We start from the raw sequence: 144,179 nt of genomic DNA, 5'->3' as shown, positions 1-144,179 counted from the left end.
ACACCAAATTTATAGAATTTCTCTCTACATCCACTCAGATGTTTTCATTACTTAGTATTGATCTGAATCTCTCGCCTTCTCTGACACAGTAAGTCAAGCCTTCCGGGGTCTCACGTGTGCCAAGTTGTACCTTAGCACTGAGCTGCGTGCCTTACACCGGGCTCATCATCTGCCACCTGTGTTTCACACCGTTCTCTTTTCTGTATGTTATACTTTATGTTTACATGGACGCGTAAAGCAATGACACTACACACAAAAATAACATGCAGATTTCTTCTTTGTTTTCAGAGATTATGTGACCTTGCTTAAAGTTATGCACTCTCAGTTCATAAAGAGTGCCTAAAATATATTTGATACTGATATATTTGAAAGATCTACAGATTTGATAGATAACTGCCTAAAATATATTTATACTGAAAGTATAAAATTTAGTATGAACCTCCACAATTTCCATTCCAAATGCAAAACTTAGTGAAATCCTGTACATATTCATCCCCATGTTTAAATCTTCCTTTAAAATGTTCTTGCAAGACTTTTGCTTAGACCAAATTATAGAAACATTTTTTGGAAGCCGTTTGTGCTGCACCCAAAGATGGCTCCGGCTTCCCGCCGATGACTCAGCAAACAGAGCCGTTGCCCAGCCCAAGAGACATAGTGCTCATGTGCCACAGACATCACAGCCCGCTCTCGGGGCATGCTAATGAGCTACTGGAGGGCACACCAATCAGGTAGTGACACGAGTCTCCTGGGCATATATAAGCAGTGTATTTTCCTTCCACGTGGTCCCCTGCTCAGAGTATTATACAATAAAGGTTGCTCACAGAAGAATCCTGTTGTCGCACATCGTTCCTGCGGGCGGGACTTGAGGTGCGTGACAACATTTTATTTACCTCTTAATCCAAAATCATAGAAATCCCTTCAGCCTCCTCTTTAGAATGTTTCAACAACCTGGCCATGCCCCTAAGCTTCTATCCCTGCTTGTTCCAGGCCATCGCCCTCTACTCTGACTCTATCTACTAAGCCTGGGCACACCCTTGCCGATTTCAGCTGATATCAAGACACCTGCTTACCTAACTTTTCTGTGGCTCTACTCAAACATCTCTCAATTATTTTCTTGCCAAGTTTAAACCGATATCAGACCTCCATTTCTAGTTTGCTTCTCCTTGCACTGATCTAACATGGTACAGGAGAAATCCGACCCAATGTTTGTGCACACTTTGCTTCCTTTTTATTGGAAAGAAAGTAACTGATATCTTTGCTGAGAAATTCTTCAACTTGCCCTCCAAGTTCGTTTATATCTTCTTGTAGTTTTTCACAAATGGTGATAGAAGGCAAGTCAAAGTAAAATACTATTCCCCACAGCAGCTATTAATTGGCTTTTTCCAGTCTATTATTAGGGATTTCAAGGATGGCCTATTCTTTTCATTTTTGTCTTGGATGCCACCCGGGAGAGGTACTTTGCTGTGGATCCTCATGGTATCGATGTTCATGGCAGCCACCAGGCACCTGTGTGCTGAGTTCGCGCCGGGGACGGTCTGGAACGGCCGCGAACACAAAGCTCCGAGGGCCCACGGCCGCTTCAGGGACAGTTCCGGCACAGAGCTTCGGAGCAGGAAGGCACTGTAGCTCCGAGGTGGGAGCCACGGCAGTTAAAAAAGCTGTAGCCCATTTGTTTGATTGGATTATTTGGTTCGTTAGAGTCTAACTTCTTGAGTTCTTTATATACTTGGGATATTAGCCCTCTGTTGGGTTCAGTGAAAATCTTTTGCTAATCTGTAGGCTGTCATTTTGTGCTATGGATAGTGCCCTGTGCCTTACAGAAGATTTTCAGTTTTATGAGGTCCCATTTATCAACTGTTGATCTTAGGGAATTTTCTCCTGTGCCAATGCATTCAGGCTATTTTCTACTTTCTCTTCTATTAGATTTGCAGTATTTTATGTTGATGTCTTTGATTCACTTGGACTTGAGCTTTGTTCAGGGTGGTAAATATGGATCTATTATTCACACTCTTCTACATGCAGACATCCAGTTAGACCAATACCATTTGTTGAAGATTCTTTCATTGTTCCATTGTGTGGTTTTGGATTCTTTTTCAAAAATTAAGTGTCCATAGGTATGTGACTTTATTTCTTCAATTCTATTTTATTGATCAACCTGTCTGTTTCGGTATTGGCACCATGCTGTTTTTATCACTATTGCTCTATTGCGTTTGAGGACAGCTTGAGGACAGATATGGTGGTTCCTCGGAAGTTCTTTCACTCTTCAGAATTGTTTTGGCATCCCTGTTTTGTTGTTTTTCTCATGTGAAGGTGAGGATTGCTCTTTTAAGATCTGTAAGAATTGTGTTGGAATTTTAAAGAGAATTGCACTGAATATCTAGATTGCTTTTGGTAAGGTGGCCATTTTCATTGTGTGTATCCTACTGACTCATGAGCATGGGAGATATTTCCTACTTCTGATATCATTTTTCATTTCTTTCTTTGGGGACTTGGAGTTCTTGTCACACAGATTATTCATTTGCTTGGTCAGAGTTATACCAAGTTATTTTTTATTTGTGGCTATTGTGAGGGGTGGTGTTTTCCTAATTTCTTTCTCAGTCTGTGTATCAATTGTCTTAACTGATTTCATTCATTAATTTTATACTCAGCCACTTTGCTGAAGTTGTTTATCAGGTGAGGATTACTAAACATGAATTCTTTCCGCCCTTCTAAATGTATTGCTGCAAAGCCAATGCATGGTAGATAGGCCCCATGTTCTCCATACATGCTAGCATGTATATACCTAATTGGTAAGGTCTCAGATAAAATCATAGTAATTCTAGGACATTCTTGGGGTATCCAGAGTATTCCATTTGTTTTGATACCGATGGGGATAATTGACATGATATTATGAGGTATGGAAATATTGCCTACCAAATTTGAATTTTCACACTCCTGAGCCATGGTCTTTCACCCTCTGCTTCTTCCTCTGCTTGGGCTCATGGTCAGAATGGTCAGAAAAGGGTTGTAGCCCAAGCATTATGAAATGTATATTCCATACCTATTTACTGGCTTCATACACAACTGTTAGCAACACAAACTATCCTTGTTTGGTCCTGGCCCTTCCATTTCATTTTCTCTACTTTATTTTCACCTTTTCCTTGTATAACAAATTTTCTGTGTGTACATGTATGTGTACAAATGTGCACATATATGTACTATAACACACAAACACACTGTCAGGTCATTAAAATGAATAAACTTGTACCATGTTTTCTCATCCTACACTGTATGTCTATCCATAACTATATAATATATAACCCCATCTTTTTCATGATCATAAGGTTCAAACTTAAGTTTTTCGCATTGAAAACTAGGGATTTACACAGATCAGTTATGCTTATTTTGAGTTCTAAGATCTCTCTCACACTAGTGCTTTGATTTTTCTTACTTAAAAAGTGATGCATAATTGTGCTTTAGTTGATCACATACTTACAAGGCAAGAAACTCGGTAAGGTTAGACTAAGCTAAGTTCATGAAGACTTCACTGTCACGATAATGAACACATATTCTGCCTCAGAGTTTATTTCTAACCATTCTGTGTTCCTCCCTGCTGTTATCTGCCAGCTCCTTACTCCATTGCTGAGCTGCCCCATGTTCTTTTTCCAGTCCAGAGCTTATTCTCCTCTGAAGCTATTCTTCCTATAAAGCCTCTTAGCACATGCACATATTGGATTTGCAAACAAACTAAATTATCAAATTTGCTTAAAGGAACAGCAACAATTTCATAGCTGTTATTATAAAAACAATATTTTATTTTTTTCCTAAATCTTTGCTTCTGGAGCCCAGAAAATACTACTGAGAAATGTTCAGCATTCTAAGGCATGTGTTTGTTTTCAGCATACTTAAAGTAAAATATTTTTCTTCATTCTCCATAGAGCAGACAAAGGCTTTAATTAAACAAATGTCACATGGGAATGCCTGCCCTCCAAGCCTTTAGTGGTCCTCATTAGCAGAGGCAGCTGGAGGCTCTATCAATGTTACATTGTTTATTACGTCCATTTGTATCACAGCCATCAGGGAGCATGGGGAAGTCACCCCAGAATTATCAGCTTTAATTAAAATTAGCTAAATGGTGAGTACTACGATCTATACAAAATGGTCCAGGTAATAGAGGGAGATAAAAAAATACAATACGTGGAATATTCCTAGGGCTTCTTTGGGAAGACTAAAAGAAAGTATTTGATATTATTTTTCTCTATAAATGAGCTCTTAATTTTTTTTTGGTTTTTTTTTCATTTAACAACTAGTATTTATTTATTATTTTATTCATATGAAAAATTTCACAGAATATTTTTGTGCATGCAAGATTATATTTAGTTGTCTGAACTTTTCGGTTTTCTTTTTTTATTAGATACTCTGTATTTACATTTGAAATGTTATCCCTTTACCCCGCCCCACTCCCATCCCTCCTCCCCCTCCAGTTGACTTCAGAAAGGTGCACTTCCTTCTGATTGCCCTCCCCACCCCACTGCCTTGGCATTTCCCTCCATTGGGAAATCTTGCCCTCTCTGAAAAAAAAAACCTCCTCTCATACTGATGCCAAGCACTACTATCTTCAGCTGCATACTCAACTGAATCAATAAGTCTCTCAAAGTGAGCACAGAGGTTGGTGTTTTACTCCATGGGAGTTTTGGAGGGTTTGGTTGGTTAATGTTATCTTTCCATGAGGTTGCAACCCCTTTCAGCTCCTTAGGTCCTTTCTTTAGCAACCCTGAGTTCAGACCGATGGTTAGCTGCAAGCATGCTCAGCTGTATCAATATGACTCTTGCTAGTTCCTGAGAGGCATCTCTGTCTGATTCCTGCCAGTAAGTACTTTTTGGGACCAGCTGTAGTGCTTAAATTTTGTGATTGCATATATGGTGGATCCCCTGGTGAGGCGGCTTCTGAATGATCTTTTCTTTAATTCTTGCTCCTCTATTTGACCTTGCCATTCCTCCCTTGAGAGTATTGTTCTCTTTTCTAAAAAAGGACCGAGGCATCCCCATTTTGGCCTTCCTTCTTTTTGAGCTTCATAATGTCTGTGAATTATTTCTTGGGTATCAGGTATTTCAAGCTTTCTGGAGAGAGTATCCACTTATTAGTGAGTGCATACCATGTGTGTTCTTTTGTGACTGGGTTACCTCACTCAGGATGATAGTTTCTACTTCCATCCATTTGCCTACAAATTTCACGAAGTCATTGTTTCTAATAGCTGAGTAGTACTCCATTGTGTAAATGTATCATATTTTCTGTATCCATTCATCTGTTGATGGACATCTGGGATCTTTCCAGCTTCTGGCTATCATAAATAAGGCTGCTATAAACATGGTGGAGCATGTATCCTTGTTATAGGTTGGAGCATATTTGGGGTATATGCCCAGGAGTAGAATGGCTAGGTTTTCAATTTTCTGAGGAACTGCCAGACTGATTTTCAGAGTAGTTGTACCAGTTTACAACCCCACCAACAGTGGAGAAGTGTTCCTCTTTCTCTGAATCCTTGCCAGCATCTGCTGTCACCTGAGTTTTTGATCTTAGCCATTCTGACTGGTATGAGGTGGAATCTTAGGGTTGTTTTGATTTTCATTTCTCTGATGACTAGGGATCTTGAGCACTTCTTTAGGTGATTCTCAGCCATCAGTATTCCTCAGTTGAGAAGTCTTTGTTTAGCTCTATATCCCATTTTTTAAAAGAATTATTTGATTCTCTATAGTCTAGCATTCTGAGTTCTTTGTATATATTGGATACTAGCCCTCTATCAGATGTAGGATTAGTAAAGATCCTTTCCCAACCTGTAGGCTGCCGTTTTGTCCTCTTAACAGTGTCCTTAGCTTATAGAAGCTTTGTGAATTCATGAGGTCCCATCTGTTGATTCATGATCTTAGAGCATAAGCCATTAGTGTTCTGTTCAGAAAACTTTCCCCTGTGTCTATGTGCTTCTAAGCTCTTCCCCTCTTTCGCTTCTAATAGTTTCAGTTTTATCTTTGATCCGCTTGGACTTGAGCTTTTTACAAGGGGATAAGAAAGAGTTGATTTGCATTCTTCTGCATCCTGACTGCCAGTTTAAGCAACACCATTTGTTGAAGAGGATGTCCTTTTTCTATTGAATGTTTTAGCTCCTTTGTCAAAGGTCAAGTGACTATAGGTGTGTGCGTTCATTTCTGGGTCCTCAATTCTGTTCCATTCATCTACCTGCCTATCTCTGTATCAATACCATGCAGTTTTTGTTTTTGTTTTGTTTTGTTTTTATCACAATTGCTTTGTAATGTAGCGTGAGATCAGGGATGGTGATTCCCCCAGAAGTGTTTTTATTCTTTAGAATAGATTTCGCTATTCTAGTTTTATTGTTACTCCAGATGAATTTGCAAATTGCTTTTTCCAAGTCTATGAAGAATTGAGTTGAAATTTTGATGGAAATTGCCTTAAATCTGTAATTACCTTTGACAAGATGGTCATTTTTACAGTGTTGATCCTGCCAATCCATAAGCATGGGAGATCTTTCCATCTTCTGAGATCTTCTTCAATTTCCTTCTTCAGAGTCTTGAAGTTCTTGTCATACAGATCCTTCACTTGTTTGGTTAGGGTCACCCCAAGGTATTTTATAGTCTTTTTGAATATTGTGAAGGGTGTTGATTCCCTAATTTTTTTCTCAGCCTGTTTATCTTTTGAGTAGAGGAAGGTGACTGATTTGCTTGAGTTAATTTTATAGCAAACCACTTTGCTGATGTTGTTTATTAGTTGTTAAAGTTCTCTGGTGGAATTTCTGGGGTCACTTACGTATACTATCATATCATCTGCAAGTAGTAATTTTTTACTTCATCCTTTCCAATGGCATTTTCTTTCCCTGTAGTAGTGAGCACTGTTGTCGTAGAGGATAGATATATGACATTGCTAAACCTGGTCACAAACATAGCCAAAAACCCCCAAGAAAATTCAAGGCTTTGGTGTTTATTTCTCAGACTCCATTTACTATTCATTAGATGAAGCTAATACCTTTATTACAACATTGACAAAATGATTTGATAGTTTCAGAAAATAAGATGGTTTAAGAAGACAAATGACAGCACCAAAAAGTGTTTTACACAACGGTGCCAGTCTTCTTCTGCCCCTAAATGGATGGGGGAAATGTGCTGTAAAATGGTGTCTTCTTGAAATGATACAGCTACTATATTCCTGAAATCAGCAGCTGTCGCTACCTCCATCCAGCCAACCAATGTTCCAGCACAGGAACCACACAGGACTGCAGCACTATTGGCAGTTAGTAGCTGCTGTGGGAAGAGAGGCATTCTTTAGAGATGTGACTACTGGTGGGCTGCTGACTCTCTATTGGATGACCCATTTATGTACATAAGTTCAGTAGTAATTGGACCAAATGAGCTTAAAAATAACAGACATGAAGCTGGCAATGCAGTGTGTTGTGGGGGATCCAAGAGGAGTTAAAGGAGAGAAATAGAGTTTGGATATATTATATTAAGCTTATGTGTAAAATTCTTGAAGAATTTTTGAAAAAAACTTTCATAAAAATCTTAAAAAATTGGAGGAATTTTCATATATGTTTCTCCACTAGATCTGCAGGGGTGACTGATAGCTTCCAGTAGTCTCTGGAAAACCATGGTCCACATTTAAGAATACAGATCCAGTAATGTGTTATTCATAAAGAATATGAAAAACAGATCAGTATTTAAAATAAAGATTCCCTGGGTCTATCACATTAAATAAATTAGGTTAGTAGAATATGCTGTGTATTTTTGGAAAATCCTTTTGACAATCCTTCTCTGAGATAGAAAAGTTTCTGTAGAGAAAAATTCTAATTTTTTTTCTATATGCTCACATTTAAATGGTTGATGCAACCACAAAGCTTTCAATGGAGTTTTTTTTGAAACAATCTTAATTCCATCAAGGGAAGATCACTCACTTCACTGTGGCTGCCTCAAAGGAGACTCAGCAGAGTTCTTAAGGAAATGTGATTCACACTTCAAAGCAATACATCTAAGAGGCAAAACATTGTGAATTATTTGTGTCTCCAAGTGTCACATGAACTGTACTCTGACTAAGGTGAAGTTCACTGATGAGGATCAAGGAACAGGGATCTGGGTCTTGATGTCTGAGTAACATCAGATATCTACAAAATGAGGGCAAAGACACTTCAAAATGCTCCTCATACAAGTGAGTCATTAGAGCTTGATATCTTTTGGACAGAACTTTTACTTTCTGTAGGTTAAAAACAGGTATGTCTTTCATTGGTTACATTATTGTTATTATTATTATTATTAATGATATTATTATTTTTAAGAGAAGTCTCACTTTGATGCCCATGCAAGTCAGATACTTCTTGGATCATTTATTTCTCTCATACCAGCCTCACAAGCAACTGGGGCTAAGAGCACATGCCACCATGCTTTGTGTCCTTATATTCTTTGCAGTAGTGGTGAGTGGTTTGGCACTGCAAACCTTAGCACCCTTTACATCAAGTCACCTTTCCTTACTTCTTATTGTAAGTTAATAGGCGAACAACCATAGGTTAACATCCTGCCCTTAGAGGTTTTGCTGGCATGGCTACTGTTTCGCATGTGTATCAGTAGGTAGTAGAGAAGAGAGTGACTATGTCTACACTCAGTGTTCTAACCTGTGAACACCTGAATTATTAATAGCCTGACACTCCCTGAGAAAAAGAGACCCTGAGATGACCACAAGAACAGCACCAGGTAAGCATGGATGGGCCCCCATGATGAGAACAATTTGCAGATAAGAAGAATCCCACCTGAGACTGTGGGCCCAGGAGTTAGGAATTGAGACAGATAACCCTTGATACTTGCAAGGGGACAATTGGGCAGTCGGGAAAAGAAGAGAGTCCCAGACTACCACCAGAATGGCACCATGTGGACTCAAGAGGAAGTTAGCCTGAGATGACAACCAATTCATTGCTGCACATGCCTGATAGGGGATGGGAGACCATACTGGAGATGAGTCCTGCCCTGTGGCATAAGGCATAAGCAGGGCCTATCACCCTCAGGATTATTCCTAAAATGACCCCAGATACTCAGAAACCCTGGGTAATATTAAGAAGAGCAAGTAAATGGTGGGAAAATGAGAGAGAAAGAGAACCTGAAAGATATAGGAACAATGTAGAAAGGCCGAACTGTAGATACCTCCAGAGCAGTGATGTCAGTACCCAGTGATGCTAACTGGGATCATGGTGAGGTCCTGGCCTGTGCTACCACTGAAGGCCATGGCTTGGTGCTTGGCACATGCCCTGTAGCAGCGGTGATTTGTTACCACCAAAATCCAGGAGGATATCCTTGGTCTTGCCTGCTACCTGGGGACATGCTGAGGTCTGAAGGTTGTGAAGAACTAGATTCACCCCTCACCTGGTGTCATGGGACAGCTGGCCCTAAGGGGCACGAGAGCTGAAAAACTGCCTTCCACCCCTGGCCAGCTGGAGTACTCAGAAGTGTGGGATATTTGAGAATTGTATCCTCTGACCCTGAGGATATAAGCATGGGAGAGCTGGCTCTATCAAACTCCTCTCCTCTGTCGTGGTGTGGATAAAGTAGAGATGCTTTCTTTCCCTAGCCTGGCTGATTTGAATTTCAGTGACATGACTGAGCTTTCTCCTTCTAGAACAAGAAAGCAAAAGTAGCTTTTGTTTTTAGTTTTGGATTAAAGTGAACAAGAACCCATACCTAACTGGATTCTGTAGTAAAGAGTAGAGTACTTGTGGCCTTGGGAAATAGTGTGAAGACTGAGGCAGATCCACCTCTGAAAGTCCTTGGTTAAGCATTAAACAAGGAGAATCCAGCACAGACTCTAGAACCGTAGACTTTCAATGTATTATACATTGAAGGAGTGTGGGTAACTACCGAAGGTACACAGTTTTCCTTTCCTTGCTTGATTTTTATGCCTGGGAAGTACCACTTTATAACTTTTCCCACCACTCCCCTGCCCTGCCAGCATTCTTGCATCATACAGGAAATCTGAAAGGAAACTATACCAAATGTCTTCCAAGTAGCTTGATGTTGGATTTCTCACCAATATGGGTGGGTGAGGGTTCTTTAGAAATCTCAAACAAAACTGAGAATTTGTAACAAATGTGGTGCTGCTGGCACTTGAATTATTGAGAAATTTGGACTTATGATTCATCCAGCAACCTTGCTCGAGTTAGACGGGTTGCTGGCAGACTCCTACATTTAATTTCTGTTAGAACAGAGTGTGCTTGCAAGGCAAGGATGTAGTATATTCTGAATTAGCACTGGTCTGATAAAATGAGTTGCTGCAATTTGTTTCCAGTCACATGAGAACATAGAGGTTCAGAGGGTACCGCTCAGATTTGCCCTCACTCCCTTCTAATGTGCTGGAACCCAACTTGAATCCCAAAGATGATTCTTTTGTCACTTTCTACCTACCACTCTGATGGAATGAAACTCGCTAGAGTTATGCCCAGTCATAGTGAATATTGGGAGTGTGGAATGTTTTATTCGTCACAAGACGACATCAGTTGGCTCATTCAACATGCTACTCCATGACACTCCACTATTCAGCACACATTTCTCATTTGCAAGTATATTCTAGGATATCAGACACCAGAATGCCAGAAATACCATGAGTCAATGTGTCAAGAAGTAGTTTTAAATTAAAGAGATGTGGCAATTAAAGGGTTTGTACAAACCTGCCTTTTTGTGGTGGCAGAGGATAAATAAATTGGTGGCATTGTTTACTCTGTCTTTGAGGTTCCCATTCCTACTGAGACCTACTTGCCCTTAATCTTAGCAAATTTGCTTGATATTTTAGATGTGACTAGTTTTCTTCTATATCTTGTTTCCTGACACCATTTTCCCATCTGTATTTTCTGTGAACTACTCCCAAACAAGTGATTTGCACACATACAACACCTGAGATATTTCTTCAGGAAGATATCAAACCAACGTGTCTACTTAACGTTGGACCAGGATGCAACAAACACTTAATTAGGTCATGAGGATGTGAGAGTCAAAAATGACCCATTGTAGCAACAAAGCAATGTCACATTATCACACAAAAGTAAGATCCTAGCTAATTCTCATAGGCCTCCCTAAGTAATGGACTTTAACAGTCATGGTGGTTTTATTCCCTATAACAGGAAGCTTTGCTAATCTCTCCAGCAAAACAAGAGCAGCCCAATCTTTTAGGAAATATAATATAGAATAAGTACACAGAATTGAAATAAGAAAACTAAAATATCAGTTAACGAATTTGTCATAAGAGATCATGACCACAGAGTCTGAAATAGCCAGTCTTCATGTGACATCTGCATATGCTGCTAGAGTATGACCATACATCATTCCAAATAACAAGATGTGCGAATACCATGGATTCCAAACAAAGGACTAAGCATCCAGAGACTAAGAGCACTGGTCTCACCCTGATTCCTATTCTGAGGGTACTAAAACTCCTTCACACAAAATTCTTCTCCAATCATTCCACAATGACGTTTCTCCTTGAACAATACTTGTAAATTGTTGGCTAAATTTGAATACCCACAGGAAAATGTAATCATGAGAAATGCCTCTGACATTCTCAACCCTTGTTAGTCTCCCATTCTTTCTGTAAATGTTAACTAATTCAATCGAATGCAGACCAGCTCTGCTGGACTGTAAATTATTCAGAAATGTGCTATGATTTTTGCATATGCCAGATTGTTTTCACTTCCAAGAGTCAAACTCATTTTCCCAGTGTTTATCAGAGAGGGCTAATGCACTGCAAACACTAATCTCAGTTACCAGCTCATGCCCTGCCTATTTCATAGATCTCTTAAGTGGATGGCTGTCTCCTATTCACAGGAAAACAGCTTCTCTTTGAATCTTAAGCCTGGCTTTGTTGGTGTCTCTAAATTCTGTTCTTTGTACTCTGCCATACTGTTATTCAAAGGCTGTAGCATCAATTCTTTATTTTAGAGCTGATTTGAAGAAAGGCTTTTACCTCTAGAACAAAGTGTGACAACTCCTAAAACTCCATCTACCTTCTTAAAGCACATAATTTCTGAATGTCCCTGGAGTGGCTAAATGTCAAAATTAAGACATTTTTTGGTAAGCAATTCTGACGAAAAAAAAATATTGCTCTTGGGTATTCAGCGAGATGAAACCATGTGTTATAATAATTGTCTCAGCTTTTCACTTCACTGACTTTAGAATATTGCGCTAACTTACCATGTCTCCTCATTTATATATTTTGCATCTGATATTGATGGTCTAAGAGAAATGAAAGTAACTTTCTAAAGACTGTAAAATATCTAATCATATGTACTGACCCTGCTCATGAGCAACTACAAACAATACAGTAATTAACTGAGGTTGGCTATGAATGGGAATCATGTGGATGAATTTTATTATGAAGGAAGTAAAACAAACTCACTAACCTGATGTGTAATTTACCCAGCACTTGTATGGTGTTTGTTCAGTTATTTAGAACTGTTCTTTTATATATCTTCCTTGTTATATCCATTTCCTCCTTCTACTCTACCTGATTACAAATGCTGATTTTACCATTATGAAATCAAGTACATGACTTTCAAAGAAAGTTGTAGAAAATGCAAGAAGTAGATTTGTTAACAACAACAACAACAACAACAACAAAAACACTTTAATTCTATTTCTCAGATGGAGAAACCCCTAGATCTTTGTGAGTTTGAGGCCAGCATGGTGTACATATTAAGTTCCAAGACAGTCATGGCTATGTAGAAAGACTCTAGGTTAATACTAAAACAAAAGAACAACAATAAAAATATATTTCTAACAACTGAAAAATATTCCCGTTAATCTTGTTATGCAGCCTTCCTTTTTGTTGTGCACACAGAGCATAAGCTAGTTTTTCGTGTTGCTTTAAACAATATCATCCCACCTATTTTTTGAAAACTGCACAAATTTTGCAATCTCTCGTTCTTAGAGGAGAGGAATTTAGAATAGATAAACAAATATAAGCAACCCTCCCAGAGTTGTGAACACAGAGGATGAGGTAGAGCCAAGCAGTACAGTTAGTTCTACAGGGAAATGTTGGAAAATATATGTTCATGAGGTCAGCAAGGCTAGTCATCGTGGAACTAGGTCAGCACATTGAGCGAAGTAGACAGGTAGACAAGCAAAGATGACATTCTTAAACAGTGTCTTTACCACTATTAGCCGCAGAACAATCCCTAGCTTATTGCTAGAGCTCAGTTACATCTATTGAGCACATAGAGGAACAAAGGGCATCTATGTAAAAAATTGGAAGCAATATAATTATGTAGACAAGGAAACCATTGGGAAGAAAACTTGTCGAACAAGTTTCTAGAAACACAAATGTCAGAGGTAGAATAGGTTATACAAAATTTAAAATTTAAGTTCTCTCATTAGATTCCTACCATGTCAGATAAATAAGCTCCTTTCTCTTGGTCGTCTATACTCCTCTCCTTAAGTCTCTGTCATAGAATGGGAGTGTTTGTTTTAATTGATTACATAGATTAATTAACCTGAAAATAAGGAAGTAGCTTTACTGGAGGTGTGTATAAGATCAGTATCTGTGTTTCATGTCTTCAATCTAGTGAATTCCTGGAGTACCCAGTCATCTGTTGGAGATACTCATACTCAATCAAACACATAAAGTTCAATCCAACTAAGATTACTCTTTGTTTAATAAAAGACATTAAAATTGACATGAAAATCTTTCAAGACAGAAGGTTATTTTATTCTTTTGAGTATTTTTAAATCTAGTTAATGAAAGGAAAGTGAACAAAGCTCAAGGACACAGGTAACAGATATAGCTGGTAATGCACAACGTTATTTTAAAGACTTGAAATTCTACAACTGGCTTATGAAGATATCCAATATCACTAAAAATCAGGAGTATCCAAGTTAAAACAGGTATCAATATTCACATATTAAGTCATATCCATTAGAATGGTCACTGTCAAATCAACAAAAGTTCACAAGTACAAATGACAATATAGAAAAGTTAAAGCATTTGCCTATTGTGACCCAGCTATAATACTACTGTGAATATAACCAAAGGGAATGAAGTCACAATACCAAAGAGATAACTATACTCTTATACTAATTTCACTGCAAATTAAAATGTGACCATCAGTAGACAAGTCAGCTAAAGAAGGTGCAGTATATATGTCCATGATATTATAGTACTTTACCAGAGCAAACAAAAGTCTGTTTTTGTAACAGCATCTGTACTTGAGAAGAAAGAATCTCAATTAAGAAAATATCTCTACCAGATTAACTTCTGGACAAGCTTATGGTTTACTGTCTTGATTGATGTAGGAGGGCTCAGATCACTGAGAGAGGTACTATCCCTGGGATGGCCATCTTGGGTGTTATAAGGAAGCATGCTGAGCAAGACTTGAGAAGCAAATTGGTAATCATCACTCCTCCAAGGCTTCTGCATCAGCTTCTACTCCAACATTTCTGCCTGTTTGAGGAATATTTTTAAATGTCCAAAATAGGCAAATTTATAGACATATAAAATCAGTTAGCCTACTGTTGGGGTAAATAAAGAAGGTAAGAAGATAAAAAGATTGAGGGCAGAAATATAAGATAAATACTATGTTATGAAAATGTTCTAATACTGATGGTGTTGAACAAAATAAAATCAATTGAATTTTTAGAATATTTAATTTAAATGAGTAAATTGTATGAAATGTAAAGTGTGACTAAGTAAAGCTATCTTAATAAAGTAGATATGTGACTCTGTATTTTGTATGTGTGTGTGTGTGTGTGTGTGTGTGTGAGAGAGAGAGAGAGAGAGAGAGAGAGAGAGAGAGAGAGAGAGAGAGAGAGAGAGAGAGAGAGAGGAATGAATCTGGGCCCATGATACTGTGAATGGTGAAATAAAAGAAAAAAGAGTCATATCAAAATATCAAAACTATCAGGGGTTGAGGAGGAGAAAAAGGTCTGCTTACTTTTTCAAGATTCAAGATATTCTTAACTTTTCCAGTGTCTTCAAGGTTTTCCTTTAAAGACTTAAATTGTGACTACATTTAATAGGCAAGAGAAAGGAATATAATAATGAACACATAGATGGATCTACACACACATATCACCTAGACTCTCCTATAATATTCATATATTGCAGTAAAAGGTATATACATAATAATGTCTTTAAAAAAATCCAAGAAGTAAAAGAGTGTTCCATAAAGCACATTTATGAAAAGCTTCAGCAATTTTTTGTTTAAAAAGAAAAAGAAAAAAAAATTACAATGTCCTAGAAGAAATTGGTGGCAACACCAGCTTCTTACTAGCTTTTCTAATTTTATGATAGTACCAGTAATTCTCTGAGCTCTGGAGTAATCCTCTGCTTGGATAGATGTTATGAAGGATAATATTAGTAATAACTTCCAGCCAACACGTCCCTCTTGACTTGAAACTATTGAACCAAAACTGTTATATCAGATTTAGAATATAGTTGGGATAGATGGCTCCTGTGGGACTATCTATTACTTCAGTAGGTAGAAAAGGCCCTTCTTCAGCGTGGTCATGACAGAGCCTGTGGACTTTCTCTCATTGGTGTATTATATTTAAGCCCTCTTATTAAAAACAAGAACACAATTATTATTGCGTGAGATGCCGGTTTATGCATGATAAGATGAAGTCTGTTGTTTGGGACTAAGGTATTCTCAAAGAATAAATCTTACTGCTCAAAATGAGTTGATAGTTTTACCGTGTCATTTTAGGTTATACCAAATGTACAAAAGTTTGAGATGATTTATCCTTTCTTCTGTCTCTAAGGGAAATAATCATACATGTCATATGTGTATATATACTCAAATGCACATACATATACTTGTAATATTTATACACTTCAAAAGAGAATGGTATGGATTTATATCATACTTCCCCCCCCTTTTTTTTACTATACAAATGCCCAAAACAAGTAAATATTTCAGTATTGTCTATATTTTAATGATATTAGATTCTCTAATACTTTAACATTATAGAATGTCACCACCAAAACCTGAAAGCATTAGGTTCCTTGGAATATTGCTTTTCTGTGTGCTGTAAGTTTTCTTTCTTTTTAAAATATGCAGAGTAAGTTTTCTCATTCAATTTAAAAAAAAAAATAAAGACACTAAAAGACTCTAGAGCCTTCTTGCAACCTTTATTCTTGTGACCTTTTGAACTCTATAGTCCTAGAAACTTCCCTCTTGTCTACTATCTGGCATCACAAAAGTTAAACCAAACAATTGTTTGTGGAATTTGGGCCATTAAAAGTATCAGTCAAGATAAGTGAAGCCCTGGGAACAATAAGTGAGATGGAAGGAAGCTGCCTAGTTTCCTGAAAATTAGGAATCTTCGAGTTGCCATAAGCACCACACTGCCCCTTAGGGCATTGGCCACACCCCAAGTCAGTCCTCTGCAGGAAGTTTTTGCTCAAAAGTAAACACATGTAAGAATTATTCTGTCTCCTGAGAACTCTTGTTTTAAGAGCTGCCATTTGGGAAGTGATTTTTCTCTCCCAAAGCTTCTTGCAGCCCACCCCGGAACCTCTCTTTGGCTTTGTTCAGCCTAGCTCAGCACCTGGAGGCAGCAGCAGAAATACAGGCAAGCTGAGCCCAGCAGTGCAGGCAGTGGAACTGGTTTCCCCTTCTTTGTTCACCTGAGCTCACTTGCAGCAAGCCGGACAGCGAAGGTGGCAGTAGTCACATCTCTGACCAGAGATCTGTTTGGGACTTCTGGCTCTAGGTCCCACAATTGTTCATTTCTTTTGCCATTTCTACTGTAACAAACTATGAATAATAAAGTTATCAGTAGATTTTGTTAATAAAAATTTTGGAAGTCTATTTCAAAGTTATTTGTGAGTAGTTCCATTCAAATGTAATCTGATATATGTTAACTAACTAAAACATTTCCCCAGAGCAGACCAACCACTTCAACTGTGGGATCTAAGAAACCACTTTGCTTTTAGAATTTCTTTATGTGTAAATGTAATCTGGAGGGTTGAGGGTGAGTATATGTACCAGAAATTATTCATATATATGAATATATATTGCTATAATACATACTTTTCATACCATTGCATGATGTGTTTTATTTCCTCTATACCATTCTATGACACAGACTTTGCAGAGTAGGGCTCTGTAGAAAAGGCCCAGGATAATGGAAGGTTAGAGGAGCTTCCTGTGTTAACTTGGCATGATCATTCATCCCTCAACCTCTTTCTCTCATATTTCCATGCATCTCTGTGCACAGGCACCACAGAACTGGAGGGTACCCCTCCCTCATCATCACAACCTTTCTCTTGGAAGCAGCCAGGAGAGGAACTTGCCCTGACCACAGACTTTGCTAGAGGAAAAATTATAGACAGACTTGACCACATAGTTGATCTGCACAAAGTTGCAACAGCCAAGTAACATGAGACTGCTTTGATGTTCTAGGAAGAGGAAACCTAGAAACTTTATTTTTATTGTTGCCATGACGGTACCCACTTCCTCTAGATCAGAGTATGGGGACCCCACATGGTAATCTAATTAAAGATTTTCCAGCAAGCTTTGTCATGCCACAGATTTATTTGGGCAGGGATTGTTGCTTCTTTTATTTAAGCTCTCTATTTTCTCTTTTCATAACTCCAGAGACTAAGGAGAAGTTTACTGCCTCAATTTCAAAAACTTGGAGCAACGAATCCTTTGGGCATTGGCTTCTGCTTGTCAATGTTTCAGTGTCTGATCCTGATTCCACTCTACAGTGATGATGAATAGGTTGGATTGTCACTGTCCTTTGTTCTTCCAGCAGAAGGATCCTGTGAATGTTTCAGTGTCTGATCCTGATTCTACTCTACTGTCATGATGAATAGGTTGGATGGTCACTGTCCTTTGTTCTTCCAGCAGGAGTGTCCTGTGAATGCGAAGGATTAATATTGAAGCTTTATAGCCTAAGATTTAATGTGTGTCCACCTAGTGGCCTGGCTCTCACATTGCAGCTGTAATTTTGGATAATTTTCTTAGACTTTCAGAGCTATGCCATGGATGCTACTATAATCGATAGGATAAAAAAATAAATAAAAGTAGTAAAAAGGAAGCAGGAAAATATATTTTTTGGAGGCCAACGTTATTAAATGCCTCAAACTTAGACTATGCTCTCTAATTGAGGTGATGTGCACAGCTATAGAGACTAGCTGAATTTTAATTGGTAACTAGTTAAATAGAAACATTAAAAAGACTTAAATGTGTTACCATGTGTCAGAATTTATTAATTTAGAAAAGTTAGAATTTGAATCTTCAATTATGAAACTGGAGAATACTTTTTTTTTTCTCTGAGAACTTGCATGTTTAGAGAAAATCAGTGTTTTCTTCTAGCTAAGGCCTAGATACAGCACTGTGTTCCCTAAATGTAAAATTCTTAGATAAAGTAGGAACACCATTGAGGGAATAAAAAAGCCCACCTACAGCAATGATCATATTTTCACTGGTATCTTCTCTAAGATTACTAAGGTAAGCACTTGGGATAGAAAAATGCAGACGGTTGCTTCCTATTCTTCCCAAGAGACCGAGAGCAGTAGAGGAGCAGATGCTGATGAGCACAGTTAGAACGCTGAGCTCTCATTGAGGTCTTACAAATGTGACCACAGTGATAATACAAAAGAGGTCTGGTGATTGGGGCAGGAAAGCCATTTTCATAGAGCAGAAATCCCAGAAGAATAAAAAATGCTGGAAAGTGTTTGCAGGATGCCTGTTTTAAAAATCACTCGGTTCTCTAATAGGATGTGGGTGAGCTCTGCACAGAAATTCAAAAGCATAAAACAGCACATGTCAAGTAGAAAATGATTCAAATAGTCCTGGTGTCAAAAGCTAGGTGTTGAGAAGTAGGGGAGAGGAAAGGTACATTCATCTTTTTCATAGTCTGCTTTTTATTCCTTGAACAAAGCTGTTACTGTATGCACTTCTTTTTGAAGGAGCTAAAATTGGCCCAGTCACAACTCCAGTGTATGTCTAAAGCCAGAGCTGAAAGGCTGTAAAGAATGTGGACATTTCCATCTGCATGTCTTACATGCTTCTAGTCCTTGCCCTTGCTTACTAGATAGTAACCATGGGCAGCCTCCTAACTCTTTCAGATTTTTTAAAATATTAGGTTAGAAAAATTGTAATATATTATATACTAAAAATTATTATATACTGCTGTTATAAGATTGTTAGCTCAAATAATATTGGTACTAAAAATAGTGGTATTAATTTTTAGATTTTAGAGAAATTAAGATGAATGATAAAAGTGAAATTAAAATGATTTCATTAGATTAAAAATGTTGGAATGGGCAGGTCATATTGATTATAATTTATTAAAACATGCTCAAAAATATTATATAAGTTTAATATGTCTGAAGGTGATAATCTTCCAATAAAGAAAATATCAAGGACAGGAGACTGTATGGAAATATTAAAAAGTCACACCAAACTTGACTATATTCTTTGAAAGAACAAAGAAATGTCATTCTCTCTCTCTCTCTCTCTCTCTCTCTCTCTCTCTCTCTCTCTCTCTCTCTCTCTCTCTCTCTCTCTTGGTTTTCCTACCACAAATTAATAATAATGTTAATAATAAGATAATTTGACAGTTCTAGAGCAAAGATGTGATGATTCTCATTTTTTCTTTGCATTACTAATCTTTACAAAATTAACAGGAAGAAACATTTTTACTATTTTAAATAGTTATCCACAAGTTTCTTCTTATGCAGTTGATATATTGTGGTAAGTTCTTTGATATTTTTACACACATTAGGAGGTGAGAGAATATCCACTATCTTCTCTTCTACTTAAACATGAACCTTCTACTTAAACAGGAGGAAACAATTCATTATTTGTCTCAGGTAACATGCCCATCAAGTGGAAGAACTATATTACCATAGATAGAGAGACCAAGATATTTCAGGACAAAGCCAAATTTACACAACATCTGTTCACAAATGCAGCCCTGCAAAGGATAACAAATGAAAAACTCCAACACAAGGAGGGAAAATTCACCCTAGGAAAAGCAAGAAGGTAATATTCTTGCAACAAAATCAATAGAAGAAAAGCACACAAAGATAAGTCTACTTCTTTTTTTTTTTAAATGAACAACTTTATTTTAAAAAACAAAGATAAATGTACAGATTTTAAGCTTTTTTGTATAAAGGTATACAAATACATTTTTGTCAGTACTTGGTTTCTTTTTTAAAGGTTTGATAGTGTGCATTAACATCTTACTAGTTACAATGAGCATAAAATACATGTAAAACAAGATGTAACCTGGAAGTAGTCAGTTTTCTTGGTGTATAAAGATTAAGCATAATGGTTTTTCTTTTTTTTTTTTTTCTCTTGAACTTCATATAGTCTGTGAATTGCTTCTGGGGTGTTCAGAGGTATCTGGGGTTAGTATCCAATTATCAGTGACTGAATATTATGACTGTTCTTTTGTGACTGGGTTACCTCACTCAGGATGATATTCTCTAGATGCATCCATTTTCTTAAGAATTTGGTTAAGTCATTGTTTCTGATAGCTGAGTAGTACTCCATTGTGTAAATATACCACAATTTTTGTATCCATTCATCTACTGAAGGATGTCTGGATTTTTTCCAGCTTCTGGCTATTATAAATAGGGCTGCTATGAACATTGTGGTGCATGTGTCTTTGTTGTATGTTATTCCCAGAAGTGGAATAATAGGGTGTTCAGGTAGTACTATGTCCAATTTTCTGAGGAATCGACAGACTCAATTCCAGTGTGGTTGTACCAGTTTACAACCCCACCAACAGTGGATAAGTGTTCCTCTTTCCCCACATCCTCGCCAGCATCTGCTGTCATCTGAATTTTGGATCTTGGCCATTCTGACTGGTGTGAGGTGGAATCTCAGGGTTGTTTTGATTTGCATTTCCCTCATGGCTAATGATGTCAAGCACTTCCTTAGATGCCTTTCAAATATTCGATATTCCTCAATTGAGAACTCTTTGTTTAGCTCTGTACCCCATTTTTTAAAAGGGTTGTTTGATTCTCTGGTTTCTAGCTTCTTGAGTTCTTTGTATGCCTTGGATAATAGGCCTCTTTCTGATGTGGGGTTGATAAAGATCTTTTCCCACTCTTTTGGCTGCCATTTTGTTTTCTTGACAGTGTCCTTAGCCTTACAAAAACTTTGCAATCTCATTAAGTCCCATTTGTCAATATTTGACCTTAGAGCAGGAGCCACTGGTGTTCTGTTCAGAAAATTTTCTCCTTTGCTTATGTTTTTTAAGGTTTTCCCTACTTTCTCTTCTAATAATTTCAGTGTACCTGGTTTAATGTGGAGATCTTTGATCCACTTGCACTTGAGCTTTGTACAAGGAGAAAAGAAAGAGTCTATTTTCATTCTTCTGCATGATGAGTGCCAGTTAGACCAACACCATTTGTTAAAGAGGCTGTCCTTTTTCCATTGAATGTTTAAAGCTCTTTTGTCAAAAATCAAGTGACCATATATGTAAGGGCTCATTTCTGGATCTTCAATTCTTTTTTTTTTTTTTTTTCAGTTTTTTTTAAACGACTTTATTTTACAAAACAATGATAAATGTACAGATTTTAAACATTTTTTGCTTAAAATTATACTTTTTTGTCAGTACTGTTTTTTCTGACATTAAAATAATTTTTCACATAAAACCATGTGAATATATTTTTTTTAGTCAGTACTTGATTTTTTTCAAGGGCCCGACAGTACGCATTGAAAACCCAATAGTTACAATAAGCGTAAAGTACATGCAAAACAAAACGAAACATGGAAACAGTCAAAGTCTTCTTGTTTGTAAATATATGTATATATTTTTTTGTTTTCTTTATTTCTTGGACTTCATACAGTCTGTGAGTTGTTTCTGGGGGAGTGCAAGTCTCTGGGGTTGGCATCCCACTATCAGTGACTGCATATTATGTCTGTTCTTTTGTGACTGGGTTATCTCACTCAGGATGATATTCTCTAGATGCAGCCATTTTCTTAAGAATTTGGTTAAGTCATTGTTTCTGGTGGCTGAGTAGTATTCCATTGTGTATATGCACCACAATTTTTGTATCCATTCATCTTCTGAAGGACATCTGGGTTCCTTCCAGCTTCTGGCTATTATAAATAGAGCCGCTATGAACATTGTGGATCTTCTATTCTATTCCATTGAGCCACATGCCTATCTCTGTACCAATACCATGCAGTTTTCAGCACAATTGCCTTGTAATATAGCTTGAGGTCAGGGATAGTGATTCCCGCAAATGTTTTCTTCTTGTTGAGGATGGATTTAGCTATTCTAGGTCTTTTGTTATTCCAGATGAAATTGCACATTGCTCTTTCCAACTCTATGCAGAATTGGGTTGGAATTTTGATGGGGATTGCATTGAATCTGTAAATTGCTTTTGGGAAGATGGCCATTTTTAAAATGTTGATCTTTCTAATCCAAGAGCATGGGAGATCTTTCCATTTTCTGAGATCTTCCTTCTTTAGAGGTTTGAAATTCTTGTCATACAGGTCCTTCACTTGCTTAGTTAGAGTCACAAGCTATTTCATATTGTTTTTGACTTTTGTGAAGGGTATCTTTTCCCTAATTTCTTTCCACACATGTTTGTCCTTTGAGTAGAGGAAGGCTACTGATTTGTTTGAGTTAATTTTATATCCAGCCACCTTGCTGAATTTGTTGATCAGCTGTAGTTCTCTGGTGGAATTTTCGGGGTCACTTAAGTACACTATCATGTCATCTGCAATTAGTTATGTTTTTACTTCTTCCTTTCCAATTAGCATCCCTTTGATTTCCATTTGCTGTCTAATTGGTCAGTCCAGGACTTCCAGTACTATGTTGAATAGGTAGGGGGAAACTGGGCAGCCTTGTCTAGTCCCTGATTTTAGTGGGATTGCTTCAAGTTTCTCACCATTAATTTTGATGTTGGCTGTTGGTTTGCTGACTATTGCTTTTATTATGTTTAGGTATGGGCTTTGGATTCCTGTTCTTTCCAAGAGTTTTAAAATGAAGGGTTGTTCAATTTTTTCAAATGCCTTTTCAGCATCTAGTGAGATGACCCTGTGGTTTTTTTCTTTGAGTTTGTTTACATGGTGGATAACATTGATGGATTTCTGTATATCAAACCATCCCTGCATTCCAGGGATGAAGCCTATTTGATCATGGTGATTGATCAGTGTGATGTGTTCTTGGATTCGGTTTGTGAGGATTTTGTTAAGTATTTTTGCATCAAGGTTCACAAGTGTGATTGGTCTGAAGTTCTGTTTCCTTGTAGGGTCTCTGTGTGGTTTAGAAATGAGGGTTATTGTTGCCTCAAAAAATGAGTTAGGTAGTGTTCCATCTGATTCTATTTTCTGGAATATTTTGGAGAATATTGGTATTAGGTTGTCAATTAATGTCTGATAAAATTCTGCACTGAACCTATCTCGACCTCAGATTTTTTTAGTTGGGAGACTTTTGATGGGTGTTTCTATTTCTTTAGATATTATGGGATTATTTAGATGGTTTACCTGGTCCTGGTTTATCTTCAGTATCTGTACAAATACCAGATACTAAAGGTAAGTCTACATATGACAACAAAAATATCAGAAAACAACTATCTCTATCTCTTAATATCTTTTAACACCAATAGACTCAATTTCCCAATAAAATGACATAGACTCTCACACTGTAAATGTAAACAGGATCCAGCATTTTGCTGCATACAGGAAACTCATCTCAGTGACAAAGACAGATACTACCTCAGAGTAAAAGACTGGGAATTTTTTTTCCAAGCTAATGGTCCAAAGAAACAAGCTGGAGTAGTTATTCTAATATCGAACAAAATAAATTTTCAACCAAAAGTTATTTAAAAAGATAAGGAAGGACATTTTTTAGTCAGTACCGGAAACATCTATCAAGATGAACTTTTAATTCTGAGTACCTATGCTCCGAATATAAGGTCACCCATACTCATAAAACAAACCCTACTAAAGCTCAAAGCATATATTGCTCCCCACACAATAATGATGGGATACTTCAACACCCCACTCTCATAAATGAAGAGATCATGGAAGCAGAAACTATACAGAGACACAGTGAAACTAACAGAAGTTATGAACAAAATCTAATTAACAGACATCTATAGAACAATTTATCCTAAAACAAATGAATATACCCTCTTCTCAGCACCTCATGGTATCTTCTCTAAAACTGACCATATAATCAGTCACAAAAGAGGCCTCAATGGATACAAGAAGGTTAAAATAATCCCATGCAGCCTATCAGAGCACCATGGACTAAAGCTGGTCTTCAATAACAAAAAAGACAACAAAAATCTGATATTCAGATGGAAGCTGAACAATGCTCTACTTATTGATACTTTAGTCAAGGATGTAATGAAGAACGAAATTAAAGATTGTGGATTGATGATAAGAAGATACGTAATTGGACAATGGAGAGGTAGGTGGGAAACTAGGCTGGAGGAACAGAAGAAGAGTAAGGAGGCAGAGATTAATGGAGGGAGAACAGAAACATATGTGTATGTTTCTCTCTGTGGATCTCTAGCTTGGTAAGGTTATTATGATATTTCTAAGGGTTTCTATGGGTCTATTTATCTTTTCTGGATAGGCCGTTTGTATCTTTGTTTGCTGGTTCTAAGCTTATTGTGTAGAGTGGTTTTGGATTGAGAATTTAACATACAAACCTGTTTAATAAGTCTTTAAATAAAGAAACAAGCACGACAATGAATACAAGTGATCACAGAACAAGCAAGCCAATAAACATAGTCCTTTGATCCTTCCTTCTAAGGGCTTGTCAGGATGAGCAAGATATTTGAGCCTACTTTCCTGTCTTAGCCCAAAGTCATATTCTTGTCTAGAGCCTACTTCTTTGTTCTATCGTACAATAAGATTCTTGCCTGAACCCACTTCTCAGTCTTGGCCAAATGTCAAATTTCTGCCTGAACTTGTTTTTTTGTTATAACCCAAAAATCAGATTCCTGCCTGTGCTTACTCTGTTGTCATGTGAAAATGTTAAATTTCTGCCTGATTTCCACTTTTTTGCCCTGGCCCAATGTCAAATTACTGCTAAATGGCACCTAAAAGCTCCCCACTTATACCATTTTGAAAAAGATTGGTGCCTAAGGTTAAATGACGAAGCAATTCCAATATTGCCTATGCACTTGGAGCCTTTGTTGATAGAAGTTGAAGAGCTTTGAAGGCAGAAAGAGCCAGTAATAGTAGACCGACAGTGTTTAGGCTTGGTATCTGAGAGGGAAAGTTTACTGTACAGTGAAAGAGGGAAGAAAACTAGGCAGGAAGGCCAAATTGCTGACCCACACTACTTCACACATTTTCATTTCCAGGTGCCTCTGCACCTCCATAATGTAATGGCCTGGGAAGACCAAGAGTAGTAGAGGGCTAACAAGCTAGTGTTCAGCAAAGTGTTGAAGGACCCTAGGGGCTTTCCCCAGCCTTACAACCACCTGCCTCTGGTCAAGGCTAGGCCAAGTTCTTTTCTCCACATACAGTTCTCAGGAGTATGAGGAACATTCTCTAAAACACACACACACACACACACACACACACACACACACACACACACAATGTATCAACTGACAGTCACCTGACGCTCTGGTCCCAGATAGAGTTGGAATGCAAGTCATAATCATCCCATGCATACTAGACAATAGATTTGAAGGCCAATATGCATAGACAATAAGTTTAAACTGTTACCTTGCTAATGTAACCTGTACCCCTAAAAACTATAAAAACCCCTTGTTATAGCCATTTGGGGTCACCTTTTAGTCACTCACCATGAGGCACTGATTGAAGTTCAACCCCGATATGCTGGAAAATAAACCTTTTGACTTTGCATAAAAGTATACTAATACTAATTTTAAATGTATAAAAAAAATCTATGAAGACAATGACTATACTGAGATTTCAGAGAAGAGAGTTAAACTAGTTAATACTTTGAACCTGACAGGGTCCAGAATTACATAAGAAACAATTCTTTAGATTTGCCTTTGCTAGACTGGATTCATTAACGTAGAAAGACCCACTCTACTTTATAATAAACTCTATCAATAGGATCAGTGCTATTCTCTAGGCTGCAGGCCCCAGCTATGACAAAACAAACAAGCAAACAAGCCAACACCAAAGCAAGGAGCAGATACAAAGCTTTCTGCTTCCTGATTGGGGATATAGTGTAACCAGCTGCCACCACACATTCCCTGCCAGAAGAGATTGTAGTCTCAACTTTGCCCAAAATAGATGTCATTGCTGCTTTTGTCTGGTATGTTCTCACAGCTGTGAGAAAAGTAATAGAGGAGTACCCCTGAAGCAGCATCTTATGGTCTCAAATCACTTTTCATTCTGAGACTTAGCTGGGGTTCAGATTAAGAGATGAGATGTATGAGGCATTTTCACCCCCATGCATCACTGATATAAAACAAGTTGGAAACTGAAGGAACCTGGGCGTTAACAGAGCTGGAGTTACGCAAAGGTTTCTATAAGAGAAAACTTTAACTTAGTAAGTCTCGGTGTATATAAGACCAGCAATAGGAGATAAACAGCAAGATACAGCATTTGCCTTCTCACAGAGAGTTACTCAGTGTCTGAGGTATAAGTTGGAGAGGAATTATATGTGAAATCACAGAAGCTTATCCATTTAAAGAGACAAAGACCTGCTAAGCTCACGGTCTAAACCTTGGATTTTAAAATGGGTTTGTGTTCTTAGTGAAGTGTCCTTTTTACTATTGCATTATATATATATATATATATATATATATATATATATATATATATATATATATATATATATATATATATATATATATATATATATATATATATATATATATATATATTGGTTGGAAATTGTCCTATTCTGGTATCTCTTTTCTTTGTTGTAAATTTGGTGAGGTATCCAGGGACCCCTCCTATGCCAGAATGTACAGTTTCTCTCACATTAACAACACAGTAGGTACTTTCCACATTGCTAAATAGCTCCAAAGTTTAATGTTTCATTTTAAATATTTATCACGTGGGTATGTAATGACCATGTTGTTAAAAGACACAATGTGCTATGTAACATGTATTCCACTCAGGATGTACTTTCAACACCCATTTTGAAGAGAGAAATGATTGATGATTTTTCTTTCTTTGTTTTTTTTTTAATTGATGACTTTTCTACACTCAAAATAATCTCATACAAACACCCACAAGGTGCAGTGTTCGAATGCCTAAACTAATTCTTCTACTTATTCTCTTAGTAAGAAAGCAGATCAACAATCCATGTCATTGAGGAAATTTATGGTATTGTTTTAAGTATACCACTTCTTGAAAATTTTGACTTTAATTAACAATATATTAACAGAATAATATTGTCAGTACTGGATAACTTCATAATTGAAACAAAACATGTATGTGCGTGTCTTAGATATTGTTCTATTGTTGTGAAAAGACACCAAGACCAAAGCAACTCGAGAGAAAGTGTTTCATTGAAAGCTTGCTTATAGTTTCAAAGGGTCAGTCCATAGCCATTATAGCTGGGAGTATACAGCAGACTTGTAGGTATGACATATAGACAGGAGCTCACATGTTATCTGCAAGCTGGAAGAGGGATCGAGGGAGGGAGAGAGGGAGAGGAGAGAGGGATGAAGGGAGGGAGAGAGAGAGAGAGAGAGAGAGAGAGAGAGAGAGAGAGAGAGAGAGAGAGAGAAAGAGAAAAGGAGACTGAGGTTGACACTGGCTTGAAACCTCAAATACCACCCCAAGCGACACACATCCCACAACAAAGTCACACTCAATCCTTCCCAAAGAGGTTCCACCAACTGTGCATCTATGAGCATATGAGAACCACTTTTATTTATTTAAGCCACCAGAGTTCTAACCCTAACTCCTCCTCAATTCTTAACAAGATTCTATACCTCTTTTGAAGTCTGTTAAAGAATGTGACTAAAAATTCATCACCTTAAATTACATTAAAGAATGATATTATAAGGATAGGAGCAGAAAGTGTTATGATTTTCTCCACTGCTTGTCCACACACACACACACACACACACACACATACACACATACACAAACACACACACTCAAGTCAGCTGAGATTTTTCTAATAACTGATATAGCCTAATAGACTTTTAAAAAAACAACATTTGAAATGAATGCTGAAAAAATATAACAAATGCTATTAGTTAAATGATCTAATACCAGAATGAAATTTCCACAGATAATGGGGAGGCATAGGTGTTATTTTTCAAAGGCTTTATATAGTTCACATAACAAGAAGCTAGCCTGCAGTAAGTTTTCAGAGTCTTTGTTCATGGGTTATCCCACAAACAGTTTATCAGATCTGTAAGGAAGAGAGTATGGAGCTGTGTGCATAGCTAGGAATAAATTTCAACATTGTGGAAATGCGATGTGCCTGGTTGAAAGGCTTCCACTGAATCTACAATATGCCCAAGAAGAAAGGGAAAATCACTGAACATCCCTCATGCCAATGGAGTACAAGTTGCAGGACTCAGTCACAGAGTTTAAACATGATGTTTGCATCTCTGATGCCTTTATATCTCTTATCCCAATCCCAAGAAACTCAGGAATTACAGCTAGTGGAATAAGCTCATGAAACTCCCTGCCCCACAACTGGCTTCTAAACAAAATGACAGTACAAGCTAGAATAAAAGCCTTTAAAGGCTACATTTAAAACCAGCCTGGTTTCCACAGGCAATGGGGGAGAATATGTACTTTTAAGACTCAGTATAGATGTGTAGCAAAAGGTAAGCCTGTACCTAGTTTTCAAAGATCCTCTAAGAGTTCCACAAACTATTCCACAAACAGGTTATCAGATAGTTACTGACAAACTCAAATGATACGTTTATTGTTCTAAAAGTAATATTTCTGAAAATAGAAATAGCTGTTATTCCGAGATTTCTCTGGAAATTAAAACTATGTCTTATTACTTTGGAATGGCTGGTAGAGCTATAATGGATCTGGTTTTCAGGCAGAACGGAGAAGAAACAGTTTCACAGGAGTAGGGCACAAAGTGTTTCTTTTTGTAGCTTTGCTGAAATAGGCAAGTTATTAACTAGTCCTCTCTACAGAAAGTACAGGACCAGTGATTTCCCTGCTCCTTTGAAGTTGAGTTCTGGGTCATGTGAATTGGACATGCCCAGTATGACATGAAGATGAAGGGCTATCACACTGCCCTGGCTGTAAGCCAGTTCATAGCCCTCTCTCTAACTTTTTCTGACATAATTACTAAAAGTGAAGAGCTGACAAAATTCTGGAGATTAGCAGAAGACCAGTATGTTTGACTCATTGGAAGCTTGCACTATCTGAAACCTCTTAGAAAAGGACTTGACCCCATGCAGATGGCAACATGGAATAAAAAGAAAATTTGACAGGGCCAATCAAGTGTGATGTGTTTGTTTCAGGTAGGAGCTGAGGCTTATAATATGATAACTATAGTTTAATTATATGTCCACAAAATTCTTCTGAATATGAACAATTGTGTGCATCATGCACCTGATTTGACAAAGTCACTGTAAGTAACTCTAAGCAGAGGCACTTACATTTGTATATTCTAGTCCTGTGTCTGTGGCGATGGTGGGGCCTGCAAGGAGCACTGAGTGTTTTTTTTTTTTTTTTTTTTTAAGTACATATGAGTTAAGGTAATGGTAAATATCTGAATAATAGGCATGTGTATTCTTCATTAACAGAGCTTGTAAAAATGTATTGGATGTGTGGGAAGGAGCAAAGTGACCTAGGCATCTGTTGCCTGTTGGGTTGTGGGGGACAAAATGTATCCCAGAAGGAATAAGCATGGGAAAATTGTTACCTCTTAAGCTTGAAGAAAATGTTACATTATTACAAGTTAAACTGGTTGTTTATTATTATTTATTTATTTATTTATTTATTATATGTAAGTACAATGTAGCTTTCTTCAGACACACCAGAAGAGGGTATCAGATCTCATTACAGATGGTTGTAAGCCACCATGTAGTTGCTGGGATTTGAACTCAGGACCTCTGAAGAGCAACCAGTGTGCTCTTAACCACTGAGCCATCTCTCCAACCCTAAACTGGTTGTTAATAGAGGTATTTTTACTTAAAATATCTAGTGTCAATGGGAAAATGTTAGCTGTGGATTGTCATATAGATAATCCTCATTTGGAGTCATAAAACTATGCCATTTTCTAAAGTATCATTTTAAAGTAAAAATGCATCTCTTTTTCTAGAAAATAAATGGTAAATTGGAAATGCAATTTTCTGCTCCCATTATCACATATAAATATCAAATGGTATTTTCCCATTTCTGTTGATTTCTCATCTTCATAATGGGAAACAGGAAAAGTAATACTTCTCTAATAATATAAGACTAGTGATTTTTTAAAAGTTTTTATTTCCATTCCATTTTTTCAAAAGAGTTATACTATTAATTTTACTTATTCAATGGTCAAATATTAGTTACAGCCTAATAGAAGGCACTGACTGTACTAGTCTTCCTTTATTTATTAAAATAAATTTTAGAAAAACCACAGTCTTTAAGTTACGCAAATATATTTCAGTATTGAAGAAGATAATTTTATACAGAAAATGTTTACAAAAAAACCACAAAAGAAGGCTAAATAGTATTACAGGTAGAAAAGATCTTCGAAGGACTTGCTATGCTTCACTGAAGAGAGAAGATATCCAGGAGCCACTGGGGGGGGGGGGGTAAACAAAATGTGAAAAACAGAATTCTGCCGGCATGGAAGTACAGAGTTAAATTTTATGATTTATTTTCCTTTTTTTTACAATAGCAATGTACCAGTCTGACACATACCCCTAGTTAGTACCAGAGAACTTTCATTCTTTATTCTTATTTTTTATTAAACCACCAACCAAAGAGTACACATGGAAAGACCCATGGCTCTAGCTGCATATGTAGCAGAGGATGGTCCTTGGTCCTGTGAAGGCTTAGTGCCCCAGGGTAGGGGAATGCCAGGGTGGGGAGGTGAGAGGGAGTGGGTGGGTGAATGGGAGAGAACCCTCATACAAGCAGGGGCTGGGGGATGGGATATGGGTTTGCTGAAAGGAAACCAGTAAAGGGGATATCATTTGAAATATAAATAAAGAAAATAATCAGTAAAAGAAAAAAAAAGGAGAAACATTTGTATATTTACTTATTAACACCTGTAACTAATAATAAAAAATAATATCATAATTATAGTTTTTCATTATCATTTTACCTTTAAGGTAAGTTACTTCTGCAATAATTTTAAAGTTCAATTGAATTTAATTTACTTACAGTTTCCAGAAGACAAACATTCATACAAACAAACAAAGGAAAGAAAAATAACTAATCAACCAATCATATAAAAAAAAAAACAAAACCCACCTTTAATCCTTTAACTATCCAAATGTAATCTAACAAAAGATAAGAACTTGTTCAATTATTAGCAGTTTATTCATCGTTCTTCCAGGACCCTTCACATTATTTATGGTTCTTTCAGGACCTTTCCCAAAGATTTATCTGACTAATATACTGCAAAAATTAACTAATTTCAGAGTTTTAGAGCAACATTTCTAAGAATTGGTTATGATCCTTTTTCCCCTGAGTTTGTTTTAACAAAAATACACAAGCTTAAAGTTTAAAGTCACCTACTCTACAGAATCTCTAAACCTATCCTAAGCATCCTTTGTAAAGCATCAGCTTGCTGTGTAACAGCCCTTGAAAAGACATATATCAGCAAGTTATCTATTGTATGTTACATTACTTCTACAGCTTTTTCAACTTAAAAAAAGGCAATATACTACTTGATAATCCCACACACATATACAGTGGACTGACGAGTCTCATCCCCATCCTTCTTTAGCCCTCTTACACCTAGGTCACCCCTTTCCCTCATCCTACAAGTCTCTTTCCCATATCATGTATTTCTCTTTTGCTTTGGAAACAACCAAGCATGCAGGAGCTATTTTGTTTGGCTGGTAAGAAGAACCAGTTCTTCCTACAAAACAGAGTGGGGCTCTAGTGCAGAGATCGAGGATGGGGCAGGAACGATGAAGGGAATTCCTTCTGAGACTAAGTTATAGTCATGTAATTACAGCACTTGCAGTGAAATTCATTAAACACTACTGGTATGTCAGAGACCCAACTGGTCATCATGTATGTCAAGTTTAAGTATTGTGCTATAATGTCCCAATGGTTGTATGAATTTGAGCTTAAAACTTGATTATTCTTATTCTTTAATCATCTATAGGGCATTTTAATTTTATTCTCTTTTCTTTGAGACAAGAAAAAAATATAACATCTATTATCAAGCGAAATTCTGATCTCCAGTTGCCCAATAAATTTACAAACCTAACAACAGATACAGAAAATTCCTCTATGCTTTGAATAACACTACCCTGATGTTTCTCATTAGAGTATCTGAGTTTCATATCAAATTAAGGCAAAGTACAAACTGTAATGACTTCTAATATTCAAGAAGTTATAATTTAGTATATATTAGCACAAAATAAAAATAAAGAATTATTAAGATAATGTGTTAACAGCTGAAAAATCAGGTCATGTGATCTATTTGTTTTTAGATTCTTGTGATAAATGCACACATATAAAACTTTTTATCTCACTAACCTACCTCAAGTGCCCAGCCTCCCACATCTATAGTTTGAATATTAGTGTCTGCTTTAGTCACTCTCAGGCTCCAGCCATTCACAAGACATCCCACAACTTTTCCTGTTAGACATGATCAAAAGCTTTGAAGTCAATGGAAGTTTTCATAAGAATATTTCCTGACCTCTATCTTATGAAGAGAAATCAATGAGATGTCTCATTCATACTTGAGTTGACATACAATTAGTGCTAACATTCTATGAGTAACCCTGGAATTTTTGCCTTTGATCTAGGCTTTAGATAAATCATTCAGTAATGTCAGATAGTAAAATAAATGCTTCTGACATTATTCATTATGTATAAACTGATTCAACCATTTTCTAGTTAATTTTTGCTTAAAGATAAAATACAAATTAACTTTAGCTTGAATTAACTAAGTTTTTTTTTTAATTTTTTGTTTTCTTGGAACATCATTTAGTTTTTCCACTTTTTTAACCTGTCCTTTCCCCCTTACTGCTTTTTACTATTCTTTCTTTGTTTTGAACATTTGTTGTTTTGACTATTATGTGTCGGGAGAAATTTCTTTTTTGGTCCAAGGTATTTGGAGTTCTGTAGTCTTCTTGTATGTTCATGGTCATCTCTTTTTTTAGGTTAGGGAAGCTTTCTTCTATTATTTTGTTGAAGGTATTTAGTAGGCCTTTTATTTTGGAGTCTTCGCCCTCTTCTATACCTATTATCCTTAAGGTTGGTCTTCTCCTCTTGTCCTGGATTTCCAGGATGTTCAGTCAGGAGCTTTTTGATTGTTTGCATTTTCTCTTACTGTTGTGTCAATGTTTTCTATGGTATCTTCTACCCCTGAGATTCTCTCTTCTATCTCTTGTATTCTCTTAGTGATGCTTGCGTCTATGACTGCTGATCTCTTTTCTAGGTTTTCTATCTCTAGGATTGTCTCCTTTTGTGATTTCTCTATTGTTTCTATTTTCATTTTCAAATTTTCACCTGTTTGTTAGGGTTTTACGGTATCTCTTGAAGTGTTTCTTTTGTGTTTTCTTTTTAAGTGCTTCTATTTGTTTATATGTGTTCTCCTGGTTCTCCTGCATTTCTTTAAGGGAGTTATCCATATGCTTTTTGAGGCCTTCCGTCATCAACATGAAGTATAATTTTAAGTCCAAATCTTGTTTTTCTGGTGTATTAGGCAATCCACTACTTGCTGTGGTGGGAGACCTGGGTTCTGATGTTGCCAGGTTGTCTTGGTTTCTGTTGCTTAGGTTCTTGGGCTTGCCTCTTGCCATCTTGTTATCTGTAATGCTATATGATCTCGTTGTCTCTGTCTGGAGCTTGTCTCTCCTGTGGGTCAGTGTGTCCGTGGCCTCAGAAGGGAGATTGTTCCTAGTTGTTCAGCTCTAGTTGTTTGTGGGTAGGCTGTGAGTTCCAATGGCCGTAGGTTGGTTTTGGCTCTGGGCACAGATGAGGTTCGGAACACTCCATTTCCCTGCAGCTTCCATAAACCTGCTCCTGAGAGGTCCCAGCGGTCTCTCCCCACATAGTCAGTGGAGAGACAGTCGGGATCACCCGTGCCTCAGGAGGGACAGTGCTCCTGAGGTTTCTCTGGGTGTTCAACAATTTGTGGGCAGGCTGTGAGTCCTGATGGGGTTTGGCTAGCAGTCATCTTCAGGATTAGTATATTCTATCTAACTTTCCCCAGACTTATAATTTACCCTCGTGGAAGCATATGTGTGATCTATTGTACTACATTTGAATGGAAAAATTCTCTGCTCCACTGTTGTTCTTATAATTATTTAATATTATAATTTTTTTAAATGTCCTCATTATACAACCCTGAAATTCATGATTTTGCTGCCTTAGCACTAAAAAGATTGGAATTATAGGGAAACCTACAATGACTAGATGTTGTATCAATATTTTAAAATTAATTAGTGTAAAATAATTGGTTTCATTATAAATTATCATATATATATATATATATATATATATATATATATATATTCCCTACACCAACTCTACCTTTCCTCTAAACTTCAACACCAGAATATAAATAATCCAATTCACTCATTGCTTAAAGATAAACACCATAAGCTGTTTTTTAAAAAAAATTTATGAAGCTCTTCTTCATTTAAAATACAGAGGCAAAGGTATAATCTGAGAATCAATGACTTCACTTTAACCTAGTAGGCCTTTTTAAGATAATTTCAAAAGGAGAAAAAATGTAGTCATTTTTATTTAATTATTTTCATATAAATTATCTAATTCATTTTTCACAAAAAAATTCAAAGATATTGGTTATCTCCTCCACTATAGAAATCAGGTAACTGAAAAATAAAAAGAAAGGCCAACCTGGTGTGTGCACTAGTGATTTGTTGATTCAGAGGCTAAGGCAGATCTCTTCAGCACAAGGGTTCGAAGCTAGCCTGTATACTACATAGCAAGTCCTAGTCTCAGAAAAACAATATATGGCACACATAAGTGACAGGCAGCTTCACAGAACTAGTAATCTAACAACCGCACTTAGGGAAGATTGTAGAGCAAACATCTTAATATGTGAAGGTGAGCACCTCCCAAGCTCCGACACATGCACACCAACAACCTTTAAATGCTTTTGTTCTCACTGAGAAGAAAGAGTGAGGCCGCAAGGAAAGGTTTTTTTTGATCCATTTTGTACAGTTGCCCCATAAGAGACATTTCAAATGTTTCCAGAAGTTTCCTACTGTATTTGCAAGGCCACTTTACCTGTTTGGCCTAGATGTTTAGAAATAATCCTGGAAGTCTCCACGTGGAGACTTTCCTCTCAACTGCCAAGTGTATACAAATTTAGGGTTATATTGCTACATCAGAGGTAGAGGGAGAAATGGGTCTTTTCAAAAGCCTGTTCCAGGAGACCTTGTGACTGGTTAGAGTCAGGATGGTGCAGTGGCAGGCTGGGCAGGAATCATTGAAGGCATAGTGTGAAACTTCTAAAAGTTGAGGTCTTCAATTGAAGAAAGAGCAGAGACCTTGAAAAATGGATTCAGATTAGACTCATTAGAGAATGCAAACCTCCGAGTCCAGAGTCTAGAGCTTCTGCAGGTGATTGTGATAAGCAGCCACAGTGCCATTGTTTCTGAACTGTGTCAAGGCAGGTGGTGTTAGTAAAGCTATAACTGTGGGTGGAGGACAGATAGGAATGTGGAATAAGCAGATGGAGAGTAGGTCTCTGATCAGTGAAAAATTGTATCACTGTGAACAAGCACCTGAAATAGCCATGTAGGGGAAAAATATTACTTTAGCCCCACAGTAATCCAGCTCTTTATTCCATGGATGCATGGACTGTGCTGAGAGACAGCTGTTGGTGGGAGCATAGGCAGAGGTTCACTTCCTGGCAAATAGGAAGCAGAAGGATAAGAAAGGAATAGGCATTGCAGTAGGGGTGTAAGCCACTTGGGAGGTGAAGGAAGACATGGATCTCAAGCATTTGATACTTGCCTGCTCTACAGAGTAAGTTCAAGGACAGCCAGGACCCCACAGAGAAACACTGTCTAGAAGGAAGAGGAGGAGTTAGGAGAAGGATGAGAAGGAGGGAGAGGAAGAAGAAAAGGAGGAGGAGGAGGAGGAGGAGGAGGAGGAGGAGGAAAAGGAGGAGGAGGAATAAATGGAGAAGAGGAGGTGAAAGAGGAGGAGAAGGAGGAGGTGGAGGAAAAGGAGGAGAAGGAGGAAAACCAAGAGAATAAAGACAAGGATAGCCTCAGAAAATACCCGTCAGTGACCTAGTTTCTTCAGTCATTCCTTAGTTTCTAAAATTACCACTATTTTCCAAAATAGCAGCATCAGCTGGGAACCAAGTGGTGAAAGCATGAGCCTGTGGACAATGTATTTTATTCAAAGTCTACTACTTTTGCTTGGGGAAAACTCTTTAAGTGTTTGGTGATACAAGATTCCTAGGAGGGTGGAAAGGAAGCCCCAATAAAGGAGCAAACATTTTCTGCAGACTTTGGCAAAAATCTACATGAACAATGCTCCAATTTTCAAGAGAAGACCTTTATCACTTAAAGCTCTTAAGTGGAAACTCTTAGGTCATTTGCCACCTGGAACAGCAGAGATCCAGGGACACAGACATGCTGAGACTGCACTGCATATAGCCTGGGCACAGAGAGGTCTGGTCTGAGTGCACAGGAAGTCTGCCACCCCGCATTTGTTCAGGATAACAGGAACTCTGCCATTAGGACTCGGTTTCCACCCAGAAGGTCCTTGCATGTGGAAACTCAAGACGTTTGCCACCTAAAACAGCGTAGATCCAAGGATACAGGGCAGGTACATGGGAGAGATAGGAACAAATCACTGACAACAAGACCACTTATAATCACAGAAAACAAGATGACAAGAGGGAAGGAAAAGAACTTACCCAATGAAAACCAAAACAACCTGGCAACATCAGAACACAGCTCTCCCATCACAGCAAAGGACAGAATGCCAAATACTCCAGAAAAAGAAGAATCAGACCTGATATCATAGCTCAAGATGATGATGAGATCCATAAAATAATGGGAGGAAAAGTAATCAGAAATAGAAGTCTTTAAAGAGAAAATACAAAAAACACTCAAAGAAATCAAAGAACTAGAGGAAAACAGAACCAAAGAAATGAAGGGATTGAAGAAGAAATTTAAAATGGAAATGCAAACAATAAAGAAAACAGTAAAAGAGAGAACCCTAGAGGTAGAAAGCCTAAAAAAGAAATCAGAGTCACAGATGCAAGCATCTCCAGCAGACTACAAGAGATGAAAGAGAGAATCTCAGGGGCCGAAGACAACATGGAAAACATAGACAAAACAGTCAGAGAAGATGTAAAAGCCAAAAAGCTCCTAACCCAAAATGTCCAGGAGATCCAGGACACAATGGGAAGACCAAACCTAAGGACAAGAGGACTAGAAGAGGGCGAAGAATATCAACTAAGAAGCACAGTAAATATCTTCAACAAAATTGTAGAAGAAAACTTCCTACCCTTAAGAATGAGATGAACATGAGCGTAAAAGAAGCCTACAGAACTCCAAATAGAGTGAACCAGAAAAGAAATTACACCTGACACATAATAGTCAAAACTCCAAGTGCCCAAATCAGAGAAAGAATACTAAAAGCAGTAAGGGAAATAGGTCATGTAACATATAAAGGCAAACGAAACAGAACAACACCCAACTTCTCAACAGAGACTATGAAAGCTAGAAGATCCTGCACAGACATCATGCAGATTTTAAGAAAACACAAATTTCAGCCCAAGCTGCTATACCCAGCAAAACTTTCAATCACCATAGATTGAGAGACCAAGATATTCTAGGACAAAACTAAATTTGCACAATATCTGACAACAAATCCAGCACTACAATGAATTATAGGTGAAAACCCAACACAAGGAGGGAAACTACACACTAGTAAAAACAAGAAAATAATTAAGCAAGAAACCAAAAGAAGAAAGACACACACAATTCTACCTCTAAAAGCAAAAATAGCAAGAAATGGCAACCACTATTTCTTAATATTTGTTAACACAAATAGACTCAATTCCACAATAAAACAACAAAAGCTATCAGACTGGATGAATAAACAGAATCCATTATTTTGCTGCATATAGGAAACTCATCACAAACACTATCTCAGAGTAAAATGTTGGGAAAAAACTTTCCAAGCGAATGGCCTCAAGAAGCAAGATGGAATAGCCATTCTAATATCAAATGAAGTAGATTTTCACCCAAATGCTATTCAAAAAGATAAGGAAGGACACTTTTTACTCAATACACAGTAAATTTGTCCGGAGGAACGCTAAATCCTTAACGTATACGCTCCAAATACAAGAGCACCCATATTCATAAAATAAACCCTACTAAAGATCAAAGTATACATTTTACCCCATACAATAATAGATGGAGACCTCAAAACCCCACTCTCTTCAATGGACAGATCATGGAAAGAGAAACTGAACAAGGACACAGTGAAACTAGCAGAGGTTATAAACCAATTGGAATTAATACATATCTACAGAACATTTCATCCTGAAATCAAAGAATACACCTTCTTCTCAGCACCTCATGGCACCTTCTCCAAAACTGGACCATATAATAGGTCAAAAAACGAGCCTCAATAGACATAAGAAGATTGAAATACTCCCCAGCATCCTATCAGATCACCATGGTCTAAGGCTGGTCTTTAATAACAACAAAGACAACAAAAAGCCTATATACAAATGGAAACTAAACAAAGATCTATTAAATGATAGCATGGTCAAAGAAGAAATAAAGAACAAAATTAAGGATTTTCAAGAATTTAATGAAAATACAACAAACCCACACCTATGGGATGAAATGAAAGCAGTACTGACAGGAAAACTCATAGCTCTGAGTGCTTCCAAAAAGAAACTGGAGAGAGTATACACTAGCAACTTGATAGCACAGTTGAAAGCTCTAGAACAAAAGGAAGGAGATATACCCAAGAGGAGTAGACAGCAAGAAATAATCAAACACAGAGCAGAAATTGACCAAATAGAAAAAAAAAAAAGAACCATTTAAAGACTCAGCAAAACCAAGAGCTGGTTCTTTGAGAAAATTAAGAAGATTGATAAACCCTTAGCCAGACTAACTAGAGGGCAAAAAGACAGTATCCAAATTAACAAAATCAGAAAGAAAAGTTAAACCAGGACCAGGTAAACCATCTAAATAATCCCATAACACCTAAAGATATAGAAGCAGTCATCAAAAGCCCCCTAACCAAAAAAAAGTCCAGGTGTAGATTGATTTAGTAAAGAATTCTATCAGTCATTTATTTATGACCTAATACCAATACTCTTCAAACAATTCCGCAAAATAGAGTCAGATGGAACACAACTTATTTTCGAGGCCACAACTCGAGATCCAGAAATGAGCCCTCACATATATGGTCATTTGATTTTTGACAAAGGAGCTTAAAACATTCAATGGAAACAGGACAGCCTCTTCAACAAATGGTGTTGGTCCAACTGGCACTCAGCATGCAGAAGAATGAAAATAGACCCTTTCTTTTCTCCTTGTACAAAGCTCAAGTGCAAGTGGATCAAAGATTTCCACATTAAAGCAGGTACACTAAAACTATTAGATGAGAAAGTAGGGAAAACCTTAGAACACATAGGCACAGGAGAAAATTTCCTGAACATAACTCCAATGGCTCCTGCTCTAAGGTCAAAGATCAATAAATGGGACTTAATGAGATTGCAAAGTTTCTGTAAGGCTAAGGACACTGTCAAGAGAACAAAACAGCACCAACAGATTGGGAAAAGTTCTTTACCAACCCCACCTTTGATAGAGGCCTAATATCCAAGGTATACAAAGAACTCAAGAAGTTAGACAGCAGAGAATCAAACAATCCTATTAAAAATCGGGTGTAGAGCTAAACAAAAAAAATTCTCAATTGAAGAATACTGAATGAGAAGCATCTAAGGAGCTGCTAGACATCCTTAGTCTTCAGGTAAATGCAAATTAAAACAACCCTGAGATTCCACCTCACACCAGTCAGAATGGCTAAGATCAAAAATTCAGATGACAGCATTTGCTGGCGAGGATGTGGAGAAAGAGGAACACTTCTCCACTGTTGGTGGGGTTGTAAACTGGTACAACCACTCTGGAAATCAGTCTGGCGATTCATCAGAAAATTGGACATAGTACTTCCTAATGATACAGTTATTCCACTTCTTGGCATATACCGCAGAGACCCTCCAACATACAACAAAGACACCTGCACTACAATGTTCATAGCAGCCATATTTATAATAGCCAGAAGGTGGAAAGAACCCAGATGTCCTTCAGTAGATGAATGGATACAAAATTGTGGTGTATATACACAATGGAGAACTACTCAGCTATCAGAAACAATGGCTTTAGGAAATTTTTTAAAAAATGGATGCATCTAGAGAATATTATCCTGAGTGAAGTAACCCAGTCACAAAAGAACAGACATAATATGCAATCACTGATAATTGGATAGTGAACCCAGAAAACTCTGAACACCCAGAAACAACTCACAGACTATATGAAGTTCAAGAAAAACAAAGGTCAAAAAAAAAATAAATAAATAAATAAAAGGAAAATCGTTATGCTAATCTTTACACACCAAGAAAACTTTGACTATTTCCAGGTTACATCTAGTTTTACATGTACTTTATGCTCATTGTCACTAGTAATATTTTAATGCATACTATCAAACCTTTAAAATAAATCAACTACTGACCAAAATGTATTCATATATTTTCATACAAAAATGCTTTAAAATCTGTACATTTATCTTTGCTTTTAAAATAAAGTTGATCAATTAAAAAAAGAAACACAAAAAATGCTCTTAAGTGTAGCAAAGTGCTGCAAAATGCTCAGTGTGGTAAATTTAGATATTAAAGCCAAAGAAAAATCCATGTCTATCATGTGCTTAATTAACTACAGTACTTGCAGTGTATTAGGTTCTAGGAAGTCCCTCTTTGTCTGTTACTAGATATCTATCAGCAGAAATTCACCTAAGCTAGCCAGTGGTGATATGTGCCTTTTAATTCCAGTGCTCAGAAGCAGAGGCAGAGGCAGGGGCAGGTGCAGAGGCAGAAGCCGAGGCAGATTTCTGAGTTTGAGGCTATCCTGGTGTACAGAATTAATTCTAGTACAGTGAAACAAAGAAATCATGCCTTGAAGTATTAAAAATAAATAATAATAATAATAATAACTCACCTGTCTAATGTTGTTAATTTGAAGCACTTTTGATTAATTTCAAGGGCACTAAATCAAAACTTACATTATTGGCAAGTTAGTCTAATGTTGGGTAGTGAGTCACTGGCTAGATATATTTATTGTATATTTATATAAAAATAAGTGACCATGTGCCAAGAAAGTATAAAATAAAGAAAAACTCACTAGTTCTAATAGATCTACAAATAAAAACCCTCAGAGAAGGAATTATTAGAAAATGCAAAGGTCTTTAAAGGCTCCTTTCTTGCATATGAACTTCTCCATATGCAGCTGAGGAACTTGGGCATGTTGGTGATAGCAAGGAATGACCTCATCCATATAATTTCCTGCAGACTGGATTGACTTTCTTCTCCTTGGACAGTTTGAGTTCAGTGCACTCCAATTAATATGATGTTACGATAAATTCTAGTTACCACAGAGCACCAAACCAAATATACTTGCAAAAGCAAGCCATAAGACAGAAATCAATAGCAAAAATAAATTTTAATTCTGTGGCAACTCGTCAACTCCTGTGTTTGGTCTCTCGAGGCTAAAAGATATTATCTGCTTCACAATCGAATAGGAAGACTTCCTTGGCAGTGATGCCTATACCAAGACAACTTGTAAATCTTAGTCTTTGTCCAAGAACATACTACAGGATGAAAAGTCACTTTACAGAATCCTGTATTTTATGTGCTCACATCTGTCAGAATATTACACTCATAATAGAAACAATGCTGAAAACTTTCTCAGTGTACTAACTGTTCCTGTTTTAGTAAAAATTATAAATGCCCTTGATTCATCTACTAGTCCAAATTTTATTTGTCCATGCTTTCTTCTCTATTTTTAAAAATACCTTGTAAGCAATCTGAGAATTATTTATAATATGAAATTGTATGAGACATCTGCTTAGTGACATTTCTTATTAAGGCATTGCAATAAAGTCACTGAAATATTGCAAATAATTGGGGGGCACATTGACAACTGTGTCACTAACATTATTATGTTACTCATTTTCTTATTGTCCGCACCACTAAGCTGTATTGTGTTCTCTTTTCCTCCTATAATCTATCAGCCTGACTACCATGACCAGAGCCTAAATATGACTGCAAAGGCCGCCTGCAATTACAATGCTCATGTAGCTTCTTTGGGTGAATGCAATCTACCTAACTCTGTGGTTTAGTACGAAAGACATGAACTGGTTTAGTACCCATGACCTGTCGCGAGCCCATGCTTCCCACCGCTAGGAACAGGAGTGCAACAAACAAACAGATTCTTCTGCGGATAACCTTTATTGTACAGCACTTTGAGCAGGGGACTTCTTGAGCAGGAAGCTTCTCTTTGAGCCGGGGACTCCCTACCGGGTTCTACTGTCTAGGCGACCTCTCACGCGCAGTCCCCAACGTGCGATCTCTCTGTCCAGTCTCTGTCCACGCGGGATCTCCCGCAATCTCTCCACTGTCTTCCCCTTCTCCTCACGTGGGGGAGAAATGCACTGCTATATATGCCTAGGAGACTCGTGTCGCTACCTGATTGGTGAGCCCTCCAGTAACTCAATAATATTCCCCGAGAGCAGGCTATGACGTATGTGGCGCATGTGCATTAAGTCTCTTGGCTGGGCAACAGCTCTGTTTGCTGAGTTCTTGGCGGGAAGCCGGCGCCATGTTTGGGTGTGGCACAAATGGCTCCCTACATCTCCCCCTACTTTCTTAAATAAAAACATGGCCGATCAACCATCAGGCTCTTGTTGGACCTTTAAGCCAAACAGAGGGAGAGGTGCCCATTTCGAGTGCAGCAAGAGCTTGTGCTATGACCACTTTGTCACGTTATTGTTGAGTACGGAGTTTGCATACCATCTAGAGCAGAAACACAGTCTCTCTGCACAAAAGCATGCCAAAATTATGTGATAAGGCAAGAGTTCTAATCCCCATAACCCTGCTATTTCTGTGTCTAAGGGCAAGTACAGTACATCAAAGGTTACAATGGTGACAAACAAACAAGAAAATAGTTTTGCATTAAGGCAAAAGTGCATCGGTTTTGGAAACACCGACAGAATCACCCATCTCGCCTCTCCTCTGACTCTCTGGTTCCAAAGCATCAGGAACAGGGCTGTCGTCACCCCAAACTATCTAGCCCATCCCCTTATATAGGAATCTGTCCTTGCCTTGGACGTGGAGCCCCCTGATTGGTTGAAACTCATTAGGCCCTATGATGCCACGGGAGAGGCAGAGCTCAAGGAGTGGAAAGTTACCCAGCACGTGCACACATGACTTGTTTACTGCTAACTCCAGCCGGATGTCAGCGCCATCTTGTAATGGAGAATGTGCAGGCAGCGCCCCACATCTCCCCCTATCTTTTATTCTTTAAGCAAAGTAGGACACCCATATTAGGAGGGCGGAGATAGAAGTCAAATCCTCATTAAGGTGTATAAAGACCATGTACAGGAGTCACTGCTAGACTTTTTGTAGCCCGTAGTACTCTTGACCTGTCACTCTGCCATTTTTCTGAGGGAGGGACACTGGGGCAGGCAACCCTCATGCAAAATGACATACCTCCCAGAGATACACCGCGACAAGGGGCTCTCAGTGCAATGCTTTGCTCGGCATCCCTCATGGGCTGCTCAAACCAGACACTCTAATCCTGTGCAATGAACCGAAGTTCTAGGAGTGCAAGAGCTGTCTGGCCGGCGACCTACTGCTTAAGCATAGACAACCAGATATCGGCTGATGCTCTGTGTTCTAGAGCGACAAGCGCTTGGGCAATAACCACCTTGTCTCTTTTTGTTTGGGCCTTGAGCTTACAAACCAGCCAGAGAAGCAATGCAAGTCCACAGCAAAGGATTGCTCCAAAGAGTCCCACCCCCACCCAAGTTGATATCGGTGGTGAAAAACTTAGGGAAGACTGTAGCATCATGTCCCACTGGAATTGGTTTTGGAACCACCGGGTACCTCTCGACGTGTTAGACATTCTGGGATCCAAATAGGGCTTTTTTCTTCCTGTGGAAAAACACAAATAGCTCCCCTGGATAGTATTAAGATAGGATCCGGGCCTTTCCAATAATCAGTGAGGACATCTTTCCATTTCACTAGCTCTTTAGGTGGCACAGGCCATTGTCCATGGTGCTCGGCAGCTGAATGGCCATGAGCATCCAAATTTAAAAAATTTAAAGTAAGAAGTATAGTAGAAATGGCCATTTTAGGCGTAGGTGGTATCTCTCCAATTCCCCCCTTTTGTTTGTTTAAATAAACCTTTAGGGTTCGATGAGCACGTTCAATGATGCCTTGACCCTGAGGATTATAAGGCAATCCTGTCAGGAATGAAACTCCCATGTGATGGCAAAATTGCTTGAATTTTGCTGAGGTATATGCAGGAGCATTGTCCGTTTTAACACTTTAGGAATGCCCCATGCACTCCACGCTTTAAGACAATGAGTAATAACATGAGAAGCCTTTTTTTTCCTGATAAAGGAGAAGCAAAATTGACTCTTGAACAAGTATCAATGGACACATGTAAAAGATACTGAGATAATGGTTTAGAATAATTTGCAGATTTAGTAAAATTTTTATACTGAATAGTGGTCACACAATAATCTTGAGAACTTTCATTGGCAGCCCAGCTATGCAACCTGCCACAATATATCCATCCGTTTTTGAACCAGATCAATTCTCTAAGGTATTATTATAAACAGTTTTTATATTAGAAGAAAAATTAAAGAGGCTATTAACTGCCCACCGTACTCCCCGAGATTGACAGCCAGTCTAAGGATGTAGGGCTGAATCTTTTTCTTATACAAAAACGTGACCACTTAGGTTGGGCTGGAATAAACAAATTACCCTTTGGCTGGAAAATAGGCCAGTGACCGGCAATCCAGGTGGCATTAGCCTATCCAGGTTTTTTGTATAATTAGCAGTGATTCTATAAGTTCGGACTGACTTGCCAACTCTTTAACTTGCTTGTGTTAGGGGTGATCATCCTCGAACATGGGAAACATTTGCCTGATGGTATGGCGTGTCTCCGGAGTACAAAAGAACTCGCACTTCTTCTCTGGGTAAAGCGGAAGAGCAGAGGCGGCTGCTTTAAGAGCTTCTGGTTGTGTTACAGGAGTCCTCTGTCCGGGCTGAAACCGCTATGCCTCACATTCTTTTGTCTCTTTTTTTTTAAAAATTTCCTCAAATTGAAATTCAGTTTGTGATCCTTTTTCTGCCAGCTCTGGGGCCTTTTGTTCCTTTAACGGATACAAGGCATTCTCTCTGGGAAACTTGTACTCTGTTTACCCGGACGCAATCCTATCTTTCCAGTGGTTCCGCCGCCACCTCTCCAATTCTGACTTGTTTTGAACATGTCTCTCGGAGACTATCTCCTTTAATTCTTTCTGGCATCTCTCCGTTTCTGACTTGTTTTGAACATGTCTCTCGGAGACTATCTTCCTTGTCCTTTTCTTTATCACTTTCTGTTTCTGACCCACTCTCTAGGTGCTGCCTGCTAACTTTCCGTCTAGATAACTTCCACAACAGTAATGTTATAACAATTACCACAAATGCAAGCAATACTCCTTCTACTGTCGGAGAAAATCCAAGAATAGACATGCCTAAGTTTTTGGCATGTTCTTTTGGCACCCCGTAAAAACTAAAGAGTGACATGTCTCTCAGAACTTACCTCTTAACTTCTTCCGCAGTTCCGAATCTAGTTCAGCAGCTTGAAGGTTCCCCTCGGCACTCCCGGGTTTCAGCACCACTTGTTACGCGCCCATGCTTCCCGCCGCTAGGAATAGGCGTGCAACAAACAAACAGATTCTTCTGCGGATAACCTTTATTGTACAGCACTTTGAGCAGGGGGCTTCTTGAGCAGGAAACTTCTCTCTGAGCCAGGGACTCCCTACCGGGTTCTACTGTCTAGGCGACCTCTCATGCGCAGTCCCCAACGTGCGATCTCTCTGTCCAGTCTCTGTCCACGCGGGATCTCCCGCAATCTCTTCTACCGGGTTTCTCTCCACGGGGTATCTCTCCGCCATCCCTCCACTAGTGGTGAGCCCTCCACTAACTCAATAGTATGCCCCAAGAGCGGGCTATGACGTATGTGGCGCATGTGCATTAAGTCTCTTGACTGGGCAACAGCTCTGTTTGCTGAGTTCTCGGCGGGAAGCTGGCGCCATGTTTGGGTGTGGCACAAACAGCTCCCTACAATGACCATTCAACTTTGCTTGGATGTTCAGGTTCAACTTACAACCCACACAATTATCCAGAGTGGTCTTGGCCATGACTCATTCAGACACTTTTACCTGGATCAATTTATACCAATCAAATTCAAGGAGACCTATATTAATAAGGGTTTTAGAAAATAAAATTTCTTTTTTGCAAGCTACTAAATATGTACTTTCTACCACTGGACTATAAGAGTACTATCCATAAGAGCTAATATTAAGAAATTAAAAAGTCTTGGTACCAATCCTAATAAGAAGCCATATTAGCTGTAATATTAGTTATAATAAAAATAAGAACATGAGCTTATTTATAACTCATATAGAGACAAAGATTATTTTTAATTATTTTATTTATTTAACCAGAATGATTTTTAATTTTATTGCTTTAAAGATATAAGATTTTTAATTTTAGTTTTTGTAATGCCCAATTTTGTGGAAGAATAATTGACACAAAATGTATTATACTTATCTAGAGTATGTAAGAAAACGTATTGTATCACCTGTAAATTATCTTTCTAAGCTTGGCTACCTTTCTCTAATACCTTTTCCTTCTCCTGCTATGCTCTCAAACTGCCACTTGTCTGCCTTTTCTTCTGATGTGATAGTTTCTGGTTTACAGAGCTTCAAAGTCACAGAATTACACAGTACAAAGTCTATTGGTCCTCTTGACAAAATAATTACTTTGAAATAAAAACACATTATTCCATGTATCTGTAATTACTTCTTAGTGCTAAGTAAAATCAAGCATATAAATACATATGGTTAACAAGTATAGAAGTTATTTTCAATGTATATTAGAAATAAATTAAACATATAGATCCATAAATGTTTGCATGGATATATGCTTTCTGTCCTTATAGGTAAATATGTATAAGTAATATAATATATATAAATGAATAAATATAGGTAAATTAAGAATAAAAATATGCTTGATGTCTGTTTAACAGTTTTAAAAAACTATGAGACAATTTTCCAATTTGGTTCTGAATTTTTATATTAGCAGTAAATGCTTTCTTTCTAGGTTTCTATTTAGGCTGGTCTTACTGTCTTTAATACTATTATCTTAGAATTTTTCTTAATTCAGATCATTATAGTTTTTATATTTTAAAGCATTTCTTTTGAATACATTTTAATAATCCACTGGATATGTGGGACAGAGTTAGCCTAACAACTAATTTCTTTGTCTAGTGTTTCTATGATGTGCAGATTGCTGTCTGTAAGCAAGTGAAGGCAGGTGAAACACAAGGCAAGAGCCTGTGATTGGACAGTAGAAAAAGAGGACAGGCTGGAAGTTTTTGAGAAGCAGGAGATAGGAAAGAGGAGGAGGAAAGGGAGACAGAGAAAGAGAAAGGCCATTCAGATCCCATGTGGCTTTTAATAGCCACAGGTAGCTATAGATATCTTAATGAATAATTATAGGACAGTTTGTCTTATCTAGGTGGGCAGTTTATAACAATATCGATTGGCTCTGAGTTCACTATGTGGGCATTTTGTGGGCTGAGAATTTACTAATATGAATATGACTGAAAAATTACAAGCCTCTAGAGTTTTGATTTTACCAGCCTATGGGGATTTATGACTATAACCACAGTGCGGATGGCTGGGAATGTGAGCAGACTCTGCAGCAAGAGTCCCGAGATGGGCGGCCGATATAGGGGAAGTATCAATACTGATACCATGGAAGTGGTGAGACTACTGGGGCCAGAAAGTAACCAGACTAGTGTGGATCGGTACAGTTTTTTTTTTTTTTTTTTTAAATTTAACACAACAATGATCTGTGTTACACCTGCAAATGGCTTTCTCTTTTTACTGTGGGCATTATTTTTTTGCTTCTTTGAATCTATGGACATTTTTATTGGATGCCAAATATTGTAGTTTATTGAGGTTTGATAGGTGCTGGATGGATAGTTATAGCCTGCAAACATCCTTGACAGCTGTTCTGAAAATAGTTATGGCATTCTTATTCTTTCAAGACTTGTTTTTAAATATTCAATAGGCAGGAAGAGATTTTACTCCACCACAGTTCCTAGAGTCCAAAACACCAACCAGTGAGTTCACATGGGAGACACATGGCTCCAGGAGCATATGCAGCAGTGACAGCATTTTCTGGCATCAATGGAGGAAAGGCCTTTGGTCCAGTGTAGGGGAAGCCAATGTGCTGAGGGGGAAGAGGACGGTTAGGAGAGGGAGCACCTTCTTGGAGCCAATGGGAGGGGGAGGGGGTGGTATTGGGGGAAAGGGAATAACATCTGAATTGTAAATACAAAATCTATCCAATAAAATTTTAAAAAAAAGAACCTAAAAGCATGGTCAGAAACTAGAAAAGGGCAGTGATAAAAATTTTAAATGGACATAGAACAGTATGAAGATATAGTAAATTCTTTAATCTATTTCTGTAGCATTGATTATTCTTTACTTAAAATATTGCTACTGAGATTTGTTTCATTGTAGCAAGCAATTAAACCTTTCATTAAAAGGAAAGAATGGCTTTCTGAATTCTGCTTGCTGTGTATTTATCTTGAACCAGAACATTTGTCTTAGCATTTTAGGAGGTTTGTAACCATATGTGTTTACATATAGTCTCTTACATAAAGGGTTTCAGTGAAATTTTCTTTGTTAATATCACAAGTTTAATCTTTAATAAAAGCTTTGAGTCTTTATTCAGCAGTACAACATGCTTTGATACAGTTCTGATAAGAAGTGCTAAGCATAATTAGGTGTTTAAAAGTTTGCATATGCTGAAAATCATGTTCAAAGACTTTTTGAAATTTGCACTTTAGAGGAACTCCCTAAATATATAAAAGATCACTTTTGTAGCTCAAGGAGACTATTTTTGTAACCATATTTTATTTTGGAAACAAAACAGATGTTTTATTATCTTCAAGGAAGGAAAAGATTTTGCTTAAAATCCTATTTCCCATGATATATCACTTCATGTATAATGTGTTTAAAGCAAAAATGTTATTAAGATTCCAACAAGGTTATATTTGGCAATGCCACGCTGGATTAAAAGTTATAACTTGCTAAAATTTTTTTTAAACATTGTTAAGAGAACAGATTATGATCAAAAGTTAATTTCATAATATTTAAAAGCAAGAAATTAATCATTATGTAAATATGTGGAATAAAGTGTTTATGTAGCTCTTATTGTTCTAAGCATATGTACATATCTACATATGTATATTTGCATTAGCAGACGGAAATAAATATTAAATAAGATGTAATAAATTTTGACATATTATATTTAATAATTAAACTTATATGGATTTATCTTCTGTACTTTCTGTGTTTGCCAACTTCTTGAAGATGTATATCTAAGAATGAATAAAAATAAAAATAAAAAAATAACCTTTAACTTGACTCAATAATTAATAATATAAACTCACCATTTATTGATATATATCAGCAGAAATATTTTTCTATTTTTTTTTACTGGAAATTCTCTGCATTTACATTTCAGATGTTATTCCTTTCCCACAATCCCATTCCCTTCTCCCATTGCCTCCATGAAGGTGCTCCCTCTCCCAACCACCCTTTCTCACCTCAACACATTGGTGTTCCCCTAAAATGAGCCTTCATTGGGCCAAAGGCCTCTGCACCACATTTATGTTAGAAAAAGCTATCCTCCAGCAGAAATATTTATGACTCTATAGTAACTCTCCAAAATTGTTTTCAAGGTTGATTTGCTTCTTCATGACGTAAATAGAATATTAAGATATTGGCATGCTCTTTATCTACTGAAAACAAAGGCTTCCATGGTGCATACTAATAAATACCATAATGTATGGGCATATGATAAGAAGTGGTTAAGAGTTTGTTTGACTGTAGGTCCATTTAGCAGAATAATAGTAGTGTGTCCTCTCTCAGGGTCCATGATATGTCTAGCCTTTGATTTATGTCCTGAGAATTGTGCCCGGTATGGGTTTTATCTTGTGGACCAGGCCTTAAATCCAATCAGAAAGTGGTTGGTTACTCCCATTACATCCATGTTACTATTGAATCAGTAGCAGGTTTTGTCAGGCCAGATCATACGGTTTATGCCTGGGTAATATTAATAACTGTTTTTCTTTTCCAGTAGCTTTCTTAATTTAAGTACTAAACACACATTAATTCCATTCTTAAAAAAATTTGAGAATATATATATTTTAAGAAAGGTGTGTGTGTGTGTGTGTGTGTGTGTGTGTGTGTGTGTGTGTGTGCTGCATGTGCCCATGAAGGTAAAAAGAGGACACTAAAGGCCCTGGAGCTGGGATTATAGGCAGCTGTGAGCTGCTCAGTGTGGGTATCTGGCAACCAGGCTCAGGTCTCTGCAAGTGATCTTAAACATTAATTCATCTCTATAGTATGGCTTTATTTTAGGAGAAATAAACAGGAACACAGACAGGTAAAAGATTCTTCTAGTGTTTCTTGTTAGCATATATTAATTATACATCAGGTAGTTTTCTGTAAAATAACCTTTTATTCACCGAATGTAACTGTCATATCGAGGATTCCTGCCTCCTTCTGCTGTCCCCTGCCTAGTCATGGAAGCTTCTAGCCTCCACGTAATTTTAACTTGGTCTAGAATGTTTTCAGTTTCTATGGCTCACTGATGAATAACAACCCTTTCTATTTTTTTTCCTGAGCTCTGGTTCACTGATTAAACTCTACTGTTCTGGCTCAGACTCCTTTCCAGGCCAAATGATTCAATCTGGCTTCTCAATGCCTCTGAGTGTTTTGCTGATTGGCTTGAAAATAACCCTGGCAGTCTGTTATAATCTTCTGGATGCTTCTCATTCTCTGTTTCATTCTTTATCTACCTGTGTCTACCTTGTTCTCTCTTCAACCTGTTTCTGTAAAATTCTCCTGGTAAAATTCCTACTTCCTCTCTATGGCCCTGCTCTCTATAACTTTCCCAGTAAAGGTGTCTTTATTCTCCACGCTGCTCTTCTCTGAGTAGCTTCACTTTCCGCTCTCTGCTTGTGAGAGCTGGTAGATCTTACACTGTCAAACCTTCCTAATTTGTCACTTTGTCTGCCACTCAGACATCACTATCAAGCACAGGTGCTTTCTTCTACAAACCAACTTTTCCTTTATTGCTTTGGATTGGAGTTGTGTAATAAGGACATGTCTGAACTCCAGCCAGATGGATTAAAGGTGTATGCACTGAGGCACACCATGAATAGAAACAGAGTTCTTCAGTAAACAGCACAACATCAGGTTCACAGAGTGGTCAAAGCATAAGGTAAGAGTGTCTGGATAGGAGCATGAGTACCTTACCTGAGATGATATCACAGTAGAAAATGCCTTTTTTCCCCCATCAATTAGGACCAGTCTTTTGAAGATTTTGTTCAGGAGATCATCTAAACTATGAACTCTCATGCCCAGACAATCACAATGTACCATGTCGTCTTCTTTTCTTTTGCCTCTTATATTAGTTTCAAGGACTTCTACAGTGTTCTAGAGTCTTTGAGAGAGTGGTATAGGGCTTGAATTTATAGCTGACCGTTTGACTTATTCTGAGTACTATGACCAGTCATGCATCTCTGCAGCTACCATTGGCTACTTTACCTAAAGATGACAGTAGTATATGCACTCCGTTATGCAAAAATGTTGACAGGTTCATCATGTTCCTTCAGCAACATAGTAACAGTAAATCCTCCACTAAAGTCTTTGACCTCTTCAGTTATAGGCTTATGCTTAACTATGCTGAACAAAGTCCCACAACTAGTAGCCATTCTCACCAAAAGGAAACCAGGAACTTTAGCTTAGGACCTATGTTCTTCTCCAGCTCTTAAGTAAAATGTTCCGCCTGTACCCACCAGATGTTTACTGTGTTCCTTTGTGCTTTGGTTTATACATTTCTGCCAAGGAAGAAAGTTCTGGTCTTAAATTCCACTTCTGATACAGTGACAAGCAAAAGATATATTGTGTAACATTTCCACATCCCACAGTAGAAACAGTGTTCTCTCCTCTTGACTGTTTCTATGAAAGCAGATTTAAGATGTAGTGCATCCAAAGATAGTAAATATATGAGGTAATGCTTACGTTAAGTAATTCAACTTAGCCATTCTGTGTTTGTCTCTGTCTGTCTCCCCATGTATCAATCTCTGTCTCTCCATCACTGTCTCTTTCTCTGTCTCTTTCTCTCTCTTTCTCCCTCTGTGTGTGTGTGTGTGTGTGTGTATCTCAAAGGATGTGCTGACCACGATATAATGTATGTTATTATATATAATCTTTGTCAACTAAAATAACATTTAAATATCTGTTTTAAGAATTTATATATTATAAATTATATAATATGCCTCTGAAAAAGGAACCTACCCTCTCAGCTTGAATTTTTCTATGAATAAATGGCAGTAGTCCTACTGTTTTGTGTTAAAGAAAGACTGTGCTTGAATTATAGATGTATGGCACAAATAGGAAAAATGTGTCTTGGCCCATTAAGTCACTTCTCTGAGTGCACACAGTTAATGAGTAGTACAGTCTCAGTTCAAGTTCGGGTTCACTGATGCAAAACAGCATGTGTCACCAGATGTCAGAGAGGCTAGAGTCACTCTGGTTGGCAACACTCAGGAATGCTCCCTTAGAGGAAGAATTCTTTTCAGTTTTAGTTTTTAGCTTGACTTAGTCAAGTTGTTGAGGACTTAAAAGACAAGCTTGATGTTTAGTTAGACGGTGCAGAATTTAGACTTTCGTACTTTGGTAAAACATTATCGTAATTAGTATTTATCCTAAACATTAAACAAATAACATAATTATTTTTAATCTTATGGCATGTTCAACAAGAGAAGAATCCATACTCTCATATAGACAATTCTCAAGCTACTATTCTTACAATTATTTTATTTATTTAATTTATTTATTTATTTTACAGCTGGAGAGAATATATAATATTTGCTGTTAAGAACTAAGGTTTATTTCTTCCTGGTCTTTTGGTTAATATCACATGTAGAATTTGAGGTTCAATTTCCAAGCTCATACTGTAGATGAGTTGTGGAGCTGGTATTAAACTGGATAGCATAACTTCTGTGGTTGAATTTAAAGTGCCTGACAAACTGAATAGTTGGCCTCCCAGTAGAGTATGTCTCTGGAATCTGCTATAAGCATTTTTTTCTCTCAGGCAAAATGGCCATCATTTCCTTTGGTGAGACCCATAATTAAAGCCTTCAGCAATCTTGCAGACTTCAGTGTTTCAAACCTTTTTTCCTAGTTATGATAATTTCTCTAAAAAGTGAGTGTCAGGTAGTACCAGCTAATTAGCAAACGTCAGACACTGTATGTCTTCTTACCTTCTAAAGGCCCTATTTGCAGTCTGTGACTTGTGACCTCATGGTGAACCCAAGCTACAATAAGGCTACCACTGTGATGGGGGTTACAGTAGCTGTAATCTTCTTAGCCTTAGTTGAAACTGTGAAAGTCTCTTTCATCTTTAATTATTATTTATTTGGCCTGTTTCCCTGGAGGGTGGGGGGGCTGTCTAATCCTTTTGACTGAGCCTCAGGAGTCTGTCCCAGCAGAAAGGAATGCTACTGTTACATACCAAGAGCTAGAAGACTGGATCTTGACCCCAAAAAAGATGGAGGTAGACATATTTCAAAAGTTCACTTGTTCCATGCTATTGACCAAGAGAGTAGTTACTTTAGAGATGACTCAAGGGAAATATCTAGTATTGTAGATGATTCCTAAATTAGGGAAAATTAAAACATTAAAAACCATTCATTTTATTTCATTTTTATATTTGTTTTTATTCTTTTCTTCTTTATTATATCCTGCCTGAAGTTTCCCCTCGATTTGCTCCTTCCACTGACCCCACACCCTGTGCAACCCTGCTCTCCGCTCAGATCACTCCTCCTGTTCTGTTTTCCCTTCGATAAAGGGCAGGCCTCCCAGGAAAATCAACCAAATAGGGCATATCAAATTATAATATGACTAGGCACCTCCCCTTCATATTAAGTCTAGATTAAGCAATCTAGTAGGAGGAAAAGAGTTCCACAGAGAAAAGAGTCAGAGACAGCTACTGCTCCCATTATTAGGAGGTCCATAAGAAGAGTAAGTTACATGACCATAGCATTTATACAGATTGCTTAGTTCAAACCCATGCAGGCTCCTCATACTTGTCAGTTACTCTGAGAACCCCACTGAGACCTGGTTAGTTGATTCTGTGGTTGTTTTTGTGTTACCCTTGCCCCTGAAATGCCCAGCCCTCAACTCCATTCATTTCTCTTGTTTCAGAAATTGACTTGTTTATAGATATTTACCAAGAGAGTTACTTTAGAAATGACTGAAGAAGTTCCTAGCATTGTAGATGATTCTTAAATTAAGGGTAATTAAAACACTAAAATGCTTTATTTACAATGCCAAACCAAAGCCAGCAAGCACTCAAACAAACAAAGTCAAAAACGAAAACCAAACGAAATAAACACAAAAGAACAAAGAAAAAATGAGGTGTAAGAAAGTGACCTGGCTGATGGACGATTGTCCTCCTAATGTTTTCCAGACAAGAAAAGCTAACGTCAGCTCTCTGCTATGTACGGAATTTACTCTAGGACTGAGGACAGCACTGGGAAATGTGTTGACTTGAGAACTTTAATAGGTTAGTGAAGATTTGTCTGCAGAACCACTGCATCAGATGGAGGATCAGCAACAGTGTGACCACATTCATCAAAAATGACTCTTCTACCAACAACTTCTATGAACTCTTTTCCTATATTGGACTTGATTGGGTTCTGTACAGCCCTGATGTGAGCCTTCACATACTGGGCCTTTTGCTCTCTTTGGAATTTAGAGAAGTCTAGTAGAAAAGCTTGTTGAGATCCTCCTCTCTGATTCTCCTTACTCTGTTCCCTCAGACATGAGTCTATTTTGCAACAATACACATCATTTGTAAAAATTAGCATGGGTGAACAGGCTGAGAAGGGCCATTGCTAATCATCTGAACCACAATATATGACTACCCAAAAGATGAGAGTTCCACTTTTAGGACACAGAAGGAGACTGCCATAGTAGGCATACCTTGAACATGTATGAGACCTCAAAGCTTGCCTGTACAGTGACACACTTCCTCCAACAAGGCCATATCTGTACCAAGAAGGCCATGCCTTCTAACAGTGCTACTACCCATGAGTCAAGCATTCACACACATAAATCTATGGGGGTCATTCCTATTCAAACAACCACAATAATTAATTGAAGTACTTCTGCTTCCTCTAAATAATTTCTTACCACCATTGTAAAACATTCAGGTTATTGTGGAAACTAGGACATGTCAAGTTTGCAAATCTATAGGCAATATACAATGTCTTTTGTTTAATTACTTCTAATGTGGCACGGTGGGGAAAGTGAGGTCCTGAAGTAATAAACCTTTCGGTTTACTTTATAGGAACCTGAAAGGATGTTATTGTCAAACACTAACACAGTAAGTTGCTCTTGTCTAAAAGACATGCAGGGACAAAAATGGAGTAGAGACTGAAGGAATGACTAACAAGTCACTGGTCCATTGGATCCATCCCATGGACTTGGCACTACTGCTGCTGCTACGTTATGCTTGTAAAGAAGAGCCTAGCATGACTGGTGTCTGAGAGGCTCTAACAGCAGCTGACTGAGACAGCTGCAGATACTCACTGTCAAGCATTAGGCAGAGATCAGGGACCCCTATGCAAGAGTTAGGGGAAGAATTCAAGAAGCTAAAGGGGATGGCAACCTTATGGAAAGACTAACGTTGTCAACTAACATGGACCCTGGAAGCTCCCAGAGACTGAGATACCAACCAAAAAGCATACATGGGCTGATCTGAGACCACCAGCACACATGTAACAGAGGATTGCCTTATCTCAGTGGGTGAGGATGTGTCTAAACCTGTAGCGACTCCATGCCCCTGGGTGAGGAAATATCTGGGAAGGATAATATATTATAATATTATTTATATATAGTATATAATATAAAATGTTTAATATAAAATAAATAATATAATATGATATTAATATTATATAATAAATATGTATTCAATGTATGTAAATATATTTATATATAAAAATCATGCCCATATGTCTATAGAATTAAGATGATAACATTAATATAGAAAGATATGATAAATGTGTCATTTAGTATTTTTTCAAAAAGTATCATATATTCATGATATAATTGATATATGAAAACATATCACATGTAAATTTAATTGTTGAATTTCAAATGGAATAGGATGATTATAATTTCTATTGACTAAAATTCATGAACTAAATGTTGAATGAACATAAGTTATAAAATTTTATGGACATAACATTTATTGGTTTGTCAGTTTTAAATTGAGGTATATAATGGTTTCTATTAGTGGTATACTAAATATTTTGTGCACTAATTGTGAAAGATGACCAGGTAGCAGAGCTAGGCTGATGCTGGAGTTGGTGGCAGATTCAGAAAGGAAAGAAAACCCTTAAAGCTTCTTTCCTAGAAATCTTTGGGCTTCCATCTTTCCATTGTTTTCTATCAATCTCATCAGAATGCTCTTGTCTTACAGGAAACCAACAGCAACAACACAAACAACTAAAACTGGTACCTTACTATTACTTAACACTCATAGTAACTGGTCACACCCTTCTACAATACTCACCCCATTCTCCATTTTCTTCTCTTCTGAGGGTGCCCCACCCCTTCGGGTATTCTCTCACCCTGGCATATCAGTTCTCTGCAGGGCTAGGTGTACCTTCTCCCACTGAGGCCAGGCAAGAAGAACACATTTCACTGACAAACAACAGATTTAGGGATTGCCCTGGTTACCGTTCTGGACTCATATGACCTAGGTGCACATTTAGGAAGGGGGAGGGGGTTGATCCAACCTGTATATGCTCTTTGGTTGTGGTTCACTCTTTCAGAGCACCCAGGGATGCAGGTTAGATGACTGTTGGTCTTCCTACAGACTTAATATTCCCTTCAAAGCCCTTAATCCTTCCCCCAACTCTACCATAAGATTCCCTACATTTTCTCCCATGTTTGGATTTGGGTCTCTGCATCCTTCTGAATCAGGTGATGGATCGAACCTCTTAGAAGACAGAAACACTAGACTCCTTTGTGTAAGCATGACAGAGTATCATTAATAGTGTCATGGATATGTGCTTACCCATAAGATAGCATGGTCCAGTTATTGCTTGGGTATTCCCTCAGTCTCTGCCCCATCCCTTATGCCTGCATTTCTTGTCAACAGAATAAATTTTGGTTCTCAGTTTCCTCACTTAGGATTGTATTCTCAGGTTCCATCCATTTACTTGCAGAATTCATGATGACTTTGTTTTTTGTTTGTTTGTTTACTCATTTTGAAATTAGATACTCTGTATTTATATTTGAGATGTTACCCTTCCCCCCCCTCGCCCCACTTCCACCTCCCCTCCCCCTCCATTTGCTTCCACAAAAGTACACTCCTAATCATCCTCTCCACCCCATTGCCTTGGTATTCCCCTACATTGGGAAAATATAGCCTCCCTTGACAAAAAGCCTCTTCTCATATTAATTCAAGACACTAGTATCTTCAGCTACATATGAAACTGGATCAAGAGGTCTTTCAATGTGTGCTCAAAAAGCAGTGTTTAGTCCATGGGAGTTTTGGAAGATTTGGTTGGTAGATAATGTTGTTCTTCCCATGAGGGTGCAACTACTTTCAGCTCCTTAAGTCCTTACTTTAGTGCTCTCATTGGGGTCCCCAAGTTCAGTTCGATAGTTAGCTTCAGGCATGCTCAGCTGTATCTATATGACTCTGATATAGTCCCTGAGAAGGCATCTCAATTTGGTTCCTGCCAGTAAGTACTTTTTGGCACAAGCTATAGTGCATGGATTTGGTGGCTGCATATGAGGTGAATCCCAAGGTGAGGCAAATTCTGAATGATCTTTCTACAATCCCTGTTCCTCTATTTGACCTTATATTTTCTCCCATGAGAGTTCTGTTATTTTTTCTAAGAAAAACTGAGGCATCCACATTTTGGCCTTCCTCTTTTTTGAGCTTCATAATGTCTGTGAGTTGTTTTTTGGGTATTCAGAGCTTTCAGGGACTAGTATCACTTATCAGTGAGTGTTCTTTTTTCCCCACATCTTCACCAGCATCTACTGTCACCTGAGTTTTTGATCTTAGCCTTTCTAACTGGTGTGAAGTGGAATCTCAGGGTTGTTTTGATTTGCATTTCCCTGATGACTAGGGATGTTGAATGTTTCTTCAGGGTTTCTCAGCTATTTGATATTCCTCAGTTAAGAATTCTTAGTTTAGCTATGTACCCCATTTTTAATAGAATTGATTCTCTAGAGTCTAGCTTCTTGAGTTTTTTGTATATATTGGATACTAGGCCTCTTTCAGATGTAGGATTGGTAAAGATCCTTTCCCAATCTGTTGGCTGCCATTTTGTCTTCTTGAAAGTATCCTTACCCTTACTAAGCTTTGAAATTTCATGAAGTCCAATTTGTTGATTCTTGACCTTAGAGCATAAGCCATTGATGTTCTGTTCAGAAAACTCTCCCTTGTTCCTGAGTTTTCTAAGCGTTTCCCATTTTTTCTCCTAATAGTTTTAGTGTACCTGGTTTTATGTGGAGGTCTTTGATCCACTTGCACTTGAGCTTTGTACAAGGACATAAGAAAGCATCTATTAGCATTCTTTTGCATACTGACTGACATTTGAATAAACACCAGTTGTTGAAAAGGCTGTTCTTTTTCTATTGTATGTTTTTAGCTTCTTTGTCAAAGATTAAGTGACCATAGTTGTGTGAGTTCATTTCTTAGTCTTCAATTCTGTTCATTTAATCTACTAGCCTATCTCTGTACCAATACCATGCAGTTTTTATTACAATTGTTTTATACTACAGCTTGATTTTAGGGATGGTGATTCACCCACAAGTGTTTTTTTGTTTTTTTTTTTTTTTTTTCTTCTTCACTATTCTAGGTTTTTTGTTAATCGAGACAAATTTGCAAATTGCTTTCTCCAACTCTATGTTTATGGTTATCTCATAATCCTTAAGGGTAGAAGAGTTTTCGTCTATAATTTTGTTGAAGACATTTACTTTGCCTTCTATTTGGAAGTCTTTGCTCTCTTCTACATCTATTATCCTTAGGTTTGGTCTGCTTATTGTGTCCTGAATATTCTGGATGTCTTGGATTAGGATCTTTTTGGCTTTTGTATTTTCTCTGTCTGTCATGTCAATGTTTTCTATGTTGCTTTCTGCCTCTGAGATCCTTTGTTCCATCTCATGTAGTCTGTTCATGACACTTTCATCTGTGAATCCTGATTTCTTTTTTTTTTTTTTTTTTATCTCTAGGGTTGTCTCTTTTTGTCATTTCTTTATTGTTTCTATTTCCACTTTCAATTCCTTCACCTCTTTGGTTGTGCTTTTGTGTAGTTCTTTGAGGGATTTTTGAGTTTTCCCCTTAAGGGCTTCCATTTTTTAAATGTGTGTTCTCCTGTAATGGTTTAAGGGAGTTACCCAGGAACTCCTCAAAAATCTCCATCACCATTGTGAGGTATGATTTCAAGTCTAAGACTTTTTTTATTCTGGTGTGTTTGGCAATCCACTACTTGCTGCAGTGTGAGATCTGGGTTCTGATGTTGCTAGTTTCTCTTGGTTTCCATTGCTTAGGTTCATGTACTTTCCTCTTGCCATCGTGTTATCTGTGATTATACGTGATCTTGTCTCTGACTGGAGCCTGTCTCTCCTATGGGTCTGAGGGCCTGTGGACTCAGGAAGGAAATTGCTTCTGGATGTTTGGCTCTTTGTGGGCAGGCAGTGAGGTCTGATGGCAGTGACTCCTTTCTGTCTCTGTGTGCTCAGGTGGGAGAGCTCTTGTTAGGCTGTTCTGGGAGCTCAGCCATCTGCGGGTGGGTCCTGAGTCTTGATGGAGGTCAGCTGGCTTTCTCACTGGGGTGGTAAAGACTGGATCCCAGAGTACACAAATCTATCTGTCCTCTGAGAGCTCCAGGTGTTCCCTCCATGGACGTCTGTGGGGTATGTGGCAAGCTCCCTGTGAACTCAGGTCGAAGAGCACTTGCAAGGCTGTTCTGGGGTCTGAGCCATCTGTGGGTGGGTTCTGATTCAAGATAGTGGCCCTCTTGTTGGGCTGGAAAGGACCCGATTCCAGAGCACACCATCCTATCTGCCCTCGGAGATCACCAGGCATTCCGTCCCCGGATACCCGGTTAGGGTATGTGGCTGGCTTAGGGGTTACCATGGGCTCAGGTGGGAGAGCGCTTGCAAGGCTTTTCTGGGGTCTCAGCTGTCTGAGGGCAGGTCCTGAGTCTTGATGACTGTTACCATGCCTTCTTATTGGGCTGGAATGGAATGACTTTGTTTTTAATAGCTGAATAATATTCCACTGTGTAGACGTACCATATATCCTTTATCCATTCTTCAATTGAGGGACATCTATTAATGTGCTAGTTTCTTGCTATTACAAGTAGTCTCCTGTACCAATGAGTTCAATGCTATTCTTCACTTTCTCTTCTGTTAGATTTAGTGTATCCTCTCTTACTTTGACATTTAGACTTGAGTTTTATGCAGGGTGTTATATATAAATCTATTTACATTCTACTACATGCAGACATCGAGTTTAACCAGCACCATTTCTTGAAGATGTTTTCTTTTTCTATTGTATGGTCATGTTTTATGGTTTGTATTATTATTAAATGATTCCTGAGTATCGTTGCAGGGCAGAACATTAGACATAGCTCCACCTGGACAAATGTGGAAAAAAATTTTTCAGCCTTCCAGGTATAATATGTCAGGCATAGTCCTGATATTCTTAGAGAAGATATGCTCGTAATCTCACAAGTAGAGTCAAAAAGTAGACAAAATTTCCAGGAACAAAGCTTGTAGAGAGAAATAGCATATCAACATTCATAGAATCTGCTTTTACAGAGTGTAATTGAGAGGCATAAATCCTTTTTTTTTAGACTCAAGGATTGTTATTAGTTAGGACTCAATTTGCCTGCATCTAATAGAACTCTACTGAAATAAACAGTACTGAAATATACTCTACTGAAATATACTGATAAACAGAATAGATTGTATTGTTGTCATATATGAAGTAAATCTCAAAATTATGGGGAAAATATGTTATTTTATATTAGAAGAAGATTGATCTGGTAATCTGATCAAGATGAGATCAAATCGAGGCTGGTCACAAAGTTCCAGCCTAGAAAATAGTCATGCAGACTTTTTAGGAAGCAGCTGCTTGGTAAACTGTTAATAGAGAATGAAATAAGGCCAGTATGATGATTCATCCAGTAAAGGCACTTACTGCCAAATGATGAACTGAGTTTTATCCCTGGGACCCACATGTGAGAAGAAAATGACTGTTACTAGCAGTTCCCTGACATCTATCCTCACATGTGCACCCCCTATTCAATTCCTTTCCCCAAAAATAAATAAATGGAGGTGTAAGGAGGGAGGGAGATAACTGAGTGTAGGACAAGATCAATGGGAGAGGCACTGGAGATAAGAATCAGGAAAGAGCTTCCAGTGGAGGAGTGGGGCAGGATCAAAAGAGTAATGAAGACATTGCCAGATGACATCCATGAGACTGGTAGAAAATTTTACTGAAATGAGCTCATAGGAACAGCTCCCATCAATGGCTTCTGAGCTATGCACCAACTGCTATGGCAGAGTCATTCCAGGACAGTGGACAGGCCCAGTCTGACTGGTTCTGAGTGTCACAAGAAATGTTGTGTAGGTCTGCGGTGAGAGAATACTCAGCACTGATAAGATCCATGGGATGGGAATAAAAAAAAAGTTGGCTGGAAAAATAATGACACACAGCTGAGAACTTGGCATCAAGACATTGGACCTCATTGTCACTGCACATTGAACCCTAAAACCCAAATCTAGACTTGCTGGGACTCCTTGTCCAAGACCTAACTGTGCACTCAGATTCTTTTCTTTTTTAGGTGTCAGTAGTGTTGCCTGTTTAGGTTAAAAAAACAAAACAAAACAAAACAAAACAAAACAAAATATACAAAAGGAGGAGCAACACAGCATCAAATTATAATCACCTCATTAAGAATACACTTTAATGGAGAGAAGGATATGAGGGGGAAAGGGAATAACATTTGAAATATAAATATAGGAAGCAACAATTATTGGACATTAATATCTCTCAATATCAATGGGCTAAATTCCTCCATAAGATACAAACTAACAGCATACATGACAAAACAGAATCCATTATTCTGCTGGATACAAGAAACACACCTCAGCAATAACGATAGATATAACCTAAGAGTAAATGACTATAAAAAGATTTTCCAGACAAAGGGAAATAAGAAGCAAGCTGGAGTAGCCATTCTAACATATAATCAAATAGACTTTCAAGTGAAATTAATAAAAGAGTTAGGGTAGGGATCTTTACGCCCATCAAAAGAAAATAAGCAATATGACATCTTAATTCTGAATACCTATGCCCCAAATGAAGACTACACACATTCATAAGATAAACCTTGTTAAGGCTTAAATGACAGATGCAACCACACAAATTAATGGTGTGAGACTTCAACACCTCACTCTCACTAATGGAAAGGCCATATAGACACAAACTAAACAGAGGAATTGTGAAACTAACAGATGTAAATCAAATGGGCCTAACAGGTATCTGCATAAAATTTCACCCAAACATAAAAGAATATGCCTCTATCTTAGCACCTCATAAACCTTCTCCAAAACTGACCATAAATCGACTCTCAACAGATACAAGAAAACTGAAATAAACTCCTGTATCTTATCATACCACCGTGGATTAACTTCAAGAACAATAGAAACAGCAGAAAGCATACAAACTCATGGAAACTGAACAACAATCTACTCAATTTGAGTCAAAGAGGAACTAAAGAAAAAATTAAAGGCTCTCTAGAATTCAACAAAAATGAGTATGTAACATACCCAAAATTATAGGGTACAATGAAGCCTATAGCACATTTAAGATCTCTGGGGGAGGAGCAAACAGACTCAAGTAGACAGCAGGAAATAATCAAGTTCAGGGCTTAAACTAACAAATTCAAACAAAGAGAATAATACAAAAATAATCAATAAAAACAAGAGCTGATTCTTTGAAAAGCTATTAACCAAACTTACTAAAAGTCTGATAATATCCAAAATAATAAAATAAGAAATGAAGAGGTAGACATAACAACAGACACTGAGAAAATCCAGACTTACTGTAAAAATTATGCCACAAAATTAGAAATGTAAATAAAATGGATAATTTTCTTGCTAGATTCCACATGCCAAGGATAAAAGAAGATCAGGTAAATAAATTATATAGGCATTTATATCCAAAGGATTCAGTAGCCATTATAAGTCTCCCGCCCCCCAAAAATCCAGGAACAGATAGTTTTAGTATAAAATTCTAGCAGTCTTGCAAAGAAGAGCTAATATCAACACTCCTTAAACTATTCCACAAAATAAAAACAGAAGGAGCTTTGCCAAACTCATTCTATGATACCACATTTACCCTGAAGACTAAACTACACAGAAACTCAACAAAGGAAAAATTTTTAGACAAATTTCACTTATGAATATTGATGTAAAATACTCAATAAAATACTTGCAAATGGAATCCAAGAACATATCAAGAACATCATCCATTATGATTATATAAGCTTCATTTTACAGATGCATGGATGGCTCAACATATGATAGGTGATCAATGTAATTAGACATATAAACAAATTGAAAGAAAAAGACCATATGATCATTACATGCTGAAAAATATTTGCCCAATTTGAATACCCCTTCATGTCAAAAGGCTTGGAGCAATCATGGAAACTAGACACATATCTAAGCACAATAAAGACAATTCACAATAAACCAATGACCAACATCTAATTAAATGGAGAGAAACTGAAAGCAATTCCATTAAAGTTAGAAATAAGAAAAAGCTACCCACTTTCTTTTTATCTATTCAATTATAGTACATGAAGTTTTAGCTAGAGCAATAAGGCAACTAAAGAAGATCAAGGGGATACAAGTAGTAAAGGAATAAATCAAAGTAATATTGTCCATCGATATTATGATAGTACATATAAGCGACCCCAAAAGTTCTACCAGAGAACTCCAACATCCAATAAATACCTTCAGCAAAATGTTGGCATATAAAATTAACTCAAAAAATTATAACTCTCTTTTATACAAAGGACAAACACAATGAGAAAAAATTTCAGTAAGCAATACTCTTCATAATAGTCATAAATAATATAAAACATCTTAGGAGTAACTCTAGCCAAGCAACTGAAAAACTTGTATAACAAAACTTCAAGTCCCTGAATAAAGAAATTGAAGAAGATATCAGAGGTGGGATATATCTCCCATGCTCTTGGATAACTAGCACTAACATAGTGAAAATGTCTATTTTACCAAATGAAACTTATAGATTAAATACAATTCCCATCAGATTTCTTTACAGACCATGAAAGGATAATACTTGACTGCATATGGAAAAACAAAAAAATCCAAAATATCTAAAACAAAATCTGTAGAATGAAAGAATTTCTGAAGGTGTCACTCTTCCTACTTTCAAGATCTTCTACAGAGCAATAGCAATTAAAAACCTCATGGTGTTGGCATAAAACCAGACATGTTGATCAATGGAATCAAACTTAAGTCATAAAAGCAAACTATACAATGAAAAAAAAAACAGTGCTGGTATAACTGTATGTCAACAATAATGCAAATAGTTCCATATCTATCACCTATATGAACCTCTTTACAAGCGGATCCAAGACCTTCCCATAAAACTGCACACACTAAATCTAATAGAAGTGATAGTGGGGGATAGACTTGAACTTTTTGGGACAGAATGCAAATTCCTAAACAGAACACTAACATCTCAGACCCCAAGCCCAGCACCTAATAAATGGTACCTCATGTAACTGAAAGCTTCTCTAAGGCACTGGAAATATGACAAAACATCAGACTACAGAAAGAAGTTCTTTACCAACCTTACATCCAACAGAGGCTGATATCCAAAATATATAAAGAACTCATAAAACTAGATATCAACAAACCAAATATCACAACAGCAAAATGCTGTACAGGTATAAATAGAGAATTTTCTACAGAGTAATCTCTAGTGACCAGGAAGCACTTAAAAGAGTGTTTAACATCGGTAGTCATTAGGAAAATATAAATCAAAATCACTAGTAGATTCCATCTTATACCCATCAGAAGAGCTGAGATCAAAACCTCAAGTGACTACACATGCTGGCAAGGATATGGAGCTAGGGGAACACTTCTCCATTGTTGGTGGGAGTGCAAGTTTTGGAGAACAATTTTGCAATATCTTAGAAAATTGGGAATGTACATACTTTAAGACCCAGCTCTTCCATTCCTGGGTATATACCCAACAGACTCTACCATACGATAAAGTCATTTGTTCAACAATATTCATAGACAGATTTGCTCATAATAGTCAGAAATGGGAAATGACCTAGATATCTCTCAACTGGAAATAGTTCAAGAAAATATGATGTATTTACACAATAGAATATTACACCCCTATTTTTAAAAATGACATGAAGTTTGCAGGCAAATAGATGGGACTAGAAGAGGTCATCCTCAGTGGGGTAATCCAGATGCAAAAATACACCCATTTTCTGTATTTATTTACAAGTGAATATTAGCCATAAAGAATAGGATAAAATGCTACAATACACAGACCCAAAACAGGTAGGTAACAAGAAAAGTCCAAGGGAGGATATTTGAATTTCACTGAGAAGGGTGAACAAAATAGAGATTGGGGTAGAAACAAATTGACTGGGAGAGGGAAACAAGATGTTCAAGTGTGAGGAGGACAGAGGGAGAGAAAAATTGAATTGGTGAGGGGCATCTCTGGAATGAACTAGAAACCATGAGCAATGGAAACTCCCAGTAATTTGAGATTGACCCTAGTTAAGACTCTTAGCAATGGGGTACATGGAACTCAAAATTGCCATCTCCTCTAACCAGAAAAGTCTTCCAATGGAGGGACTGGGGCACCAACCCTGCCACAAAAGTCTTAGCACCACATTTTTCTACTTACAAGATGTGCAGGAATAAAAATGTAGAAATTGAAGGAATTGCCAACCAATGACTATTCCAGCTTGAGATCCATGTCATGAGAAAGAGCCATCCACTGATGCTTTTAATGCTATTCTGTTATAATGGAAGATAGACTCTCTACTGGCTGGTTTTGTGTCAATTTGACATAAACTGGAGCTATCATAGAGAAAGCAGCCTCAGTTGAGGAAATTCCTCCATGAGATCCAACAGTAAGGCATTTTCTCAACTAGTGATAAAGAGGGGAGGGCCCAGCCTACTGTGGGTAGTGCCATTTCTGGGCTGGTAGACTTGGGTTCTATAAGAAAACAAGCTAACAAGCCAGGGGAAGCAAGCCAGTAAGCAATATTCCTCAGTGGCCTCTGCATCAGCTCCTGCTTCCTGACCTGCTTGAGTCCCGACTTCCTTTGGTGATAAACAGCAATGTGGAAGTGTAAGCTGAATAAACCCTTTCCTCCCCGATTTGCTTCTTAGTCATGATGTTTTGTGCAGAAATAGAAACCGTGACTAAGACAGGCAGCTAGCATAAGTGTTACCTGAGAGGTTTCACCCAGCAAGCAATGGAAAAGATATCTACAGCCAAATATTAAGTAGTGCTTGGGGACTCCTACAGAAGAGATGGGGGAAAGATTGGGGAAGCCAGGGAGGTCAAGGACAGCAGAGGAAAACATACAAAATCAACTAACCTGGACTTGTAGGGACCCATACTGACTGAGCTGCCAAACAGAGAGCATGCATGAAAAGTACCTAGTCCCTCTACATGTATGTAACAGTAGTACATTTAGGTCTTCCTGTGAGACTCCTAACAGCAAGAGAAGAGGCCATCTCTGACTGTTGCTTGCCGTTTTATCCCTTTCCCTTAACTGGGCTGGTTTGTCTAACCACAATAGGAGAAGATGCTCCTAGTCCGATTGCAACTTGATATAAGGCTGGCTGATATCCATGGAAGGCCTCTTCATTTCTGCGGACAAAATTCAGGAGAGGTAAGGGAAGGACTGGGTGGAGTCGGGAGAGGTAAGGGAGGGACTGGGTGGACAGTGAGAGATGCAGAGGGATGTAAAGTAAATAAAATATATTATGAAAAATGTTGCAATTATGTGCTTCATTTATAACTGATGATTATAGTTTATAATTTGATTTTCTCTAATTTTAAGACAAATTTTATGATCAAAATATTGTGAACATCTTTCAGTGTATTGCTGATATTTAAAGATTGTTTAATTGTTATACTTTAAATTGCTAAAAAATATATATAATACACACATAAACACAAGCACACATCTTCACTTATACACATACACAGAGAAACACAGAGAAATGCATGAGCACACAGATTGTTATTCCTTGAATCACTCTTTTCTTCATGTAACCCAATACTATCGAATAACCATTCACCTTTCTCTTTTCATAGCATTTCTGCGGTGTAGAGGAAACATTCTTCGGAACTTGCCTATGGTGGTATCAGAAGATCAGCTGGTGGATGTTGGTAATCAAGAGGGGGGAAGTCAAATGTGGCTGACTTTCCAGGCTTGGTATATGATGTTAGGTTGCAACCACAGACCAAAAGCCATGGGTACAGGAAAAGGAATAAGTCTGTTAGGTTAGATAAGGAATTCACTTTTGCCCATGTTTTAGTTAAAATGCCTGCCAGAAAACTTGGCAGTTTGTAGCTAGTGTTAGAAACAGCTATGAAATACAAAAGTAATGCTGGGGTTTAAAAAGCGGCAGTGAAAATCAGGAGCCAACCTTTCTTAGTTTATCATTTTTTCAGTGCATATCCTTAGCCAAGAATTACACAAAATGCTTTACTGCATTTTTTAAAATTTCGTCTTCTCAAAGAACTTAATAGATGAAATGTATTAAGGTTCTCATTGTACATAGGAGGTCTTGGGATTCTGTAAACCCCACCCCTCAGTTACCTAGCAACAGCCAGGTATTCCCCACCCCTCAGTTACTTGCTAATCACCAGGTGTGCTCTGCCCCAGTGACCTGACACTAAAAAAGGGCTGCTTGCCTCCTCCTCTCTTACTTGCTCTCCCCCCTTTGCCCCTCCTCTTCCCCTAATCTTCTCCCCTCTCTCTTCAGGTGCTTGTAGATAGCCTCTACTCCTCTATTCCTCTATTCCTCATCTCTGTCTGTCTCTGTCTCTCTGTCTCTGTATCTCTCTGTCTGTCTCTGTCTCTGTCTCTATCTCTGTCTCTCTCTCTGTCTCTCTCTCTCTCTCGCTCTCCCCCTCTACTACACTCTTAATTTCCCCATGACCTGAATAAACTATTTCATACTATATGGTCATGTGGCTCATCCCTCAGGGGGAAGAGATTCCCAACATGGATCCCCCAGAGGCATCCCCCTAGCCTCCAGGCCTCACCACACCCCCACTCTTTTCATCATTTTCCTAACATTGGTGCCGAAACCCGGGATGTCATCTTTTAAGACATTGGTGCCCATGTGAGGAGATTAGATTTCTTCAGGACCAGATATCTCTTTTTCCTTTCATTGGTGCTGAAACCCTGGCCCTCATCTTTTAACAACAGGAGGATACACAGTTACAGAAATTACTTGGCTAAGGTCTTACAGCTGGTTAGTGGCAGAACCTGGATGAAAATTTAGTCTTCAGACTAATTTGGAATATTGCAGCAGAGTGAATGAGTTTAAGTAAAGAGTGGGGATCCAAAGAATAGAAAATAGCAAAATCACTAGATAGACAGAGAAGAAATTGTAAGAGAAAAGCCTTCAGAAGTTGGTCTCAGAGTAGGTAGAGGATCATACTGATAATTTAACCAGAATGGGTGCATTTTGATGGTGGGGTCTTGTATGTTACCTATTCTTTTAGATGGATGTGAGGTCCTTCTTTTAGCTTTTACCATAAAACCATCCATTGTAGTGTTTTGCACACAAATGCCTTTGACTGACACTTTAATAGTATGTCAATTATTTTCTGGCATAATTTCATTCTTCTGGCTATACTGCATGACTTCTTATATTAAAACTTTTGCAGACTGGGGGCTCATTCATCCTGGTGCATGATTACACAATGTGTGTGTGTATGTGTGTGTGTGTGTGTGTGTGTGTGTGTGTGTGTGAGTATGTGATTGGATCACTACTCAGATAAAAATGCCATTTCTATGTATTGAATGAGTGTAGAGTATATATCTTTATCATTAAATAATGACTTTGTGTCTTAACAATACAACCAACCTTCTTTTCTCCATTAGAGCCTAAAATATATGATAGTATATCTCTCTCTCACACACACAAAATCTGGAGTAGAAATTTTGGTCCATATTTTGTCAGATGTTAAAGAATACAGTACATACCAAAAGAAACAAATGTTGGAGCTACTAAATAAAACTCACACTCTTTTCCTTTATTTCTGTGATTCTGCCGTGACTGTGTAAACTCCTTAATGCATTTCTTGTCCAAATAAAGAGGCATACTTTCTATAGCATAATTCTGAGACTTTGAATCAGGTAGATAAAGGGTAGATCCAGTATGAGGAACATTAGATTTGAGTACATTTGGAATAGAGTGACACTCTTGCTTCCCTGTGCCTTTCGGATGCTCCATTGCTCATGTCTTGTCATCTCTGGTGGGCAGATTAGAATGAACGGGAGCTCCATGTCTGACACATCTGTCTGCTCCAACCCTAGTGAGAGCGGCTATGAGCATAATTCTATCTTTCAATGAACCTATGACCAATGCTTCAGGGCTGAATCAGGTTTTCCTGATGTAGACTAATGGAGAATTCAAAACCTCAACTACAGTTACTTTCTGCTGATAACTGTTAATTTTTTTAAAATAAACTTTTGGAGGAAAAATATTGCAACATCAGAATTCTTAGCAACTGACGTGTTCATTTCAAGCACTCTCCACATTAAATCCACCTGGGCCTCTTTCCAAATAATCTAAATGTTAATGTGTACGTGTAGATGACTGCTGCATTCCTGAATTAGGACGGGATACAACCAACGCCCATTACAAGTGGGAGCAGGTTTGAGGGGAACAAGCTTCAGACAAGCCTAGAGGACAACGGGAACTCTTTGAAGCCAACAGAGCAGAGAGCTACTGCAGCCTTAACTTGGCAGCTTTGTTGAAATTGGGCTTTAGGAGATTTTCAGATGCCACTGCTAAATTTGGGTGTCACTTGAGATCTCCAGCTCTCTGGTTTTGCCTCAGGAAGAAATAGACTTGAAGAAAGCGTTGGCTCATTCCTTTTATTAGGTGTAATTATCAGTAATATCCCTCTCTGTTCTCAAGAAGGCCAGTTTTGGATAATAAATTCCATGGTCATTTCTTCAAAGATCTTTCTCTCTCTCTCTCTCTCTCTCTCTCTCTCTCTCTCTCTCTCTCTCTCTCTCTCCCCCTCTTTTTGGGCAAAGGTCCATCTTGATGATTTCTTCTTTATATTAATCTGAGAAAAATTAGCTTACCTTTCCTCCAACAAAGCCTTTGGGACTGACTCTGACTTACAGTCCTTAAAGTGTTTTTTTTTTTTTTTTTTTTTTTGATGCAATAATTAAGAGCTCACATAAGCTAACAACTAACTCCCCGTGGTTCTTTTAATGGAAAAAGCAAATAAAGTAACTTTTCAGAGGCTCATCTAATTTGGCAACCCCAGAGAGAAGCAAAAGGAATTGGCCTTTCACGTTTATATTTGCAAAGCAATTTCCAATCATTTTAATTAGTTTCTCCACTTAATAAGTGAAAGCTTTTCTATCCACACTGGAAAACAAGTGAATAAAGACAAAGATAGCTGCCCCTGTGCTTTTTGGGATTTCGTGAAGACCTTGTACTCAGAGAACTTTGTGGGCTCACACCTTTGTGACTTGTATCATCGGCCAGTCTGTCGCTGCAGAGAGGGTGTGTTGTGGTCTGGCAATATGATCGTAGTGAGAGTGTAAAATAGTGCCAGAGATGTGCGAAGAGTCGCTGGGAAAAACCAGTTTCCCTGATGCAAATATGGATGGATGTTGACAAGGTTCCATTACAAGTTCAGAGACCTAGTTCAGTCTCACTGGACGGCTGCTCTTTGCTTTCTGTGCCACTTAAGTCTAAAGGGCTAAAAAAAGAAGCTCACAGTAAGTTCTTCCCATTGTGAAGAATCAACAGAAACATCAGAAGACTGTGATGAATCCCATGGAAACAAACTGCACATGACTCCTGCCTGGTCAGAGCGCCTGCTGACTCTGGTTAGCAACTGTCCCTGCCACAAAACAGACATGTTAGGGCTCCTTCCCATGGCCCTACACCAACATTTTAACTTTTAATTTTGTGTTCTTTTGCTTAAAGAGCCCCCCATTTTTATAAACATTTGTCTGCCCTAAACCATATATTTGGATGTCTGATGTCCCAATAGCAGGAGAGACCAAATTAAAGTCAAAACAACACAGCCAGTATCTTGGGGGAAAGGCTGGGACCTGCAAAACTGTAGGGATGTCTGTGGTAGTGAGTGGTGGACCACTCTGGCTCTCAAATTTCTCCCTATTTGCTGTTTTTTTTTCCATCGGATCTTTGGCCCCAATGATTTTTTTTCTTATCTACATGATTATGGTTTGGGATCTGGCAAGGGTCTGATTTTGATGATGCTAAAAAGGTATTAGCATTTGCAGTTCCTGGGGGCTCTTCCTGGGAGTGAAGATACACTTTCAGTCATTACTGTCAGCAGATAGAATGTTTCACTTACCTTTTATACATAATCTGCCCAGTGTGTATGTGGATGACACCGAAACACTTCAACAAACTAAGAAGGCTGTGGTTCTATATCTCCTCCCTTAGTGTTCCATTATGAGCAAAACTTCTGAATTTTCCTGGAAGGAGAAACAGGGCGATTTTAATGACGCTTATAACTTGCCTGTTATTTCCCATTAAGAGTTGTCCTTTATTCGCATTTAGTTAGACATACTACATGCCATATAATATATATTACATGTCATATATATGTATATGTATAAGTATATGTATATATACATATACACATACATATACACATACATACATACATACACTTTCTCTGGGAATTCTCACCTGCTAAGGGAGACTTTCTCTGGCCTCCGTAAGTAAACAGTCAACCATATACAGGCTTTCCATCTTCCCTTTCCTATTGTACTGGTGCATTTATCCCACTGTGGATCTCTGATTATTTCTATATTCCCACAAGCACACGGGTATCTGCATAAGTCAGATACCTATAAAAGAATGGTTAACTGAATGAATAAGAAAGAGGGTGTTGAATCCAGGAGAACCTGACTTTCAAACAGGTTTTTTCTTTGCATTTCTAAGTTTCTCCTCACTTGTGAAAGAGGAATAATGATACTTACTCTTAAGACTTCCAGGATGAAAAAGTGGTGTATACGAGATTTATAAACACCTGCGGCTACCTATAATGATAAGACCAGGTGTGTATCGCCCAGTCTAGTTTGGAGGGTTTCGGATGGGAGTGGAAGCTGAAAGTGTAGCAAGCCCTTTGCATTTTAACTCTGGTGACCTCTACTTAAAGTCATTAACAGTTGAACAGGTGAAAAGGTGCAAAGAGATCAGCATTATCGTTTTATAGATGCCCAGTCAAAAGGAGCTCAAATGGTTTGCCTAATGTCATTCAACAATAGAGGCCAGAGAAGACCTAAATCAAAGTACCTACTGCTTTGGTATTTCTCATGGCCTCCCCAACCTCACTACAAATGTGGGTGGCAGCAGTGCCTGTAGCCTCAGAAGACCTGGTTCATTTTGACTCTCTCAGGCAGAACATGGGAAACAAAACTCACACCTTACAAGTTTGTGTCATGGACCAAAGGCGAGAGAAAAATCTCTGCGAAAGGAGAAAAGTAGCAAGAGCTGGAACAGGCACTGGGGTCCAGGGTCCTTTAGCTTGCAGCCCAAGAGTTGCTCCTGTCTCCTCCCACTTTGGAGACCGCGGAGTAGGAAGGAGGATTAAACCCGCGGGAGGAGTTCCGCCCCAGCTCCCTAGCCTGTGCCAGCACGCTGAGCCTTTGCGCCCACATAGAGCTTTGGTCTCCATCCGGTGCCCGGGCCCCGGCTGCGCTTCCCAGGGCAAGCAAGCTCCAGGCTCTGCAAGACTCGCCGGCCTCCAGAATGCAGACACCGCACAAGGAGCACTTGTATAAGCTGCTGGTGATTGGCGATCTGGGTGTGGGCAAGACCAGCATCATCAAGCGCTACGTGCACCAAAACTTCTCTTCGCACTACCGGGCCACCATTGGTGTGGACTTCGCGCTGAAGGTGCTCCACTGGGACCCAGAAACGGTGGTGCGCCTGCAGCTCTGGGACATTGCAGGTGAACGCTCAGAGCAGCGTGCCAGGGGCGGGGTGGGGGATGGGGGTGGAATGGGGCAGTTAGAGGTTGTGGGGTGAAGGTTCGATTCGGTGAAGGGGGAGTGACTTTAAGCCCGTGGTTTTGAGTGAAATCAAGCTGGAGATCCAGATCGCCTGAGCGCTCCACTGGAGGAAACTTTGAATTAATGGAAACCTGATTTCAAAGAAATGAAAGTGTTTTCTCTTTCTTTCTTTCTTTCTTTCTTTCTTTCTTTCTTTCTTTCTTTCTTTCTTTCTTTCTTTCTTTCTTTCTTTCTTTCTTTCACTCTCTCTCTCTCTCTCTCTCTCTCTCTCTCTCTCTCTCTCTCTCTCTCTCTCTCTCTCTCTTTCTTTTCTTCCTTTCTGTTTTCTGTTACACTCCTCCCAACTCTTGCTTCAACTTCTAGTAACTTTACTGGCTCTCGCTGGGTGTTCTCAGCTATGGCTTGAGCTGGTTACTCCACTTTCTCCTGGGATTCTTGGGTGCAGAGCAGGTTTGGCCAGGGCACACAAGAAGACTGTAGTCTCATTCTGTTTTCATTCTAGTCTTTTTCTGGACTCAGGTAGCCCAGATTTGGCCCAGAGTGTTTCACGTAGCTTTCATCCTTTCTTTGTGTTTAGAGGGGGGAAGCCCCAAAGGAACTTAAGGAGGAATAAAATTGTCTCCTGTGAACTCTTTGTTTTCCCATTCTCAGTTTTTAGGAACTTAGTTTTTTCCATATCTCACTATGATCTTCTCACTGCTTGTTGGCCTCTTCAGTCAGGAAAGTTTGAGATGCTGAATTTGTATAAATCTGGAACAAACTATGTATTCCCACACCATTCCCCTCTTCTCCATCTATCTCTCTTCATGGCTTACATCACAACGAACCCCTTGATAAGTACTGGATTTAAAGTAAGCAATTCTTTTTCAGAAGTTACATTCATTTCAGCTAGTGGATTTCACTGGAAACATTTTGCCATGACTTGAAATGAGCACCAAGAAGGAAAATCTTTAAAAGGAAAAGTATGGTCTTGAGACTTATGTGCTTCTGTAGCTATGAGCTTGAAGGTCTTATGATAAGGTTAGTTACTGTAGATAGCTTCATGCTTTGGAGTCCTTAGCAGTTTTAAAGAAGCATGAGCGATCGGAGACTTGAAAATTGCACCAACTAGACTCTTTTGAGCTTTCACCATGAGCCTATGCCCTCTGTTGCTGTTCATTGTTTCAGTGTTTGAAATGTCTTACTTACAGCTGCACCAGAGCTCTCAGGACCCCAGTTTAAAGTACCTTACTGTTTAAAAGATATAGTTGTAGCTAGCATCACGCAGCTAGCATAGCTGTAGTCTAATGAGCTTTATGTCTTCCGCCTTGTTATATGTTGTGAGTCTTAGTTTCTTCTTCCAAAGGAAGAATGGAAAGATGTAATGATCCTGAGTTTCCAGAAGGGCATAGCTCTAGAGCAGTATATTTCCTTCTGAATATTACTCTGTGATTATAGATAAATTCCCCATATCTGTGTTTACCTTTTTATATCTATAAGTAGGGAGTATGTTTTATTCCCCCAAATGAGAGAAGAATAAACAATAATGCAAGGTAAAGACAATAGGGCTACACTCTAGGTGCTCCTTAAGTTACCATTGTTGGTACATTTATACACACTTAGCAAGAGAACATGGCAGACACACGGTGACTAAGTCTTAAAACAAGTTGCAATCTCTATAATACACGTACACCTTGCCCCCGAACACCGGCCCAGCATCAGTTTTAGTCTCATGCATTTTGCAGGATCAGAAGCAATTTAACTCCCAGACTTGGGAATCCTTTCCTAAGCCACAGTTTCAGACCAAAGTGTTGGTGAAGGCTATAATCACAGAAGTGTTGCAGGTAGGGAATCTGGAGGGTCTGAGGTCCGTTCAGCAGGCAGAGTGGCATCCAACCTCATGGTAATGCTCAGCTCACTTTCTGTGATAACGTCAAGCTCAAAGGCTCTGGACTGCTGCGTTAGAGGTTGAAAGATGTTTGAGCAAAATCAAGGTAATTGGGGGATAGGATGGTTGTAAAGTAATTGTTTCAAGTTGTATTAGAGACCTCTGGGTTCTCAGGTGCTCTAAAATCCAACCTCCACTCTCCACTCACAGTCAAGTTAGGTTAAGTATGCCTCTGAGGACCACAAGTCACAGCACGCCTTCCTCCTTTACGTAACCCTGCTGTGTATCTGTTAAGAATGTAAACTGAGTTTTGAGAAGTTAAAATTCTTTTCTTTTAACTCAAAAAGTAAAACATGGTTTTCTGTGTATGGGTGTTTTGCCTACATGTACGTCTATACACCACTTGCATACAGTGCCCATGGAGGGAAGAAGAGGGTGTTGCAACCGCTGGAATGGGACTTATGGAATTCTGAGCTAACATGTGGGTGCTGGGAATTGTACTCAGGTTGGTCTTCTGCACCTGCTATCAAAGCGTCTAACTGTTGAACCACTTTTATAGCTTCTCTTTGTTTTAGTTTTCAGACAATGTAGCCCAGGCTACGCTTGAACTCACTGTGGAGCCAGAGTTGATTTTAAGACTTCTGATCTTCCCTGTGCCTCCCAATTGCTGAGGTTACATGTTATCGCCACCATATTCAGTTTATGCCATACTGGTGATCAAATTAAGGGCCTTGGGCATGTTAGGCAAGCACTTAACCGACTGAATTTTGTCTTCAGCCCTGACCCTCTTGATGAGATGTCAAGGAATTGCCCTGACTCTATAAGGTGTTAGCCCACTACAGAGTGGTTCTTGGTATAGTGAGATCCTTTGTGTTTCATTTGGTTCACTGATAGAAGGCCTGATTTGTATATGTTTTTCTATGATATATATCTCGTATCACCTTGATGGGCCTGTGCAAAAAGTCTACTACAAAGGAGAACCTGGGTCAACTCTGTTCAGATGCTCTTAGTAGAGTCAAATGTATTAAGTTACGTTGTCCAGGATGAACCTGTTAACAGCCAAGCAGGATTGGGCCTATTCTATATGATGTGAAATCATACTAGGTTCTGCAAGCCCGCCAGCCTGCGTGTTCCTGAGAAGCAGTGAGTTCTTTCGAATAAGAGTATCTTCCTTTGATTGGTAGATAATTTTTGCTTTCTTCCAGAATTTTTCTTTTACTGAAAATAGATATTTTTTCCATATAATACAATCTAATCACATTTTCCCATCATGTTTCTTCTCTAAGTTGTTCTTCAACTTTCCTGTTCTTTAGTTATTAGGTAATTCTTTTCTTCTTTCTATAATTTTTGATAGTTCTAGATTCCACTATGGAGAAAATGAAAATAAATGAATGAAGACATTTTTGAACATTTGATCACTGACTGAGATGTGAGAATCTCCTCTTTTCTGTATACACCAAAACCAAAAAAAAAAAAAAAAAGAAAGAAAAAAGAAAAAGAAAAAGAAGAAGAAAAAGTTTATATTTGAAATTTATTTTCTTAGTACTTTTCAAGCTGGATATAGCCACCAGCCATTTGACACATGAACACATTTAGAGAATTGGATAATTCTCTGTGGCTCACCTATGTACTTTGCAACAGCAGCTACCATCCATTAAGCACCTGTTATTACGGCTGTCCAAGCAGATTTAATTTCCTAGTAAAATAGCAGGCTTATGGTAGTGTTAGAACTTAAAATATGGCTGTTGAACAGGTCCCTCCCCACCCAAATGAAACAACTTTGTTCTACTTCCCCTTGTTTTTAGAGTGTTTCAGATACATTTTAAATGTTATGTGAATTATGTATGATGAAAATATAATGCTTGATATTAACAAGTTAAGAAATCTTATTGGGCCTCAGATATTACAGAATAACAGTTATTTTATTTACCTATGCTATCATATTTGAAACATGTTCTCTCAGCCATTACCAGCTTTAATATTATAGTTCACTGCACTGCAGCGTAGGCTATACATAAATAGTTTTTTCTAACTTTCTTAATTGTGAATCTTTTGATTCAGTTACATACACATCTATGTAACTGTATCTACACACTCACATACATGCACACATTCAGACAAATGAAATTTGACTGAGTCTGCTAATCATTACAAATCCCAACTCAGTGCTCAGAAATTCTGTATAAAACATTTGCAGAATGTTTGAAGAGCACTTCTTCACCATGGAGGAGTTTTAGTGAAACTGTCTTCTATATAATAACTGCCTCTAACAAGAGCTTAGGACACAGCGTTGTGTTCCCATGCAAGACTCGGCTATTCTGTTTTTTGCTATTCCTTGGGTCACCATGGTAGACTGCTTTCCAGTTTTCAAAGTGTTCTCATGTTGTGGTCTCAACTGAAGGAAGGGTTTGGACTTGGCCATCTCCTTGGTGTCCTTAGTATCTATGTTGATAATAATTATCCAATGAATTTTATAAGTGTTAAATATTTTGGCACTAAATCTAAAGGGCTAAGTTTTGAAAACAAGTATGTCAAATCAAACAACCTTCATTTGAAGACAGGCCTATCTCTGCAGGGGAATTTGTTGCCCCATTTTTATCCAGGCTAATTATTGGTTTTCAGATCACTATGTGGAATAACACGCTCTGCTCTTACAGCTAAGTTGAGTGTATAGTAAGCAGAAGTGGAGACTTTGAAATATTATGCAGGAAACATGGAAGAAAGAAGTGAAGACCTTTTATAAAGTGTTTTGTTAACTTTGCATTAGTTTAAGATGTCTTGGCATATGGAATATGCCCCATCAACAGTGGCTTGTTTTGACAGGAAAATGGGCAGCCGTTTAAAGTGATTTAAGGGAAAGGGGACTGGAAGGAACAGTTCTTACATGTGTCAGGCCAGGGGAATTGGGATATTGAATTAGATATGACTTGAGATTCTTGACCTCAAGAAGGTTAACTCTTTTGTGTCATGAAGACACGAAAGCATAGGAGCATGCCATTTCAAACAGTGAGTAACAGGTACTGGCAGAGGTCATTGCAAAATATTTTTGCTGTTGGAACAAAGTGAGTCCTGTCTGCACCACACCCTTTTACTGTTGGAGACTGAAAGAACCTGAGAAAGCAGACGACGCCTGAATTAGCACATCATTTCTTATGCTCACACTTAACTGGGTTCTTTAGTGGAGTCATGTTCCCTGACAGTGGCTCAGACTATGACTTTAAAATCTACTGAATGCTTGACACTGCCACTTTCACCTTTCATTCCGTCTACTCGAGGGTCATGTTCTCTATAATATTTGTGCACATTAGTGGCTTATTAAGTTTGTTTGAACGAGAGTGGTCACTTATCTGAGACGTTTTTCAGAATTGTTGTCTTAAAGTGGGCTTACAGCTTTTTTCTCTTAAGATATTTACTTCAGGAAAGGGATAGATCAAGACTTTCAAGCCCCTGTGAACACTTTATTTCTTTTTCTATGATCTAGAGATCAACTTTCCAGAAACACATGGAGACCCCATTGATTTAGAGTAAAATTTACATGTAGTGGATCCATGGGAGACCTTTTCTATAGGTCATTATACTTTAAAATAGCATGGCAAAGTTCAAATATACGACTTTCAGACTTCAAATTATTATTCCACTATTTGGCCTAATGGTTCTGACTTTGCAATACCCTTTCTCTTCTTTTGATTTCCCATTCCTAGATCAAGAAGTGCCATCTTTTCCACTTTGTAAAGTAATGATCTTTTTCTTTTTGAATAACTATGACTTGCTCACCACACATCCAAAGTTTGGTGGCAGCCTCCGTATGTCCTCAGACTGAAATTTACTGCAGGCCAGTACTCAGTATAGTGTCTTCATCTATTTTGATTTCTTCTGTTTGACCTCTTGCTATCTAAGAGCACCATTTTCAGATTTAAAGTCTAAAACTTTCACTATGAATTTCAAGGCCTTACATGGTTAGGCCTCTGTTGCTCATCAAGCTTTATCAGTGGTTCCACATGCAGGGAGAAATCTTAAAGAAATCAAGATAATCTCCCATAGGTGTGTACAGGTGACCCTTTTCCACCTGCTTCTAGACTCTGTGATCTCAGAAGAGATCTAAGAAAAGGCCTAATTTTGGAAGGAAGAGATAAGGAATTTAAGAAGCCTGGATAGTTTGAAGTGTTTGATTATCATTTTCCTCAACTGTAATTTTTGTAGCTTGCAGTTTCCTGATTCACTATTTAGCCTTTGTTCCCATATTATATTCAAATTTAACTTTTAATTAGTTTGCCAGTCTTGCATAAAATTACTCTCCCCAGAAGAATGATGGATTTTCTTGTTTATGTCCTCAGTTTAATGCAGACTGAATATTTACAGTATGATGGGGGATTCCAAAAGATTTCTCTCCAGTGCATAGGGGAAGCTCGAAAAAAAGTGATCCAAAGTCCTTGTTGAGAAACTTGTTTTCCCCTGCAACATAATGTGTTATTAATAGTTCTATTTATTGAGGGTCAGGGACATTATGGGAATATGCACCATTAGCTTCATTGCTCACAGTGAGCTTCTTTGGACACTTATTAAATAGAGACAAGAAAATGATACTTATTTAGGCTATAAAAATGTGAGGCATGTAAAACGTTTTGGACAGGCATAAATGAGATCTCCTGAGTTATGATTTTTTGACCACTACTTTTATTCTCTAACCGGTCTATTCTAATGCTTAGTAATATACGATAAGATAAAGTGATAGTTTTGCAACTTGTTTAAAGTTCATCTACCAGGAAAGCTAAATTTCTTTCATGAATCACCAATGAAAGCTTATGACTAGCTGAGCTTAATAATATATGACTTTTAGGCCAGAAAACTGTAGTGACTGAGGGGCAAACATATATCATTTGAGAAAGAAAGCTGAGAATAGCTGTGTGGTTTTCAAATAATAATTAACTCTTATAGTGATAGGAGGGTCTCTCTCTGTGTCTTTGTATGTATATATCTGTGTTTTGATGTAAAGAAAATAAGGTAGCCTCTAGAGGCTTATGCAGAAAACCTCAGACTCTTAGTGCATCATCACATTCTTAGTATCTAAATAATTTCTTATGCTCTTAGGCCAAAGGACGTACTTAAAAATTCTGTTCTTTAAGAGGTTAAGACCAGGTGACTTAAGAAGCGTATGTTTTGGAGTAACTCGGTTTGTAGAGTGCTTGCCTAGCATACATAAAGTTGTAAATTTCCTCTTCAGCACTATATGAAACCAGGCACGGTGACCTTTGTCAATAATCCCAGCACTGTGAAGGCAGAAGAATCAAAACTCATCAAAGGTCATCCTGGGCTTTGTAGCAAGCTCAAGGCCAGCCTGGGTTACATATGGTTTTGCTACACACACACACACACACACACACACACACACACACACACACAAAGTATCATCTAGCAAATAATTATTCATTCGAAAAACATAGTACAACTTAAAAAAATTTTGTAACTACAGTTTATAAATATATGTGCATTGGTTAAGGAATGACCTCTTAACTCTTTGAGACAAAATTACTCCACTACCCTCATATTCTGTTTGCATTAATTTGTCACTCAGCTCTTGTTTTCTATGACAGAAATTTCTAAAATTAAACAACCCCAATTGGTCTGATATATCTAATTGACCAAAACCTCTACTGTGTTTGATGAGATTTTAGAATATCACATATATTTTCTGGCGGCATTTTAGAGCATTTCTGGCATATGTTTTTGGGAAATTAGTATGTAAGGTAATATAGAAATCCTCCAAGAATCAAGATTGGAAATAAGAGGGTATTTTCTGTATGTTATGTGCTAAGTGTCTTTACAGGTTACATAGGATTACTATTTCAAATGCTAAATAATACAAAGATTGCTATTCATCAGATGTATTGAGCTAATTATTAAGCGAGCATTTTTTACGATGATTGTTATTTTTAAAGCAACAATGCTGTCAATTAAAATTGTTGCTGTTTGATAATTTTAATGAAAGGAATCATAATATTTTAAAATTGAGGCCAGTAAAGGCAATGTATACCTGTGATTCCAACATTTGGGATGTAAAGCAGGAGAATCACATATTCAAAATTAACTTGACTTACATAATACCTTTTTAAGTGGAATCATATTTTCTCGTACATTTTAGCTTAGTTAAACATATCACAGATAGCTTGTTTATTTTTGATGGCTAAATCCAAGAAATGATAAGTATCGTGAGTATTAAATAAGAGGCATGTATGGTGTATTTAAAATGATGGAAAGAGCCTGTATAGTTCTGAAATACAGGCAGGCTGAGATCTTTATGAACTGTTTAGAAAAGATTGCAAGTAAATGCATAAGATCTCTGATTCTTCTGTATTCAGTCCATTTCTTTCCTTCCCTCTCACAAACGTGAATCAAAATAGTCACTTCTTTATGTGAAGTCCCCGAATTGCTACTCTCATTTGTGATGGAAGTCTACTAGGAGAACACACTGAGAACTTTTTAGAATCCACCTGCTGTGTAGACATGAGTACTGTGATTGAGTCACTGAAGTGGTGGCTTGTGGGATCTGTAGTGTTACTAGAGACACTGCAGAGGGTGACAGAACGTGAACAGATACTACAAGTAGGTGCTAAGTTAATTAACCGACAGGGTGATGTAGTGAGTCATTGCTGTGGGAACTTGGGAAACAAGTAAATAAGTTCAAAGCAAAATAGCCACATTCTAGACATAGTCGGGGTTAAAAAGAAGGGATACTTATTAAAATGGTCATGAATAAAAAATAGTTTAGATTAGTGTTTTTCTCTTATATGAGCATTTGAATGAAGTAGTGTCAGCATGTTAGAGGTTTAATGTTGATTAGTTTAAAAGTGTTCACAAGGGAAAAATGGATGGCTATGATTTATTAGTAATATGAGTTCTGTATGTTCAGAAATTTAAGATATTACAATATGTAAATGTTTATGATGTAGCTTTCTCGTGGCTAATTTAAATTGTTTAAAATGGTATGGGTTACACCACGTATTAGCAGTTCAACTTCTAGTGATCTACCTCAGCTCCAGACTCTAGGTACTATAGGCAAGTGTTGATACTGAGACACAGGGCCAGGAAAGGTGAATGGGGTAGTAATATGCAGAAAAGAGAACAACTTAACTGCAAAGTCCTGACCTCCTGTAGAATTCTGGCTGTATACTCTACTCTCTATGTAACGTATGTGTTAATATAAATCCAATATCACCTGTAACATGTCAGAATCTTGACATTTTTCTTGCCACTGTGTGTCACACACCAAACCTAATGAAATCATCTCGGTCTTAGCTACTAGTAAAGTCCTCTTGAGGTCATGCTTGAATAATCCATTTCCGTATAGTTCCTCTGCTGTCGCTGTCTCCCGTTGCTTCTAGGAAACAATCTTCCCAACTACAACTTGAATTAAATAATAATTGCTTGCCAATTATGGCAATACCATCCTAACTGGTATCTCCAGTTCCTTCCTGACTCCCCAAAACTATTTCTCAATGCATTTGCTTTAGTAATCCATTATTTCTCAACTGGGTGCAGTCCTTCAGTGTTTTCATCTCTTGCCCAGCATTAAGGAAAATATCAATACAATGGCACCGAACTGAGAATACTCTAGACCTTCTGGTGTCTTCGTGTTTTCCCAGTCTACCCTGACCCATGTTCAGGCTTTGGTGTCTTGCCTAATCCCTCAAGTTTCTCCAAGCACTGGCAGATTGATTGGTGCCTCATTATCACTATGTCAGGGATTCCCTGTGTTTAAAACCTACACAATATTCACCTGGTTTTTTCCTTTAACTTTTTGATATTTTCTCAAGTGGTGTTGTTTCACTGGAGGGTTCCCTATCTAATCTTTTAAAGTCTGTTTCCACTCTCAGAATACATTTCTCTCTTTTCCTGCTTTATTTTTCTCCATAACAATTTAAAAGAAACAAATAAATAGTATTCTTTCCATTTTGCTTTCTTTGAAAACTTTATTGTTTATTTCTCACCATGCAAGGTAATCACCATAAAACTGAAAAAAATGATCGCATTCTTAGAGAATGATTAGCATAAGGTTCTCTGTTTGTTTGTTATTACATGATGAGGTCAGATGCTTTATTTCAGTCCAAATAGGATGGTGATGACAAATATAACAGGCAAGGCAGAAATGTTGAAGACTTGGTAAACCTGCACTTGTCTATCAGGAAGGAGCTAAAGGGTTAGGGTTGTTATGTAGTTTCTCTGTCACTGTGACAAACATCTGAGGGCAAAAGTCCTTAATGAAATAAGTTTTATTTTGATCATCTCATTTCACCCAGGAAAGAAAGATAAGGAAAAGAAAATACACACAATTATATATACTATATATAATTTTATATAATATTATGTAAATATACAATATACACATAAATAGATAATATATAATACACATATTATTATGTATATATGCATATATATTAATATAATATTACACACACACACACACATCCCCCTTTGGCACTGTTCCATTCTTGTGAACAAACACCATGACTAGGGCAACTCTTATAAAAGAAAACATTTGCTTAGTTTCAGCGGCTTTAGTCCATTATCATGGCTGAGAGCATGGTGGGAAGTAGACACAGTACTGGAGAAAGTAGCTCAGAGTTCTACATCCTGATCTCCAAGAAGAGAGATGCTCATGAGTTTTTGAAACACCAAGCCTAGTTCTAGTGATACACTGACTCCAAAAAAGCTGCACCTACTGGTCCCACTTCCTGGCAACTGAACCTTCAAATGTATGAACCTGTGGGAGCCATTCTTATTGAAAGCACCACGAGATGTATATATGGACAAGGGGCATAGGAAGGGAGAGAGGAAATAAAGGAGGGAAACAGAGAGGGGAAAGAGAGAGAGAGAGAGAGAGAGAGAGAGAGAGAGAGAGAGAGAGAGAGAGAGAGAGAGAGAGAGAGGGAGAAAGGGAGGGAGGGAGGGAGGGAGGGAGGGAGGGAGGGAGAAAAAAACACTACTCCCCACAGAAAAGGCTACCCATTTCTTGTAGCTAGGTCCTATCTCTACTTAGTGTGAAACCATCATGGATAGAGGAAAGAAGCATCTTCATAGAGCACTCCCCTTAACTAGTCCTTAAGCTTTCTGGGAGGATACATTTAATATCTAACCAGAACAGAGTTTCTCTTTTACTTCATATAAACCTTAATGAACTTTCACTGTTCAAAGCTTGTCATAGTGGTAATAGGAATTTAGTAATGGTGGGATGATGAGAAAAGATTGGTATTAAGTATAATCTATGTCTAAATGATGAAAAATAGTAATTAATATACACTTTCTGTCACTGGCATATCAGGAAGAAATAATGAAGAGGGAGAAGATTAAAATCTACCAGCAGATGATTATCGAGGCTCCTACACACAAGAAATTTATAGTCAGCTATCAAAGCATGTGTGCCTCCTAAGCCTTCAGAAAAAAGCTTACTCTATTAACAGCTCAGTCTTCTTTCACCATAGCAAGAACTATATGATATGATTTGATTTGTTTTCTCTGAGACCATCATGAAAAAGCTATATTTACTTTTGATTTTATATTGGCTTTCTGTTTTTCATACACTAGTCAAATAAATACAGAGAACATATTTATGGCTCTTTTAGAACTTATGATCAGGCAGTAACTCAAACATGAACTACCTGTAGTAAATTCATCACAGTATTTCATAAGGATGAAAATGGCTACAAAAATATAACACTCTAACCTGAAATTTATTGTAACAGATATGTATATGATCATGTTAGAATAATGTTATTTCTTTTCCTCTAATGAATACCTATTAATCATTTACTAGAAATGATAGCTGATTGTAGAGCAAGTGTGCCAGCATTTATCATATGGTTTTTAAATATTTACCGTATTGTAGAAAAATGGAAATTTAAGCTCAGTTTATTTTTATCATAGTACCTGGAGCTCTCACTTTATTTATTGAGAAATCGGTCTCAAGCTTCACAACTTAGGACTCTAACTAACTTGTTCTCGAGATTTTCAGTGCCAGGAGAGAGGTTGAGGCATGAATACATTCTGTGATAAATGGTCATGATGCAGGAGAAAGACAGTGGTGTGGTTCTGATGACAGGGTTCAGAGGGTATAAAGTGCTTGCGATATAAACAGGAGGATCCAAGTTCAGATGCATGGAGTTCATATAACAGCTGGCTAAAGCCCTTTAGGGACCTGAAGATTCCGCATGGCCGGGCCATAGAGCATTGTGAAGAAAGTGAAATGATTTTTGTAAAGGTAGGTAGAGACAAAAGATATAGAACTTTATGTATAGTGTTAATAAGCATTGCTCCTTAAATACAAGTGATTAATAAACAACTGAAAATGCAGAATAAGGGCAAGTATTATCTTTTGTAAGTAGATCCTAATAAAATTGGAGGTATACTACAGGGGCATATGTTAATACCACCTATAGAGTGTTTTTAAATGGAGATTTGTGGGCTCTACCGTAAACAAAAACAAGTCTGTAAAAATTGTAGGGCAGGAATAGGTATTCCACACAAAAATCAGACTTGTTGGTTTGGTTATTGCTATTTCATAGAAGGGTTTCTATGTGTAGCCTTGCCTGTCCTGTAACTCACTGTATATGACTCTGGCCTCACACTCACAGAGCTGTGCCTGCCTCTGCCTCCCACGTGCTATGATTTAAGGTGTGCGTCATCATCACCTGGCTTTTTTAGATTTCTTAAAAATGTTACCAGATTGAAATAATTGGAAGACCTATATTGATACAGTTCTACACAAAGATATATAGAGAGAAAGTGATGAGAGGCCGGAAGTGAGCTGCCAAGGGCCCAAGTGACTTTAGTAAGCAGCAGCAATTTTGAATGATGGGAGGTGGCAGAGATAAGAGCCTTATTCCCTCCTATGCTTCTGCCATAGACTTTATACCTGTTTAGGAGACAGGCATAAAACAGCTCAGCTGTTATTAGTGAGAACACTAGGGTACTGATTGTTATAGTTAACTTTAGCTGTGAACTTGACCATAGCCCAGTGTTACCTGGAAAGAGGGAACCCCAGTAGCTAACTGAAGAGGAGGATCTACCCTACTGTGGGCAACACTCTCTGATCTGGTGGCCAGTGGGGTCAGACTATATAAGCAGATGTAGCTGACTGAGCATTAAAGCACGCCACTCAGCAGGGTTTGTCAGTTTTCTCTGTTTCACTCACTGCCTCCAGATTTCTGCCTTTATTTTCTGCCTTGACTTCCTTGAGGCTGAACCCATAAACTAACTAAACACTCTGCTCTCCATGTCGGATTGCTTAGTGTTTTATCACAGCCACAGAAGTCAAAGAAGAATACTGACCATTAACTGAAAATATGCAATAAACATTATGGCTGTGGCATTTGTATATAACTTTATCTGTGCTTGGGACACCAAGGAAACCATTATAGGGCATTGAAAACATAGCCAAGTTTTCACTAAATCATAGAAGATAGAGCAATGAGGAGACCTTAGCTATCACCCTGATCAACATCATTAGCACCACAGAAAAATGAGATGCAGAAACAGAAATGTTTTTTTCAAGGCTACGTTGATTTTTGAAAGGTCACTGGCAATGAAGTTAAGGTCCATGTTTGCTGACTCCTAATAAATGTGCTTAAAATTTCACATCCCTGAAAGCTGGAAAAAGAGTCATGATTCGTATCCACCCTACGCTGTGTTCTGAGGCTGTAAGAAGTGAGGTGCAACCTAGGAACTAGGTCATTTTAAGTAGAATAACCACGTATGACAGGCCTTCTCATTATCAAAACTCTCCATATTAGTGGCAGAAAGTTAAGGAGCTGTCCAGTAAATGTGTGTTGACTGAGTATTACAGTGGCAGAAATAGTTGCTTTTTTTTAAAATCACACTTTGTTTTGTTTTTTAAATAAATTTTTCAGGATAGACTGTACAGGTCTATACCCATAATCAGGTACCCGCTGAGAGTCACATGATCTTCACTTTTAATAAGAACTAGCAGATAGGGTTGTCAGCTGATGGAGAAAGGATAGGATGTGAGAGCCAGAAATTTTCTGGTTTGCTTGTAACCCCTTTCTGGAATGTCAAAAATACCAACTTTCCCAGTGGGCTGGCCCAGTGACCTCCATAACAAAGGTCTTTTCTTTCTAGAAACATACTGCTTTCTCCTTGTTTCTGATTCATTCACTCACTCACACTTACACATTTTTTTCAATCTGTGTCAGGCTATAAGACCATATATTGCTTTTTGGGTAGTCTGAAGATGATCCTAGGCCATATGTTATATGTAAAATCTTCAATTTTGGGAGCCATTTACTTTGCAAACCTTTTTGACAAGCAGATAATTGAATAACCCATGACTGCCCTTCATCTGGTTAGCTCTCTAGAGTGATCATAAGACATCTTTTACAAGCCTAGAGGATCAGAGTTCTGAATGATACAGAAGGCTTTTTTCCCCCTTTGGACTGAAATGTCATGCCTCATCCTGAATGGAATCAAAGGAGATCATTATTTGTGTAAAGCATTAAAAAGATAAAAACGGGGTGATTATTTGGGCAAAAGGGAAGTTCATCCATGGGTTGTGTGTCATATGAAGAAGGTTTTACCCTTAGCTTTCATTGACTTGATGACTATGGGAAACATTTTTAAGTTTCTCTGTGTTGACTATGTAAGAAACATTGGATTGCCATGTGCTGGTCCTGACAAAGTGCTGTGCTCCAGCACACATTCCTGAGGAGAGGCTCGGATACTAAAGCAAGAGTCATCCACTTCCATCCCTTCCCAGGGCATACTTGGGAAACTCTCTTTTCTGTAGTACAGTAAGAAAATGAACCACTAAAGATTTTCTACTTCTTCTGAAAAATTACCGGCACATTATTTTGCTCTAAGTTTATTTAAAGTATACTTAGAGGTTTTGTTGGCATGAATTTTCCTAAATACGTTGCGTTTTTAGTATGTTATGTTTCCTATAATAAGATTCTGATTTGTGTAATTTTATTATTCAATTTAAATAAAGATTTGTGGCTCATGGAATAAAAACCCACCCTTCCTTACTTAGTCCCTGCTGGCAGCACTTGTCAGTGGATAGAAAGAGAGGGAATAAAACTTGGTTCACTTTTTGTCTCTACTGAAGTACCTGTAATAGTGTTTTGTCTGAAACTCTGATCTGAAACTGTTTTTTGAACTTATATCATAGTTCTTTTATGTTTTTAACATAGTAAAGAAAATGAGAGTGATGGATCCTTAGTCTATGGTAATGCATTCCATCTGCTTAAGACTGGTCTCCAGATTCTTCTAAACACTTTCCAGATGAGGAAGGCTTAATTGAGAAAGTCTAAGAAACTCGCCAATACTCATTTGGAGTATTTTCAGTGTCAAACTGATTCCAGCTGACTGCAACCAGTTTCCAAACCAATATTTATTCTTTAAGAGAAAATGGCCTTCTGCAATATTAGAGATGTTTCTCTGTCTAATAGATTGTACACACCAGAAGACATTACAGATGGTTATGAGTCACCATGTGGTTGCTGGAATTTGAACTCAGGACCTCTGGAAGAGCAGTCAGTCCTCTTAACCACTGAGCCATCTCTCCAGCCCAGATTGTAGACTCCTTAACGAAGAGACTGACTCGCTGTTGTATTGTAAGGACATAGACACAGACTGCCCAGTGAGTATCTGTGAAGTTTGATTGAGTTGGCTGCTTCTGGAACATAAACCAGCAGTCAAGAAAGCCCAAGAGTGTGGTGTAGAAGCTGGAAGTACTTGAGGTTAGTGAATAAACATGGCTTTGGATTCAGACAGCTGACGTTTAGATTCTGACTTTGCCATCTGTTTAACTTGATAAAGTCATTTCAAGTCTCGATTTTCTCATTTTATACTGTGCATTAGAGTTGGGAGAGTAGCCCTCTGGTAGAGAGCCTACCTAGCATTCCGGAGATACTCAGGTGTGATGTAATCTCCATGATACCGATAATGACGAGAAACTAAACAGTGAGGGTAATAATGGTTCTGTAATGGTCATTTATGTAAATCATAGTTTGAGGGGGTAAACATGCAGACTATGCTAACTTCTTCTGTTGCCTTTAATGGAGATATATTTTGGATGCCTCTTTATCATCCTACATCCTTTAATTGTTCATCTGACTTCCCTTTAAATATAAAGCGTGGAGAACAGGGATTTGCATAATATCCTTGTGGGTCAAGTGGTCAGAGACCAATACAATGACCTGTGTTGATATTATATTATATATTGCCATTATATAATGTATCAGTCATTAGATACATGTGGGTACTTTTTAATCTATTAGTCTCTTTCAATAGACGAGTTGCCTGTTTGCATTTCTGGTTTCTGGTTTTAACTGACAGGAGTTTGCTATTCCCATGATTTTTTTGCTTCTTCTTTCCTTCTGTTCATTTTGGGGATTTTTGGTTTACTGTGTTGAACATGATTGATCCCTTACCAACTGACAATCTTTTATCAATTCATGGAAGAAGTTGTATTATTTTCTTGCATGCCCACTGATAAGTCTTTTTTTCTTCTTTCACTGTGCAAATTCCCATTTTAGTATCCTTTGTGATGTTGGCCTGATTGTCATAATTGCCTTACTGTTTGCTTATTATAAGATGTTTTATATTTAAGAAACAACTTAAAATTTTTGGTCATTTTTTTCTTTGACGGTTTAAAGCATAGCATTTCATGCTTACGTAGCTTTTCTTCTTAGTAATTAAAACATTATTGTAAAGCTCTTACAAATAAAAAACAATATGCTCTGAGATTAGTCAGATCTGAAATCTGTCTTGGAGCTTCACACTAGATTTTAAGATGGTTGATTTAAGAGCTGATGATACTCTGATAATACTCCTCTATGTAATAATTTGATATTTTTAACTTGCGGCTTTTAATGTTCTCTGTATTTTTGACATTTTCACAGATATGATGTGGTGGATTCTCATTTAGTCATGAGTGTTTGGGAATTTTAAATGCCTCTTGCATTTGGATATCTCTAGCTATAGAAAAATTATATTAATTTTATAAAATACACTTTCTATTCCTTTAGGTTTTACCAAATCCATTTTCTACCTCACAGATTCTTAGAGTCTGTATCTTGAACACATCCTATAGTTCTTGTGAGTTTTGGTTTTACATTCATTAATTTCATCTTTACATAAGTCTGAATATTTTCCCAGTTTTCACCCTTATTCCTAAACTAAACCTTCTGCCTAGGTTTCTCTGTTGAACTTGCTGAATTACCCATCTGGACTCAGTTTAGATGATCCCGATCTTGTTGTCAACATCTAGAGCATCATAATCAGGAGCCAAGTGAACACTTGCTTTCTTCTCTCCATGAGGCCTTATCAGGGGATTGACTTTGGCCACATCAGTGTCATAGAGTTTCTTCAAGGCCTGTTTGATCTGGTGCTTGTTGGCCTCGACATTCACAGTGGACACAAGCGTGTTGTCGTCCTCTATATTTTTTTTTCATGGCTGACTCAGTGGTCAGTGGGAATCTGATGATAGCCTAGAGGTCAAGCTTGTTTCTCCTGAGAGCACTCTCCCAAGGATATTTTGGCTGCTTCCAGAGCCGCAGGGTCTTGAGCCTTCAGAAAGTGGATGAAGTTCTGATCTTCTCTTTGTGGCTGTGGATGCCTTTCAGCACTGACTTTTTAGCTTACAAGGCCTTTCTTTGGCTTCGGCTTCGGGAGGGGCAGGAGCTTCCTTCTTTGCTTTCCTGCCATCTTGGTTCCAAGGCTCCTGATCCTTTTTAAAAGTAGGACTCTGAGCTCTTTCTAGCATTCCAAACATCTCATTATCTTGGGTACCAAGGAGTTGGGAGCTTGTGGAAGTGTCATAGTGAATTTTTTGCTACATTCATATTTCATTTTCAGTTAAAATTGAGGTATTTCTCAGTTTGTTTCTATTTTTCCTGTTCTTTTCACTGTTTTTACTTTTATTCTATTTTTATGTTAGGTCTCTGGTGATATATCTTTAATTAGCTTTTAATGTTCTATGATGCTAATTATGTTGTAAACTAACCACAGTGGCAGATTATCAGCAATCTTAACTTTCAATAGAAGATAATTTGTTCTCTTGCTCATGTTCTGATAGAGCTCACAGACAGTGCCTCTAGGATATTGGTTAAGGAACTATATTTTGTAGTTCTTTTAGAGGTAAGGATATCAGTATTTAACCGTGAGGTGAGGAGAGAATCCGGAAGAGGGAAAGTTAGAACAATATTATGAAAGAAATTGTGCAAAAAAGTTCTGAGAAATACTAAAGAAAATATTTTTGAGTAGATATATAGAAAGGACAGTATAAAGTTTTTTTTTCTTTTATTGAATATCTTTAAATTTACATTTCAAATGTTATCCCCTTTCCTGGTTTCCGCTCCAGAAATTCCCATCTCATCCCCCACCCTCTGCTTCTAAGAGGGTGCTCCCACACCCACCCACCCACCCACTTCGTCCCACCTTCCCACTCTGGCATTCCCCTACACTGGGACATCAAGCCTTGACAGAACTTGATGCCCACCAAGGCCATCCTCTACTACATATGCAGCTGGAAAAATGGGTCCCTTCATGTGTACTCTTTGGATGGTATTTTCATCTCTGGGACACTAGGGAGTCTGTTTGGGTAATATTGTTGTTCTTCTTATGGGGTTGCACACCCTTTCAGCTCCTTCAGTTCATTCTCTAACTCCTCCATTGGGGACCCCTCCTAAATCCAATGGTTGGATGAGAGCATCCACCTTTTTATTTGTCAGGTTTGTCAGAGTCTCTCAAGAGACAGCTCTATCAGCTAGGACTTCTTGGCATCAACACTAGTGACTGGGTTTGGTGTCTGCATATGGGATGGATCCCCAGGTGGCACAGTCTATGCATGGCCTTTTCTTCATTCTCTGCTCCACACTTTGTCTTTGAATTTCCTCCTGTGAGTATTTGTTCTCCCTTCTAAGAAGACTTGAGGCTTCCACATTCTTGCCTTCCTTCTTTTTGAGCTTCCTGTGGTCTGTGAATTATATCCTGGGTATTCCAAGCTTTTGGGCTAATATCCACTTATCATTGAGTGCATACCAGATGCGTTCTTTTGTAACTGGGTTACCTCACACAGAATGATATTTTCTAGTGTCATCCATTTGTCTAAGAATTTTATGAAGTCAGTGTTTTTAATAGTTGGGTAGTACTCTATTTTGTAAATGTACCACATTTACTGTATCCATTCCTCTGCTGAAGGACATCTGGATATTTTCCAGCTTCTGGATTTTATAAATAAGGCTGCAGTGAACATAGTGGACCATGTATCCTGGTTGTATGTTGGAACATCTTTGGGGTAGATGTCCAGGAGTGGTATAGCTGGGTCCTCAGATAGTACTATGTACCATTTTCTGAGGAACTGCCAGATTGATTTTTAGACTGGTTGTACCAGCTTACAATCCTACCAATTAAGGAGGAGTGTTCCTCTTTCTCCACATCTTGACCAGTGTCTGCTGTCACCTGAGTTTTTTTTTTTTTAATCTTAGCAATTCTTACTGGTGTGAGGTGGGAATCTCAGGATTGTTTTGATTTGCATTTCTTTGTCTTATCTTTTGAAACACTCTTCATAGGTAGATAAAGGAGATATGTCGTGTCAATAATAATTAATTATAGAGTCCAGAATTCAGACAAGTTATGTCAGTTTGTCTTTGCAAGTGTGAAAATTTTGTCTGGCAAAAACCTAATTTCTTCTAGAGTTCTAAGTCTGACACTGGCTGTCAGATTACAACTTAGTCTATGGTGTTTTTTTTTATTGAAGAATTTTAATTTTTAAAAAACAAAGATAAATGTACAAATTTTAAGCATTTTGTATAAAAGTATACTAATACATTTTTTGTCATTGCTTGGCTTTTTTTAAATAAGGTTTGATAGTGTGCATTGGATGCTAACCCCAGAGGCTTGCACTCCCCCAGAAACAACTCACAGACTGTATGAAGTCCAAGAAATAAAGAAAACAAAAAATATACATATATTCACAAAACAAGAAGACTTTGACTATTTCCATGTTGCGTTTTGTTTTGCATGTACTTTACGCTTATTGCAACTAGTAGGTTTTCAATGCATACTGTCAAGCCCTTGAAAAAAATCAAGTACTGACTAAAAAACATATTCACATGGTTTTGTGTAAAATTTATTTTAATGTCTGAAAAAACAGTACTGACAAAAATGTATAATTTTAAGCAAAAAATGTTTAAAATCTGTACATTTATCTTTGTTTTGCAAAATAAAGTCGTTTAAAAAATAAAAAAAAATGAAAAAAAAAATATCTTACTAGTTACAATGAGCATAAAGTACATGGGATGTAACCTGGAATTAGACAAGGTTTTCTTGGTGTGTAAGGAGTAAACATAATGGTTTTTCCTTTTTTTTTTTTTTTTTTCTTGAACTTCACACAGTCTGTGAGTTCTTTCTGGTGTGTTCAGACCTTTCTGGGGTTAGTATCCAATTATCAGTGACTGCATATTATGTCTGTTCTTTTGTGACTGGGTTACCTCACTCAGAATGATATTCTCTAGATGCATCATTTTCTTAAGAATTTCATAAGGTCATTTTTACTGATAGCTGAGTAATATTCCATTGTGTAAATATACCACAATTTTTGTTAGCTGTTGGTTTGCTGTATATTGCTTTTATTATGTTTAGATATGGGCCTTGGATTCCTGTTATTTCCAAGACTTTTAACATGAAGGGGTGTTGAATTTTTTCAAATGCTTTCTCGACATCTAGTGAGATGACCATGTGGTTTTTTTTTCTTTGAGTTTGTTAATATGGTGGATTACATTGATGGATTTCCATATATTAAACCATCCCTTCATCCCAGTGATGAAGCCTACTTGATCATGGTGAATGATTGTTTTGATGTGTTCTTGGATTCAGTTTGCAAGGATTTTGTTGAGTATTTTTGCATCAATGTTCATAAGTGAGATTGTTCTGAAGTTCTCTTTCCTTGTAGGGTCTTTGTGTGGTTTAGGAATGAGGATTATTGTAGCCTCAAAAAATGAGTTTGGTAGTGTTCCATATATTTTGTGGAATAATTTGGAGAGTATTGGTATTACGCTGTCAATAAGTGTCTGATAAAATTATGCACTGAACCTGTGTGGACATGGGCTTTTTTTGGTTGGGAGGCTTTTGATGACTTCTTCTATTTCTTTAGGTGTTATAGGGTTATTTAGATGGTTTACTTGGTTCTGGTTTAACTTTAGGATCTTGTATCTGTCTAGGAATTCATACATTTCCTCCAGATTTTTCAGCTTTGTTGAGTATAGGCTTTTGTAGTAGGATCTGATGATTTCTTGAATTTCCTCAGTTTCAGTTGTTATTTCTCCACTTTCCTTTCTGATTTTGTTAATTTGGAAACTCTTTCTTTGCCCTCTAGTTTGTCTGGCTACAGGTTTATCAATCTTGTCAATTTTCTCAAAGAACCAACTCTTGGTTCTGTTGATTCTTTGAATGGTTCTTTCTGTTTTTATTTGGTCTATTTCTGCCCTATGTTTGATTATTTCTTGCCATCTATTCTTCTTGGGTGTATCTGCTTCCTTTTATTCTAGAGCATTCAGCTGTGTTGTCAAATTGCTGATGTATGCTCTCTCCAGTTTCTTTTTGGAAGCACTCAGTGCTATGGGTTTTCCTCTCAATACTGCTTTCATTGCATGCCATAGATTTGGGTATGTTGTGTTTTCATTTTCATTGAATTCTAGAAAACCATTAATTTCTTTCTTTATTTCTTCTTTGGCCCTGGTATTGTTTAAGAGAGCATTGTTTAGTTTCCATGTGTATAAGGGCTTTTTGTTGTCTTTGTTGTTATTAAAGACCAGCCTTAGACCATGGTGATCTGAAAGCATGCATGGGAGTATTTCAATCTTCTTATATCTATTGAGGCTCATTTTGTGATCAATTATGTGGTCAATTTTCGAAAAGGTGCTGTGAGGTACTGAGAAAAAGGTGTATTCTTTTGTTTTAGGATGATATGTTCTGTCGATTTCTATTAATTCTACTTAGTTCATAACCTCTGATAATTTTACAGTGTCCTTGTTCAGTTTTTGTTTCCTTGATCTGTCCATTGGTGAGAGTGGGGTATTGAAGTCTCCAACTATTATTGTGTGGTGTGCAATGTAGTTTTTGAGCTTTAGTAGGGTTTCTTTTATGAATATTGGTGCTTTTGTATTTGGTGCATATTGATTGAGAGTTTCTCCTGACAAATTTCCCCTGTAATGAGTAAAAAGTGTCTTCCCTTATCTTTTTTGATAACTTTTGGTAGAAAATCTACTTTATTCAATATTAGAATGGCCACTCCAGCATGCTTCTTGGGGCCATTTGCTTGGAAGGTTTTTTCCTAACCTTTTACTCTGAGATAGTGTTTGTGTTTGTCTCTGAGAGGACTTTCCTGTATGCAGCAAAATGCTGGTTTTTGTTTATGTATCCAGTCTTAGAGCCTATATATTTTTATTGGGGAATTGATTCTATTTATGTTAACAGATATCAAGCAATAGTGGTTGCTGTTTCCAGCTATTTTTGCTTTTGGAGGTTCAATTATGCCTGTAAGTCTTTCCTCTTTTGGTTTTCTTGCTTAGGAGTTTTCTTGTTTTTATTAGGATGTAGTTCCCCTCGTTGTATAGGGTTTCCCCCTTATGATTTGTTGTAGTGCTGGGTTTGTTGTCAGATATTGTGTAAATTTAGTTTTGTCTTGGAATATCTTAGTCTTTCCATGTATGATAATTGAGAGTTTTGCTGTGTATAGTAGCTTTGGCTGGCACCTTTGCTCTCTTAGGGTCTGCATGATGTCTGTCCAGTCTCTTCTAGCTTTCATAGTCTCTGTTGAAAAGTTGACTGTGATTCTGATTTGTCTTCCTTTATATGTTACATGGCCTTTTTCCCTTACTGCTTTTAATATATTTTCTCTGCTTTGGGCACTGGGCGTTTCGACTATTATGTGTCGGGAGGAATTTCTTTTCTGGTCCAACCTATTTGGAGTTCTTTAGGCTTGTTTTATGCTCATGGTCATCTCATTCTTGAGGGTAGGGAAGTTTTCTTCTACATTTTGGTTGAAGATATTTACTGTGCCTCTTAGTTGATATTCTTTGCCCTCTTCTATTCCTATTATCCTTTGGTTTGGTCTTATTGTGTCCTGGATCTCCTAGACATTTTGGTTTAGAAGCTTTTTGGTTTTTGCATCTTCTCTGGCTGTTTTGTCTATGTTTACAATGTTGTCTTCTGCCCCGGAGATTCTCTCTTCCATCTCTTGTAGTCTATTGGAAATGCTTGCTTCTGTGACTCCTGATTTCTTTTTTAGGTGTTCTACCTCTAGGGTTGTCTCTCTTAGTGTTATTTATTGTGTCCATTTCTGTTTTAAATTCCTTCTCCCATTCCTTCATCTCTTTGGTTCTGTTTTCCTCTAGTTCTTTGAGTTCTTTGAGTGGTTTTCTTGTTTCCTCTTTAAAAGCTTCTAATTCTTTATGCTTTTCCTCCCATTCTTTTTTAAGGATCTCTATCATCATCTTGAAGTATGATTTCGTGTCTGAGTTATCTTTTTCTGGAGTGTTTGGCATTCCACTGTTTGCTGTGATGGGAGAGCTGGGTTCTAGTGTTGCCAGGTTGTCTTGGTTTCCCTGGGGTATGTTCTTTTGCTTTCCTCTTGCCATCTTGTTATCTGTGATTGGTTCTTGCCTCTCCCTTGTATCTGGCCTTTGTCCCTGGATCTCCTGGCCCCTGGCTACTTGGAACGCCTTCTCACCATGCCTGTGTCCCTGGATCTCTGCTGTTCCTGGTGGCCGATGGTCTGAGTGCCCATCAGTCTATGGTGTTTTAAGGATCATTCTTTTTGTGAAAATGTTCGGTGACTGAGGCTGCACATGAATTTGGAAGACCTGCTTACCCATGTTTACTTTTAATGGAGTCTATCTGAATTCCAGGCCCCATTCTGTAGCTTGTCTAGGCAGTGGCATAGGTTGAAATAGCTTGAGGATCATAGAGAAGCTTTCTGTTCCGGGTTCCACACGTCCGATGCTGTCTCCATTCTGTTCGGTTTGAAGCCTAATTGCACCCATCACTGTACCATAGTAAGTTCTTCCAACTCTTGTGAGTACTGTAGCTCACCCAAGTAGTGGGCGGGAGAGTATGTACATTTGGCATCCCTCTCTGCTTCAAACAGGTGTGCCACTTCAACCTCCGATGCCAGTCATACACTCACCCCTCTGGTAGTGTTTTCTGAAATCTAGTCATTGGTTGTCTGGGAGTCTGCTTCCCAGGTAGATACAGCAGAATTTTCCAGTTTGCCTTGGTCACAGTGCTAGCGTGGCTATTGCTTTTTGGTCAAACCTATACGATGGATTATTTATGTTTTGCATAGCTTTTTATTTTATAAGAATGGGATTTTTAAAAAATATCAACTTGTTTTATTTCAATTATTCTCATAGACACAGCTCTTAAAATGTCTTCTTACTCTGAATTCCAAAGAAGGCCATCTGTAGTCCTTTTTTTTTTAACATTTGAAATGTAGCTAGCTACTATGATTTATGAATAGAATTTTAAATTTTGTTCAGCTATAATTAATTTAATATAAATATCTACATACACTTACTGAGGTAATATATTAGCAGTTATAAAATAATGTATGCTATATCACACTTTCTCAACAAATATTTCATATTCCTTTCACAGTTATTTACTTACTTTGTGTCCATTCATGTGCACTCACAAAGATACAAGCACACACACTAAATCACATTTGTGCAGCTCAGAAGACAAAGTAGTCAGTTTTCTCCTTTGACTATGGTGATTCTCAAGTTTGAATTTATGTCATTAGGATAAACATCAATAGCCTATAATTGCTGAGCTAACTTACAGGCCCAATCATAAAAAACCTATTTTTTTAAAATGAAAGTTTCCTGCCTGAATATAAATATTATCACCTGCTCATTGGGATAGGGGAGACATAGGAAGCTCTAATGTAGTGTCCAATTATGATTCTAATTTTAGTAATTTAGTGAATTCTGTCTCTTTGCTGACAGGTCAAGAAAGATTTGGAAATATGACAAGAGTATATTACCGAGAAGCTATGGGAGCATTCATTGTTTTTGATGTCACCAGACCAGCCACTTTTGAAGCCGTGGCAAAGTGGAAAAATGATTTGGACTCAAAGTTAACTCTCCCTAATGGTAAACCAGTGTCAGTGGTTCTGTTGGCCAACAAATGTGACCAAGGAAAGGATGTACTTGTGAACAATGGACTCAAGATGGACCAGTTCTGCAAGGAGCATGGGTTCGTAGGATGGTTCGAAACATCAGCCAAGGTAATGCTACATTAAATACGCTTAATACAGTAAGATTTACAAATGACCCAACACAGAACCATTATCATTATGATAGTGATAATAAAGTTTCTGTGCAGTGACTTAGAGTTAGAAAATTGCTTTGTGCTCTGTCTCATAGTGAGGTAATAAGTGATAGAAATGATTATTTACTACTTAAAATGACTATGACTAAATAAACCAATCCACCTGGATATGGGATATTGATCATAATTTATAATTACGTACAACTTTCTTGAGCTCAGGCATGTTTAATAAACTTTCTTTCACTCAGTCCTTATAACATTATAGAATTTTATAAGAAATTATATATAAATATTTACATATATTTATTCATGAGTATTTGAAAATATATGAAAGAAATAGATGTCACATTCTGTGTCACTGTATAACTCTTCATATTGTGACCGTTAAGCCAGAAGTTACACTTCATCGTATGAATGAGGAGATGACAATCATATAGAACCACCACGCTAGGAATACTAGTCTAGCAGGCCAGGAGAGTACAAATCTGGAGAGCATAGCATCGACTGTATTTCTGGTTACCTGGGAGACTGGGAGGTACCAGAAAATGGGAATCTGTGCAAGAATCAGGACCCAGGAAACTCTGTGTATGAAGAGCATTGCATTTAGAATTGTGCCTTACATTATCTCGTTTGTTAGTAAAGATTACTTTTGTACTCTTATTCTCAGCTCCCTTCTTGGCTTATATTTTACATCTCAATCTTAGAAGGAAATAACTTTAATAGTAAATTTTTAAATTCAATTTACTTTTAATAGTCATATGATACTATGTACTTACAATAAAAATGACACATAAGACAAATTTATATCACTCATTGATTCGTTTACTCATTGGATAATAATCAAAATAAGGAAGTTACATTCATCACCTTAATTTTCTGTGTTTTCTGACATTTTCTGTATGCATATAAATATATGATTTAGATTATTTTGATAACAAGCTATGTAACTTTGTTGTTATAGCTGTTCTATTCCTTTTATTTAGTGTCAAACAAATCTTTAGATATCTGAGAAGCCCAGGCATTTGCTACTAGCTTGGGAGTCAGATGTATGTAAGACAGGCATTTTCTCTTTACTAATGAAGGTTATCTTTAGACTTCATAGTAGACATTTGTACAAAATTCCAGAGAATTGTGGAGGAAATCCTCTGAATAGCCATCATTCAAAGTGGACTGTGGGTGTTCCGTTATAGTATCTGACTATAGTTGTGATAATCTACTGGATAAATTAAACATGGTTATATATTTTCAAATAGCTGGAAGAAATCAGATGTTTCATTAAATATGTTTCCTTTGATTTAAACATCACTGGATTCGTATGGGAAAATGACCTTGCTCAATATTAGTGGCTGAGGGATTGAACAAAAAGCATTTCCTCGAGACTAACCCTGAAGTGTAAACCCAGCAGGATTAAGCTATTGCTTGACTCACAAGAAGATGGAACAAGGAAGGGGCTGGAGGCCCACATATGGGTCTTGCTGCTGGGGCCCCAATTAAAGCAATCGTTGTTCGAGTTATTTCTGAATATACTCAGCACCTGGCCCTTCTCTGGCCCATCACAGCTCACTCAGATTTCCATGTCAGCAGAGAGTTATGTTCCTCAGTTTTGGGTGTTGACTTTGTTTTTAATGGTTTCATGTTCTGGGTACTTCTCCAGCACTTTTAGTCCTTAATTAGCCACTTCCTGTTATTCTCCCATAAGTTCTTGATGAACACAAGAAATTTTTAACATCTCTAATATTTCCCTGAATATTAGTTTGGAAATTTCTTTTTTATTCCAGTGTACAAGTTAACTAACTTGCCTTTGTTTTCCCTGATATACACACCCTACTTTCATACTGTCTGCACATACTTGCATACTTTTCTTGAGATTCTTTTTGTTTTGTTCTCACTTTCTTGTTTAGATTCTTGCTGGCTTGCTTGCTTTTCTTTATTTCAACTCTTCATCTATTCACAAGGAAATATATGATTCTGGATTACTTTTATTAACTACTGGTGAATTAGAAAGAATGATTTCTATGTATTCTTCTACTGTATGAGCACCATCAATTATCTCTTACTTACCAGTCATGTATTCTGTGCACTGAAACTTCAGATATTTATAAATCAGATAAAATCAGTCTTTATGCCTAACCATAGCACACCATATGTAAAATTTATAGAGTGTGGAATAATGGGTAAGAAGCTATGAACTACTGGGTGAGTTGGAATTACTTCGGGGTCTAAGAACTTTCTTAACTTTGTTTTGCTCAATTCTCTTTGTTCCTCCACTGCAGCATCAAAATCTATGTGCCTGAGACCCTTATGGTCATTAACTTCAGGCCTGGCTGACCTTCCACTTACGTACAGTATTTCTCATTATCCAAATTTCTACGAGTATTAGGTTTGAAGAGCGCCTATGAACACGTGTGGGAAAGTGGACCGTGGAATGTCACAAGCAGTGTGTTAACGATTATACTAGAGCACATGTGAAACATGGAGTCCACATTCTACTTTCCTTTTCTCTCTAAATGCTTTCCTGAGCATCCTAACAAAAATGGGTTGCTGACACCCAGTTAACATTCACCAGCAATATTTGGAACCTCTGCAAAAGTATGTATCATTGGCAAAGTGGAGTGCCAAGCTGCTGAACAAGTCTTTTCACCGATCTGACATAAAAGGCTGCTAAGTTTTGAATACAGCATTGCAATCCATAAAACCAAGACCCAGATTAAACTTCCTGTTTGACCCTGAGACAACAGCATTTGGTGACAGCAGTTTCTTCTTTGATTGCTTGTGGGATCAGAGGATGTGTTCCTTATAAAGCATTTTGATTAAGGAAGTCTTTAAGTGACAAGAGATTACTTGCCTGATATCATAATCAGCTGGTGAAGAACATCTCATTTCTATTTTTTTTTTTTTTTGTCTTAAAAACTACTAATGAGCCAAAGCCACACACTCTTGTCTTTTACCTAACAGATAAAACCTGTAGAAATCCTGTGGCCATAAGTAGCAACCTTGCCCTTTCTTAATTGACACTGGAGTTGTAATGAAAGCTACCTTTCACTATGCTGCTGACCCCACTGCCGCATTTTCTTTAGTAACTTGCACTGAGAGCGTCAGTGCCTTGTGATTATTGCAGGAACAATATGATGGGGAAAGTCTACCTTCCTATAGGAAAAATGATTGTTACCAAATCAGATTTCTCTTGCAGTCTTTGTGAATGAATGCTCACTGTGGATTTTCTAGGCAACATATGTTCATTCCCTCAAGCATATCAGACATTCCTAGTTTATGCCTGATATTTTAAAATAATTAACCTTTTCGACTCCTGGCTGTGCCCCTCCACTTACGTGTACAAGTGGGTCAGTTCATCTTCTCTAACAGAGGATGTTTTATGACTTCCTGTGACCATGCATAGTTTTTATAATTTGCTTTCACGTTAAAAGTTTGGAGTCCTGCCATCTAAGCTCATCTCAAGGGTTGACTGAACCCTGCTACCTGTCAACAGGTTCGCCTAGTACATTTCTGGAGGCTGCTGTCTGAGCTTTCCCACTTTCACCTTTGCTTTCTCACTATCTTAGTCAGGGTTTCTACTTCTGCACAAGCATCATGATCAAGAAGCAAGTTGGGGAGGAAAAGGTTTGTTCTGCTTACAATTTCCACATTGCTGTTCATCACCAAAGGAGGTCAGGACTGGAACTCAAGCAGGTCAGGAAGCAAGAGTTGATGCAGAGGCCATGGAGGGATGTTACTAACTGGCTTGCTGCCCCTGACTTGCTCAGATTTATTTCTTATGGAACCCAAGGCTACCAGCCCAGGGATGGCACCACTCACAATGGGCTGGGCCCTCTCCACTTGATCACTAGTTGAGAAAATGCCTTACAGCTGGATCTCATGGAGGCATTTAACCAACTGAGGCTCCTTTCTCTGTGATAATTCTAGCTTGTGTCAAGTTGACATAAAACTAGCCAGTATATCCACCGTCTTCTGGAGTTGTAATCATTGTGAAAATGTATGTGGATTACCCAGACACATTATAGACAAACCCGCCCCCTCTCTCTCTCTCACACACACACAGGTTTTTCTGTACATATTTGGCTATGAGGCACACACAGCTGCACTCTTGTGAGAAGTCCTTCTGTACCTCACGTCCCACCATCACCCCATTTTGCTCTTAAAGTGTGGTTCTGCAGGTACAGCTGTACACAGAAACAGGGCACTGAGCAATGGCAGTGTACCTGGGAACAATGGAGCATGCTGTATCTGCGTAATAGTGAGACAGATTCCGGGGAAACCTGCTGTTTTCTGCTCTTGTTTCACTCTACCTCAAGCCTTACTACTGGCAGATTTTCTTAACTATTTCTTTTCTATGTATAGTGCGTCTGTAGGTGAACTTTCCAAGAGTGCTCTAGGTCAGTAGGCACATTTGGAAGCAAGTATTTTAATTTGAGTTAAAAGTCAATATGCCTGTGGATGAGAGAATGGCTGTGCTTGACCGAGCACCTTCTGACATGGTGCTACTTACTAAAGAAAAAGAGTGGACAATTAATGCAGCAGCTTTTTCCCGTGTATTTTAGTAAGTGCTAAACACATTTACTCACATTTACTAACTTTAGGGTTTTTTTTTTTTTTAAGTTCACCTATACAAGGAAAGCCTACCATTCTTTTGCTTTGTGTATTGTTTGATGTTCCTGTCTTGGAGGCAAGTCTTCCATATCCTTGGCTGGACTCAAATTCACTATGTAGTCATGATAACCATGTATTATTATTTTCCTATGTCTAGATAAGGTTGATATAGTATGTCCTTGTTTTATTGATCTTTCTGCTGGGACCTCCTGAGCCATGAGATTACAGGCATGTGTTATTACAGATGGTTTTATGAGGTGATAGGGATTGGATTAGACTCATGGCTTTGTATATTCTATATGAGCATATAATATGCTTTTTATTTTATTTGTGTGTGTGTGTGTGTGTTTGTGTGTGTGTATGTGTGTGTGTGTGTGTGTGTGTGTGTGTGTGTGTGTGTGTGTTTGTGTGTGTGTGTATCTTGACATATGTAGAAGTCAAAGAAAAATCAGGCTGGCTTTCCCCTATGTGGGTTCCAGGAATAGAAGACTGTCAGACTATGGACCAAGTGCCATTACTCACTTAACCATGTCACTTGTCCAGATTTTCTTCTTTTCCTTCTTCTGGAATTAAGACACAATCCCATGACTTGCTTTGAACCAATTAAATGGAATAGGAAGTGACCAACTAGATGACAATGATAAAATGCAGACCCTATTTTTCTTTTTGGAGCAGGATGGCAGAAAAGGCTCTGTGTTTGGAAAACTTGGAAGTTTTTCACAATCAGCAACTGCTAGATTCAAGAATATGTTGATAGTTGAATTCTTCACTGCTTCAGAAAACTTCAGGTCCAGTGCCGCTAGGTAGCTAGAAAAAGTGTGTTCCTTAAGCTGTTTCTCTGTGGTGCTTGAATTCATTGCAGAAGATCAAGTTGGATTGTTTTTGTGGATGTATGCATGATTCTGCACACTATATCCACGTGGCATTAGGGTATTCAAATGAGAACATAACTTGCCCATCTGTAAAGGGTGAGGAAAACAAGTTTACTGCAGTCTTTACTCCAGCACTTTTTAGATTCTACTATCCTGTGTGCTCTGAATCCACACTCTAAATTTTTTTATTTACTGTCTTGGTTTTAAAAAAAAGATTTCCTAAGTTTTATTATGTGTGTCCCTATACCACATGTGTACAGCTGTCTGAAGAGGCGAAAAGAGGGTGTTGGATCCCCTGGAGCTGGAGTTGCAGGCAGTTTTGAGCAACCTCATATGGGTGCTGGGATTCAAACTCCTGTCTCCTGGAAGAGCAGGAAGCTCTTATCTACTGAGCTTATCTTATCTCTAGCCCCTGTTATTTGTTAACTGTGTGCAAAGATTTTTTTTTTTAATGTAAGAACCCACACAGTTATTGTAAGACTTTATAAGGTAGATGTTATTATCATTCAAAAGAAATAAAAAAAAGAGGCATAGGTGACCACCCTCACGTTCTAAAGTTATTTTATTTTATTATATTAGTACTTTCTTTATTCCAAGTGATAGTGACATTTTAAAAAATTAAGAAGCTCCCTATATTCTGATACGGTGCCATAGCAAACAACAGGTTTAGTTTCATTTTTCTTTTTCCTGCTTCTTCTATGAGACAGCTATACTAAGAGGCAGTTACTAAGACAGAGCAGTGGGAATGCTGGCCTAGAGTCCTGCTGTTGACACCTGTGGCTGTAAAGGGGAAGTTTTCTGGGGTGCATCAGATTTAGTGAGCTCTTTTGTTATTCTTAAATTAATTCTGAAGATGGGAGCAGTTGGGATCTGCTTAGAGGGCAGTATCACACATCCCTCATTTCACAGGCATCAAGGAAACAGACACTTACAAACATGCATTTATACAAACTGGAATTGCATAGATAATTGCACTCATTTATGGGTACATAGTTATTTTAATTTCTTTTTTAGTTACTTGAGCATAGCACATTATTCTTTAAATCCTTTTCTATTAAATCAAGTAATAAGTCGTCTCTCATTCTTTCTAGTTCCCAAATGTCAACACGTGAAAAAAGGAAACTTCTACTGGCACTTTATGTATTCATTGAGGAACGCAATTTGTATCAAGTGACTATTTGTCCAGGATCTCTCTTATACATTGTGAGTCCTAAGCCCATAGTATGTTCACAGGAACGTGATTATTATTTTTCTAGCAAGGCTCTAAGAAGTTAAGGAAGTTTGCACGTTCAGCTCCATGGCTTTAGGTGGTGTTGTAGGATGTGCTTAGACTGACTTATGTGGCCATGCCTTCTAATCTAGTCATCCGGTGAACCCTGCAGTTTTAGTTCTTTTAGGTTTAGCTGTTAGACTTAGAGTCAGTCACAAAAGAAATGCACTCACGTGAAATCTAAAATCAGAATGAACTTGGAAAGTATAATTGAAAGGAGATTATGGGTGTGTTTAATACTCATGGTTGGGTCCAGAATGACTACCAGTCTGTATTAGCGCCATCTGAATAATTATTTCTGACAGGTCCTTAATGCCTTACTTGAAAAACGGAATCTTTTCTGGAGTTTTACAGTGGCTTAAGCCTGTGACATAAACTCAATATACCCATCTGCTTACACATCAGCATAAATTAATAATAACGTGTTAATTTTTGCATAATTAGTTCTCTAAATATACTCTAGCTCTCTTCTTATAATGTGCAAGAAAGCCAGTCATCCTATTTCAAGGGAGTGGAAAGAGACTACTAGAGAATGTTACCATGGCTTGTTGACTACAAGTTTCAATATTGCTTGTGTCACTCTGTCCTTCTTGGCTCGTGATTTTATTTTACTTTTATTTTCTATTATTTTATTGGATATTCTCTGTATTTACATTCCAAATGTTATCCCCTTTCCCTCACTGCCATCCCCCGTCCCCTTGGTTCCATTAATTTGCTCCCACTCCCATCCACCAACTCCTACCTCAGCGCCTTGGTGTTCGCCTGCACAGGGAAAATGGGCTTTAAATGGACCAAAGGCCTCTATTCCCATTGATGTAAGACAATAATATCCTCTGTTACATGTGCAACTGTAGCCTTGTGTCTCTAAATGTGTGCTCATTGGTTGGTGTTTTTGTCCCTAGGAACTCTGGAGGGTTTGGTTGGTTGATAATGTTGTTCTTCCTATGGAGTGGCAAACCCTTTTAGCTCCTTCTGTCCTTTCTCTAGCTCCTCCATTAGGGTCCCCAGGATCAGTCTGATGATTAGCTTTGGACATCCTCAGCTGTATCAGTATGGCTCTAGCAGAAGCTCTGAGGAGGCATCCATATCAGGTTCCTGCCCGTACTAACTACTTGGCATCAGCAATAGTGCTGGAGTCTGGTGGCTGCATATGGGTTGGATCCTCTGGTGAGGCAGTCTCTGAATGACCTTTTCTTCAGTCCCTGCTCCTCTGTTTGTCCCTGTATTTCCTCCCTCTCATGAGTATTTTGTACTCCCTTTCAAGAAGGACTGAGGCATCAACATTCTGGCCTTCCTTCTTTTTGAGCTACATAAAGTCTATAAATTGTTTCTTGGGTATTGTGAACTTTTGGGACTAGTATCCAATGATCACTGAGTGTATGCCATGTGTGTTCTTATGTGACTGCATTACTCACTCGGGATGATAGCTTCTAATTCTAACCATTTGCCTAAGAATTTCATGAACTCATTCTTTTAATAGCTGAGTAGTACTCCATTGTGGAAATGTACCACACTTTCTGTATTCATTACTCTGTTGAAGGACATCTGGGTTCTTTCTACATTCTGGTTATTATAAAGTTACAATGAACATGGTAGAGCATATGTCCTTGTTATACATTGGAACATCTTTTGGGTATATACCTAGGAATATACCTGGGTCCTCAGGTAGAACTATGTCCAACATTCTGAGGAACTGCCAGAATGATTTCCAGAGTGTTTGTACCAGCTTGCAATCCCAAAAACAATGGAGGAGTGTTTCTGTTTCTTCACATCTTTGCCAGCATCTGCTGTTACTTGAGTTTTTTATCTTAATCATTCTGACTGGTTTGAGGTAGAATCTCAGGGTTGGTTTGGATTTGTATTTCGGTGATAACTAAGGATGTTGAGCACTTCTTTAGGTGCTTCTCAGCCATTCGGTATTCCTCATTTGAGAATTCTTTGTTTAGCTCTGTACCACATTTTTAAATAGGATGATTTGATTCTCTAGAGTCTACCTATTTGAGTTCTTTGTATATAATGAATATTAGTCCTCTATTGGATGAAGGACTAATGAAGACCTTTTCCCAATCTGCTGGTTGCTGTTTTGTTCTATTGTCAGTGTCCTCTGCCTTACAGAAACTTCACAATTTTATGAGGTCCCATTTGTTAATTCTTGATCTTAAAGGATAATCCATTGATGTTCTGTTCAGGAGACTTTCCTCTGTGCCTACGTGTTCTAAGCTCTTCCCCACTTTCTCTTCTAATAGTTTCAGTGTACCTGCTTTTATGTGGAAATCTTTGATTCACTTGGACTTGAGCTTTGTACAAGAAGATAGGAAAGGATCCATTTGCATTCGTCTGCATGCTGACTGCCAATAGAACGAACAGCATTTGTTGAAGATGTCCTTTTTCCATTGAATGTTTTTAGCTCCTGTGTCAAAGATCAAGTGACCATAGGTGTGTGGGTTCATTTCTGAGTCTTAAATTCTATTCCATTGATCTACCTGCCTGTCTCTGTACCAATACCAATCAATTTTTATTATGGTTGATTTGTAGTACAACTTAAGGTTAGGGATGGTAATTTCCCCAGAAGTTCTTTTATTGTTGAGAATAGGTTTTGCTATCCTGGGCTTTTTTTGTTATTCCAAATGAATTATTTTCTGTTGTCAACTCTTCTAAGTATACTTGCTTCTTTTGGTTCTAGAGCTTTCAGCTGTGCTGTCAAGCTGTTAGTGTGGGGCTCTCTCCAGTTTTTTTTTGGAGGCACTCAGAGCTATGAGTTTTCCTCTTAACGCAACTTTCATTGTATCCCATAACTTTGGCTATGTTGTTTTCCTTAAGTTCTAAAACTCTTTAATTTTTTTTCTTTATTTTTTTTCCTTAACTAAGTTATCATTCACTAGATAATTGTTCAGCTTCCATGTGTGTATGGGCTTTTTATTGTTTTGTTGTTAATGAAGACCATCCATAGTTTATGGTGATCTAGTAGCATGTATGGGATTATTTCATTCTTCTTGTATCCCTTGATTGGTCCTCTTATGTGACCAATTATATGATAAGTTTTGGAGAAGATACCATGAGGTGCTGAGAAGAAGGTATGTATTCTATTGTTTGGGATGAAATGTTCTAAAAATGTCTGTTTTATTCATTTGGTTTATAACCTCTGTTCGTTTCACTGTGACTCTGTTCAGTTTCTGCTTCCATGATATGTCCATTGATGAGAGTGGGGTGTTGAAGTCTCTCACTGTTATTGTGTTTGGTACACTATTTGCTTTTAGCTTTAGTAGAGTTTCTTTTATGAATGTGGATGCCCTTGAATTTGGAGCATAGATGTTCAGGATTGAGAGTTCTTCTTGAAAGATTTTTTTCTTTGATGAGTAAAAAGTATCCTTTTTTATATTTTTTGATATCTCTTAGTTGAATAACATATTTGTAAATAGAATGTCTACTGCAGCTTGTGTCCTGGAACCTTTACTTGGAATTTTTTTTTCCAGTCTTTTACTCTAAAGTAGTGTCTACCTTTGTTACCGAGATGAGTTTCTTGTATGGAGAAAAATGCTGGGTCCTTTTTCCGTACCTCGTCTGTTAGTTTATGTATTTGTTTTTTTTTTTTTTTTTTTGGTTATTGTTGTTGTTGAGAAACTTAGCCCATTCATATTAAGGAATCATGATTTTTTTCCTTTTTTTTTAAATTGTTGTTAGAGGTAGAGTTATGTTTGTGTGCTTATTTTCATTTGGGTTTGTTGCCAGAAGAATACTTTCTTGCTCATTTTATGGTGTAGTTTCCCTCCTTGTGTTGGATTTTCTATCTTTTATCCTTTGTAGAACTGGATTTTTGGACAGATATTGTGTAAATTTGGATTGGTTTTGTCTTGGAATATTTTGGTTTATTCATCAATGGTAATTGAGAGTTTTGATGGGTATAGTAGCCTGGGCTGGTATTTGGGTTCTTATAGGGTCTGTATGACATCTTTCCAGGATCTTCTAGCTTTCCCAATCTCTGTTTAGAAGTCTGGTGTAATTCCGATAGTTGTGTCTTTATAGTTTACATGACCCTTTTCACTTACTGCTTTTTGTATTCTTTCTTTGTTTTGAACATTTGGTATTTTGATTCCGGACAGTTTTTTTTTTTTTTTTTTTGGTTTTGTGTTCTGTAGGCTTCTTGTAAGTTCAGGGTCATCCCTTTCTTTAGGTTATGTAAGTTTTTTTGTATAAATTTGGTGAAGATATTTACTGTGCCTTTCATTTGGGAATCTTTCCTCTCTTCTATACCTATTATCCTTAGGTTTGGACTTTATCATTTTTTTTCTGAATATCTTGGATGTTTTGGGTTAGGAGTTTTTTGGTTTTTGCATTTTCTTTAGCTATGTGTCAATGCTTTCTGTGGTATCTTCTGCACCGGAGATTCTTCTATCTCTGGTATCCTGTTGGTGATGTTTGCATCTATGACACTTGATCTCTTTCATAGGTATTTTATCTCCAGTATTTTGTCCTTTTGTGATTTCTTTTTGTTTCTATTTCCACTTTTATATCTTGAATGGTTTTGTTGAATTCCTTAATCTGTTTTGTAGAGTTTTCCTGTAGCCCTTTACATCATTTTTGTTTTTTCTCCCTAAGGCCTTCTACTTGTTTAACTTTGTTCTTCTGTATTTCTTTAAGGCACTTATTTATTCACTTCTCAAAGCCCTCTGTCATCATCATGAGGTGCGATTTTAATTCGAAATCTTGTTTTTTTGGTTTGTTGGGATATCCTCTACTTGCTTTGGTGGAAGAATTGAGTCCTGATGTTGTCAGGTTGTCTTGCTCTCTGTTGTTTAGGTTCTTGTGCTTGCCTCTTGCCATCTTGTTGTCTGTGATGTTAGTTGACTTTGTTGTCTTTGATTGGAACTTGTCTTGCCTGTGGGACTATAAGCTTAGAAGTGAGAGTGTTCCTGGGTGATCAGCTCTCTTCAGGCAGTTTGTGGTTCTTGATGGTAGTGGGATGCCTCTAGCTTTGGGCAGAGATGGGGACTGGAAGGGTCCAACTGTGATTCCTGTGCCCTGTGAGTTTCAGGCGTTCTTTCCCTAGATAGTCAGTGGAGATAAAATGTCTAACCCTTGGGATCAGGATTAAGTGAGCTCCTAAGTATTCAGGTCTCCATGTGCAGGCTGTAAGTCCCAATGGCAGTGAGATGGGTAGCTCTAGTTTGAGGTGCAGATGGAGACGTCTAACCTTTGCTTTCTCATATTTAGAAAATTCTAGCATGCCATTTTAAGACTTTGTTCACAGGTTCCTAGTTTATGTGCCATATGCTGAAAACTCACCCTGAACAGGGATTGTTTTGATTTCCTCACTGCCTGGATAAAAAGTCTTCAGTAGGCTTTATTTATTAATGATTAATTGTCAGAAAACTTAGCAATTATCTGTAAACTGTGGCCTGTGGTTCAAATATAGGCCACCTCTGTATTAAATAAAGCTTCTATTAGAGCAGAGCTACACTCATGGTTTGTTTACACATTATTGATGAGTGCTTTTTTGGTTCAGTTTCAGAAAAGTCACACAAGAGGCCATGTAGACTGTGAATCCTGATCTGTTCAGATGTTTTATATTTAGAACAGCTTCTCTTTTTCAAGGTAGCATAAGACTAGCTTTGTATGAAATGCTGTACTATTGGTTTCCTTCAAACAAGTTTCTAATGAAGTGGCTGTTAATTCCCGTCTTAGAGATAAGGGCATTGAATTTTAAAGTAGAAAGTGTAAATGATGACCTAATGTACTCATGGTTGGCATGCAACAAAGTTATTCATGCTTTGTCACTCCACTCCCAAAATGCTGCCTTGTAGCTTTACCTTATTGTGACCTGCTATCATAACTATTTATACTGAGCAGCTGATACTCGCAGATGGTAAAATGTGTGACATTCTCCAGTCTCACCTCTATTGAGAGAGATTTATGCAATGAAAAGGCCTTGCTTTTACTGTGTCAAAATGACCAGAGAGAAACACCTTGGAAGGAAGAAAGGTCTACATATATTTCTCAGCCTTTGGTTTCAATCCAGAGTCCTTTGACTAAAGTGAGGCCAATATCATGTGAGCTAGAGAAGGCAGGAATGAAGAGAGAGCAGGAGGAGCAAAGGAACAAAGGAAAAGAGAGATGAAATGGAAGGCCAGGAGAAAAGAAAGAAAGATCAAGAAGAAGAGAAACATAGATAATATATAGTCTTTTTGGGCACACCCTCATGGCCTATTCAACCTACTTGAATTCCAACTTTGAGAACTTTTACCACATTAGATTATGAGTCAGGCCAGGATTTACCTCAGTGGTAGAACATTTTTGCCTAACAAATGTAAATCTCTGGGTTCAGTCCTTAGTAAAAAAAACAACAAAAGACTGACAGGATGCAGGGAGGGTCTAAATTGGTCTCTGTTGGCTTTCTCCTCTGGGATATTGGGAAACTCTGGAGAAGAGTGGAAAGTAAGATTGTAGGAGTTAGGATGCAGGACATCAGGAGAACATGGCTCATTGACTCAACTATGCAAGACACACATGGGCTCAAAGAAATTGAAATACCAAACAAGGGACCTGTCTGTACCAGGTCCTCTGTATATATGTTATGGCTTTTAGCTTGGTGTGTTTGTGGGACTCGTAATAGTGAGAGTGAGGGTGTACCTCTGACTCCTGCTTGCTCTTAGTACACTTTTCTTCCTGTTGCTTTGTGTTGTCCAGCACCAATATGAAGATTTTTCCTTTGTCTTATTGTATCTTGTTTTGTCCTGTTTGACTTCTGCCTCTTGGAGGCCTGCTATTTTCCAAAGAGGAAACAGAAACATAGTGAGTATGGGAGATGGAGGTTAGTGGGTTACCCTGGGGGAATACAAGGAAATGGTTGTTCACATATATTTTATGAAAGAAGAATTTATTTTCAATTAAAAAGACATTGTAAAAAAAAACAAAATAAAATGAAATTTCCTTGCAATAAATGCCACTTAGTATAAGGAGAATTACCACTGATCAATATGCAGAAACTAAGAGATTTTGGAAGCATTCATCCCTAAATGGAACATTTATATTTTTTCTTTTTAAAAACAAATTTATTTGAAAAAAAACAGAGATAAATGTACAGATTTTCAAAAAGCATTTTTGCTGGGGTACAGAGCTAAAAAAAGTTCTCAGTTGAGGAATATCGAATGGTGGAGAAGCATCTAAAGAAGTGCTCAATATCATTAGCCATCAGGGAAATGCAAATCAAAACAACCCTGAGATTCCTCCTCACACCAGTCAGATTGGCCAAGATCCAAAATTCAGATGACAACAGATGCTGGCAAGGTTGTGGAGAAAGAGGAACACTTCTCTACTGTTGGTGGGGTTGTAAACTGATACAACCACTCTGGAAATCATTCTGGCAGTTCCTCAGAAAATTGGACATAGTACTACCTGAAGATCCAGCTATTCCACTTCTGGGCATATACCCCAGAGACACTCCAATATACAACAAAGACACATGCACCACAATGTTCATGGCAGCCCTATTTGTAATAGCCAGAGGCTGGAAAGAACCCAGATGTCTGTCAGTAGATGAATGGATACAAAAATTGTGGTATATTTATACAATGGAGTACTACTCAGCTATCAGAAACAATGACTTTAGGAAATTCTTAAGAAAATAGATACATATAGAGAATATCATCCTGAGTGACACAACCTAGTTACAAAAGAACAGACATAATATGCAGTTCACTGATAATTGGGTACTAACCCCAGAAAGCTTTGAACACCCCAGAAAAAACTTACAGACTATATGAAGTTCAAGAAAAACAAAGACCAAAAAAAAAAAAAAAAAAAAGAAAGAAAAATCATTATGCTTAATCTTTACACACCAAGAAAACTTTGACTATTTCTAGGTTACATCTTATTTTACATGTGCTTTATGCTCATTGTTACTAGTAAGATTTTAAGGCATACTATCAAACTTTTAGAAAAATCAAGTACTAACAAAAATGTATTCATATACTGTTATGCAAAAATGCTTTTAAAATCTGTTCATTTACCTTTATTTTTTAAAATAAAGTTCAATTAAAAATGAAATAAAAAGCATTTTTGCATAAATTATATGAATTTTTTTGTCAGTACTTGATTTTTTTGTAACGGTTTGACAGTGTGCATTGAAATCTTACTAGTTACAATGAGCATAAAGTACGTGAAAAACACAACATAACATAGAAATAGTCAAAGTTTTCTTGGTGTGTAAAGGTTAAACATAATGATTTTTAAATACCAAGAATTGCCATAAGACTATATTCTTAGCTCTTGAATTATTAATGATTTAAGGTTATAATTTGATACTAGCCCCAGAAAGCTCTGAATACCTAAGAAACAATTCACAGACTACATGAAGCTCAAAGGAAAAAAAAAAAAAAAAAAAAAAAAAAAGAAAGGCCAAATGGTGGAAGCCTCAGTTCTTCTTAGCACCCTCTTAGAGTGTGGTACACCTAGACCTTAAATCATTAATGATTCAAGAGCTAAGAATGGAGCCTTATTTCTCCTCTTATAAGATGAGGGATTGTTGCAGAAGACTGGACAGAAAGGTTCTAAGAGATATAGTTAGTGGATAACTACAGTAAAGTAACATTTTCTCGAAGCAACAAAGCTGTGGGGCAGGTGGACAGGTTCTGATGGTGTGCACAAGACCTGTGTAAGCTAGAGGCAGTTGATGGCTTCTAGAGAAGGCAAAGTCAGGGTTTTTTTTTTTTTTTTTTTTTTTTTCAGGGATTCAGCTCCTGAGTAGATGGCCTTATACCTGTGCACATACAGACAGCACATTTTTATTATTTATTTTTTTAAAGAATACTTAGAATTTGGAGGGAATCAAATGGACATGGGGAACAAAGGAGGGATTGAAGTTGAAGGAGTGTGGAATGGACTTGATCACAACACATTATATTCAAGAATACAACTCAAGGCAATCCTTACACCAAATTTCAATTTCAACAGCTTCACAGTCATATCTGCCAACCAAATCACAGAATCCTTTGCCACTCCCTCGGTTCCTTGAATTAAATAAGTCTTCTTTACAATGTTAAGAAAAATGCTTGGAGATAGGGATTGAAGAGGGAAAACCATGCTTAGTGGATTGTTTTGAAGGAGGAATGCATATCAGAGAGAATGGGAGAAGATCCTTTAAGGAAAACTCAAATAACTTTGCCAACTTCCTTGGGAGAAATCCCACTGCATCCGTCCTTCTCCTTGTGTAGTCACTGTATGTCTTTAGAAATGGCTGTCATGTGGGTCAGTTCACTGGGAGAAAGGAAACTGAATCTACAAACTAGCAAGCTTATCTAGAGGAAGGCTGGAATTAAACTGACCCACAAGAACTGGATTTATTTCTCACTTTGTCTGCCTGTGTGTGGTGTGCATGTATATGTGTGTGTCCTGTGTATACATAAGCATGAGGGAGTGCATGTACACATGTGGAGGCCCAAAGTCAACATCAGATGTCTCCTGCCACCACTTCACCTTATCTATCCAGTCAGGTTCTCTTTTTAACTCCAACTAGTCTCACAAACCAGCTTTCCTATAGGATCCTCTGTTTCTGCCTTTCAGATACTAGGATTATAAGAGGCTCATTATACCTGCCATGCTTGTATATGGGTTTTTGGAATATGATCTACATTCTTTATGCTTGCAAGGTAAATGCTTTATCCACTGATCTATCTCCCTAGCCACTCAAAATTCCATTTTATATTTTGTTAATCATTTTCCAACTCTCAATCAGAAATATTTCAATAACTTTTTAAAGAACAAAAGACCTATATACTTCCTTTAAGAATTCCAAAAACTAAGATGCTTGCAAGGCCCTACCTAGCTCAAGCTTAATTTTAAACACAAAGACTATTGTCATAGAACTGTAGATAATAAGAACAGCTCATAAAATTCTAGGTTGTTAGGGTTGATATTGCCTGGGTGCATCTTGGTGCAGGGTATAACTAAATTCTGATCTACAGACTTTATAAGTAGACCATATTCCACATCCCTGGACCCAAGAATTGATTACTTAAAACCAGAATTTGTTTCTGGGTTGTGGCTTCTGCTTGGATATCTACCTCCATGTGTAATTATTTATCTTCACTTTTTAAACTTCCTTTTTTCCCCTGGATCTGTGCCTTCATACCATCTAGAGATCTCAACTGACATGTCTGGATCTCATTGTTTCTCTACAAATGTCACCATCTTGTTTGGAAACCTCTCTCACAGACACCAACACTTGTCCTTTTTATAGCCTCTTTATCACCCTTCAGGATCCTCTTTGCTGAGCATCCTGAACTCCCACAGAGGGCTTCTTATCTGCTTCCTCAGAGCTTTGTTTACTTCGTTCTCCACAATTACTGCATAAAATCTCCTGGTCTTTGTAAGCAGAATCTACTTCCTGCTTTTATGCACCTTGTTCTCTTCCTTCAGGCCTCTGCTTGGTATTCAACAGTAATGATTTCAGGTAATATCTTTTTTATGAGCTTGGGCCCGCCCCTCATGATGAATAGAAGAGCAGTACTTACTGTCTTGCTTTCAAGGACACTTGCAGAAGATCTGTCTACTGTATTCCTCTCTTCCAGCCCTTTGCAGATGACTTTGTCCTTGGAGAATACTACAGAGGAAAAAAAATTAAATTACTTGTGTAATTCCCAGAAGGACAGGGAATTGCATCTCGTTTCATGTAGAAAGCTCTCCAGACACTTTGCACAATAAGGAGATGACTGCTGTACCCTGTGTGGATGGGATATAAGAAGAAAGAAATGAAAGTGAAGGAGACCTCCTCATCCCTTAACGGACTCAGTCCTAAACTGGAATTACAAACTATCGCAATGTTACCTGGAATCCCATAAGAACTTGACAATAGTTCTTGGATCTGATCACCCAGTGTATTAATCCACCTTTTATCCTTACTGATTCTTTTGCATGGTCATATTATGAGTTTCTGGTATTGCCATCCCTACAGCCCCAGGAAAGCTGTTCAATGATGTTTATTGGACACATCAAACATCACCTCTACACCCAGGCCAATGGCCTGTCCCATGACAATGATTCTTGAAGGGACTTGAACATCGGGGTCATCTAAGGGACTTACTGCAATTGCAGGTGCTTCAATCTAATTTAAGAAATAATTGTAGAGGAAGACAATATTGTTGAAAAATGCTACTTTGGGGTTTTTATTTCAACAGTAATATTTGCTGTGTTAATATTTATTTATTCATTCTCAAAGCATTCTGAGAATTTTTGCTTTGTATTCAAGTGTGCACTTTGCTAAGTACCGAGGTACTGAAAATTAAAGGCAGTTTCTTTTAATCAAAAACTGTGCAGTGCCTGAGGAGAAAACCCATAAACCAATACAGTATTAAAATTGAGTTTTTAAAAAAAAAATCTTTGTTTTTTTTTTTTTTAAACTGGAACGTGTGCATGCTCTTTGTCGACCTGCTGATTGCTTACTCATCCCAGTCCTAGAACTTAAATTGCTGTATTTTTAAGCAACATAGTATTTGGTCTTAATTGTACAGAGTGGGAAGGAATGCATGGCAGGATGTAAGCCCTTTACTCACGGTAGCCCCGGAAGTGAGCACCAGAGCAGGGTTGAAAACTTGTGACTATTGATTTACTCTCTTTGTCAAGGTCTGACTTACAGAAGAAAAAAAAAAAAAAAAAAAAAACAGAGTAGACAAAGGTTTTCTTCCTCTGTCAGAACCAGTGTCTCTATTCTTTCTAGCCACAGCCAGGGTTTCCCCTGTTTCGAGAGGGCTTCATTGTTAAGACCTGTTTGCCTTCTCCCTCCCTGTGTGACTTTATTGTTTTCAGGGACTTTGGTCCCTGTTCTGTGGTGCTTTGCCTTCTCTGATGATGCCTTGTTTGTTGTCTTTTAAACATTCTTGATTTGTTGGTGGCAGCAGTATCTCAAGGCCTTCCATTTCATCTCCATCTCCTTCGCTGCGAGTGAGATATTGATTTCTTGGGAGAGTCTGCTGGGTTTGGGGGAAAAAATCAATATCACATTAGACATAAGTGAGGACTTTGCGGAGCACCTCAGCTGCCAGCCTGCTGACCTGACATGTTGGGATAGTGCTCAAAGACTGGCTCAGCCTGCTGGGCGCAGATAGATTCTGAAACCAGAAGAATGTCAGAGGGAGAAGGAAGGTGGCTAGGGAAGGTGTTGTCAGCACTTCCCTGTGCTCTAGTAAAGCTGGAAGGAAACATCTGCTCTGTGACTCAAAAGAACAAGGAAAAGTGCAGAATGGAGGCAGAGCATCACATTAATTTTCAGACTGGAAGAGACTTGATAAAATACAGAAATATCGAATAGGTACTTTATAAGGGACTTCACAGACTAACCTGGAACACTGAATGAAGTGGCAGGGAAGAGGTGAAAACTGGGCTCACCAAAAAAGAGAGAAATGGAAAATCTGAAGAAGTGAAAACAAAAGATCTGTAAGACATGTAGAGAGGATGCTGGGAGCCATGCCTCATGAGTACCTTTAATGCTGGAATGAGGAAGGAGCAGATCCCAAGAGAAACACTTTAATTAAGTTTCTCAGCTTGAAAGAAGCCAGTTAGAGAGACAATGGTGCGTCAGGGTGTCCCTAAATCTCCAAACCTTCTTCCTTTTAACTGTGTGAGGCCCAAAGAACCCCATGAGCTACTGAATGAAACTTAGGAAAACAAACTTACTCAGGCTAAGGCTAATAAAGATCCTGCCAGGAGCAATCCAAACATTAGTCAGATGAGCATGTCCAGACAAAATGTACATAGGACATAGTCACTTCGGAGCCTTGGGTGCTACGTTTCACTCAGGGAAGTGTAAATGTCTTGCACATCAGTGGGTGAGGTACCTTGGGACAACACTTCATACAGATGTCTGAGAAACTCCAGAACAATCGCTCATCCTTCCTGATGTCTATGCAGAAATACAGTACAAACCAATATTGACAAAACACATACATCAGATTTCATCTGGACGCATGAATAGCAAGTATCTCATGACAGTTTGCTCTAGAAATTGTTTTCTGGAGAAGATGAATCTAACGTTCATCTTACCAAGGATGGGATATTTTATTATATATGTTATTATATATGTCACTTTGGCTTTTATTTGTTTTAAGTTTCATTTACTATGGTTGTTTAAATGAGAAACATCTCCAATAAATTTCAGGACTTGGTTCCCAGTAAGTTGTGCTGTTAAATGGTCTGGGGTGTTTCACTCTGCCTGAGTAAGTATGTCACTGGGGTGGACTTTCAGAGCTCACAGTCTTAACTTAGTTCCAGTTGCTCTCTCTGCTTCATGATTGAGGTTGAAAACTTGAGGTCTCAGCTTTCTGCTACTTAATAAACTTCTTATCTAAGTTGACTAGGTCATGGTATTTTATCAAGCAAGCAATTCATTCCATTTTTTTTTTATTGCTCAATTAGCCTGTGGGATTAATCTATTCCAATCTATTCCTATTCTATTGTGTTCTTTCTGTTATTCACCTACAATGCATGTAACTTTCCATCTTCCTCATGTCTCATTTTCTCTTTGTTTTATCCCTCAATTCATATTTTGACTTCTTCAATATAGTATTTATAGCACTAATAATTTTAATATACTTGCCCTAATAATATTCTGACCTAACTTTCTTTTACCCATTCTTATTTGTTTTTATTCATTACTCTAATAGTGATCCCTAGTCTTACAAAGCCGATTCTCCTTCCATTCTTACCTTTAGCAATAAATGTCTTAGTATTTACCACATACTCCTGCACCTCTATTCTCTTCAGGTTGATAGAGTTGAATTGTTTATCATTGACAGTGGCCACAATGTATTTATCTATTGTTTGTGGTTGTTTCAGTTAGTATTCTACTTTCAGAATGCTACTGGAGATCATGTATGGTGAACTGAGGCTTAGCTTCTGAGCCACAGCCCTAATCTAGTACAGCAGAACGGAATGGCACCTCAACCCCATTACAGCCTAGACACACCAGAGTATTGCAGTGACTTCCAGTGAAAGAATATGATTTTTATTATTTCATTTAATATTTTTGTAATTGCATTTCAAATGTTGCTTCCCTCCTTTTCCCCCTCCACTTGTTTCCATGAAGGTGCATCCCTTTTTAAAGAAAAAAAGTTCCAACCAACTACATAAGCCCAAGTGTTTAAGTCTTGCAGATACATAAGAAAGAGAGGAAAAATTAAAAGCCAGACTTGGTTGTGAATGCATAATGTCATGGTGAGATATTCCACTTAGATTGAATTAGATTTAATTCTAGAGAAGGCAAAAAAAATATAGTAGAATGCTTAAAAAAATCAAACAGGACACAAGCTCCTGAATGAACTCACACATAAACCGGTGAATTAAATAAAGAATTCAATAAAAGACATAAAAGAAAAAATTAAATACACTGCTCTTAGAAATACTAAAAATGCAAATTTAAACTTTAGAAATGAAAAGTATAATAAATCGAAACTCCAGTCTCATGAATAGAAGAGTGGAATGGAAGACAGGGATCAAGGTCAAAGTAAACATATCAGATAGGCCTTTTCGAAAAACTAACATCTCCTCATCATAAAACAAACAAACAAACAAAGCTGGTAGCAGAAGAAACATACTCCAACATACCATGAAAACATACGACAGACCTCCCACCAGCATTATCTTAAACGGGAAAGACTTGCAAGCACTTTTACTAATATCAAGAACAAAACAAGGATATCTGCTTTCACTACTCAAAACTATTTTAATGAATTCATTTTTGGGAATTGCACACAATGTGTTTGGTCATACAAACTCCTGGCTCTTTCTATTACCTCCTCCCATAACCACCATAAGCTCTCTCCACTCCCCAACTTCTGCTCAATGTCTCGAAGAAAATAAAAGGCATGTAGTGGGAAAGGAAGAAAGGGACGTCAAAGCATCTTTACTGCAGAGAACATGATCCTACACGTAAGAGCCCACAAAAGCCCTACTAGAATAGTTTTAGAATGGGCAAACATTTTTCTTTCTCTTTCATTTTTTTATTATTGTTATATGTTTTTACAGTCCAGTCTTTGCCTCCCTCCTGGTCCCTGCTTCTTAAGTTCCTCATCTCATTCCTCCTCACCCCTGTCTGCCAGGGGATGTTGCCCCCTAGCAGGCCTCACCACTTCCTGAGCCCCAGCTCTCAGTGGTTAAGTGTGTCTTCTCAAACTGAGTCCAGACCAGGCAAAACTCCTGTGTGTGTTGGGGGCCTTGGGCCAGCTCATATGTGCTGCCTGGTTGATGGCTCAGTGTCTGAGAGATCTCAGAGGTTTGACTTAGTTACCAAAGCAGCAGGATGTAAAATTAACCCACAGAACCCAATAACTTAAAAAAGAATACATAGTAGTAACAATAATAATTAATAGTAATGGAAGTAATAAAAGAGAAATCAGCAAGACAGCCCTGTTTACAATTACCCTAAAACAAGACCAGAAAAAAACCCTCAGAACAAATTTAACCAATGAAAGAAAGTCCTGCATAACGAAAAAAATAACAGTGAAAAGGAAATTGCAGACACTAGAAGATGGAAAAATCTCTCATTTATATCAACAGAATTAATATTGTGAAAAGACTGTACTAGTGAAGGCAATCTACAAAGTCAATGTAATTCCCATCAGAATTTCAAATGTGTTCTCCAGGGGGCTAGAAAAAATAAATCCTTCCAAAAACACATATTAATGCACAAAAAGCCCAGAATAGCCAAAACAATTCTTAACAAAATACAATCCTAATGTTATCCCCATACTTGATTTTAAATTTTCCTACAGAGCTACAGTACCCCTAATGACTGGGAAGTGGACCAAAGCCCGAATTGTAGGTGAACGGAATAGTGTGGTCATGTAACCTCAGATAACTACAGCCAAACAAGCTCTGGTAAAGATGACAAATGGAAGGAAAGGCAGCCACCTCAGTAAATACTGAAGAAGCAGAGAAATGGAGTTAGAGCCCCAGGCTCTGCCCCCTTGAAGACCTTTCATTCTCTCAGGTTTTGCTTTCTGTGACAGTACTTTTTGTTCTGATTTAACTTGTACCATGAGCAGTTTCTTTAATCTTTTCCTAAAATCTGGTTTAGCTTCATGACCTTATTGGTACAGGTTTAAACTAATTCTGAATCTGTTCTGAGTTCAGATTGTAGAGCTTCTGACCTCTGTTGATATTCTTTTTAACCTAACCTTATAGTTACATTAATTTCTGTTATATTACTTTTCTCTTTGTCCTTAATATTTTTCTAGTTCCTCAAATGTTTGGGTTTTTGTAGTAAAATAAACTTTTACATTTTCTTATGTGATTTTTGGCTTAAAACCTTCTTTACTTGTTCTACTTTTAAGTGGAAATATTATCATATAGGTGCCATATGGAGAACTTGAAAAATAATAACAATTAAAAGCAAAAGATTACATTCTCTATAGAGACTATTTGCATTAAATGAGAATGTTTTTCTTTGTTCTCTAATAGCAAGGATTTTGTGTATATATGTGCACTAAAAATAACTTCATCCTAATTTTAAGCCATGTTTATTTCTTTTCAAAAACTTTACATATTTTTGTGTGTGAGAATACTTTGTGTGCTTGCATGTCTGTGTATCACATGAATGCCTGTTGTTAATGGAGGCCAGAAGATGGCATCAAACATCCTGGAACTGGAAATACATATGAACTATCTGGCTGCTGAGAATCCAATCTGAGCTCAGTGGAAAAGCATCCAGCCCCCTTAACCACTTAGCTGTCTCTTCAGGCAGAGCAGAGTTTACTTTAGCTCTCAAGATGGACTCACTATCTCTAGATGTAAAGTTGATTTCTGTAAGTGTATAGTTGCAGGAATAGCTGGAAGGAGAGAAGAGAATAAGCTTAGAGACAAAGTGTCTCTTTTGAGTAAATCTTTACAATGTAGACAGTGTGTATATGTCATAAGCATTTCTCAGCAATAATGCTATAATTTTAAAGGTCACACCTGAATCAGCAGCATCTTCTTGTCAATGGAATTGTTTCTTTTGCTCTATCTAGTTGGTAAAATTCTGTAAAACAACCAGAAAATAGGAATTAGGTTCTAATTCTTAAGTTTCAAGCAGATCTTTTTAGTACTATTATTATTACTCTTATTAACGTTGTTGTTATTTTATAAAAAAAATGCAGTGGGCAATTCTGACTTTCTGATCAAACTATTCTTTGAAGGCACTTCCGTTCAGTCCTCCTTGGTGTCACTCACTGTGCCCAGGAAGGTCAGCCAAATTATCCATGTGTCTAGCATATGGTGAGGCAATTCAATGTCCATGCATCTGATAGAAAATACTATTTTCCTGATGGTAAAATAATTCTTTTTTTGTTCCATTTTTGGTTAGGTTATCTAAACCACAAGCATGCGCCCTGTCTATACTGGTGCTGATGATGTAAATGTCTGGGAAGAGACATAGCCAGGACAAATAAAGACTTCCACATTCAAAAGTGTTCTACCGTGTCCAGCTTCCCTTTCTGCTCCAACCTCATCCTTCTTTCTCTCTCCCACATGTGCTATGTAAATATATGCTACCATTTCTATGTGCTGAGGCTAACAGATCACTGTCAGCTGCTAAGTGTGTCCCTGCGATCTAAGTGGACCCACTCCACTGGACTGTTGTAGCGTTGAGTGTGAACATGCGACTGAAACTAAATCCATCCAAGTGATTCTTCAGGGATAGTTTTGCATCTCAAGTTGAGTTCTTGAAATCTTTTTCTCAGACATCAAGGTGATGAACCAATGAGCCTAGACATTTCAAGTTGCTTCATAAAAAAAGTCACTACAGATGAAGAAAATGAAGCAGGTCTGATAACATTTGAGAGTATAATTTTATTGCCTAGTGTTCATGGAATAGTCTGAGTCTTTCAGCAGTTCTGTTACTTCTGGGAAGGAAACTCCAGATGCCCTAGGCAATTCAATGGGTTTCTGAATTTTATAGTCAAAAAACTTCTGGCTAATTAAGTTGATAGAGTGTACTTGCTCTAGTAAGTGATCCATTAAACAAATATCTCCTTCTTAAAGCCTCAATGTGAGGAATCTTCTCCATTAAAGGGACATTATTCTTAGGTTTTCTACAAGGTTCACTGCATTAGTCAACAGACAGAGATAGTCTCGGGGGTCATCTTCAACTGTGTCAAGAAAATGGCAGAGTATAAATTCCCTGCCTTCATACTTGATGAAACTGACACTAAAGAGACAGAAAGGTGTGTGTGTGTGTGTGTGTGTGTGTGTGTGTGTGTGTGTGTGTGTGTAGAGAGAGAGAGACAAACAGACAGAGACATATACACATATTCATATATAGATTTTTCATTAACTTATTTATTTATCTACTTTACATACCAGTTGCAGAGCCGATTCCCTCCTTTTCTTCCAGTCCCACTATCCTTTTCCCTTCTCCTTAGAGAAGGGGAGCCTCTTTGGGAATATGTCTGCCCTGGGACATCAAGTTTCAGCAGGACTAACTACATCATGAGAGAGAGAGTGATTTTGACAAGCCTTTAACGACTAAGACAGTGACATCAAGGCCAAGGTGATTTTGCTATCCTAATGAATCTTGAGTTAAAAGGAACCTGAATATAATAAATATTAAAGTAGGCAGCTCATACATATCTTTTTTCCTCTTTCGCAATGTAACTTACCAATAAATAATATTTTTAAAACTGTTTCTCTCTGTACCAGGGAACAGTACTGTAGACAAATACTGGGAAGCACCAAGAGGTCCCTGGACCTTTTTATAGATTGATACCAATCTAACAAAGAACAAACATCTTTTCATCAGCAGCCAGACCCACTCTCTTCAGTGTTAAATTATGTGGCTCTAGTTTGTTAATCTCTCTCTCTCTCTCTCTCTCTCTCTCTCTCTCTCTCTCTCTCTCTCTTTCTCTCTCTCTCTCTCTCTCTCTCTCTCTCTCTCTCTCACACACACACACACACAAACCATCTTCCACTAGACTCAGAGAAACGGAGAAATATTAGAGAAGTAGTGTGCCTTAGGTAAAGGTTAAAAAGAACAAGGCTACATGAAAGCAGTTGATAAATGTTTCCTGCTGCCCAACTTCTCCATCCTCTCTTCTCCCATATACTGCTGCTTCAAGTTAGTACTGCCAGTTGTATAAACACAACCACTAAACCTGATACAGCATTATGTAATAGCTTTATGGTCAGATGCAGTATCACCGCTTGCTACTCCTCGGTGTTGGCACAGAAGGAATAAAGTGAGATGGTGCTTCCTTTAGCTTTTCTTTAATCCCTTCTAACTGGAATCTACTATGTCCCAATGCATACACCATGAATACAAGCATTCATGTGTGTTCTCTGTGTTGCTATGAATGGGCAATGCATCTATGTATAGAGTTGGAATAAGGATAATCAAACCAGAAATGTGTAGTTGATATAAAGCCAGGGAGGGATATAAGACTAAATTAGGCAGATGATACCGTGAGTACTCAAGCCTTTAGATCATCCTATGATCTAACTCACCTGGACCTTAGCTAAGCAAGGAAGTCAGTGAGATGAGACCAGAGAAAGAAGCTTGGCATACTTTAGTAGGGTATACTCACTCAAATAGTCAGTCTGAGCCACAACACTTTTATAAGCTGATAATGAGGATGAGGCATGACCAAAATTATACTTTAATTAAAATAATGAGAAAACCTGGCAGGGAAAGGAAGAATCACTTTTAGTGGCAAGGAACTAGAGGTATGAAACCCGAGAGCTTATATAAGGGAGAATGCCTGTAAGATGAGAGCACACTCTGTTTTCCATCATTCCTAAGCACAAAGAACTATCCTTGACCCAAGTCAACAATCACAGAAGCTGACACAGTGTATTAAAACATGGACTGAGACAGATGAAAAGCTCAATGATTATTACATGGCGATTCTGTTCATTCTGTCAGTGATCTGGTATTTTAAGTATCAGAGTGTCTACTTTTCCATTTACGGAGTTAGGGAATGAGGAAAGGAACATATGACTTCAAATCAGAAAAAAATAATCACATGTGAGTCTCTATGTGTTACTTCAAGATATTCCTATGCTAACTATGACCTGGCCTATTATCTGAGTGTGGAAAGACAGGTGGGCATTCTTAGTTCTCAGGGCACAGGCTTGGGTTCTGATTGTTAACAAACATTCCAGACATTCCACATTACTTTCTTAATAGAGGTAAAGATACTTTAATTTACACTATCAGAAAGAGCAGGAAATTTAAACTCTCCATGTATTAGTCTGTGTTCTGTGGTTGTAAAGAAACACCATGACCACAGCAACTCTTAAAAAACAAAATATTTAATAAGAGCTTGCTTACAGCTAGTCCATTTTTGACATGGCAAGAAACCACAGCTTTCAAACAGACAATGGTTCTGGAGAAGTAGCTGATGGTTCTACACCCTGATCAGCAAGTAATGGGAAAAGAGAGAAAGAGGAAGGAAGGGAGGGAGAGAGAGAGGGAGGGAGGGAAGGAGGGGGGAGGGACACTTTCTGTATTGAATACTTGAAATCTCAAACTCTACCACTAGTGACACACTTCCCCCAACAAGGCCACACCTCCTAAACTCTGTCAAGTGGCACAACTCCTTAAAGACCAATCATTCAAATAAGTGCTATGGGGGCTACTCCTATTCACACCATCACATTTCACACCCTGCCTCCCATAAGCTTGTGGCCACATCAGAAGGCAAACATGCATTCTGTCTAGCTTCAAAAGCCCACATATTATATAAAATTCTGGACACAGTTTAAAAGTCCAAAGTTTAACATCTCTTCTGAGATGCATGGCAGTCTCTTAAAGTGTAACCTCTTGTCAGTCTCCTAACTGTAACCCCCTGTAATATCAAAATCAAAAGGTAGATCACATGCTTCCAACATACAGTGGCATAGGATGAACATTTTCCTTCCAAAAGGGAGAAAAGTAAGACCCCAAACCAGCTGGGAAATGCCAAGCTCTGCATCTCTACATCTGGTGTCAAAGAATTGTTAAGATCTCCAACTCCTTTCAACGTTGTTGACTGAAACACACCTCCATTTCCTGGGTTGGCTCCACACACCATTAGCGGTTCTCTTTGGCAGGTATGCCACAATTATGGTGTCACCAACATCTTGTTATCAAAGACAATCCAGCCTTCACTTTCACAGCTTCATGCTAAGGTCTTTCTGGGCCTCCATGCATGGAGATCCCTGACTTAAGATTTGCCTCTGCAGCCTTTTTTAGCTATGAAGAAAGATTCCACAACAGCTTTCTTGTAGCCTTGACTTAAAACCAGAACCAAATGGAATCTGTCAAGTTCTGCTTGCTGAGGCTGGAATATAGCCCCCCTCATTCATATACATTTTCATTTTCACCAGATTTCTGCTTTTGATGTTTTCTTTCACTACCTAAACTTGGATGTCATTGAATTCAGAGATCTGCCTGTTTCTGCCTCCTGAGTGAGTGCTAGGATTCACCATACCCACTCCTAAGATTTTCTTTAATTCCTTTTCAAAAATTGAGAGCTTAGCTGGGTGGTGTTTTACCCTGAGGTCAATCCTTTATTACAGTTAGAATTAGGCTTTTCATTAAATTTTCTATCTCTACAAACATAGGACTCAGCTCTATTAGCAGTTCCCAGTGGTTCTTTTCTACTCAAATGTTAAGTCTTGCATTTTTCCTTGCTCAGTATGCTTCTTTTCATTATAGGTCTGCGTAAGAGTCACCACAATAACCACAAAACAAAGTCTATACCGGAATGTCCTGAAATGTTCTTTACCAATACCATTAATTCAAAAACTCTTCAATTTAGCCTCCGGCATATTTTTCAAACAAGGGCAAATGTCAGCCATGTTCTTCACCAGAATATCACAAGAACATTCTCTAGACCACAAACTAAATTCCTCACCTTTGAAAGCACTTGATGGAGGCTGTCATAGTCTGTATTGCTCTCATCAGCACTGCCTTCCATGCTGCAGCTAGTATGGTTCATTAAGCTCCCCCCTTAGACCATTCAACTGTGTTCCCAGTTCCAAGTTCAAATAAGAAACAGGATCAGGGCCATCACAGCAATACCCCAGTTCCTGGTACCAACTTCTGTCTTAGTCAATGTTCTAAGAGACACTATGACAACAGCAACTCTTATAAAGGAAGCATTCAATTGGGGCTGATATTTGAAGCCTGTAACAAGGCCACACTTGCGAATCACTGTCAAGTAATTCCACTTGCTAATGACTCAAATTCAAAACGTGACTCCCATTTCTACCACCACACTCTAACCACCACACTCTACTAATGATTTCATTAAGGAATGAACAAAAGGATAATATATAAAAGAAAAAAACAGAAGGATTGGAAAGATATTATGAAGCTTTAATTGGCCACACATTTAATTTTATAAAAAAATACTTTTGAGAATGATAAATACTAAATAATATAGGCATATATAGAGATGCATATAGGCATTCATACAAGGCTAGTATCTATTCCTAAAATAGGACTTATATATCATGTAATATTTATACTTATTACCAAGTGTAATATATATAATCCTTATAGTTGTGTTCATTAGTTTTAACTGTCACATTGACAGTTTTTCTTAAGTAAATATTTATTTTTATTTCGTATGCATGAGTGCTTTACCTGCTTGTATGTGCACTCCATCTGTGCCTGGCACCCATGGGGGCCAGAAATGGATATCAAATTCTATTTGACTGCAATTGAAGACAGTTGTGAGTCGCTATGTGGTACTGGGTACCTAACCCAAGTCCTTTATGAGAGCAGCAGGAGCATTTAACTGCTGAGCCATCTTTCCACCTCAGAAGAAAAGCTTAATGAGAAATGATGCAGATCAAGTGCTCCTATGGCTGTGGCTGTGTGGAATGATTGTCTTGCTTGTTAATTGGTTTTAGAAGACCTAGTCCATTGCACATGGATTCATTTCTTAGGCACAGCACCCTGAGCTGTGTAAGAGGAAAGAAATCTGTCAGAGAAAGTAACCCTCTACTCTTGACTGTGTATGTGATCTCTAAGTTCCTGCCTTGATTAGTCCTCAATATTGATTTGTAGCCTGGAACATAAGCCACATATACCCTTGCTTCCCTAAATTGATGTTTGTGAGGATATTTTAACTCATCAATGGAAATGAAGCTTGAACATTCTGACCAGTATGTTTTATTAATTACTTTTATTTCATAAATAAGGCTCAAGAAAACTGTCTTTTTCCTAAATAAACATAGTTATTATACAGTAGTGGTTATTCTAAACAGTTAAGAACAACAAAATATAAAGAATTATTTCTAAAGGAAATAGATGATTCAAGTTAATTCTGCTTGGGTGAAAGACTAATTATCCAACTGATTTCAGTTCAAGGACAATAACTGAATTCAGTCAGTCTGTTCCGTTCTCCTGGATAGAGTGATGTTGAAAAGCAGCTAGGAGCAAATTAGAATAGACAGTTTGGCCTGGGGAATAATTTTGTTGCGAACATACTTCTTTCTCTCAATCTCTACTCAGGTCACCGATATCTAAGTGTATTTTCATGTTGTAATGTAAACTTGTCACTCTGCTGCAGACCTGATCACTCATCCAGTCAGTTGATTGGCTGTTCATTTACTCATCCGTCTGCAGTCACTGTGGTAGGAAGTAGAACTCAGCGATGACCCTGACATCCCAGTGGAGCGTGCATACAACCAAGCTTTTTCCTGTTAATCCGAAAGAGGTGACAGTATCTGAAGGGAGTCTGTTCCAGCCAGAGCAAATCCAGTGACTCCTCACAGAACACGATTGTCAAAATATGACCTGAACAAGAAGAGAATGAGACAGGAGTAGGGAGTTGCATTTGTTGAAGTACCAGTGACTGTACTGGAGTAATGCCTGGTTGCTTCATCTCTGTTTACTGTTTAACTCCACCCAGAGCCTGGTTAAATAGAGTTATTACTGGACTCATTTTGCAGACTAAGAAGAGAAGGCAGAGCCTTTCTACTTAGGCGTGGTCCCAGAGAGAAATCACATTATAGGTCTTCACGCTGAAGCTTTCTTTCATTCCATTACACCCCGCTGCTTCCTGAGATAATGATGCCCCAGGTTCAGTTTGCAGTCTTAACACAGAGTGGCCAGAACAAAAGCATTTAATCAAGAAGGAAATAGATTTTAAGACATCATTTCTGCTTATAGTGGGCAATCGATAACACTTGAAATGGGATCAAATACATCCAGCATACACTGTGGCTAAGTGTTTAATCTGTGTGTGTCTCAGTCTTCTCTTCGCCAAATTGTGGTTGATGATGTGCTTCTTCTCAGATGAGTTTATATCATGTAGCAGCATGCAAGCAGAATACTAAGTGTCCAGACAGGTAGAGTTAGCAGTTATTAGTGTTAACCTTTGCTTCTGTTGGGTCATGTACTGTCCAGAGCTGACAAATTAGAAAGAACATAATCTGAAGCATTTTTTTTTTCATGACTGGAGTCACTAAGTATGACCAAAGGATAGCCTTATAACTTGGGTATTCTGTTTTTTAAACTGATTATTGGGTGTGTTAACACTGCGTTAGCAAAAGACTCACAGCAATGATAATTAAAACACAGCTAAATTAAAAGAAGTGTTAATAGTAACAGAATCCATGAGTGTTCTGATCCTTCACAGTGAGTTACACATACTCAGTTTGGAAAATGAATCTCAGGAATAGCAACTCAAAAAAAAAAAAAAAAAAAACCTTTTGGGAACTGTCTGACTAATATTAGGGTTTTAGGTACTTTATGAAGGAGAAAGAAAATAGATATGATGCCATGTTTCTTCAGGTTCCAGACTTTAATGGAAGCGAATGAGTTAGGTGCCAAGCTAGAAAGAGTACGAAGCCTGCGTCTACACATTTGTCACCTAAAGATATTAAGCCTCAAAGCCACCAAATTAACTCATAACCGTGGACTAAGTGGAATACACTGTAGATTGTTCATTTCTCACTTTTCAGATTTAGAAAAAAGAAAGCAGTAGAGCAGTGGGGTAGGGAGCTGATGCCTGGTGGCTTCATAGCATTTATAGAGAAGAATAATCTAAGAACAAAAACTTCCTTGCCTGGGTGCTGTTCTGATATAAATGTTCTTAGGTCATTTGAATAGTTTGATTTGTAGGCTGCATAACTCTGAGGAAACTATGAAATCTCAGTTTTCTTGAGGTTCTTCAGGAGCACTGACTAGCTTACACAAGAAAAGTGTGTGCATGTAAGAAATATGGGGCAAAGTTGGGTCATATTTGTCTTCCTCAAGTCCCCTCCCCCAGGATCATTATTTTTAAGGTGCTCATCGAAAGGGCCATTTAAAAGTGTAAAGTGAGTTTTCAAACACTTATTTTCACACCCATCTACTGCTCCCCTGCCCCTTTAAGTCAGCCCTCCCCTCAAAAGTATCAGAAATAAAGATCTGCTCACAGTGAAAAAAAAAAAAAAGAAAAGTGTGTGAATGGTACATGATTTATAACTTGTCCATAGGAATTAGGGATGTTGGGTAACGTGATTTAGAGCATTCTTGCCATGTTGTAAGTCAGTAGCACCCAGCATGTGTCATGGTTAAACATGGCACTGATGTTGAGGCACCAGCAACAGGAAGAAAAGGCATAGTCCTCAGGGTCAGGTGAGATGGTAATAACCAGTCAGAGAATAGAGAATGCATTTCCCAAAACAAACAGAACTCTTTGGAAGAGAAGGAGAAGAGTAGCCCACCAAAGCTCTGCAGTTCAGTAACCCATGTAATGCCCATCAGTCTTATTTTTCTTTTGTTTGCCCAAAATTTCTGGGGTTTCAGAGGAAGTTGAAGATGTAATAACTTATTTCCCTTCCTCTGCGTGCTTGTGGGGCACACACTGCCTGGGTTATGGAGGAAGGGTTCTCTGACATGAGAGGGGACCTGTAAAGTAAGGAAGCCTGAAGCAGTAGGAAGGACACAGAAAGACTGAGGCTGGACTACACTGGGAAAGCAACTGTCTCGAGTGATAGATTCCTTAGGTTCAATCCATAGCTCGTGGAAAAAATAAAAATTGAAAGTAAAGGGCAGTAAGACTGGAAGAGTATGGTGTTGATGGGGAAGTATTTCTAGAGGAACATGATCGTTTTAGTTGAGTGTGTCTGCAAATTTCTCTGCACGCCATTTCTCTGTGCTGACAGCATAGTTGTTCTGCGTCTAGTCCAGTGGTGATACAGCTCAGTCTACCCTTCCTGTTAGACTGAAGCTGGGTGACTTCTAGTTTCTCTTTATATATCTCATTCAGAAATCGTGGCACAGTACAAAGCTTCAGGCTGGTTACTGTTAATATGGACATAAATAAAAAGAAGCCAAGCGTTTCCCAAGCAAATGGAAAATGCAGGGCTGTGAAGGCCTGAGCCAGTTCCTGAACTTCACTGTCACAAGATCTTGTGGACATTCTGTGAGCTGTTTTCTCGGCAGAAATGTGTACTCAATATTCCTATGGAGAGTAAGTGGAAAACTCTGCTCCTCCATGAGAACAGCTCGTGAGGCATTAAGTCTCAGAAGAAGGGAGCCCTGGTCAAACAAAGCTTGAGCCCTAGAAGAGGCAGTAAAGCCCACAAGAAAATGGAGGGAAACGTGCAACACAGACACAAGTGTGAGCATCACCACACAGGCCCCAGGTTCATACTGATTACAGTTAACAGAGTCTGTCTATGACTTCTTATGATGGTGCAATTACCCAGCATGCTCCTGCTCTCATTAAATCAGTGCAGTCCTGAGGAATTGAGTGTTCTGACCTCAAGTCTCTGGTACATCTTGTGTTTTGTTTCAGGTTGATGTATTTGAAAAGATTGGAGAAAGTGAATTTTTTTTTTTCTTACCAGCTTCTAAGGAAGCAGATGTAAAAGGTTTTTTTCTTCTTTTCTTTTTTTATTAGAGTTTAGTTTCGTTTTGTTTGTTTGGTTTTTCTTCCCTGGCATTGAGGGTCAAAGCTTAATTAATTTGACCTTAGACAGACAGATGTTCTAAAGAGTTGATTAAAAACTGAAAAGATCTCCAGACCCTAGATAGTTAGATGTTTTGCTCCATGGGAAAATCAGAATCACTACAGTGTAGGGCACTGTATTAAATTATATTTTCAGAAGTTCCAAAATACAAGTAATTGGAAGAGTTGTGTTTAAAGATATATTAAAGATATATCTGTGTCTTGCAACTGCATGCACACTTCTTTCTTTATTTTGGTGTGTTGTGCACTTGGAAGGGAGTGAGAGTGCACTGCCGGTGTGCAGGTGTGCATGTGTGCATGTAACACAGTGGTTAACATTAAGTACCTGCCTTAACTCGCTCTACCTTCTTTGCTAGGACAGCTTTGCTTGCAGAACCTGGAGCTCACCAGTTTAGCTGGGCTGACAGGACAGCAATCCCAGTGACCCTCGGTCTCTGCTCCTTCAGTGCTGCGATTGCACACACACGGACCTCACCCAGCTTTGTCATGGATACTGAGGTGCTGAACACAGTTGCTTGACCAATTCAGCCACTTCCCCAGTGTGTGTGTGTTTGTGTATGTGTCTGTGTATGTGCACACACATGCACACGCACATGATGTATGAATGTATTTATATATGTTTGTGTGTTTATGGGTATCTATACCCAAGAATGTAGAGCCAGTTGGTAGAGGTATATAGAGATTATTTTATTGCTATCTGTCTTATTCCCTTAACACAGGTCTTAGAACTGGAAGTTCAGTCTTTTCCAACTTGGCTGACTACCTAATGAGCTCTCGAGATATTCATATTTGTCCCTGTCAGTGTAGCCCTAACCAGCTGTTACATGGATGTTAAAGATTTGGATTCAGATGTTCAGGCTTCCATAGCAATTGCTTTATCCAGCTGAATCGTCTTCTCAGTCCAGAACCTTCGGAAGCATGGTCATGTGGGCTACTATGCCAGGTCGACTGACTCAGTGCCTGAGAGGAGAGCCCTAGTACTGTACATTTTGTAAACACACGTCGTAGGCATACATAGACATGACTGAGAATTCTAGATTTAGAAGTGAAGTCATTTTCTCTGTATTTTAATCCTGAAATTTGTTGTGTATTGTTCAGACTAAAACAGGAAGTTGTTGTTTTGAATGACAGATAGACGAGAAACGGGCTCTGCTCTAGGTGAGTTTTCCTGGGCCTATGGCTTCCTAACCTAATATGGCTGGCAAGTTTTTGTTTGTTTGTTTTGTTTTGTTTGTAAGAGGGGAGATAGAAATAAAAAGAGACAGAAGCAGAGAGACAGACACAGAGAAAGATTCACACAGAGACAGGCACAGAAAGAGAGACACACAGAGAGAGATGAATGCATGAAAACCCACTTGTCTAACCATTGGATGCTCACCATTTGTTTTAGCAGAATGCTCTGTTGGCAGTTTTAGCCCTGTTTCTCAGGCTTATCTATTGATACAATGAAGAGAATCCTTGGCAGTGGCCTCAGCCCCCAGCCCAGGCATTCTGACCTGAAGCTGCCAGCACAATACACCATCAGCTCACACTGCAGATGTCTGAATGAATCAGTCAGATCCTGCCAGCCTATGTGTGGTTTGGGAATTACAGAGTGGGTCCAATACTCCTGGGATGCTGTTACTGCTCTGAGTCACATATGCAAACAGAATTCCCCAGGGAGCACTTTCTGGGGAAGCCAGCTTCTGCAGTCTCCTGCAGTGTGAGCCTGACTGCCTACACTGATGAGGAGAGGCTCAGGGTTTTCCTCTGGCCCTGGACAAATGGCCAAGCAAGAGAAGTTTGTTCTCTGTTAGGCTATAGAGGAGGCTCAGAAGGTAAGAGTCCCTACTGCCAAACCTGATGATCTTGAGTCCAAGGCCTTGTAGTGGAAGAGAATCTACTTCCTCTGGTTGGCATAGCTGTGTACACATCATGTGCAACTATACACACACACACACACACACACACACACACACACACGGAGGCCACAACTGCATACACACACACACACACACACACACACACACACACACGCACACGCACAAGCACATACAAACACACATAAACGAACACACACCACTAAATAAATGCATTTAGTACCTATAGGGTCTAATGCTTTGTAAAGAACTTTTGTTACTGCATTTGATCTTTAAAACTTTTTCTTTTTGACAGCGTTTTGTCATGGATGAACATATGAGTCCCCACCTCTACCTGAATGGTTATAGGTAGTGGCTGGTTACTGGGGAAAAGCTGGCATTTTCTTTAGTGAATCAAAAAAAAAGAAAAGAAAAAAAATAATTATCCGTGCTCCCTTAACTAACCTTTCCCACATGCTCATACAAACAACCTTAATTAGCCTCAGTGGGTCACAGAAAGTAAAAGATACAAAAGTGTGGGGGGGGCACGGGGTAGTGGTGAGAGAAGGTGGGGTGTGTGGGGTGGTTGGGGTGGTGAGAGAAGGGGGGTGTGGGGTGGTAGTAGTGAGAGAAGGTGGGGGGGTGTGGGGTGGTTGGGGTGGTGAGGGAAGGGGGTTGTGGGGTGGTAGTATTAAGAGAAGGTGGAGGGTGTGGGGTGGTGGTGGTGAGAGAAGGTGGGGGGGTGTTGGGTGGTGGTGGTGAGAGAAGGTGGGGGGAGTGTGGGGTGGTGATGGTGAGAGAAGGTGGGGGGTGTGGGGTGGTGGTGGTGAGAGAAGGTGGGGGGGTGTGGGGTGGTGATGGTGAGAGAAGGTGGGGGGGTGTGGGGTTGTGGTCGTGAGAGAAGGTGGGGGGGTGAGGGGTGGTAGTGAGAGAAGGTGGGGGGGTGGGGGATGGTGGCGAGAGAAGTTAGTAGGGTTGATCATGAATAAAGTTCTTTTTATTTACTTATTTGTTATTGGATCCTTTATTTATTTGCATTTCAAATTTTATCCCCTTTCCCAATTTCCCTTCCAGAACTCCCCCTCTCCTATTTTTCTCACATTGCTTCTATGAGGTTGCTCTGCCTCCCATCCACACACTGCCACCTCTTACCCTGGCGTCCCCTACACTGGAGAAATCCAGCCTTCACAGGACCAAGGGCTTCTCCTCCTATTGATGCCAGACAATGCTGTACGCTGGTACATATGCGGCAGGAGCCATGGTCCCTACATGTGTACTCTTTGGTTGGTGGTTTAGACCCTAGGAGCTCTGGAGGGTTGGATAGTTGGTATTGTTGTTCTTTCTATGGGGTTCCAAACACTTTCAGCTCCTTCAGTCCTTTCTCTAACTCCTCCATTGGAGACCCCAGGCTCAGTCCCATGGTGGGCTGTGAGCCTCCACCTCTGTATTTTTCAAGCTCGGCAGGGCATGTCAGGAGACAGCTATATCAGGCTCTTGTCAGCAAGTACTTCTTGGCATCTGTAAGTGTCTGGGTTTGGTTTTTGTGTATGGGATGGATCCCCAAGTGGCTTTTCCTTCAGTTTCTGCTCCACACTTGGTCCCTTCTGGATTAAGAATTTGGAGATGAGTAGGTGGTCCCATTCCTCCAACTCAGAGCCTTGTCTAATCTCTGAATATGGTCTCTACAATTTCTCCCTCAGCTTTGTTGGGCATTTCAGTCCATTTTGTTCTGTTGAGTCCTGGGGAGTCTCTTGCTTTTCTGGCATCTGGGACTTGCTGAAGGCTACCCCTAATTCCTTATGCCCAATTGATACACATCTCTGTTAAAATTTCTGATCATCTCCTCCCATACCTGATCCTGTCCCTTTCCCCCCTTCCCTCTTCTCTCTTCCTCCCAAGTCTCTCCTACCCTGTACCTTCCTTAAGTATTTTGGTCCCCCTTCTAAGCGGGACTGAAGCATCCAGATTTTGTTTTTTTTTTTGTTGTTTGTTTGTTTTTTTTTCTTTTTAAGCTTCATATAGTCTGTGAATCGTATCTGAAGTATTCCAAGCTTTTGAACTAATATCCACTTACCAGTGAATGCATACCATGAGTGTTCTTTTGGGACTGGATTACCTCACTCAGGATAATGTTTTCTACTTCCATCCATTTGCTTAAGAATTTCAGTAAGTTATTGTTTTTAATAGCTGAGTAGTACTACATTGTATAAATGTACCACAATTTCTGTAACCATTCCTCTGTTGCAGGACATCTGGGTTCTTTCCATTTCTGGCTATTATAAGTAAGGTTGCTATGAACATGGTGGAGCATGTGTCCTTGAACATCTTTTGGGTATGTGCCCAAGAGTGGTGTAGGTGGGTCTTTAGGTAATACTATGTTCAATTTTTTGAAGAACTCAGTAGTTTCCAGAGAGGTTTTACCAGCTTGCAATCCCCAAAACAATGGAGGAGTGTTCCTCTTTCTCTACATCCTCACCAGCATGTTACCTGAGTTTTTGATCTTAGCCATTCTGACTGGTGTGGTTGTTTTGATTTGACTAAGGATATTTTGGTACTTTTCAACATTTCATATTCCTCATTTAAAAATTCTTTGTTTAGCTCTGTGCCTCATCTTAATAGAGTTATTTGATTCTCTGGAGTCTAACTTCTTGAGTTCTTTGTATATATTGGATATTATTCCTCTATAGGATATAGGATTAGTAAAGATTTTTTTCCTAATCTGTTGGTTGCTATTTTGTCCTATTTAAAGTATCCTTTGCCTTACAGAAGCTTTGCAATTTTATGAGGTCCCGTTTGTCAATTCTTGGTCTTAGAGCATAAGCTATTCGGGAACGTTTCCCCTGTGCCCATGTGTTTTAAGCTCTTCCCTTCCCCACTTTCTCTTCTATTAGTTTCAGTGTATCTGGTATTATGGGGAGGTCCTTGATCCACTTGGACTTGAGCTTTGTACAAGCGACAAGAATGGATGGAATTGCATTTTTCTGCATGCTGACAACCAGTTGAATGAGCACAATTTGTTGAAAATGCTGTGTTTTTTCCACTGGATGGTTTTAGCTCTTTTTTCAAAGATCAAGTAACTGTAGATAAGTGGATACTTTTCTGGGTCTTCAATTTTATTCTGTTGATCTACTTGCCTGTTGTTTCTCTAATTTCTTTCTCAGCCGGTTTATTATATGTTTAGTAGAGGAAGACTACTGATTTGTTCAAGTCAATTTTATATCCAGCAACATTGCTAAAGTTGTTTATCAGGTTTAGAAGTTCTCTGGCAGAATTTTTGGGGTCACTTAAATATACTTTATATCATCTGCAAATAGTGACATTGTATCTCTTTTCTTTTCAGTTTGTATCCCTCTGACTAGGACTTCACATACCATGTTGAATAGATAAGGAGAGATAGGGCAGACCTGTCTAGTCTCTGATTTAGTGGGATTACTTCAAGGTTCTCTGCATTTAGTTTGATGTTGGCTTCTGGTTTTCTGTATATTGCTTTTACTATGCTTAGCTATGGGCCTTGAATTCCTGATCTTTCCATAACTTCTTTCATGAAGGGGTGTTGAATTTTGTCAAATGTTTTCTCAGCAGCTAATGAGATGATCATGTTTTGTTTTATTTTGGTTTGGTATGGTTTTTTTTTTTTTTTGAGTTTGTTTATATAGTGATTACATTGATGGATTTTAGTATATTGAAACATTCCTGAATCCCTGGATGGTGTGTGGCTGGTGCCATGTCATGACAGAGTGAATATGTGTAAGTCTGAAAACCACCTTGAGTGTTGTTTGAAACAAGGCCTTTTTGTTGTATTTCCAGTTCAAGTGTCAAAGTGAGTGGCCCCTGAGTATACCACCATGAGTATGCCCCCATGAGTATGCCAGCATGAATATGTCCCCATTAGTATGCCACCATGAGTATGCCACAAGTCTCCTGCCAAAGCCTCACATCCTCATACAGGAATGTGCTAGTGTTAAATGCCATCTGGCTACTGCATCAATGCTTTCACATAATTTCCAAGCATCTGAACTCAGATCTTTAGGCTTATGTAGCAAACACTGCTCACAAGGCTGTCTTCCCAGTCCTGCACTTACTTCTGTTTTCATATTTTTCTTTAAAGAGCTACCTTCATCTGAATGCTGAGGTGCCATAATAAAATGACTTCTTATCTTAGTGATTTCAAATTGCAAAGGCATACATGCATAACTCCTATCTGTGCTAACTGATGGGAATAGAGTGTAGGAATTCCCACATAAAGGATTTTATGAATTCACATGAAAAGAATGTGGGACAACTAAGTTCAGACTTTTCTCTCTGCTAATGTATCTTCTCATGTTTCTCACATTTAATTGGCCAGCAACTGTCACATGTTTATATCTGAGTTCAAGGAGTCCAGAAGCATGATAGTTGTGTCATTTGGTTGGATGGCAGAGATACATATTTATCAAACTGCTAGTGACTACTGCAAAAGGTGTCCTGTTGCTTTTATTTCCTATTGAGATTACAAAAGCAATATAAATCCACACAATTATAAATCTCAGCTAGACTGAAAACTTATTTTTTCTCATAGAATTATGAACAAATAAAAAATGAAAATCTTACAGTAAATATATCTAGCAAATAATAATGTCCAGATTTTTAAAAATTAAATCTATATTTTAGCATTAATGAAGAACCAAGACATAGACAGACAGTTGAAAGATATAGACAATAGATAAAGAGATAGAGAGATATGAGGGTGAAGGGAAAAATAAGTGATGTATAGAAAGAGTTTTACATGAATCGGCATAAACACTGTCTTGGCTAGAGAGATAGCTCAGTAGAAAGGTACTTGTTTTGCAAGCACATTGATTGGTGTTTGATCCCCAGAACACAGGCAACAAGTTCTAGACAAGCTGCTTCCAAGGCACCTTTAATTCCAGAGTCCTATCGGTGGCTCATTGAGCCGCACTGGTCAACAAGCCAAGCCTATTTAGTAAGTCTCAGGCCAGGAAATACTCTGTCTCAAGGAAAGGTGAATGCACTGATGACATATAATTTTGGATTGTCCTCTAATGTCCACATGCCTGTGCATAACATGTACGTGGAGAAAAAAGGAACACGTGTGTATGTGTGTGTGTGTGTGTGTGTGTGTGTGTGTGTGTAAGTGTGCACTCTCTCTCTCTTTCACACACACACACACACACACACACACACACACACACACACACACACACACACATTTTCCTTTTTTAATTGGTTATTTTATTTATTTACATTTCAAATGTTAGCCCCATTACCAGTTTCTCCTCCACAAACCCCTATTCTCTCTCCCTACTCCCAGCCTTTGTGAGGGTGCGCCCCCACCTGCCCATCCTCTCCTGCCTCAATGCCCTAGTATTCCCCTATGCTGGGCCATTGAGCTTCCATAGGACCTAGCTTTTCCTCCCTCTCAGGCCAGATAAGGCCACTCTCTGCCTCGTAGTCAAGCTGGAGCCACACCCCCACCCCTTGTGGTTGATGGTTTAGTCCCTAGAAATTGGTGGAGCTATGGTTGGTTGATATTGTTCTATCTGTGAAGCTGCAAACCCCTTCAGCTCCTATAGTTCTTGGCCAAACTTCCCTATTGGGGTAGCCATGCTCAGTACAATGTTTAAATGGGTACATCCACATCTGTATTGGTCTGGCTCTGGCAGAGATGCTCAGGAGACAGCTATACTTGGCTCCTGTCAGTAAGCACTTTTTGGCATCAGCAATGGTATCTGTGTTTGGTGACTGTCTGAGAACAGCTAGGTCAAACAACAGGTTCCCCAGGGCTGGAGCAAGGATTGAAAGAAAAAAAGAGACAGATGCATGCACCACAATGTTCATAGCAGCTCTATTTATAATAGCCAGAAGCTGGAAAGAACCCAGATGTTTTCACTAGATGAATGGATACAAAAATTGTGGTACATATACACAATGGAATACTACTCAGCTATCAGAAACAATGACTTAGCCAAATTCTTAAGAAAATGGATGCATCTAGAGAATATCATCCTGAGTGAAATAACCCAGTCACAAAAGAACAGATATAACATGCAGTCACTGATAATGGGATACTAACCCCAGAAAGCTCTGAACACCCCAGAAACAAGTCACAGACTGTGTGAAGTTCAAGAAAGAAAAAAAAAGAGACAGTCAAAATTGTAACATGACTTTGGTCAGTCTTGAGGCTGAAGTGAAGCCTTCTTTATCCAGTCCTCTTTTAAACCACTCTAATTACATGCAGAAAGATAACATCAGTTCTGAGTGAGGGAACAAGCAAGTTAATAATCAAAAATCCTGCAAACATCTCTCTGGAGGCCAGGTGTGAAGATCGGGACAAAAGGGACAAAAAGACAAAGAGACAGCCACACATACATCCCCTGAGCCTGCCCTGAGCTTCAAATGCAAATGTTCTTAATCTGGGTCAGTTCCCAGAGTATAGGACCAGCTTCTGATTTTCCTGGTGAAACAAGAATTCCCACCACCAACTGTCCAGAGGTGCCAGAAATGCTCTCCACAGGTGACTGTGCATCGGATGAATCCCCAGATGTTCTTTTCTTCAGTCTCTGCTCCACTCTTTTCCTTTGCATTTCCTTTCGACAGGAGGAATTCTGGATTAATATTTTTGAGGTGGATGGGTGGCTCCATCCCTCAACTGGGGGCCATGACCATCCACTGGATATGGTCTCTAGATTCCAGGTACCCAAGAGGTTCCCAGGACCCAACTGGGAGTACTTTAGCCAAAATACCCAACAAAGGGAAAATAGAACCTGTAGAGACCACATTTTTTTCTTTAAGTACTGGATTTTGTCTTATATGAGACTGTTATTTTAGAATGTTGCATTAAAAGAAAACTTTCTTTTTTCTCCCTAGGAAAACATAAATATTGATGAAGCCTCAAGATGCCTGGTCAAGCACATTCTTGCCAATGAGTGTGACCTCATACAGTCTATAGAACCGGACATTGTGAAGCCCCACCTCACATCACCCAAGGTTGTCAACTGCTCTGGCTGTGTCAAATCCTAGAAGGCACCTCTGCAGGCATATGACAGAAAGAACCCGTGGCCCTCATGAATCGTGCTTCAGTTTTTCCTTATTACCATTTTGGGTAAGCATCAGGATAGGGAAGCACATGTGACAAGCCAAAGATGTATGACTCTACATTTCTTGTCAAAGAGGAACAGTAAATGTTCTTTATGTGTTTTCCCCCACCATCAGCACAGTGTTTACAAGCTCTTAAAATATTAGTCTGTTGCAGAATGCTGTTTTATCACTGAACAAAGTCACTCAGGGACACAGACAGCCTTGATGTTCATTCCTTTAAATCAACAAAGGCTTCTAGTCCTCTTGAGAAGGGGAATAAGAGAGCAAGGCAGAGGTCAAGCTGAGTGTGGGGATTTGTCTTGCCCTGGTGCATCTTTGTTCAGGTATCAATTTGTTCTTGGGTGCTCCAATAGGTCTATTAAATAGGAACGCTATTTTTTTCCTTTCATGGTGGACCTAAGGGTTGTCTGTGATGTTTCTCTTCACAGTCATGTGCACAGGCAGCCTGGGCTTTTGTCGTTCCTTGCTGTGCCCTGAATTCTGGTTTAACTGAAAACTCTATGGAAAGATCTGCTCCCTGTATGTGCCTTTCTTTCAGCTTCCTCTGGCTCAAGCTGTGGGACTGCTCTGTACATGTAAGATATATTATATATATTTTTCACAAGTGAAAAATAAAACATTAAAAATGCTGTTTCCTTATTTCTGATGTTGCCTTCTTAGTACTGTGGATTTTTTGACAATACAAGCATGTTTCTCACAGTCCATTTCTACATTTTATTTGAGAGAGGAAGTAAGACGTTGGGATGAGTCCACTGCATCTGCACCAGCTTTTTTCACTCAGTATTTAGGTCAAGGAAATAATCAGTGCTTATGCATTTTTGGTTAATCACAGAAATATACCTTCACACATTCTGACCAAGAAGGTGGCAGAACATTGAATGTAAAAACAAGAAACCGACCATATTATTAAAAAATGTTGCAGGTGGGTAACATTTTTAATTGAACTATTTTCCTTTGATTTTCAGAGAATTCTCACAATGACTTCAACTTTCACAATATATATTTTATCATACGGCCTTGACATTCATTGTTTCTGTAAGCTCCACACTCACACATTAGTGCCATGTTTCTTTTCCCCTAAGCACGTACCTTTACCCCTGAGGCACTTGACCCATGAGGCAGGTAGTCTTGAAGCATTGAGGAATTCATCCATCTTGAACCAATTTTTACCCATGAGAGCAAGAATGAACTATAAATGTTCCCCTAATTTCTTTTCACTCTCAAGGGATGATACCAACACATGTCGGTGTAATATTCCTAGTGGCACTAAGTATCTGTTTTTATGGAGGTGATTTTTACTTGATTCATCCCAAATTATTCCCTTATTCCTCTGGTGATGTTTTCTAGTAAATTGTCCAAATAAAATACATTTATGCAAATGCAGGTCTTATGAGGAAGGTAACCTAAGTTTGTTAAGACAGAGTTAAACCTTGAGGATAGATGCTTAGTATAAGATGCCTAACTTGAATCATTTACAATATGGCACAGTCAGGATGGATTTGGTGTTCTTGAGCACTAGTACCAAGTTGCTAAGATTCTCATGAACTGAACAGAGGAAAGACCATCAGTAAACATGATTCTATCAAACTCAAGCTTTCGAACACCAAAGGACACAATCAGCAGCATAAGGAGATAGACTACAAAATGAAAAACCTACATTCAAACTATTCACTGATAAAAGTTATAAAAATACATAGGGTTGAGGATGCTTGCAGCTAACCATTGGACTGAACAGGGATCTCCAACAAAGGAGCTAGAGAAAGGACTGAAGGAACTGAAAGGGTTTGCAATCCCATGAGAAGAATAACATTATCAACCATCCAAAGCCTCCAGAGTTTCCAGGGACTAAAACACCAACCAGTGGACACACATGGAGAGACCTATGGACAGTTGCATATGTAGCAGAGGATAGCATGGTCTGGAATCAATGAAAAAAGAGACCTTTCGTTCAGCGAAGGTACACTTTCTCAGTGTAGGGAAATTCCAAGCCACTGAGGAAGAGAGGGTGGTTAGTAGAGGGAGCACCTTCATAGAACTAAGTGGAAGGAGAGGGAGGGAAGTGCGGAGGGGTAAAGGTATAACATTCAAAATGTAAATACAGAGAATATCCAATAAAAATAAAATAAAAGGTAACAACTACAAAAAAATTACATAGGGAATCTAAAAACTCAATGTCAACACTAATAATCTAATAAAAATTATCTGAAGAGATACTCTTACAATGAGAAAATAATCAATGGCCCCAAGTCTATGAAAAATAAAAGTAGAACATTACTGGCAAAGGCCAAGCTAAACAACAATGTGGTATAATTCTGCTCTAATCAGAATAGCTAACTACACTAAAGGAAAATAACTAATGCTTGTAAAAACAAAGAAAATAAAACTTGTACATTGATAGGAATGAAAATCAATGTAACAGCAATGATAAACAAAATAAAGATGCTATTAAAATCTAAAATGGATCTACCACATGGTTCAGCCACACATTTCTCAGTCTATACTCAAAATGAAATGAAAGAGCTTATCAACCA

At 38.2% G+C, this 144,179-nt stretch overlaps 1 protein-coding gene across 1 annotated transcript; it reads left to right on the top strand.

Moving 5' to 3' along the window:
* Window positions 1–73,580: 73,580 nt before the first annotated feature.
* Window positions 73,581–142,287, top strand: RAB38 (RAB38, member RAS oncogene family; the record flags this gene model as incomplete). The annotated part of the gene is made up of 3 exons (XM_080911510.1): window positions 73,581–73,782; window positions 98,726–99,006; window positions 141,418–142,287. 3 exons carry the CDS (start codon window positions 73,581–73,583, stop codon window positions 141,568–141,570), a joined length of 636 nt encoding a protein of 211 aa, XP_080767636.1. The 3' UTR covers window positions 141,571–142,287.
* Window positions 142,288–144,179: the final 1,892 nt, after the last annotated feature.

This window comes from Micromys minutus (assembly GCF_963924665.1).
Source record: "Micromys minutus genome assembly, chromosome: 2".
In the NCBI taxonomy this organism is placed as follows: domain Eukaryota; kingdom Metazoa; phylum Chordata; class Mammalia; order Rodentia; family Muridae; genus Micromys; species Micromys minutus.
Note: the sequence above shows the minus strand (reverse complement) of the source record. Positions and strands in the feature narration are given on the sequence as shown.